Source organism: Brachionichthys hirsutus, unplaced genomic scaffold (assembly GCF_040956055.1).
Source record: "Brachionichthys hirsutus isolate HB-005 unplaced genomic scaffold, CSIRO-AGI_Bhir_v1 contig_202, whole genome shotgun sequence".
In the NCBI taxonomy this organism is placed as follows: Eukaryota; Metazoa; Chordata; class Actinopteri; order Lophiiformes; family Brachionichthyidae; genus Brachionichthys; species Brachionichthys hirsutus.
In genome coordinates, this window is record NW_027180319.1 from 358,773 (window position 1) to 502,951 (window position 144,179).

The 144,179-nt window shown below is 39.3% G+C and overlaps 1 protein-coding gene across 1 annotated transcript; it reads right to left on the bottom strand.

Moving 5' to 3' along the window:
• Positions 1–5,962: 5,962 nt before the first annotated feature.
• Positions 5,963–117,125, bottom strand: LOC137912617 (NT-3 growth factor receptor-like). Its single transcript, XM_068756755.1, has 16 exons — positions 116,884–117,125; positions 94,297–94,371; positions 92,594–92,665; positions 73,161–73,229; positions 64,831–64,985; positions 64,166–64,308; positions 62,429–62,570; positions 58,997–59,302; positions 54,613–54,668; positions 53,030–53,132; positions 31,790–31,978; positions 23,585–23,715; positions 20,676–20,848; positions 18,949–19,192; positions 8,713–8,871; positions 5,963–6,148 (listed from the first exon to the last, which is right to left on the bottom strand). The coding sequence occupies exons 1-16, from the start codon at positions 117,123–117,125 to the stop codon at positions 5,963–5,965; spliced, it is 2,445 nt and encodes an 814-aa protein (XP_068612856.1).
• Between the last annotated feature and the right edge of the window lie 27,054 nt (positions 117,126–144,179).

The following is a 144,179-nucleotide window of genomic DNA, read 5'->3' on the forward strand; positions in this document are numbered from 1 at the left end:
GTGAAACTTTGGAACTGCAGTTCTCATAATTTCGATATTTATGGGTTTTATTTATGAAAGTACCTGTAGGACCAACTTATCCAGAAACTAGGCGAAGAGGTGGAGGATCGTGAATGAAAAACAACGATGCTGTTGACTGATTGATTAAACCGCGAATACATGAATACATTATGCTTTGTTTCTTTGTTTGTTTTTTCTCTTGTATGATTTGGAGTTTTGGCGCAATTATCTTCCTTGAGATTAGCTAGTCTTGTACTGAACATTTTAAACAGGCATTACCATGGATATACTATATGTACTGTTCCAGTGTGGCTACAGTTACACTTTCTGGCAATTGTGTAATTCTAAAAGACATATAGTTTGAATATGTGAAATCACATTTTATCCTCTCTGTGTGCATTTCTCAAGATGATGCTGCAAAACTGTAGATAGACCGCAAGGATGGACACATGAGACACTACAGACCAACCCACAACTATTGACACACACACACACACACACACACACTCACAAACAATACAGATGTAGATCAATAAACACTTAAGGTATCAGCAACATGACACAGTACTTAGTGACCTCAAATGTCTTGGCGCTGCCTGTGTCTCCTTCTTCCCTTCTTAATGGGACCATTTAGAGCTAATATGTGGGTAAATGCCGATGATGCACACAGCAATGATAAACCATCACCACCTTCACCGTTTGTTTACGTGCAATGTCAGTCTGTGAAGTTACTTTTCAGTGATGCATCATCTCTGGATTAAATTGAAGATCAACACACCAGGAATATGCTAATATTTATTTGATCTTAATTATGTGCATGTTGTGTCAAGATGATGTTATTCAATATGAAATTACTCGGTTGCTGTTTTGCAAATGATAAATATACATTTGAGTAATAGAATGAAAGAGTGTTCTGGTTCAAATTCTGCTGCCACATATTCAAATCGCATTTCAGTATGAACCAAATTCTCACAGCACATGCTTATCTGGGTAAAGTGTCTTGCAGCATGCAAACAATAACACAAACAAGTATGCTTTTTATTGTTTGCCATGGGGGTAAGGAGTATAGGAATGGGTTCTTTCCATCTGCCTGTGTCTGGGTAAGTGTGTGTCTTACTTCAGAATGAATAAGTTTTACTTTAGAGATAGGCAAGTTAAATTTTATGAAGCGCTTTAATATGCACGGCAGCAGAATGAGTTTGAAAATGGCTGCCAAAGAACTGTATTCACAAATGGCAAACTGAATAGGTTTTCCCGAAAGCCATTAAAGATAGGAGCATGGCATTTATTATATGTTGCAGTAGATTGAGTTTGAAAATTACTTCAAAAAAGTAATCTTACTGGGCTTCCAGCCCTTGATTATGACTCATTTCTGATTATTATTTCACTTGATTCATAAATGTTTGTATCCAGACATGAAAACAGGAATCACCTTGAGGGGAATGTTGATCATTATAACTTGTTCTCTGATGGCTGCTCTGTCCTGGTGGGTAGTCTTAGAGCTGTGAAACATGGTCAGAACAATCAATGTCTCTTCCCTTGAGTAGAACGGTGGACAGAAAGTTTCAATCTCATTTTCATCAAAACAACCATGCACTCTTCATTCCTCTCTTCTCTGCTTCAGCATTTTTACTTTTCCAACTTCCTACTCTAATTTGGTGTTTCGACCTTTCAACCTTCTCTCCGAGGTATTCTGTTTTCGGGGTGTGTCTCCCGGCGGAATTCACACACCTAAACCGGTGCAGGCTGCTGCAGTCGGTTATGCGCCATAAATCATTCCACACATCTTGCTGTTCGTTATTCTACATCAGACCTTTAGCGAAAATATGACTTTGCAAAATATTGATTTGATTTTTTATTTGATTTTTTAAGAAAAGGTAAAGGCTCATTTGCTGCCATTATGACACATAGACCAGGAAATGCATTCAAAAAATGTGACTCGTGCATTATTTCTATTGTCCCTGCCACTAAATGTTTGTTGATGGCCTCAGATGGTTAACAGTTTGCTCCTTGTCTCAATGCACACATTGGACGGGTTACTCCATTTGGCAGCATCTGTCACTGCTTGATGGTATGATGCACAGTCATCATGTTGTTTAGAGCCTCAAACTGTGTCTGGACAATCCTGGCCATTATATGATTGATTCTTTGCCACATTCACTCCCATTTTACAAACTAACATGAATTAATATTGATAATTTAAATTGATCCTTCTGATCCGTTGTAATTACAAACTATACACTTATGTCCTTAGGGGCAAGAATTCATTAGACGCATTCCTGTAGTAAACTAAATTATCATATGGTAAAAAGACTTTTCCAAGTCTCTGTATGCTGAAAGGTCTGATTCTAGAATTGCCCCTGGATGCTGGTGCTGCAGCTTCATGGACATTTGCACTGAAAGTAGTCACTAAAGTTCAGCGTTTATTTAGAAAGAAATGTGTAATTGTTGCTGAAGATTCCTGAATTCATATTATTTTTTGGCCTCTTGAAATATATTCTGTTCTTGTGAAAGTGACTGGCTTGCAGATTGATTTATGCACTTGTTTGCGTGTTCAGGGCAGGGTACTTTCAAATTAGTAAGAGTTCTCATGTACACAGAAACTAAAAATACTGGCACTGGGGAATACCCACCTGTTTCATGCACTGAATATATGTACAAACATTGCCCCAACCCATTTGTGCAAGATATTTACCTATATCTTTAATGATCCTATTGCATTTTAAAATATATATTTTAAAGTGCCCCATTCTTTACTACCTTCTCATTAATTAGTATTAAAGTTCAGCATCTTACAGAGTGAACTAATTCATGTAAAATACTTATTAAAATAATCAACATGAGAGTACTTTTATGACCGTGTACTTCATCTCATCTGCTACTCTTTGGGGAAATATATATCCTAAATCTGTTCACATTTTGTTCAGCGTGGCTTATGAAAAGTCATTGCATGAGTTCCCGTTATGCAGACATAACAGCCCAGATAATTTAAAGGCTGAAGCTGTACAGGCCATATTCATCATGTGCTGATTTTAGTATTATGGCTATGTTTTACTTGACCAACTACAATAAACAATGAAAGAAAACACAAAGATGTGCAGACATATATTGTTGTGCCACAGACAAACAAATCAGTTTTTTTGTTATACTCAAATAGTGAGATACATTTTTGAGTATTATGAAAAGCGGTGCGACTGAAGTAGAAAGACAGTAAATCTGTAGCTTGTGATGAGACCCAATCTCTGACCTGAGAGACAAAACGTGCTTGTAATCATTTCAGGAGTAGAGAGATTTAGATGACAACAAGATTTTGTCAAATTTACACATCTTTATAAGACAGGACAAAATGGAAAAGAAGATCTGATTGATTGAAGACATTTTCTTAAGAGTCACATTAATACAAAGATCTATCATGGACTACCAGTATTGTATATACTGTAGTTGTTATACCACATTTTTATATTCTGCAACATGTGTACATGGTAATATGTCTACTTTGCTTCAAAAGTTCTTCAGTTAGTTCATCCAAGAAAATAAAAAAAATATTTTTTTAAACAATATTCAACTCACCATGAAAGGATTACAATACCCTGCAAATGCTCACGGTCTGTGTCATCATCTCTTTCAAGCGTTTATCTTCACCACATGAACGCAACGCTTTTGTTGATTTTCAATCTGCCTGTAATGTAAAATATTTGAAATAAGGGAATGCTCATTAATTATTTGCACAGTCCCAAGACGGAGATACCACTTCCATACTGCAAATATTCTCATTGAGACAGGAAAGTGGAGATCCCGAGAGTCCCAATCCAAAGACTCTGTATCCTTACACTACACAAAATTATATTGTTGCCTGAGGTTTATCATTCGGTCTGGGAGAAATGTTCAGGTTCCTCTGTCAAAATGATTTCAATTTATAAACTGATCACTTCATTCTCTGAAAGTAATATTGTTTGGCTTTATTTTTTTATTTAGTTTTTGCTGCTTTTGGGCAGGGGGGGAAAGTGTTTCCTGTCAAATTTTGGAACATAATCTCCATTGTGTTTTCCATCTGATGAAATATTCTGCAATCATCAAAAATATAGAACACACAATACCACACAATTAGCGGATCCACTGGAATGATTATTACTACTTTTGATATACTGTCCATAAATTAACACAAGTGTCCACCTGCCTCATTATCTCCTCTTAATGTGACAGAGGAGGCTTTCGTCAAAGCAAGAGACAGATGTAAAATCTCTACTTTGTTAAACATGCAAAGGCCAAGAGTGCAAGGAAGAAAACAGTGACTGCGTGTCATGTACATTTGTTAAAAAAAAGAATTATAAAATGCTTTTGATGTTATAAACGAAGTGCACGGGAAGAAACCACCATGGCAGGTTTTATTTCTCTTGGCTGAGGACACATTATTGTCATTAAAAGCCAGTCCGTAGCTTTTAGGGGCTCTACTGGAAAAAATAATTTAAGAATTACAGATTACCACAAAACTAGATTGTGCATGTGTATGACCTTGGTGGAGGCATGCACTCTTCCGAGTGTCATACGACTAATTCTCCCATGAATGTACATGCAATGAGGAAAGAGATGCACCTTGCAGATGCGAAAACAACATGCAACCTGCAGCTCCGTCCTGCATTGCTTTAATACATGCAGCATATACATGTGAAAAATATGTGTAAAATAAAATCTGGCCAAACTTGTGAAACTCACCACTTGCAGTCAAGTAAGGCTTTGTTCCATGGCGGGAATTTTGAATGTTTAAATCTCAGTATGATTTGTAATGATGTTTAAACATGTTAATTTGTGAATTCTAGAGGATCTGGACAAAAGCAGGCCAGCTATTTAAAAAAGTTTTCAATCTCAATTCCAAGCGATGCAGCAAAACACCATCACAGTAAGTGTATTCCTCAAAATGTCTGACTATTTATTTGAATTAGAAATTTTCTTAGGCTGTGTGCAATCACACGCCTGCAACTATCAAATTATTTATGCTTTTAGTTACAAAAATGTTTTCTTGAGAGTGGAAAAGCAGTTTCAAAAAGCCTGAAAATGACAGATCACTTTCTCATAGAGTGAGTATATGTTTTAAAGTGTGGTGTTAGATATTACTTAGAAATTCATTAATACTGCCATAAAAAGCAAAGAAACTGGAAAGTGAATCCAGTTTCACCACTCTGGCTTGTGTCGATGGCTCCGAGTTGTCACCCATTCTTTAGCATCTCTTTCATTCAGCGTCAGCAGACTTTGTATACCAGATTCACTGTCATTCACTTTCACAATATTAGACAACGTCCCAGCACTGGCGCAAGTCATTCCAGAAATCTCCTCAAGTTTAGGATGACAACAAATAGCAAAGCTTTATACTTTAGCCACCCATATCACAGTCAGATAAGGAACTAAAATAACACCAGAAAAAAATAAGTTAACATAACATAATTTTGACACATATAATTTTACAATATGTACATTGTTTTTTAAGTTAAAATATATTTGTCAGTTGTCTGATTGAGTAGGTCCTCTACAGAGTGCTCGCTCTTTTCGACCATCCAGTGTAAATCCACAGAAGAGTTCCCAGTGAAACCTCAGCGCCAGTCAATTACAGTGCAAGTAAGGCTACCATCATTAAGTCTCCATTTTCAAGATGTCAGTCCGCTTTACTTCCCATTTCATCTCCATTCTTGTTTTAGGTTTTTTTTTGTTTTTGCAGTTTTTCAAGGGGAAAAAAGGTATTCTTCTTCAAACCTGTACATCTCATACACAAGTAAACAAAATGTAAAAGTGCATTTTTTGAATATGTTTAATCCACTATATCCAAAAGTGTTGCAGGCACTTAAGTCCTTTCCAAATATTGTTGTAGGTGTTTTTCGACAGTTGAGCAGGTTGGTTTGGTTATTCCTGGATTCTTGTGGGTTATTCTGTCTGTCTTGATCCGTCTGCCTGGAGAGGAACGGGGTTGCTGCTAGCCCAGGATGTCCAGGTAGACCGGAGTGGCTTTTCCCATGGCGAAGAGGACCTTCTGAATGTCCTTAATGTTCAGTCGCTGCTGCGGTTCCCGCTGCCAACAGCCAAGCATGATGTCATAGACTTCTTTAGGACAAATCCGTGGCCTCTCTAGAACCCGGCCCTGGGTTATGCACTCAATAACCTGCAGAGGAAAGAGGGCAGTGGAGTGAGACAGACGATTTTCACTGACTGATTGCTTTGCTGTGTTACTAATGAGAAACTGCCAACATTGAGCAGACTGTCCCTTTGAGCTTTGAGCCAATGGAACTGAGATGAAAGAAGTAAACAATATGTATTCAGTCTTAATTTTGTCCAATATTAAAGGGAAACAAGATTTTTTATTGTTTTGTACCAAACCACAAACTTTAATAATCCCTAATATTTGTGTGTGTGCGTGCCTTTGTGCTGAATGTGTTTCTTTGTTGGACTTGTGAGCGGATTAGCCAGAAGACTCTTTACTGTTTACGTTTACGTTATGTATTTCTTCCCCTTAGCATTCCCTCGACATGCAATTATTTTAAACTTCAAACATAGGTACTGATACAGTTCAGTGTTTGTTCTCTTCTTATGCTTTTCAGTGTTAAAGGAAATTAAAAAATGCCCAGGCAGCTGAAAAGAAAAGTATGTAAGACGCCTTACAGTGTCACATAATTTCATGCTTTGCAAAATACAGCAAAACAGCACAGATGCTTTGCATCTGATTATTTAATACTATCCGAAGCCCTTTTTTTTCTCTTAAGAGAATAAATGTAAAACCTCATCTCTGTTTAAACATGATTCTACTGACATTTATTACTATAAACAACAGTAAACTACTGGATTCAAGCAAAATATTATAACAAAAACAGGGAGATCCTGTTCTATTATCCTTCCTGTTGCATATGTATACCCAATTAACACAGTTTTTTCTCTCTCTCTCTCATTATTTTCTCATGTACAACAGGATGAAAAGTCTAGCGGGCAGAGTGTCCTGAGACCGAGCTGCTGGAGCATCATCTCCTGCATAAATCATACATTGGAACCTCTTTGCATAATTTCCCAGATCAGAATGATTGCAGACAAACAATTGTGTATAGGCTGCAGTGGTCATGGCAACAGTGCCCAGCCAAACACAAGACAATTTCAGAGATGCTGACAGTAATCAGGATTTTCCAGCTATAATGCTGGCTATGGTGGTGTGCAGCAAATAAAAACTCCACAACTGATCCCAAACTTTTGAACGGTAGTGTATATATGTTTTTCCCATCAGTAATCTTGTAGCTTTACTAGATTGAAGTACATTATTTATCAAGGAAAAATGACCAAAACATTTCAAGCAGAAATTTAAAACCAGTGATTCTCCCAGTGAGATGTGGACAGTGAGGGAGGCCCAAGGAACCAGGGAGAAACATTTTTCCTGTCCAAAGAGAATTAACATCACCAACACAAGGGCGACATATTGTGAGATATCTGTACATGTGATCCTGATGAAAGAAAAAATAATTATTGGGTGAAAATTCCCTGTGATTCCTGATTTCAGAGTATATTACTTGGATTCAAACTAAGTGAAGGCGCAATAAAAATCAAAGTGGTTGCTTGTATTCAATAAAAATTAGTCAACCGAGCGCTATCGTTCCAACACTGATTAGAGGGTTTGTGACAAATGTAGCACCAGTCCTCCAACCTAACACGCAATTCATTAGCAGCGGGAGTTTCAGCTGCAGGGAGGTGTAGCAGGCAGGATGAGGATCAGCTGCTACCAAGAAAGCAGGAGGGGCAATGCTGAATAGAGACAGACAGAGTCCATCCCTCTGACAGCTATAGTCTCATCCAAAGCAATGCTAAGCCCCCATTCCATCAAGCGTCTTGAGCTTAATACGCATTTACCCCAAATGTCCCCTGATGCTCTGTTTGGCATCTTTGAGAGGGTTAGTAATTTTGATTAAACACATTTGTGTACTGCTGCTCAGTTTCCTCTGGGATCGCTTGTGCACCTGCACAATGTTTGGCAGTTTTGAATAAATACGACATAAAACATTCAAATACTTACAGATCATGCAGTGTTTTATGTGGAGTCCTTCAAAAACCTTTATCAACAAGATACATTAAAATGAGGAAATCCTAATTTGATGGCTCCTATTTAATCTGATCAGGTTATTCTTTCACTTTACAAAAGGAATTTGATCGACTCAAGACAGAGCTTCCGATAAAAAAACACACATCATGGGTATTATGTAATACAGCACCACATAAATTTATCACCTCGATGAGTCTCAGAATAAATGCCTGAGGAAGAGAACAGATATGATAATGAGGTGGTAGATTAAGAGTCAAAATGACAGTCTTGATCTGCTATTAGAATGCTCATGGTTTCACTTTAGGGTAGAGGCAGAGCTATGATTTCATATTTGCTGTTTTTTTTTTCCTTTCTTTTTTTTCATTCATTTTCTTAAAGAAAGTAATTGTCTCGTCTTCATCCACTTGTCTGGATCCGGTGACCAGCTGACTCGGGTGACCTGACCAGGGTGTACCCAGCTTCTGCTGGACAAGTTACCAGTCTATCACAGGGCCTTTTTAAAAATGTGTTCAACAAAAATATCCTCCTTACCATGTGCAAACAATGAACAATAAGATTTCAGCATTTCCGATTACATAAACCAGAGAGGTAAATTAAATTACCCACAATTTGGTGGAGGTTCTTTTAAAGTGCTTTTTTTTTTTTTTTACCTCATTGTTACCCAGTTGAAACCAAGGCTGCTTTCCATAGGTAAAGATCTCCCATAAGATGACGCCAAAGCTCCAGACATCACTTTCCGTGGAGAATTTCCTGTACATTATACTCTCTGGGGGCATCCAGCGAATAGGGAGCATGGTATGTCCTCCAACCTGAAGGAAGACATGAAAAAACAGATCTTTATTCTAAAGGAAATGGCAAAAATGCAATTGGTTTTAAAGAAAATACAAAAAAGTTGGTAAACACTGCTGAGTGGATTTGATTACAAAGTTAATATGGTTTCTAATGTAAATGTGATTTAAATGCATTTCCTCTTCGTAAGGATAGCTGGGTTTCCATGAAGTAAAGTAAGGAAGAGGCAGTGGAGGGATCAGCTGCACAATATTTGATGTTTGAAGTCTCCCTGCCTATAAATCCTGTGAGACAAGCTATTAATCAATTAAGCAATCATCCATTAATCATCCTTGCTCACAGCTTCCATTAGTAGGCATTGTATTAAAATCTATTTCACATTCATGTCAGTGGCTGTGTTTTAATCATTGTGATGATGAGCTGGACAAGACTAACACAAGAACGAGCTGCAAGTTTCATCAGGATGCCATTGAAGCATTAATTACAATGATTATTGTGAAGCTCACGACTCAAATCACACTTTGCAATGCTCAGTCTTGTGACTCTGACCTGCCCAACCATCATTAGTCCATGTTCAAAAATATGCAGGCAAAGTTGTCTGGAATTTAAAGTACAGCCCCAGTGTGCAGCCACTATATATGCACATTTGTGGGAGATGTATTTTCCATCTTTTTGTCACATTTTGGACAGAGCTTTTTGAAGTTTTTTGAAGGAAACAATTGAAATAATTGTGTTCGTGATTTGCGGTCATATCAGCCAGCCAGATTCAATCCTCAAATATATTTGGTAAAAAAGTCTAATCCACTGACCAGAACAATCATATGTTTAACAACAATCGTGTGCGTACAGAATACATCTGTCAATTTCCTGCGACCACTGGATACAGGAGCCATTACACCCGGTGAGAGGCGGGGTTCACCTGCAAATCACAGTCACTTGTTTGCATCAGTTAGATTCTAAATAAGGCTGCTCTGTTTTTATCTCTACATGATCTTACAATGTACTGGATCCTTGGCTGTCATGCATGCATTCATGACATTGAATTAACTTTGGTCTTAAGGCCGAAACAAAATTAATACACAGTAATATGTATGCAATACTGAAATCATTATGAGAACATCCTTAATTACAATTATCCTCACATGCTTCCTCTGTACAAAACAATTACCGGTAGATGAATTCAGCCACAATAAGCTCTTCACTAAACTCCATTCACCAGCTCCAACATCTGTGTGTCCTCAGTTGTGAGCTCTCTTTGGTATGATAAAAAACAAAAAACAACTCAGTCCCGCCCTATTAATTATCTCCTGATTCTGTAGCATGCTCGTCACATTTTCCCTTTGAAAGTAAAACACAATGTCACCTTGATGGTGGTGATGAATCTTCTGAATGTAAAGAAACATGAGATTAGTCTATGGCAAAATGTTCCTTTATTTATTCATAGTGTTCTTTACCATGCACTCTTCATCAAATTTAGCTGCTGAGTATGAGGCCTCATGTTTGTTTGTCTTTATTTGTCCTTCATCGATAACCTCCTGGTCCTGAATGGGTTGCAAATGGCCTACATCCAGCCTTGAAGCATCAATCCTCTCAAAGTTCTGGATAACAAATAGCTATTTTCAAAGTGGTGATTTATAGAATCAGATTGCACAATTCCTCAAATATGTAAGCTTGTGAATGCATGAGAAATGTCTTTTTTCACGGATTGTACGAGAATAATAGACTAGTTCACAAAGACTGGGACATATTGGATTGTGCTATCACAAATCATCAAATGTTCTGTGAGATGTCTCAAGCATACTCCATTACTAGGATGATACAATCCTGAACAAACTGTTTTTATTCTGGTAAAAACATGTAACATACTCTTAAAACATCAGTAGTAGTTGAGTAGTTTTAAAAAACTACTGAAAGAATAAAATGAAATGTTCAATTCATAATCAATATCATGCACCATTGCCAGAGTTCCTTCCTTATCACAGGCTGCCAGTAGCCTCCGCTTTTCAGCCATATACCCTTAATGTGGTGTCCGTAAAGCAACTCATTCAAGGACATTTTGTGAAGGAAATGTTATCCTTTAATGATGACCGGTCCACTTAAGGAGCAGGTGATGCAACAGGCTCCCGAGGACAATGATTTAATGTAAGGTGTGATCTGTCTCAAAAGAGGTGCATTAAATAACTTCTATAGTACATGTTGTTATGATGCTCAGATAACTCGAGTCTTCCTTGACGTGTGCCATAAATGATAAATCAGGATGGCATAAATCACTTCCATAAATCAAACGTACTACAAGAATGTACACCATCTCACAAGAACATTAGAGTATGTGTGTCCTCGAGATATTAGAATCACAGTGTGCCTACGTTTCGGACCTTGAACCACTTTGCTTGGAGTTTTTTCAGGAAGTAGATAACTGATATATGGTTAATGCTGCGCAATCGCTGCACACATGGCCTGAAGATCAACAAGACCATTAGGGCAGGTTGCCCTCAATAGTAACTATATGCTGACTGATTCAAAATCACACCCCATTAACCTGGAGAATGTCCAACTCCTTCCTGGTCTTAGATGCGTCTCAGCAAAACAAATGAAGGGCAGAATTTCACTTCCATTTCTTTATCATGCACATTTTGTTTGGTCTATCTAAGCAAATACATCAATGTCATTGTCAGACAAACTGTTCCTTCTTCTTGAAAATATCTGTTTCCTTTGTTATCATACAAATAAAACTTTTTTGCTTTTACGTTTTTATATTGACACATTGTTTCCAAAAGTTTGAAAACTTTTTGCATTGCACAGACTTATTTTTCAGTTCCTTTCTCATCTTACATTTATACATATTTACACCTTAGAGCTGCCCAGCGCAACCACCGTCTTCTACTAATCTCACCAGGGGGTTATGTGCTCTGCTCAACCGTGTCTGGCTTTTAAGTGAGACGCAAAAGGCTTTTTGTCATTTTTCCCAGATCCTCCAGTCACAAGTCTGCTTCTGTTTATCTTGCCCATGGGCATCCGAGGTATTAGCAGAATGTCAAAGACAGACATGTTCTTCACTCTTTAACTCACTGTCTGGCTATATCCCAGACTCCACAAAGATTATTCACTAACCCCTGGAAGACAATCAATGTATTCATAGTACCACAAAGAAAATAGCATTTAAGGTGAACATACATTTTAGAGTTGTTATAAATAAGGTGGTACTTCTCTATATATTGAGTCATTTCATTTTCATGCATTTTCATACTTAGGCTTCAACTGCAACCACATGGCCAAATGAAGGCCACCTTTCACTCTACCTGCTCTCATTAGACATGCCTCATTTCAGTTTTGTATACCGCATTTTATAATATTGATGCACCTACTAGTCACCCCATTTATTTAACCTCCGGGCTAAGAGTGAGGTGAAGGCATCTACAAGGGGTTGTATACCAATCTGTGCCCCTGTGGAGTTTTAGAAAGATTAAACAAAATTAATTAAGATCCTGTTAGTCTAAATGAGTTATCTGAGGTCCACCTAGGCCATTGCATGCAAGGCTAAACCTCATCAGATGCATGCTAATGATTAAACCGCTACTGCTGTGGCGAGGGCCATTAAAATTGGCTGACTCTGCTTCCCAAATGATTGTATTCCATCTCCTTGGGTTTTTGAGACAACACCATGGCAATTAGCTTGGAACATAGGGGAAAAGGGAAAAAAATCCAGAACACATAATAAAAATGAAATAATTGCCCCTGTAATTACCCTCATCTTTCTCACTCAATGTCACATCGAGAAGCTGGCAACATTTTGTGGGGAGTGAGGAATGAGTCTGGAGCTTTTTGTTGTTGTTGCTGTCTAAACTGGATTAGTGCTCTGCCTGTCCCACTGTGGCAGGGGAGTGATTGGATTAATGGCATAGAGAGCATAGAAGCATAGCAGGGGGATAGATTACTAGCCCAGTTGGGGTCTTCGGAGGGCACTCTATGCCATGCGGGGAGTCATGGGAGGCCCCAGACATCTTAAAGGGCCCTGATAAGCATCTATACAGTCTCTCCCTCTCTCTGCGCTGCTATCTGTGGTCTCCCACCTGATACAGCAGTGAACACAAGTTCACATTTAGAGGCTGTGATGCCCATTAGGTGTCTACCTGCTGCGCTGCTGCCAAGTGGAGATAAAGTGGTGTCCATTCTGGCTGCTGGGTGGTTAAAGCTTCTGAAGAGATTAAAGAAAAAACACACACACACAAAAACACAAACACCCACTGCACTATTTTTTATCATGCAATTTTACATTTGCATTTTCAGTGTTTATCTCTATAGACTAACTTGTGCAATGCAATATGTAGACAGGTAATTTCTTTGTGTCGCTGCTGAAGTGTCTTTCAGCACACCGTCTATGAAATGATTATTGCAGCCTTGTGATGCTGTTCACACACGTATCCTCTGTAGCAGTGTGCACTGGAGAGCTGCTACATGACTCACATTTGGGGTAAAATAAATAGCAAGACAAAAATAACACAATACATTTCTAATAGTTTTTTTCTGGTTTGATGTTTTCCTTGGTCACCGGTACAAAACACAATATACAGCTAAAGCCAGAGTTTACGTTAGATAATAATGGTGCCACTCCATCTGTCCTAGAAGATTTGTCCCAGACAAATGGACATATTCACCATATACAACCAGAGCCCCTCATTGTATGCTACCACAAGCAAGTGACACGGGTGTGTGTGTGCGTGCGTGCGTGCGTGCATATCTTTGTTCAGTTCAGTCACTGACTGAACTCACTCCGACAGTAGTTATTTCCCAAGAGTCTATTCCTTTTCTCATCTATTCTCTGTATGTTCATGGACACTTTGCCTCTGGTCAGCAGGCGATTACAGTCCATTACATCACAGCTCACTGCTGCTGACAGGTTGAGAAACAGGAGTGAAGATAAAACCACATTTTCAACCAAGAAGTATAAGAAAGCAAGTTACTGCTCTTGCTGGTAGGCAGTTCTAGATCAGAGCAGAATGTGGTTGTGTATACACGCTCCACAAAGCAACAACTTACGCTCAACTTGACTACTTTCAAATATCTTGAATACAATGTGTGTATAATTGGGGTTGCACAGTTGAGCAGAAAGAAATAACCCAGTGTGAATGCAGCTTAATAGCATTGGGTTCAATTATGATATTAAAACAATTAGCTAATGATCATTTCAGGTCTCCAGACTCTACTTTCAGGTCTTAGCAAGTGCTCGGGTGGAATCAGTCTTCTCATCTAAATTGCAACAGGAAAGCATCAGGTCTTACATAAACATGAACAAACTCTAAATAATGCAGGATACTTTATTTCTTGGGCCAGATCTCTTCTGTGGTCAACAGTGGCATCTCTTAAATTATGTGAGACATAAACAACTAAGAAAAAAACATAAATCCCAAGAAAAGAGGGGGAACAGGGTACCTCATCCATTCATGCATTTTCTTCTGCTTTTCCGCTTTGCTAGTCACGGGAGTTCCTGGAGCCTATCCCAGCCTGCTATGGGTGAGAGGCGGGGTGCACCCTGAATGAGTCGCCAGCGCATCACGGGCCACACAGAGACAGACAACCACTCGCGTACACACTCATACTCTACGGACAATTTGGAGTAACAAATTCACCTAAATATTCACGCAGTGATGATAAATATGGGCTGCCTACTCATTAGCACTAAACTGCCAAAGGCTTCGACGAGCTTGTGCTTGTTAAATAATGGAGCTGAGGATTGTGTATTTGATCCATAAAACAGCAAAGACCAAGTGACTATTTTTATTTGATCAAAAACATTTAAGAAATGCAGAGGCTTACTGGTGGAGAACCAATCAACACTAACGCCTTGAAAATGAGTCATTACACCAAAACCTCGCTACAGTGTTTGATATTCATTTGATTGAAAATAATTTGATGAGGATTCTGGCTTTATAAAGACATTACTTTTTTATTTGATCCTATATTAATCACTCAAGGGGAAACTCTCTCTCTGCATGTGACCCATCCCTTGGGGCCAGTGGGAAGCTATTACCATGCCCAGGAAGCATCCTTATGCTTTGACATGTACACACAGGGGGGACCAGGGACACTACTCGAGCTGCAGCTGGCCAATTATTCCCTAATCAATCATTTTCAATTATTAAGGGCAACATTGTATTTGTTGTTGCCTTCTATTAAGTAACATTTTAGTTTTCTGGAACACCATTCATGTTTGCGCTCAGACAATGTGGCAAAGATGTCGTTTGAAATTAACTATAAATCTCTTCACTAGCAAAATGAAAACAAAACCTTAACCTGCAAGCAATACTCTGGAGGAAAGTCCAAAGAACCTCTTATATTTGCCGTCAAAAAAGTACAAAGTATAAAAGTAAAAGCTGGAAGCCTCTGCATCTTATCTCCTGACAGGAACTGAGATGTCAGTGTTCATAATTCGACTGTAATAGGGTCTTTTGAAGCCATTTCTCTCCTTGTCCAGAAGAACCAGCATCTAAAATTGCAGTCTACCTGCAGCCTTCAGATTACAGGAAACTAGAGCACAACTTTTTCTCATGCCAACGGGAACTGAATTTCACACAAATAAACTTGAGGAGCAGATTTCTTGGACTCCTGTCAGAATCTATTAATTCTTACAAATACAATTGCATCAATAGCTGTACATTGCCATTAAGTTTAATACAATGCATATACTAGTTACTCTATCCTCCTGTATTAAAGAAGACATGCGGTGCATGAAAACTGTCAGTACCCTGCCTCTCCTGCCTACTCCTTAATCGCTCCTCTAGATGATGTTAACACATTGCATGCATAATTCAGTGCTTAATTCACTGAAACATTGCACCATGCATTTTGAAGTAGCAGTATAAAACACCTTCATGGAGTTACCAGTACTACCGTCGATCTAAGCAGGTTGTCCAAATGAAAACACAAACGTATCTTTAGTGCGGCAGGATATGACAGATGTACGTGAACTAGGACAATATTCATCTCTTTCTGAAGTTGCTCTTTTCTGCTGTAACGTGTCTCTCACGTCCCAGAGGGCAGCAAGCGTCAATATGACGAGTGAATGATGGGAGGATTGTCTGCTTGGCAGGACGCTTCCATTTATACTCACTCAACACAGGCAAAGCGTCCAATACGGTGAGGAGCACCTTATCTCCGGGTCTGTCAATATTCCTCTGTGTCGGCGGCCAGTGGTGATATCACAACGCTGCAAACAGCAGCTTCATACAAAGGATGCCACACACAAATAAATATATCCACCATCCTGAATTGACACCGGTCAATTCTTTTTAAACACACAATTCCTCATGTTTCCAGAACCAACAGAGATTTGCTCGAACCGTTCACACTCCCTATACTTGCAGTTTGTGTGTGTGTGCTCACTCACTAAATCATTCAATAAATTATTCAACTACATAAGACTTGCTTAATAAATTTGCCAAAGACCTTTGCAGAACATATACACATTTGATAAATAGCATCGCACGCGGCGGCGAAGTGAGGATGCACATAAAGTCACCAGCTGCCGCTCTTTATGTGCCCCCCCGCCCCCATAGACATCATGATCAGCCTGCATCTTCCTGATCTCAGTTTGTACCGTCTCCACAACTACTCTCTCTCTGGCTTATCATTTATGAACATTGCCTGGGAAATGTAATTAAGGATTCATGTTAAGTCAATGAGGGATTTTTTTTTATTTTTTATCCCACACCATTCCCTTTAGGCTAAACTACATCTTCTGCTCATGTATGGGAGCCTAATCCGACTACAGCAAAAAAGCCAACTCATACAGCCCCTTGTTTCCCTGTTAGGTCTTACATCTGGTACAGCTACTCTCTGTCTGTCTTGAACCGTTAACTCACAGCACCTACATAATAGGCTTATAATTGTTCAGACAAGAACAATCAGTAGAACCATTTAATCTTTAAGCTGGGCGGTATCTGCCTGCCAAATCAACTGTGACCTGTTCTTCAAAGACAATTAGACAAACTGTTATTCAGGCTACAACAAGGAAACAAACAGTTTGGTCCTTTATTCCTCCAAAGGAATGCTGCCCAGTCCACCCACAGTCATACTGGTTGTCATTAGCATCCTATTCATTGTGTTGTTTTTATTGTATTATTTTATCAGTAAGTATGTTTTGTCTGTCTTGTCCTGTAAATGCATGTTGAGCTTTTTTGCACACTTTTCCAATGTGGTTTATACTGCAAATGGCAAATAAACTGAACTGAACTATGTAGTAGTAGTCCTTGTTCAGTAATTATATACATTCGAGTATATGGATATCTAGGTGGGATTAGCAATGATACATAAATATAATATATATGTGTGGGATTGTTTCTGACTATATGTTGTTGTCTCAATTTTAACTATTTATACTGTTATGACAAATACACTTGTCTACTGATATACTGATAATATTTGTATCAATCAGTAATGAGAGATTAATGCCTAAATATTCAAAACAACCTAAATATATCTCTGTAAAATAAAATATTTCAAATTTCACCAAATTAAATAATAGTTTCTACATTCTACATAATTTAAAATTCTTATCACGTCTCTGCGACATGATGCATTTGAGAAAGTACAGCAATGCATAATAGTTAAAGGAGATTGTCTGCAATAGTATGTAAAAATTCTGCAGTACTATTGTCATATTTTCCAAACATTAGTGCTCGTTTTCCTTCTATAATAGATTTAAAATCATATCGGATCAGAAAAAGAAAACAACCTGCAATTTAAGACACTAAGGCTAAAGCAGTGGGCAAAAACCTTAAATGTCAAAAATGAAAACAAAACCAATACAAAATCCTTTGTTCATGGATTTTGTGTGTGTCTCAGCTTGATCTAAAGGGTGACTGATGATATTATGTCACAGAAGATAAGAAAGTGCTTTGATATTCTGCAATTTCCCAAGCGCAAAGAAAATTCATTTTAACATTGAAAGTAATTTTATGTGAACTGTGAAAGTGCTTCTGTTGTTATGGATTATGTTGTTTCTCTCATCTGTATTCAGCATCATTTCACTAAACTGATCAGGGATCAGAATTATGCACTACTGATTTTGTTTGTACTAAAATTTGCTCATTTTAAACTGACGGTGTTCTGGTGATTGACTGAATGCCAAAACAGTAAGATTTTTTACACCAACCCACAATCATATTCAAAGCTTGCACCAAGCAGCAGTAACCCAAATTGAATATACAGATTTGAATAATATACACACCACACAGATGGTGCAAATAGTGGAACCATGTACCAAACAGAAACAACATCTCATTCAAATGTGCTTCCTCAATTGTTTAATGTATGCAGAGCTGCTCACCTAGCAGGCAAGTATTTCATAAATGTTGGCTTCCCCCCCCGTAAAGTCCAAACTGGCCCAGCTGTCACGCTTGGAAAACAGAAGCCGGCACAACGAAAGTCATTTTACCAGACCCGGCTCTGAGAGGGATCCAGATCTGTAGCAGCCACCAAGCCATGATATCCACTTATTTATTCAGCAAAATGCCAAATTCTTCAGCAGCAGCAATTGCTGCCTGGTTTGCCCCATTCAGAGTTGCTAATCACGTTAAACAGTGCAAAGGACATGAATTGGAAGCAATATAAACAAGCCTCGAAGCATTAAGCTAGAGGCTCAGAAAGCTCATCTCCTTGCCATACTGCTAAACCTCTCCATCCTCATGTGACTATGTAGGGAGCTGCACTGGGGAGGGAGAGGTGTTGACTCCTTCCAAAAGATGCAAATCAAAACATATAAAAGAAATATATAAAAAGCCCAGGCGAGATCAGCCGTCTTCACAGATTTAAAATGCTGCTTTAGAAGCAGCCCGGGGGTATTTATCTAAGCTTGTTTTGAACCCAGTTGTAAACAAACTATTTTAAACAACTAAAGCTAAATTTTTACTTTTATTTTTTGTGTGCGGTGGAATAAACTAATATCCGCATCATAAATGTCTTTCATTAAACAGCACAGGAACTAACATAGCGATTTCCAACTGCTAATTTAAAGGAACGAGACTTAGTATTTTGCCAATTAGGCAAGGCGACAATGGGATGCACATGAGGATAGCCGGAAGGTCCAGGTGAAGCCTTACCCTGTAGTAGTCACTGCTGTAGATGTCCCTGGACATGCCGAAATCTCCGATCTTGACCAGCAGGCCATTACCCACCAGACAGTTGCGGGTTGCCAAATCTCTGTGTACAAAGTGCTGGGAGGCCAGGTAAACCATGCCAGAGGCAATTTGGGTGGCGATGTGCAGCATCTGGGATAGACCCAGCTCTCCATTAGACTGCAGCGGCTGGCCATCCACCAGGATCATAGCATCTGGACCGTGAGCTCTGGGTAATAAAAAAAAAATGGCAACAATATAATGAAATGATATAGATGGCAGCGTTCTCTAGTCATTTGTTTCATCTGACAATGTTTTCCCAATTTTCTTTTTTTTTTTTGTTTGCTAATCTTTTAGTGGGGTTAGGGCCCAAATAACAATCCAGTTTAGCAGAGGAAGGTGTCCAACAGGGAGAATGAAGTGTAGCCATATATTGCATTAAGAAATGTTGTTTATGCTGTTTGAGTGCTTCCTATTTTTGAAGTGGTCACTGTGACCAGATGCCGTACAATTTTCGAAAAATTGTCCTTAAATCCAAAGAGGTCGAGAAGAGTAATACATGATTCATAGCATAGGGTTGTATAATAAATGAAGACACAAGCCACAGCAAAATGCATCACTTATCGGCTTTCAATTTAAGAGGCTTTACCATACCAGCACACAGTCCTCAGCAGTCTAATTAATATATAATTGTTCTGGTCAGTCTTCCCTAAGGGTGCTCAACCGCCTCGATGGCTGATCTAACACGAGGGAGCTCATGAAATCTGCACTTGTGGACAGATCCAGTAAAAAAAAACACAATTGAGTGCACTCAATTATTCAAGGTCTAATTGCTTTTCTATCAAACTAACTTTTTTGTGAGAAGATATTTGTATCATTTGCACTTTTAACATATTTATAAACAACTGGATACACAAACCCTTAGTGTATTTTCTGTATGTCAGACAGTATCCTCAATGTCCACTTGATTAGTAAACTAAAGCTTATAATTAATGCTATTGTTGCAGTAGATGTGCTCTTTTCACTCAGTAAACTCTCAGAAACACAAAAAAATAACTGTAACCTACAAGTGGCTTTAATTGCAAAGACAAGCTATTAGATTAAATCTGTGGCTGTCATATTAGCTGTGAATATAAATGTGTGGAGGTTTTTGTTCTGCATTCTCGTCTTGCAGAAATAAGTCTTCCTCTAAACAGCTCAATTATAGAGCAACTCAACAAGCTCTGTTTTAAATGTGTGCATCTTCTACTTCTACTTCTACATCTACTTCTATTTTACTTCACAGCCATCTAATGGCTGGGTGGAGGCTGCCCTTGATTATCTGTAGGTTGAAGTGAACCTTCATATGAAATACAACAGATTATCATCGTCTCTCAGTTGTTAAATCTGACCAGCAGGACTGATCAGGCATGTCTTGCACCGTTTGTGAAATAATTTCATTATTCCCAACATTTCTTTTCATTTCATTTCTCTTCATACACTCACTAATTAGTAACATGTCATCCTTCCAGATATTTTCTCAGGTTGACATTATGGAAATAAAGCACAAAATCACTAATATTCTATTTCTTTGGAATTAAATTATAATTGTACACCAGCACCAAGGACTAAAGTGAGCATGAGTATAGGAATACACAAATAGGCAATGTGATGAGGTTCTTGTTTGCTTGAATAATGCATTTAATATAATTAACTGTTGGTAAAGAACCGACCTGAGGAATTTGTTGAGGTCTCCATGCTTCATGTATTCAAACACCATGATGAGGGGGTCCCCATCTACACACACCCCATAGAATTTAACAATGTGGTCGTGCTGCAGATTGGTCAGTAGCTCTGCCTCTCTCTGGAAATCCTTTCTTGCAGACAGGTTTGGATCTTTTAGTGTCTGAAACGGAAAATAAATAAGAGAAAAGTCTCTTTCTGTGGAGGCAAGAAATCTCTCAAGAACAGATTTTGCTACAAAACACGCAGTCCGAAGATGGAAGTTGAAAACAACTTGGCGCTATCCTGCCAGAGCTCATGATTCACTCCACCAGGTTTTGTCTGATTCTGCACTAACAGGTGATTCGTCTTCATGTCTGGGGCAAGACGGATCGAAGCACTACAGTCTCAGCTTCTTTTAAACCCCTGTTTGTTATAGCATCTAGTTCATGTTTTAATTTGCTTATTTGTCCATCTTTTTTCTGTGTAGAAATCAGCCATAGCAAAGCCTGGACAAGGTTGAGTGGACATAGAAGTTTGATGTTTGGTTATTGCATCCACTCAGTCGTCAATATAACAATGAGTCTGAACCAAACTCAGATCAGATTTCTTTAAATCCAACACTAATGCTTTACATGTTGTCTGTTCACCACTGTTGTCTTTTTTCATGTATGAATATGTATGCATGTTACTCCATATTGCATCCTCTTAATATTCATGTACACGGTGGCAAGTCATCACTAAGATAGTGAGGTATAGGAAGTACAAGTGTACCTTGTAGAACAGTGAAGGTTTAGTACAAAAATAAATGAATGGTAATGGTAAGTGATCAGTGGTTGATGGTTGTGAGTTTAACATTTTTGAATGTGAGCACACATGAAATACAACATTTATTTGTAATGTCTCTTGAAGCCCTTGCTACTACGGGGGGTACAGACTTTCCACTTCATACGTAAGAAAAGAATAAAGGAAAGTTGTCCATCTTGAAGTATTTAGCTTTCACTATTGCTTTCCCAGATCATCACTAGCATTCCTGCACATGGGATGGAAACATATTTGTTGTGTGCTAGATGGTGATTGAGATGTGAAGCAGGATAATTAAAATAGCTGCTAAATTGTATCCATTAAATACAGCTGCAATCTAATGGAAACAGTTCTTGTCCCTTCAAATGCTCAACTGCAATGAATTAAGGGAAAGTGTTGCAATATATTTTCACTCATTGTCCTTTAGTTGTATACGTAGTATCTCTCTGCTTCCTCATGAACAAGAATGTTTCAACAAAAATACACTGTAGAGTACACTGAATTGTGTATAAGAGGTAAAACACACTGTAGAGGACTCTTATTATTTGAACATTCTCTAACCATCTTTCTTACTCACAGGAAAAAAAGAGACAGACATAGACTCCATTGTTATCATCTTAGCTCTAACTTCTCAAGATGTCAAGGTCAGGCTGTTTTTCTTGGGTATAGGTTTGCTGAGTCTGCAGCCCCATATTGAACAGACTGCTGTTTCATATTCAGATGGTTGATGCATCGTCAGTGTAGGGGCCCTCATCTAACAAAATCAACATGCATTCATTGTTTTTAATCAAAATTGTGATCATAACAGCGTTATTTATTTGTATTTGTTTACCCATGTTTATCACACAACTGAAACCTGTGACAACTTAATTTAGAAGCCTAAAGAAAAAATAAATCCTGTGTTCCTCTCATATCCTTCAGAAGAAAACCTTAAGAAATGTAGAAAAATTGCTCAATCCAGCTACTATTTGGGAATTAGACAAAAAGATTGGTGACACTTTCATTCTGATGTACTCATGAGGCATTTGACTGTAACTAACATGTGTCAGCTGCTCTCATCATTCCAGTCGCTACTCATGACATGACACTAAGTGGTTTATGTACTCCATATTCCATAGTGAGGAACATTTTGCGCTTTTGGACACTTTCTAATTGTAATGATCATTTTGTGTTATGGGACAGAAGTAGAGTTAAATTTACTGTCCATAATTACTGTCCACTGGGAAACGATAACTGGATGCATGCATATAACTATAGATGACTTGATAGCTCCCTGTTAGGAGGATGTGAGCAGACGCTGCTTGGGCTAAAACCCTGGGCTGTGTGATTTTAGGTACCGGTAGTTTTCATCACACTGATGATTTTCTTTTTCTTGTATTTTTGGTTCAAGTCAGTAATTGTATGATGCGTGGGTAGTAGGTTGGGTGTATAGATTGGAACAGAACAACTGATCAGCCACTGCCTTCCCATGAAATTGCAAATTACCCGTAAGGTGGCAGTGGTTTAAATTATACACAATATGGATATAATGCCAATTTCTTGTATGATTGATGGGATCACCAGAAAAAGTTTAAGAGAAGAAATCACTTGAAATTTGAAGAGAAAGCTTCATCATGTGATGGCAATATGAAATGTATCTCCCAGGTTCAGGATTAAAGGCAACTGAAAGATTAGGTCAGATGATGGTATAAGTAGTCAAAAGGACCAGAACAGCCTGGTATGAACTGTAGCGGCACATAGCAGTAGTTCCCACATCAGTACAAGTAGACACATATTGTGTTTTTTACTGTTTAAAATCTTGCGTGCACAAGATTTTGAATAAATGGGTACTTTTGAACTGAAGAAACTCAATAAATACACTAGTCATAAAAATGCTGTTCTCTTTGTACAATTGGATAAATTACAAAATAAATTTAGCGGCTGGCATGATGATTTTGATGAATTCAGACAGACAGAACCAGATAGATTTTTCTATTTTCAGCCTTGTTGCACAGATATAATAATTCAATAAATCCAAATTACTCAAATAAAGGAATAGCAGTTTTACCAAATCAAGGCCAAATTATTCATTTAGTACTGTTTAAAACACATACAGGACCACACAGTAAAGGGATACCTTGACAGCCACCAGCATCTTGTCCTTTGTTGGGCTCAGATTATAACACTCTGCCAGAAAAACTTTCCCAAATGCTCCTTCACCCAGCTCTCTTTTCAGGATGATGTCCCTCCGCTTTATATGCTGGACAACTAAACAAACAAAGAAAAGGCAGAAAAGAGGCAATGAGTATTTTTCAACTCATTAACAGGACTGAAAACTGTGTACTGAATGATGTGAAAGACATTTAAAATGATCTGTTAGATGTTCGAGTGGCTTAAATCTTGTGCAAGATTTGCACAAAGTGCAAATAAACAGCCACTTGACATTGGCACTGCCGAGCTGCAAATCTTTTAAGTGGATTAATTGGTTTTACTGGCATTGAAATAAACAAGAGGGCATTTTGACACAACTACAACATTTTAAAATGGTCATTTTGTAAGGAAAATAAATCAACAGAGTGAACAGCAACTGTTCATAATATGAAAACACGACAACCCACAATACATACTTGTGATTTGCACATCAGGGCACTCCAGTGTGATCTTGTTATGCAACACCAATGTCATAACGTCATGACATTTACATGCTAAAAAAGGGTGAACAGTAACATTTGCGGGTGTTCCAGCACGAGTAAAAATCTCCAAATGCACAAGGTCAGAAGATCGAGCCTTCCTGCTTTGAAACATGTTTTTAAAGCATAAAGGAAATTACCCAGCATGTTGAAATGTTTGCAAAAAACAAATGTAATGAAAAGTAGCAATTGCAGTAAATGCATTAACAATTAAATACTTCACACTTCAGCAATGAAAGTGAAACATAATAAAGCAAAAATGTAATGGTTGCAATAATTGCCAAATATCTTCAAGCAATAAACAGTGCACAATGAGAAATACAATGATTTAAAAAGCCATTAGGTATACTTTTATGGCCCTGAATCCATTTTCTTTTAATTTGTCCAAAACCTTCAATTATTTAACAATTCACAGCAATGGTGTACAACAGGACATAATTGGTAGTGACATCACTAATTCAAAGTTCTGCCTCTGCAGTGTTTAATTATGTGCTGCCATGTACAGTGCTAGCTCCTGATTTATCATCTGTGATGCTGCTGGGACATGATGCATTATTTCTGCAGTATATCTTCAGGCTTTCCATTAATATTTATGTTAAATATCTCACCAAATCTAATGTGTCCCCACTAGACATGTAAACAGAAAATATATTTATCCATCCTTTATACATCTGTGTGATATTTACTCCTTTCAAATAACAATTGGTGATTGTGCACATAGATGTTCCTGTAACAGATATCATCTGCGAATGTAAAAAGGATGTCCTGAAACCCTGGTCAGTCTTCAACGTACATCTCAAGACATGATTTGTTTTTTGTTTTCCGTCAAATGAAGGAGGTAAGTGCATTTTTTTTGCTGACAAACCCTTAGGCTAATTAAGAGTTAGGTGTTTGTTTGCCAAATGTACATTATTGATGAAAAAAGTAACAGAATTTTTATTTGAAATTCTCTGCTCTTTTAAAAACAGCAGATTATTGATTTCAGAGTGAAGTAAAGAACAGCAATAAATAGCAACTGACAATATTGTTGTCCAAAACAAATGGACAACCAGGGAGAGGTTTACCAAACAGACACTTTAATTCATGCATAGCTTATCTAAGTTCTGATTAGCTTACCGGTATGCTTTCCTCTCTCCTCGGGTCACAGTAATTGTATTTGAGCCTTTCCCTCTGCACTGCCTGCACAGCCCTTACCACCCGAGATCAATCTATACAACTTGTAAATGATTTGCCCTCAGACATAATAAATACGACACACATACGTTATTTAATGCAAATTAGGATGTGCTGTCAGACACATTTTCAACTGATAACAGAAGAGTGATTTTCAGTTGTGAAGCGCTTTGACTTCTCCCCACTTAATCCTTTCACTGTTACATTCTCTTTGCAAAATATGAATGATCTTTGTCCTAATCTTTTACTTAAAGCCTTTTCAGTGCACTCGCACATCATTACATTCACTTGAGACTCAGTGTTGGCCTTTCTATCACCTATTAAGGCTGGAGACCTAGCTATTGAATCTCATTCTATTATTTCACCCATCATTCGGATTCCCTAAAGTCTCTTGTAGGTGAAATATCAAAAATGGGAAAATGTGAAGGAGGTCATATATCAATAGATCAGTAGATAACGGCCGACAAACTCTTTAAACCACATGATGAATGTAGTATAATATATTTGTCTAACTTTCCCCCAGAAGTTAGTGTCTGATCGTTATCGTCATTTTTAATTGACTTATCTTCTCCTTCGCAGTAATGTGGAGTGAAATTTCATAGATGGATTTCTTATCTCAAATGTGCAAATTCGCATATGTTTTAATCAGTTTTATCTAAAGATCATTACTCGTATCTTTGTCTAAAATGAGATGCAGCAATTCTTAATTTCACTTAATAATTTTTATAATGAAATGAATTTCTCTATAATTAATCTGCCATTGTCTCCCAATGTTTCCAAGACACATTTCCATTTTTAATTGTCTGTGTTTCATAATGCAAAATTGCAGATTTGTTTTGTTGCACGTAATGCAGGATAATGATAGCACGTAACCTACAAATGTACCAGTCCAGAACTGATCTACAAACCATGGTGCATTATATTGCACAAACATAGTGTCAGGTCTGAGGAGCTCTCCAAGGTGCTGATCTGCTGCATGCATACATGCCGTGGTTTGCGCGCAGCTCAGTGAGGACCTGAGTGGCTTGAAGTGGTGTTTGAGCGGGTCCTCCTATGATTGAGAGGTTGTTGTGCCATTGGGCAACATACTTTACATTGCGCATGAATAATGCGCAATGTAAAGTGTCGTTGAGTGTCGATAAAAACTCTTTATAAAACCCAAACAGTATGATTTAAAATTAGAGTTTTAAGAATCCGCAACCCTTATTGTTTCTTTAATTGAGTTGATAATTATTTAGTCAGCAATTTATTGGAAGGAATAATCCAATCCAATCCAATCAGTGTGTTGGTTTAGTCTGGCATGCCAATAACACTGTTGGACCAAAGAAGGGCAGTTAAAATAGAACAGTTGTTCCTATTCTCTTCCATGCATTCCTTATCTTGGTGTCTGCATTGCTATTATGTTCTTCAGAGCCAGATGACATGTATTGAATTTCATACAACTCCCGAGAGCTGCAAATATTTTTTCGACATGATTCCACGTAGTAGTAGAAGTAGCAGTATATGTGGCAGCAGTACTCATCAAGAGCTGCAAAGATTTGATTAAATTCCTTAGTATAAGACATCTCCACTTTAAAATAGGTGTAAAGAACTTAATTATTTTTACAAATACATCACATTCATAATACTGAAATATAAACAGTATATTATCATAATATCAGGGTAAATTGGTGAAACAATGTCAGATTTATTTTGCGATCAACTGGGACAGAAATGTAGAATATTTAAACTTTGTCTGCAAAGCTGCAGCAAATTAATGCAATAAAATGAGTTCTCCAGAGAATATCAAAGTCCCCATTAATAAAGCTGCAACATCAAAAACAGTTTAATGTTCTATTTGTACAACTTGGGCCCGTTTTCTTTTCTTTTTGTGTCTGTGTGTAAATATTCAATCCGGGGTTGTTTATAGGAGCTAAATACTTGGTGGCCACCTTCTTCCTCCCCACTGATGGGGAGTTGTTATGGAGCATCCCTACAGACAGTGGTGAGGAAAATGTACGTTAACCTTCAGCTTTCTCTGCAGGCAGACTCAGGCAGCATCCTGCAGGCCTATTTACCCCGAGTGGCACGCCGGAAAGCCCTGAGATTAAATCTCCATCCCGGCACTCAGCTTCATTCATTTGTCCTGGCTCACCTGAGGCCTCAACGGCAGCAAACATTCTCCCTGAAGGTTGATAGACAACGCTGCACCAACATTTACTGAGATAGTCAGGTCAGGCTGCCCGGGGAAGCGTAGATATTTTGAGTTTTTGGGTTTGCTCTGTATGTGTGTGTGTGTGTGCAACTGTCACCAGTTTAAGCTGTGTGTATTGCTGTTTGTGTGAGGGCGTGTTTTAGTCCAGCTACCTGCTAACTGTGCATTCATGCGTGTGTGTACCTCACAGATGTGTGTGAGAGCACGTTTCTGTTTGACAGCTGCCTTGAGTGCGTGTGTGTGGTGGGTGGATTGATGCATGGCTCCTGGTCATTGACGACATGTCTTTTGCAGCATGTATGCTTTAACATTAAGATGCAGGAGCTCAATCAAAATCAATGAGGGCATCCTTCCAAATTTTCAACTCGTGGTCCTCATGGGTCAATTTGAACACACTGTTACTCGACTGGAATTACAATTTTGGGTGGCAGATTTCTAAGAACAAAACAAGATGGTGGCTCATAGACGATAACACAATAACATCAAGACATCTAGTAAATGTTAATGTCTGGTTAGCATAGAGACATATAAATACTGAATGCATTGTTCAGCTGGTCAGTATAAAAGGACACTCGAGGAAGTTAGTGCTGAGGTGAGAGGTAGTCATGCAGGAGCTAATAGCTTGCAAACCTCTCTGTGCCATTAGAATCACTGGAGCACAGGGGCTCTGTGGCTGAGCTGCTGTGACATGAACGGCATTAGCAGCTGACTCGCATGAATCTCCTCCTAACCTGACTACGGGTTAGAGGCGGGTACACCCCGGATGAGACGCCAGCTCATTACAGGTCCACACAAAAGAGAAAGAACCACCCACGCTCACACTCACGGAAAATTTAGAGTGACCAATTCACATAAGATGCATGGTTTTGGTGGTGGGAGGAAACCGGAGAACCTGAACAGAACCCGCATGGACACAGGGAGAACATACAATCTCTGCACAGATAGGAATCAAACCTGGAAACGTCTTGCTGTGAGGTAACAGCTCCACCCACTGCACCAGCGTGCTGCCCTTCTATCAAAGCAACATGGTAATATGTGCCATCTGCTCCCCCTGAGATTTGTATCTCTACTGAAACAGAATCAAATGCAAGTGTGTACGTTTGCTTAAACAAAATATTAATATTCAATGTTTGTTTTATTTACTGCACAACTACCCTGCGGCTGTGTCCTCAGTGATGGGAATTAACTATTGATTCTCAGAGTAGTGACCACATAAATGAGAATGTGTTGTTTAACATCCGAGTTCATGGGCAGCTCTTTGTTCCAGTGTTAATTTCATGTTTGTTTTTTACACATTACATGCCTTTTACCCCATATTTGTCATGAAATGACACAATTACATGGTTACAGGTGTTAGTTTACATATTAAGAAATGTCTTAGAATTTCGCCTTCTCTCAAATTTGCAAATTATTCATAAACCAAATTAATCTCCGCAGGAAGTTAGAGCTTTTATTTATCTTCACTCTATTTTAGGGGTTTGCTTGATGGAATATTCTGCTCATTTAGATGGGTTTTCTGTCTATGGGGATGTAGTTTGATAAGACAGCACATGGCATCAACTAGCATATTTGGAGCATCCTCCTTTCGGAAATGAGCTGAAGCTTACCTATCTTACCAGGTATGGTGTTTGAATTCACAACTGGCTAGTTTGTGTGGCTTTTCTGTTTTAGACTTCATGGAATCATAGTCGTGCAACACGAAACTGACCTTCAATCAATCTGCGCTACATTTGGATTCATTTGTTGAGCTTTCAAGCAGCCAAATTAATCACTTTTTTTGTCTCTGCTGGAAACATTTTAATCTACAAAAACATCACCTTGAGCGTAATTGCGGTAGGTAAGTCTCTGTTACACCAAATGGAGATGGGCCAGAGTGGGAGTTTGTCCGAGCGGCACCCAGATGTGATATTCCTAATAACACGTACATAATGAAAGGCTACACATTATATTCCAACATCAAAAGCTATTGTGAAAATTTAGCCGCAGGGATGTGACAAATCCGTAATTAAAATAGCAAGCTGAGTGATAAAACAAAGCCACTTGCTGGGAGACAGAGGATGCGGTTAGATATAGATCTGTCATTAGGCTAAAGAATTGTCCTTTGCCTTTTCTACCCTTATCTCCCTAATGCGGCTACATTTCCCCAGGATTGGCCTTTTTTCAGCTTGGCGTGGAGAAAATAAAAGCTGATCTCAACTAAAGTTCTAATCAGTCACAGCTCGCGTGTTTACCGCAGTGAAAGTCGAGGCCACCATTTCATCTGGAAGATGAACCAATCATAATCCCTAACAGAACGCTAACTATGCCAACACTTTTCTCCTGATGCCCTCCATTTTTCTGAACACTCTACAACTGCCTGTGCTCAGGTTCAAGTAGAGGGCAATTTCAGATGTTAATATTTATGATATTTGTTCAGGGTTTTTTCCTGCAGAGATCGACAGCAGATGCTTTTTTTCTCTTCCAAACTGTTTTCCTGACGGCCAGTATAGTGTGTGTTTCCTCTGGAACATTTAAACTCATTGTACAATATGTATATAATTTCCCTGAATTGACTTGAATATCAACCATTCATGAATAATACATCTGACGAGGCGCACTGGAATCACTGGTGTAAGCTCTGCAGCAGGTGATTTCCCATCTCATATAACTGTTAACAGAAGTCAGAGAGCAGCGACAAACTATTTATCCTTTTACAACTGTCTATCCTGCTATTTTCCTATTCTAGTTGGAGCTGAGTTTGAAGTACACAGAGGGATGCTCTAAATCACCCACATGAACCCCTGACGGGCCTAACTATGACAGTGTGTGTGTGTATGTGTGTGTGAGAAAGACCTTGCACCAAGCTTTTCTCCTGAACAAGAAGCTTTCAAGTAAATTAATGTAATTAATGGATTATTGGCCAAGCATCAATAAAGCAGCCATAATGTGTCTGAGCAGAGTGAAGCACCTTGTTGGACACGTAAATCTGTAGAACAAACATGCTGACTGAGGCCTGCAGAATAACGGGAACGCAAGGGACCCCAGACTGAAGACATGTCAAACCATGGAGGTGATGGAAGAAAGTACCTCGTCTAAACGAACAAGGATACACCCACACGTGTGCATTTACACATGGCTGCACCGCTAATCCTTTCCCTGTGTTTGCATCTTTAGGGCAGAGAATACATTCATATGCAGTGAGCCAATTTGTTTTCCAGCCGATGCTAGAAAGCTGTTCCTATTAGGACCTCATGATGAATTCAGGGTTCATTCATTTCCTGCAGTTCCTTTTTATAGAAGCACATAGGATTAAATATAAAGGATGCAACTCCTAGAGAGGAAGAACCCATAAAAGCCACCATCATGCACATCCATGGCCTGACTTTCATTTCCAGGTGTGCAGTAACCGGGAGAAAGTTTCATTTGCGCCCACTGTCATTTATTCATTAGCTAGCAATCAGAGCTCCTGCGCAGGGTATGAGATGTTATAAATCAGTCACCAGCTGGTCATTAACAATTCATGTAATTCATAATACATGAGACCGCCCATTTATTTATTTATCACCTCTAAATGTAATTTCTTTCCCTCTCATTGGCGCTGACGCAGAAGTCAGCTTACGTTAGCGTGACCAGTGGCCATTTTGAGAGCAAATGGCCACTGTGCTGCTTTTCACACAGGTGGGGCTCCTTTTCTAAATCTGATTGGGTTGACTGGTAGCACTGCTAGCTAGGCTGCCAGCTCAATTGTTTTCTGCTCATTATATAATTGTGAGTAATTCGACCTTCAAATGGTCTCATCTCTCTCCCAACCTAGAATATGTGTCCCGAGGGAGAATAAGGGAGTTCACTCTTGGGGGGGGGGCTCTTGACACCAGTAGCTGTAATACAGAAGGCTGCTTCCTCTAAACAGATCCTATATGAAGCGCCTGGAACTGTGCAAACCAGATGCTTTCGCCATATGATCACACCGACTCTGTAGATTGCACTAAATACAACTATTGCCCCGAGGGTCCCGGGCTTCTCATTGTAAAGACAAAGCAGATTACAATAGAGATGCAACAGTCGGAATGATCTCGTAAAGAGGTTTGTTTGATGGTTAGGCTTTCTGACCAGATGCTGAACTCTTCATTACAGAGCAGCATCCAGAGTGTTTCCTAAAGAGTTACTCAAAGATTTGCGAAGCCTCTTGCTTGAACAACTGTTCAAAAGTTCAAAAAATAAGGTGAAAGAGTGTAACAATGGTCACCAGTAGTGATGCGGGTCACACCAGCATAACGGTGACAGATGATAGTTTAGTGTGACTCACGCGTGGCTGGCTTGTTGCAGTTGTGTCCATGCCTGAAGTACTGAGGATTTTCCACAACAGGAATACGAGTCATCCCTATGACAACGGCATCAGGCCCTGCGTCCAGGGTACAGGGGGTAATAATACCGTGGTTAACATGATGAAGAGGGCTGGCTGAGTCTTCCTCACCACTGATCACAGCCACTGGACCTGGAAAGAGTGAGAAGAATGTTCCATTATTTAATAGTAAATTAAGTTTTCTCAGACTTTTAATACTGTTGGTTAAGTGTCATTGTTAATTTGTCACCCAGTTCAAGCTGTCCGCCACTTGATATGTCTTTAAAAATGTCTGGACATTATTAATACATTTACACAAACACGCACACTTAGATAATCTTTCTCGACAGATATTCTTACACTCATATCAGAGTCTGCATTCATCAAAATCAAGTATATTTCTGTTCTTTTGAGGGGTTCTCTTCATTCAATAATTTTAGATGGACAGGCTGAGAGTGGAATGCAGCAAAAGGTGCTGGGCTTTAAATCAAAGTCTTTGTACACGAACCGCGCCATTCTGCCAAGTGGACGACTCGGACAGCTCCACTTCTATCGCTTTCATGGCAAGCACAGGCAACTTCCGTATGAAATAAAACATATTTACATACATAAAATATTTATATTTATTTGATTTCAGTATTTAGATGATAAGACTAATATATGTTATTATCACAATAACAGTCAATCTTTCCAAAGTGTGTACTGTTTGTGTTGTTACCAAACCAGCCCTTGGCATATCTATATAACCCATTACAAGCGACACAACCACTTCATTGGATTTGTTGCTATTGCCTGAGCTTGTTACAGTACAGGTCTGCCTACTTGCTCGTCTGCCTCCCTGAAAACCATGTCTTTAATAAATACCCGAAGTTGTCCTGTTTCCTCCCTGATAATCTCCAGTTGGGTCCGTCTCCCGCAACACATCCTCCGTCAGCCTCAACAGTGTTTATGTTTACCAGATTCCGTACTCAGATTCTGTACCCTCTGTCATGTTTTAATGGTTTAATAATTCTGTAAGAACTACAAAGTCCTACACTTGCCTGTCAATCACCTGCACACACTATAATCAAAACTTCCTGGGCACAGCGGCAAACATCAACATTTGAGACTGTAGATATGGCGCAAAAGTCATCTAGGTAAGAGGTAACCAAAATACTTCTTGAGGATCCTCAAAATGACATTAAATAGAGCAAAGAACATAATTTGACTCGATCCTATTTGAAGGTCCCCCATCTGATAAATGGCTATGACCGAAATAGTCACACACACATTTGTCATTACTCGACTGTTCCTCATCCTCGCACACAGGTACATCCTCACACATAAGAATGTAATTAGTCATCAAAGAACAAGCCATGACTGGACTAAACTTATTAATCAGATGTATAGAAGGATAGACAGCAGCGAGATCAGCTTTTTCTTACAGAAAGGTATTGAAGGAGGAAATTTGATTAAAAACTCATTGCTCACAACCGTCTTTGCTCCTAACCAAACATTTCTCCTGCAAACATTTGTATGGGTGATGTATTTCTCACTTTTCCATTGGAAGTGTATTTCTGACGGAGAGGTGGGAAATACCTCACTCGAGCTGAATTCCCCTGATTGTTTTTTGGAGATCCGTCACTCCACTTGGATTTATGCAATTCCCCTCGCAGGGTGTAACCTTAGTGCAGCAGATGTTTGATGTGAGGTGTAGTTTGCAGGTGCATTAGCTAATTTAGCAAAATCAATTGATCAAATGTGATATATGGATCATGTTTCTGAACTTAAAGAAGTCAATCTCATTCACTAACAGGAGCAGAGGCAGCATTTCTGTCTCCCCCTGGGTTTGTAAATGGACTGGTTCATTAAGATATTGGGCCAGCAGGTCTATCAGTGGACCAGGCTCCAGTGACGGATTATAATACTAATCAAAAAAGAGGCAAGTTGTCTTTTATCTTATGCGCTTTTCACCTTGTAGGGATAATCAAAGCGTCAGTCAGTCAGTTTCTGTTTTCCATAATACATTCTTTCACAGCAAGTCTTTCAAATCAGATTCTCAGTCATCCACACATGCCGTTGCTGAACTGGAGCTATACACTTCCTATAAATAGAAACTTTTTTTTTTTAATACTTAGAAAGAAAGCTCTTGTACTTCTAAATTTTGAAATAATTTACCACTGTTTCTTTATTTATTTATTTACTTACTTTTGTGATAATGTGTATATGTATTAATATTGTAGAATCATTTATCTTTCCTTCTGAATATCTATCAAACAACCGATGGCCCTCTGTGTTTGTGGTAAATGCATTTACCACAAACACAAGAAGGAACTTCGAAAAAAATATCAGACTGTTTATCCTTTTAAAGTAATATAAATGTGGAACATCACTAGTAATATCTTCATCCTTCACCTGAATCTGATATGTCATGTCCACCGTGAGCCAGTCTGTTTATAAGTGCTCTCAATCAATTTAACCGTGTTCCCTTATTTATGCACATTATTAGTGTCATTAGATGCAATTCATTTTGGTTTATGCTTTCTTGTGCAGGAGCTACAGTATTTATTACCACAGCGTGTAGGTGTTTCTGGTCTCTCCTGCGGAACTTATTTATTCCATTTTTCATTCCTTGTTAACAGTGTTTTGATTATCATAATTATTTGTGCAAATAAACCACAATGAGCTAAAATCCAGCAGGGGTGTGATTTTTTTTATTATTTTTTCGAAAGAAAGGGGTGAAGGTGATTCTCAGGATTAAAACAAAAAACATGAAAACAATATGATGGGTGACTGTAGGGTTTTCCCTATAGTGCAGAATAAATTGTGAAGTGTGATTGCTTCCGTTCCACCTCCTTGTGGTAATTATTGCACAGATTCCTTTCAAAGGTAGTTAATTAGGATTGGAATTAACTGCAGGACATGTAGAATGAGCAAAAGAACACAGGAAGGACAGCTTGGTGAGGCAAAGCCATGCTTCTAGCTCTAAAGGATTTACAACAAATTAAAGCCATAAGAAAAACTGAAATAATGCCAGACATCTTGGTTGTGAAGGACTGCAAGACAGAAATATTAACCAAATTTCGTAGAGCTGTAAGCTAATTTAATAAATCTTTCAAATATGGCATTTTGCTGTTTAGTGCAGTAGCTGTCAAACAGTTCATTTCACCAATGCATTTCTGTAATTTAAAACATGAACTTTATTATGCAGCACCTGAGTATGAAAGGAGAGGGTTGAAGCAAATTAGTTCAGCATTCTTCATAGGCCAACTCCCTTTGGCGGCTTTGCAGGGTAGACCCAGACCTCAATGAAGAGATTACATATCTTATCTACCCAGGGGATACCTCCAAATTACCCAGAAGGAGCTGGAAAGTGTTACAAGGGAGAGGGAGATCTGGAAAACACTGATTAGACTGCAGCTACTGCAACTTGTCCCGGACACATGGAAGAAAATGGATGGATGGACTTCTTGGTACGGGTCCGTCTTCAGAACACAACAACTCCACACAATCTATTCTCAAGAAAATGTGATGCAGAATAAAGATTAAGATGTTGGTGCTACTAGCTAGCTCTGAAGAAGCCTTGTGTTTTACAGTTAAAGCGAGATGAGAACTCCCCACTTTGTTCTGAAGAAGACTTTCACATATCTCCTCTGTCTAATGGCCTAACCTGCTCACCCAACCTCCCACACAAAATATCTTTGAGTGGGAGGTTTTGTTGGCAAAACCCAGACAAAACCCCATTTCTCACTGTATTCAAAAATCAGCCTGCAGAGTGATATGCCTCTGCAGTGTGTGCTGTTTTCTTCAAAGCTGATTGTGATCAGCTGTGACTATTGAGCACTCAGATGGTTCTTGTTTATGGTCCTCTGCATTGTAGCCTATCAACAATTTACAGTTGCCCAGCACGCCACAATGTGGCTTCTCTTTGTGATCGTATAAACAATACGAAATACTGAGGGGAAGGACGGCTGAGTCAAGACAGAATTAAAGGTGCAATTGAAATGTGCAGTCACTGGATCTGTGGCAACTTGTCATCTAAAATCAATCATTTACACCATGCTACACATCATCTGCAATGACAGTGTAAAACCAATGACAATTTATGTTGCTGTATATCTTTGGTCGTGATGCCCAGAATGATAATAAACAAACTTGAAATTGCTATTCTGACTCTGTTCCCACAGTGGCCTGTGGGCCTTTATATCTTTAACAACACACACACATTACCCTGTCAACTCCCTAAGGACAGACAACGCAATTTTATACGAGTCTGAAAAGATATGGGAAATGACATCATGGAACAGTAGAGCAGTCTGAACCCTGTTCCTTGATTTATGACTTCAACAGAGTAAGGATCTTTAACAAAACTAGGTACCTGCATTTCATTACGCGTTATGGGCACAAACACATATTGAAAACAAAACACACAGTGATTTGAGAATATCGTCGGAGCCACACAAGCCTCCAATCTATTTAGGTTTCATTTTTCTTTTACAGCAATGCAATCAGAAAAGGCAAAAGGTAAAACGTGTTGGGGGCATTGTCAGGGAGAGTAGTTTGCACCATATACTCAGAAGCAATGCCAACAGTGAACGCTTGCGCATGCAGTGCAAACATATGCAAAGCAGCATCCACACACTCAATGGCTATATTTACTCTCATGGCATTATAATATTAAACTGCACCTTTACGTGCATTTAACCACAAAAGAAACTCACTATAATCTCACTAAAAGGATCGGAGGTTGTGCATATCACAGCCGCCGTTGAAACTACATGCTCATGTGTCCCACGATTCTACTGGACCCCAACACTTGTCTAATACTGGTTAAGTGCGTAATTGATTACTGTCATGCTGGCAAGATTTGATTTCTACACAAATCTAAGTTGAGGTAAAGTGTAAAGATGTTTCTCAGACACCCAGGTAAATCAAGAAGGTCAAACACATCCCAGAGGCTGCTCTAGTTCAAACTCACTGGAGAGTCTAGATACTTAGACAATTATACCTCGACACGCGAGTGTTCCAAGACACGAGCAAACCTGCAAGCAATATTTTCCTTTGAGACACGAGCAACTTCCAGATGCTGCCGCTAAACGGCCGAGCGCGCTTCACTCGTTCAGTTTAGGTATGCACCACCTTACGTACTCGTTGTGTTTCCATTATTGACGTGATTTTGACTGTATCTGAGTATTCTTTAGAAGTGATAGGTCGATAGAAAGGGAGTGGTAAGGATGGCAGTGACAAGAAAAGACTCATGATGCCGATGGAGATAAAGCATGAAATGATCAATCAACGTGATCGTGGTGTCTGTAAGTGATTTAGCATGCCAGTACGAGCAGAGTACATCGACGATATGTACAATCCTCAAACAGAAGGACGCTATCAACAACACAAAGCCTTCCAAAGATAGAACTATTATGTCTAAGCTTATGTAAGTGTACAAGTAAAGCATCAATACAGGTCTAATCACAAGAAGACTCAAGGCATTTAAGCCTGAACTAAAGCTGCCAAGTAAAGGTGCAATTGTAAATTTTGATTTGATGACGATGTTAGAGGAAAAAAATAAAGAAGAAAACATTTTACCATGCATCTGTAATAAATGTATTGGCAGTCTATCCAATAACTGAATAAAGATTTCAATCAAAACCACAAATGAGAGCATCAGGTCTGAAGTGAGGCATTAGTCAGAGGATTATTAAGGTTAACAGGATACATATGGGTATCAGGAACACATTCATTTATTTTACCAGTAAATATTCAATTGAGATTAAGAGCCTCTTTTGCGAGGGAATCATGGCCAACACAGTTATAGAACTACACAGTGTAAACACAAATGACAGACATGCATACACATGTAACCTCTGAAGTGTTCCATGCGCAAGATGTTCAGTACAGTAGTACACACATCACACACAAAAACACAACTATCACTCTATTGGTGATGGTGACCAGGGATTACCAAAAGTCAACAGAGTTTCTATTTTGAACACCATAAATATAGGTTACAAATTAATGGCAATACATTCCATCGTAACGATCTGATAGTTCCGAAGGTGATTTAGTCAGAATGATAGCAGCAGACTAACTACTAGCCATTCAACCAGCAAAATGACTACTACCCCAAACGACAAGCAGTAAACCATTATATTGCTGATGTGCTCAAGACAATGACATGGTTAGAATACACCAGCGCATAGCTGATACATTTTTAATCAGAGCAGCTCGTTGACAAATAGGAGAGCGCTCTATGTGGGCTTAGAATGAATTGGAGTAATTAAATTCAATTGAGTATTAACAATCTTTTCTGTACTTTGGTGCAAGTCTTATGCTGAAAGCGATCTTTTGATAATACTGTTGATTTACACACAAAACTTGGCTATATAAATTTCAAGTAAGATTGTAATCCTTAGAAATACTTCAGTGCTCCTATCCGAGATCGGTGACAGAGCATCAGGAATGGAGGCTGCTGCAAAGTGATCTACGACAGCAGCTGTAGCATTCATCTTCACTTTCATAATCACATGATGTATTTATACCCTCGCTGTTATTTTTTATTTTACTCTAGTAACAACAACAAGTATAACTGACTGTTAGTTCTGAGTGTATAGACAAATATATCAGACGATTGATGGTAACTCAAGTGTCATCAAACAATCTGCTCTTGTTGCATCTCAGTTCTCATCCATCACATATCTACTGTAAATATATCAAATGTTGTTCCACATACTCAGTGAATACTCTTTACTTAGGTGCATACAGGCTTTATATAGTATTTGATATAGTTTTGCCAGACTCCCTGTATGTCGTGTAGCCAGAGATAGCCTGCTTGAACTTGAATTTTGTTATATGTTCAGAAAAATGAAGACTTGGTGGAGTGCAGGGAACATGATTTAATGTATATAATCTACATTCTAGTTGTGTGTAGTTGTAGTTTCTTAATCAATGATTCATATTATGAGGGCCAAACTATCAATGGATTGTTGCTTTCAGGTGCAAAGATGCAAGTAAAGGATATACTGAGCAGCCTTGTTCAAGGTTTATGCTCTGAATCGGTGAATCCTGTCTCATTTAATGCTGATAATTTAGATGGCATTAATTGGGTCTTTACCAAGGAATACGTATAGCACCATAAGGAATGTATAGAATCATTTAATCATTATATGTGTGCTGCTTAGAGAATGACCTTAAGTGTTGTCCTGAATGCAACTGGGTTTTATATATAATATATATGTATGATACGACTGCTTTAAATTAAATGCCATTTTTACATTTGATAGTCTGTTTTTTTTAATAGCATCCAGAGGACAAATTAGTAACATCCAAAACATTTAATAGACATGTATCACATATCTACACACAAAGATTGTCAATGTTAATTTCTTCTATGCATTTCAAGTAGTATGTTTTCAAAAATAATGAAATAGTTCTGGGAGGGGTGAACAACTTTTTTTCATTTCATGTCATTTTAATCATTTGAATGATTCGCCTTTCTCCACATTTAGGTTTTATGCAGCCTAAACATACTGCAGGATATGTCAGGCTGAAAATACAAACAAATATAGGCATTTCAAACAAAGCAAACATCAAACATTCTCAGAGGGTGACTGCTGTGAGCGACACCCTGTGAAACAGTACACATCATTACCCACAGTGGGCTGTCAATCAGTTCCATCTGCAAGGAGACAATGCTGCTAAATATAACTTTCCCTGTAGTCCGTGAGAAGACGTCCAAGCCAGTATAAACACTGTGGACTGGCACTTGTAGGTATTTCATTGCCTGATTTCTGTGCACATCAAACAAGAATCTCATTTTGGAAGCAGGTGGTAGGATGAACTGGGATAATTCACAGTAAAAAAAAAAAGACAATATGAAGAATAAAGATGGGGGTGGGTTGGGAAGGGGAGGGGGAAAGAAGCAAACTAACTAATGCAGCCAATTAAACTTCCACTAGCCCCGTACCACCCCTTACCCTCCTCCCCAGGAAATCCTTCAAAGTGCTGCCATCAGCAAATAGTAATAAAGTGAAGAAGATGGCTGTAAATGGGCTTAGATGCTGAGGCAGGGGGTGGACAGGCGGGGGGCAGGGGACTGTCAAATGAGGCTCATCACACTGAGAAAACAGCTTTTCAGTGTTGTGAAATGACTGCCCAACAACGACCACACAGAGGCAAACCAAATTCTGCAGAAATTCCCAGCATGATGGGCAATAGGGTCAATGGCAGTGTATGTGAGGGGTATGAAAGGAGGGCTACAATATTAGCAGTCCATCTCCCCAGGTCCTAGCAGATGGAGCAATCTCCCAGCAGGAGCTTTGAAATAGAATGCTTGATTGACAAAGAAATCTAAAATAATACAGAGCTGATGTGTTTTTGTGAAATGAGAAAGGCCCAGTGTAGACTAAGAACAGTTTGCTCCATGAGGGACACCCCAAATGAGACATTTTTATTTTCTATCTGCAGGTAAATCTATTTCAAAGAGCCAAATCATCTCATTACACAAAATACATTTCAAACAAAATCCCTTCTTTTACATAAAACGTTTAGGTTTCGCTCTTCAGCTGTCCTTTAAGAAGAAGAAAAATATCTTTACTTTCCCCTGTTTCCCTTTCAGAGCGCAGCTGTTTTGTGTCCTACTGGGCATTCGCAATGGGAAGATTTCCACACCGATCTGAACATCATTTAAAAAACATCAACAGAAAGATGTCAGAAGGAGCCTGTGAATAACACCAGAGGCTTATCCACTTTCACAGCTTTAAAGAAGAAAAAGGGGCCAGCCAGGCTCTTCATTTCACCCGTTCTGTATTCTGTGTGCATAGCCAGCATCGAGCCATCACTGCCTCGGCTGCATTCATGTTACATAAGCAAGAAAGCGCCGACTCCAACTGCCAGTATGGTCATCTTACTGCTCACCTGGAAGAGCTCTTAATGCATAATTATTTTTCAGTGTTCACACACACAGACACATGCCTTTCTTTTTTGTTTGATTTTCTTTGTTATTTAATAATTGGAAAATTAGGAAAGCAAGCTTCCCATGAAAAGCGTAGCGGATCAATTTTCTGTGTTTCTCATTCCCTCCTTGAGTAAGATTACAATTGCATTTGAAGACACAAAATATTCTTGAGGATTATTATTCTTGAGGATTATTACCATTTAAGCAGAAAATGTCATGGCAATCCTAATCAACCAAAAAACTAAGATAACTGCATCTCCAAGATCTCTAGCCAAGCTAAGCTATTGGCATATCTGGTCATTTTGTTTGATCACAGATATCACAATTACTATCCCAGCACCTGGTACCAAAAAGACACCAAACAGAGGTTTTCACACTGGAGGAAACACCAAGCACTGCTTCTTGCTTCTGTTTACATCGATGGAGGCCACGAAGGCACTGATGTGACTGACAGAATGGGAATACAGTTCTTGTTTTAATCAGGAGAGGAGAGGAATCAAAACAGAGCAGTTAAAATAATAAAACACATGTTAGGATCACTCAGAGTGAAAAAAGTCATGTCAATTGTTCCCAGAGACTAAAAGCCTGTGTGTTTAGTAGCTAATTGTGTGAATGCATAAGGTTCTACCGTACATCCAAAACTCATTATGTACCTGCCTCTCTAAACTTCAGGCTCTATGTCTGAGCCTGCTACCACCAAAACACATACGTTTAATTAAATCTAGACCACCCAAAAATATATTAGCCCACTGACAAAATGCAAGACCCTGACTTTAAGCCCTTCTTCTTTTCGGGGTTAATATTGCTAACTGCCAAATTAAGTGGATATCATCCAATTCAGATTTTACACGACATGGCTTGCAGCATGTTGCTCTACAAATGTGCTGACATTGACAGAACAGCACTGGGTGTGGAGTTAGGCTTTGTTTCACATCCATTGCATTGCTTGGTCTGTGTAGCCCAAACTCGCTCAAATGTTTCTCTGCTCACACTTCTCAGTAGTATTACCACAGTAATGGGTAATGACTCCGTGGGGAGGGGAGTCACTCTAGTGCTCGAAATATTAGATTCAACTCCAACACAATTTAATCAAGAGGACTCCTTATTAGAGATACATTTGTTCACTCCATGCACCATCATGCACACTCAGGCATGACAGCTAAATACTGAGACTCAAACACCCAGCAAAGCTGATTTATCTGATCCCGTCGCAGGAGAAACACAACCTGAGATAAACGCAATAGAGAAAAGGAAACGCAGCAACACTTTGTCGCTGCTCAAAAGTTACCCCTAAGCATTAGCAAATGCTTCCCAGCTGTGGTGAGGACCATTGTGGACAATATTTTTTTTTATAGTCTTCCCAACTGTTTGACATATTTGGTTCCTGCAATCTGCTCTAATTGCATGGACCATGATCCCCTAGTGTCCCTGTCCTGGAAAACACGAGGGGATTGACATAACCATAACCACCATTAATATGCGTGTCTCAACTGCACAGGAGTACAATACGGAGATTATGACAATGAAGCCAAAAAAAGAAGCCAAAAGAGAGTAATGTGCTGTCACAAAGTCAAAATACTACAACAGTAATTTATTTCAGTTTATAACCTGCTAATGGAAAGTGAAAATGTATCAAATGGTCAAACTTGGAACCTTAAAGCAAAACTGTTCCTGTTTTCCATTTCCAGACTGTACTTAAATCATTAAAAGAGGGAGCCTGGAGGCTGCAATTATAAATTAGTTGATGATTTAAATAAAATAAGAAGTTTTGCACCACAAATCATCTCACTGGGCTGAGTCGGATACTCTGTGCCATACGTTATTAATCATTTCAGCTGATAACTTTCTGTTTATATGCAAGACTTTCAACCAGTGATCATGTACAAGGCCAATAATGTGCAACGACATACTGTACATTATCATAGCAAGCTGTGACAGAGATGCCCTTTCTGGTGAATAGTCCTTTTTCATTTCAGCTGAAAATCTAGATGTTTTTCTTTCAAAAACATGTGCTTATATTGTTATTCTGCAACAAGGTTGAAAAGCCCTTTCCAAAAATGTGCATCGCCTACCATTTCCTCCCTGGAGGACAGACAATCAGAAGACATCTTCCTAGCCATATCCTACTCACAGTAATGTGGGTTGGGTTTTGCGTTTTCCCCGTTTCTGTCCACATTAGCATCTGTACTTAATTGGCACCATTTGCTCAATTGCAGCACTTGAGTTTGTAAATTACTTTTACAATTGTTACAAATGATATATGTGATGTGTTTGTAGCCTTCTGAGCAGTCCTTACATTTCTCATGTGATTGGAATCTACGCCTACATTCTCTGTACAGGCCCACATATAGTTACTACTGTATAGACCCATGTGCATTGCTTCAGACCATAAAGTAATGCTGAGTTTGACCTAAAGGGGTTAAATATTGTGGGCTGATGGCTTTTAAGATTGGACACTCACCATCCAGACATTTGGCTTAGCACATAGCTATTTGTTTGTAAGGCACAATGATTTTGTTTGATCATCTCATGCCGACTCCGTACCCAATTCGTCTCCTTACCCAGAGTGATACCGTGACAAAGTCCAGTGTCAAATCAACAGCAGTTAGAGCTGTGCTGTGAGCCCACCGCTTATCTTTCAGCACATGTACGATTGACTCAGAGCTGGGAACACTCACTTCAAGGTAGTCACATAATTGAGGATTGAACAGTTATCCGAGAGACTGCTTTGTCTGTCTTGTCAGTACGAGCTAGGCCAGCTAAAGGCCAGACAATTTGCCCACCAAATGTCATGTTGCGAGAAGGCAAAGAAGACCTGGTGAAATAATGCAAGGGATGGACAAAAGCGCTGTTTAAAGACATACCAGTTCTTATTATCCGATTACTCCACCCCAAAATCAAACTACATATTTTCTGCTTCATTCTGTCCTACCAATTCTGATAGTTCTGCAAAGGATGAAACATTGATACAAAAATGTTTTGCGTTTCTAGTTTCTAGTTTAGCATTTTTCTTTTTCCGCAGTCTAAAGGAAATTGGTTTTCTTCCTCTGGCACAGTGGTTGGATCAGATTGTGTTCTGCAGAAGCATGGATCTTATCTTACCTGCAGCAATGGTCCAAAGATATTGCTGCGCTCCTCTCAGTGGAAATAGGCTTCAACTCTGTTTTACTCTTGACAGGACAAAGGCAAACACGCACACACACACACAGGGATAACTATGCACCACAACCCATCTCTAGGGCTGTGCATATGGTGCAGTCTGTAGACATGATGTGCCATTATACACAGCATGGATATGACTGGAAGGTCACAGTTTATCTCTTGTACAGCCTGATGAAATTAAAATTATGTATCTTAAGGCATCAGGTTGATTTAATGTGTATGTTACTACAGTATGCATAAAAAAGTTGTTCAAGATGTGACCAACTAACCTTACAGGACTGGATAGAGTTATGTTAAAGACTCTCCGCTAATTCTGGAAAACCTACAGCAAAATGTTTGGCCCAACGGGCACAGAGGAAAGTCATCAGAGTAACCAATACTATACACCCATTAGCTGAAACGCAGCTGAGCCAGCTTGTTGAAACTCCCTTTACACTTCCTTCTTAATTTTCTTTTTTTTCTTCCATTGTTCCTCCTCTCCTTTCCAGTTTCACATCACCTCCTCTTTCTGTCTCCTCTATAAGTGTAAATAACATGGTGTGTTTTGCAGCCTCCGTTGCACTGCAGCATGTTAGGTTAGCTCATCATCACCACCCTCCCTTGGGCTACATGAAGTTTATCTCCCTGCCAGTTGGATACCACGATACCCAAATACAGAAATATGACACTTTGCCATGCAGCTGAAACACAACATTACAGCGTCAATACAATATTAGAGCACATATTGAATATTCAGAATGCTCGCAAAAGAAGAAAATACTTATATTACACTGTGAATTGTATTTATTTATTTAATCTACTTTTTTTGTGTGTGTAAAACAAAATGACTGCTGAAAAGACTTCACTGTTCATCTATCAGAGACATCACAGTTTCAGTTTTACTATTGTTAACTTTATTTTAATGAGAATTGCTGCATGTAGAATTAAGTTAAAAGGAGTCAAGAACCCATTTTTTTGGTTTTCTTTTTCATTTTTGAAGAAAAGAAGAAGAGTTAAAGAAGATTTTGGTGCAGCATTAAGAAAATATCGAAGCTTATTGAAATTGGGCTTCAGGTGGACATATGGTATTTTTTAATTACTGTAAACACAAACGAAGAGTCAGCCTTGCAATGCCAATGCTGCATTATGCATTACACAAGACAGAAAATATATATTTGAGTGTTTTTCACGGCCATGTGTTTTACCATCTGAAGCATTTAAATGCATTGATCAAGCTATTCACAGTAGAGCCTTAAATATGTCTCCCCCACCGAATGATCCCACAGAGCTATTTTTATGCAGGCCTGACTCGGTCAAACTATACATGAATGGCTCCCCGCAGCAAAATCAATTTTTCCCATGCCTGAGAGGGCCAGGTTAGCAGCAACATGAGCTGAAACAAGTTTTCACTGTCTTGCTTAAGAATATTCCAGTAAGGCTACAAATTACAAACGCATTTCGTCAATACCGTGAGCTTCACTGAATCACTGGCATCAGATCAAAATGGTGCTAGTGAGCCAGCTAACGTAAGACGTGCATGCAGAGTGTTTTCAATCATTAAACCACATAAAAGCGAAACATGAAAATCAGCCAGGCTGGAGTGGAGAGCGATTGTTGGAGCAATAGGAAGCCACAACCTGCTCTCGCCTGGCTTCAACTTTTAGCTGCTGTTGCTTTGCATCACACCTCTAATGCATATTTGAACTCAAGACAATTCTGGACTCATTAATAAATGTAAAGTTGTCAATGAGACGAAAAGGATAAAAAATGTTGTGACCTAAAAGACTGTGACCTGTAAAATTGACATAATCTGCTACCTTTGAGAAGCCAGTAATGACCTCTCATCGCAGTGTGACACACTCTCCGTCTTCATTTCACACCCTCTTAGAGCAGCACAGATGGCCTTGGCATTTCCCTAACAGCCCCTGAAGACTTTTGTAATTCAGGCTACAAATCTTTTTTTTCCTGTTGCTCCTTGCTCGAAACATTGGAAGATGCATGAAGATGACGGCAAGGTGAGTTGTTATTCACCACACATCCTTCTTAGCTCTTAGGTAACGGATGTATATTACAAACAAGTCCACCAGAAGGATCCGGATAACACAGAGCGTTTTTCACATACATATAATCCCATCTATTTGGCATTATTGTTTGCTAACTATGATTTTCTATGGGTTAATACACAAGTTAATGAGGTGGGACTGGGCCACTGTAAAATCTTACTCAACCAGTCATGCAGTATAATTTGTCTTGCCACAGAAGTGTCAGCTATTGCAGCTCCCTGCTTTTTAATTCATTCAAATTTATTTTGTTTTAATTGATTTATCCTCAGTGATCACTAACACCATTAGTGTGGAAAGACATGAAGAGTTTACAAGATGATGGGGAGACATAAGGAAAGCAAGATACAAGGAGAGAGAGAGAGAGAGAGAGAGAGAGAGAGAGAGAGAGAGAGATGCTAATAGAGGATAACAGCATAGAGACACACAAACAGCGGGATGCAGAATGTGCCCTGTGCGGTTGCGTTCTGTGTATGTGCATGTCTCTATGAATAATTAGTCCCCTAGTTGTGATTACACAACAATTATTCTCTGAGCTAACCATCCTTACAAAGGATGGGGGCTCGTTCTCTATCTATACTGCAGATGCTGAGGTCTGCCCGCCCCAGAAGTGTGTTAATGGTAACTGGGGAGAAGTTAATAGGAACATGAGGCGATGGGCATATGGGGACATGGAATGAGTGGCTGATGGAAAGACAGCTCCATGTGGACAAGATCCAGAGGGATGGTTACGCCCGATGTGCTCTATGTCAAAGCTCCCGGACATCAGTATTTCACAAATGGTAATTATGGAATGAATTTGTGTTACTGCTTCTGTTATAATGTTGTAATTAATGGGGGTCAAAGTTTAATGTAATAATTAGGTAATACAATGTTATTACCAATGTAATAAGCAGGTAATAGTTTGATACTCACAAATTAAATATGTGTAATATTAGACTGTAAATATTACGTTACGGTGTTACGGAATATGTAACACTGTAAAGGGTTATAACACAGCCCTTCAACAACACAGACTTTTTAACTTGACGTTATTTCAATTGTATCAAAATAGTTCCACAATAAGGCACTCGCATAACAGCTCTTAGCAAACTTAGTGGGAGTGAGTGGAGCTAAAGGGTACCTTTAGACAAAAGTCCCAAAATTTATTTTAATTTGTGCACTGATTGTATTGTATATTAAGCAAAAATAAAAACATGCTCTAGTTCTGTCCTCTCTTGTCCTGTAACTGAACGAAATTCTACTTACTATTCTGCTAATGAATAATGGACAGTCAATGTGAAGCTCTTTCAAAATGTAACTATTTTATCATCGCTGATTTAGCAAATAAATTAATTTCAATGCAGCCTGTACTTTCTGTCGGTTTAAATGAAGTACAGCTCTCTGCTGCGCAGGAGTGAGCATGCAGCACCCTGTATTTGCTTGTTACATAATGTGAGCTATTTGCTGGGCTGGTGGTTAAAAATTCACACTAAATTAACCACTGGTTATAAAGAAGGTTTTCAGGAAAAGGGAAAAAACACTAGGTCGGGATATCATCTCAGACCCTGAAAATAATCTTCCCACCTCTGACAGGATGCTCTTTCCTGTTCATGATTAGCAAATCAACACTCTCCACAAGAACAAAATCGCAAATGGAGTCATGTAAAAAGATGAGAGCTACACATATATTCATTTATTAATTTATTTATTCCAACCACCAGTCTTTAACTAATCAGAAAATAAAATTGATTTATTTTTATGGAAAATCAAGGGTTGCACTTTTAAAAGCCTCCTGTTGGTACTGTGTGGCCAACAGGGAAGAGTCATTTGTGTATAATAGGCGTGCTGTTGAAGCTGAGTTCACTGTATTCCAAGAAAGCTGTCTGTTGAGATTCGGTCCCTTAATGTTCATTAACTTGGAAGAAAATCATCAGTACAATGCTGCATGCAGTACATTTATTTCAAGGCAGAAAATATGAGAGTAATAATCATTAGCTGAGTCCTCTAGGATACAGGGAACACGGTGTATAGTTGGGCGGTTGAATGAAAGTTCAAGGCAGAAATATATGTGCTTATGCTTACTTACAGAGCTGACAGACATTCTCTGGCCTCTCACAAAAAAACTAATACTCCATGAAGGCAATCTGTGTAGATACCACTCATTTGATTTACATGGTGAAGCAGCATCTCAGTGGTATGAAAAGTGTTTCAATTTCAGTCATGGTACTTTAGGGACAACATTAATTACGCAAATGTCTCCTTTGCAAGCCAAGGGCAAATCTGAATTCATGCAACAGTGAGGTCCTCAAAAGAAATATAGGCAACAGAAAAAGGCTGACAAAAGACTTTTTTTCTGCAGGATAAACATAAAAAAATGTGCTGACAGCTAAATAAAAGTCAAACTGAGAATTATAAAAAATAAAAAAGCACCTATAAAATCATCCGGACTGGTATCGTAACAAAAGCACTGAAATGTAAGATTCACAAGTGTTAATTATTTAGTGTTTACAAGATCAAGACAATGCAATATATATATATATATGGGTAGTTTTCAAGATCTACCAAGTGAGATAATATTGAGATATTCCTGTCTCTTAAATGGATTGCACCATAAACTGCATTTGTGTGTATTATGAAACTAAATTATTATGACTTTCACTTTCTGGCTTGTAAAAAAGGCACAAGCCTTATATTTTCTGAACAACTCCCCGTGGCGATGGTGCTAAATTGCTGCGGCAGGCGAAACAGCCTGTGATAGAAAACTGAGCCTCTTGCTATACTCCTACATTTGTGCTCTGCCAGAGCCTGAAAATGTAAAGATGCTTTATTGAACTATTATTAAACTCAAAGGGGAGTGGACATCTGAACTATTGATAGGAAATACTTAAATGGGAAACGTCTACTGGACACCTATTTGAAGTGCACTCAACAAGGCCATTTTGCAAGCGTGGTTGTCTACTGGGAGTTTCTCTAAAATGTGAGGCACAGATGTGAACACCTGTGTAGGAAGACACAGGGGAGGACAGGGAGCACTTAGCCATTACCAGGCTCATTCTCATGGTGAAAGGCCAATGTCCTGAATAAAAATAAAATAAAATAAATAATAGAACTGCCATTTTCACCAGGAAAGTCATGTCCACAGGAACAAGTCCAAAGAATCCACATTCGACATCCATCCAAGTGCAGTCAAAAAAAAACTCAGGAAAGGCGCTGATGCAATTTTTAAGTAAGATAAATAAGTAAATAGACTTTTATTGTATTTTCATTTTCAATACAAGCTCTAAATAGAACCAAGTAAGGACATGCAAGTTCAGGCTGAATTTGAGAGGTTGCAGAGCACATCCAAAACCTTTTAGGGTTTAAAAACAGCACTGCATGGTTCATGGCATCAGCGTAAAATAACACAAAATAATGACATGATGGAATGATGAGAGGGTCACGTATGACTGAAGATGAACTTTACGTCCTAAAAACTGTCTCCTGTTACAGGAGCAAACTTTTATGCCATAGTTCAAAAGTGGTCTGAATGTCCTTGAAGAATCTGGACAGAATGAGCAAAGCCAAACATTTTGTTTTCTACATTTGAAAGTCTGCCCACAGCTGAAGTGTCAACAGTGTTCTGCCCTCCGTTACAATTTAAGAATAAAGAAAGCTTTATTGTTATCATTGTTAGCATCATTGGACACACACACACACACAACAAAATTACGTCTTCACCAAGTAACCTTGAACCGTTGACCCTCTGGTTCCCAATGCAATGATTTCTGTAAGATTGATGTTGTCAGATTCATTGTGTGTTTAGTATTGCAGCTGGCTGAACTGGAGCACAATATTAAAGTAAATATTAAATATTACATATCTAATGTATGAAATAAGCATACAGTTAATAAAGTATAATATGTGTCCGACATGTAGAGAAGAATTTAAATAGAATGACTGCTGAATACCACATTTACACTTGGGATTACTAAAGTATTAAGTATTTTTGATTTGACTTTTTAGTTTAGTAAATAGAAAATAGTATCTAAATAACATCTATGTAAACTAACTAACCACTACAGTTTTCGTTGTCAGTACCTAAAATAAGTTTTGAGTTCAGTCTCCATAACAACAGTTTAGGAATGGGTATTAATAAGATTTTATATCTTATATGTTTGACATTTGAAAAGACACAAGAGTGTCTGTCTGGCTATGTTTCTGTCTCACTGCTTTGCATCATAGCTCACTGATCACCGGAGGCCAAGAGAAGCAGTGATGCAGTAAATGCTACTGCTACTGTGTGTGTGAGAGAGAGTGTGTGTGTGTGTGTGTGTGTGTGTGTGGGCTGATCACCCCTGGGCCTGGTTCAGGTAATGTAGCGAAGAGGAGGGTAAGCTGCTCTGACACACACGTCTGGATCAGAGAGGCTTGCACGTCACCGCAGGGTATGGTATGTGTGTGAGTATTTGTAGGTGTGTGTGTGTGCCAGTGTACCCAAGTGTGTTTGTGGGTATCTCTGTAATCTGTGTCTAAATGCATGTTTAAAAGTGAGAAAATTGACTGTACCAAGTCAAAAATTGTAATGAGACTAGATTGGTTAGTGTCTCAGTACATGCTTTACTGATCGCTGGAAGAGGAACCGGCCTGTGAATTCTGACCCATAGCGCTAGACAGGCAGATACTGGACAGAGAGCAGCTGGACCCGCTAACCTTTCCTTCATCTGATCCTGACTTCTCAGCATTTAGGAATCAGTTATTTGCTTGGGGAAGTGTTTTCATTCACATACTGTAGTTTTACTGGTTTATCGATCAGGGGGAATAAAAAGTTAAAATCACAAACTAAGCATCTAAAAGTGGGTCTTGCAAAAACATTCTTAGATATGGCAAGTTTTTCCACTGCAGAGTTTACTTTAGCTAACCAGCCTTTCAAGGGTCGGTGGTAGTAAATACTGTAACGCTACATAATTTTGCACAGATAAAACGATGGTCAACAAAAATTAAGGAAAAACCTTTCTTCTACAATCTATAAATCATTTAACCCATTTAGCCAAAAATAGCTCCTTTATCATCTACTCCAAATATAAAAACATTCGGCTGTTGCACACATTGATCATGGATGAGCTCCAGAAATACACAGAATGCTTGAGTAAGGTCATGAGCATTCTTCCTCGTTAGGAAGTTTTATCCGTGTTGATGCCGTCGCTGTGGGAGCGCTGAGGAATAAATCATTACTTCCCTAACATGAAGCGTACAACAAAGAGTCACTTTAGATGAAATACACACAAATATAAATATATCCAAAGTCCCACTCAGATAACCCTGGACGCACACAACACTCACGAACCTATGCACACACACACACACACACACAAACAAACAATGCACACAACTGAAACTGTTTGCAGAGCTACTCAAAATCATATTTTTTGCCAAAAACACTTTAATTGCTTCATTAATTACAGTGAAACTGGGAGGAAGCAACCAAAGCAATCACATTTTGGTGATAGCTCCTGAAGAAAACTGCTATTCTGAAATATATTATCTCTCGAATTACAAAATAGAAATGGTACAATATTATTCCAAATTTCGAAAGGATTTTGATTTTCAAACTTACCACTATCGCTCTCAGGTGCAATGATATAATAGTGAAATTATTGAGCTGAGCACAAAGACAGGGGAGAATAATACTTTATATTACAGACATGCTGAGTATCTTCTTTAGAAAAAGAAACACTATTGATTCCCCACTACTAAAGATTATATGAAAACCACTTCAGAATCCACTGGAGTGAATCACAAAGTGAAAGATGAGACCACTGCATAGACTGCAAGACAGTTTATCTGGAAGCTACACTGACAAGATATCGATCAGAGCAACAGGTTATCGACATTATCATCACACTTTCATGTGCACACACACACACAAACACAGAAAAACAGTCTCTTTCATAAATGTGCAATTATATCCACATAAAGTCAGCTGGTGTGTATCACTCATAGTCTTAAAGGCAAGGCAGGGACAGGATGTAGCTGAAAATATCTTTAACACACAAAACAGAGATATGCACACAGACACACTCAAGCCACATAAAAGGAAAAAAATAATAAAAACAGAGTTCTTATTGGATGCCCAGAAATGGTCGGTGATCAAACTCCAACAGCCAAAAGAGCCACAGTGATTTAGTGCAGCAAAAATCCATTACGGCTCCATCCAAAGGTAATGACTTCTTCAGGCCCTCCAGCTGATTCTCCAGAATAAGTGAAGGCAGCAATAACACGTGCACACACACACACACACACAGTGGACAAATCAGCCCTTTGATAAGAGCAGTCCAGAAAGAGTCCACCACCACATCACCTCTCTTTAAGTCTTAGACACATTCTAATCCTCACAGCGACAGTCAGACCACAGAAGAAATGTGGGTTATACAATGGAGACTAATAACAGAGTTATGCACACCTCAAAAACTGTTTGTTTGTTTTTTCTGTGATGCATGTGCGGAACACAAGTGGATACCACTCACCAGCTAGCAAAACAAATAAGAATTGCAGCTTAGTCTGTCCTTCACCCATTCCTTTCCACTTGTTGTGCTTTCTGTTCCACAGATCAGAACTACGACTGATTTTGCTTCTCACACATGGCAGAGAAACAAGCAAAACCTGGAGCTGACACAACATGAAAGCTCAGCATGCACAAAAGCCAAATTAATCCTATTGAATTCCTCAGAGTGATCGACAGCGCCAAGCCCACTAATTAATTTAGAATCCCTTCTGAGATTGCTCAACATAGCAGACACAGTATATGCTCAAAATGTATGTAAGACCTTGTAAGACATGTATCATGCAGCAGACAGCAAGCCATTACCTGTCCATGACAAAATGTGTCTTATTGGTGATACCCAGTAAAGTAGTGAGGCTGTAAGCATGAACACATGGTTCATGGTTCTATTGCAGCTGCATATGTATATTTTCTATTTAACAAATGTTTAGAAAATAATGTTCACTGGATAAATATTTTAGATATATATTTTTTTTATTTTTATTTTTTTTATGGAAAATCAAGGTAACTCTCCTAACTTTCTGTTTGTATGACTATTTGTGTAGACTTACCTTTCATACCGAATTTAGAGCGGCGGCCGTATTTGTTGATGAGAACAAAAAGGACGAGAAGGAGGACGCAAGCGAAGCCCGCCAAGCCCACAGCAATAGAAACCTGAGAGGAAAGTGTCAGAGTCAGGCTGTGATCAGAAAGCCGTGTTCACTTTGATGTCCTTTCCAGATTTATAACTGTGAAAATAAGAGTTTATACATTTAGATTGTGACTCCCGTTTTCACAAAGATAACAGCAAATAAATGTTAACAACAGTTTTGTCTGTTTGAAAGCATGTCATTAAAATATGTCAGTTTTTCTTTTTTATTGATTTCAACCTACAGTGCATTTTGGGAAAAATGTTTAAAGGTATTTTAGAGTCACAAGCCTGGTTTGTTGCCATAACAGCCACTCATTTGACTGAATTTGTTACCTTCTGAAAGTTCAATGACCCTGACTAAGACATCAAATTCTGATATTTGAACAACGGGCTGTTTTTGGGAGGATTGGCCAAGCCATTCCTCCCAAAAAATTTACATTTTCCAATCTTAGTTTAGGCCCTGTTTACACCAACCTTTTCAAAAGGATCTGCTACACACTGTTGTGCAAAAATCTATACTATGCATTCCTGGGCAGCAGCTGCTGGTGTTTCCTTTCAATCACCATCACAGAATAAGGCCAAACAAAAGAGGACAGTGCAGCATTGTTTGCTGTTCTACTGTTGATATAATCTCTGGAGTGTCTATGTTTTGTCTTTGTCCATATTCAAATTCAATAAAAGGGTTGGAACAGTAAATCACATGAGCAAAGATTTAGAAAATCCATGGCCCCAAAAAAGCTGTTGATGTGTGAATGAATGGCACACAGCACAACTTCCGTCAATGATGAATTAGAAGCATTTTGGGGTTTTTTAACTGCATATTTTGACATGCAAAATAACTGCATTCCTTTTTGTTGAGCTGGTTTCATGGTCCTGGTACTGTACATACTCGCTAACTCAAAGGGCTAAGTGGGGATGCTTGAGAGAACTAAGCAATATTTGGCAACATTTGTGTCACCTGTATGTTTCCTGTAATGGAATGTTAAGAAAAACACAAATTACATCAACAATGACTCAGGAAGCCCTGCCAAAGATGGTACGTAATAAGAAAAGTTCAAACTTTCAAACTTCATTAACTTAAAGCACAACCACGGTTATGATCTCAATAAATACATGCATACTTAAGGTTTTGTGTCAAAATAGGTGTCTTTAAAAAATAAATATGGCAGCACTGTCATCCCTGTCTACAGTAAATATACCACCATCATTCCCCAATTTCTATATTACCGGTATGTATTTCAAAACAGCTGTGCACACAGCATGATAGGGTTACTATGTTCAATATCAATAGGACTTCAAAACTCAATTTACAACTTTGAAAATTGACAGCAACTTGGGTTTGATATATATATATTACATGTCTACACATAATAAAAACCCCTGCGAGGGTCCTTTGACAAATATAAAGCAATTTCTGTTGAAACTCACAGAAACTCTGAGTAGAGTCTAACGGCAACATGTTTGAGTTGGCGTTTCATTGACATCATTAAGGAGAAAACGTACCCCAAATGTGTCCTCATCTGGTCGGCCTGCCTCACTGTCCGACGGTGTTGTAGGAACTGCAAGATAAAAACCCAAAACAGGCATGAATAGTTATGATGTTGATGAACAATGCATTTTATTTTAAAAAGTCGATAAAACACTTTCACTTAGAAATCTTCAATGCTTTGAACACACAAATGCTGTCACCTGTCACAAGGACAAGGTTGATTATAAAGTGTTACATTTCTGACATTTTCAACAGACTCAACAGAGAAGACTTTGTGAAATTTTAATAATCGCAAAGATGCATGCTTTCTCTCGTGCATTCAAAAGAGAGACACAGACTGAAATAACAAACAAGCTGCTTTAGCATTATACACAATTAAACAAGCACAAAGGAGAAACAGCTCATCCAGCCTAAAGTGTCAATGTTAAATGAGGTAAACGTGAACTTCACCATAACAACTGAAATTGAACATCTCAATATTTAAACATGCAGGACAAATTCTCGAAACTCCTTGCTGAAGTCATGTAAATTCTGTAGCAGTGATACTAATGTGTTAACATTTCCTGTAATCCAATAAAATGAAATGTACATGCCAGCAAAAACATGAATTTTGGCAAACATCACAAATCTGGGGAATATAAGGAAAGAAGGACGGAGACGCCATGAAACGAAATGAGCTGGTGTCAGGGAAACGCCAGTCAGAGGCCTCCAGGCAGGACATCAGAGAGTAATTGTGGTCAAATTAATGGCCACATGGTAGACATGCTGCCACTGGCTCAGACACACAGTACTGTGTGTGACTGTGTCAGAACTACCATGTCTCCATCTCTCCATCCCAGCCCTCATCCCCTCTCCTCTCCTACCTCTGCCCTTCTCTCTCCGGCTGTGGCTCAGCTGGTAGAGAGGGTCGCCCAGTGATCAGAGAGTCGGTGGTTCAAATCCCAGCTCTGACTGGGATGTCGAAGTGTCCTTGGGCTAGACACTGAACCCCACTGAATCCCAGTGGGGTTGGCAGCATGTTGCGTGGCAGCAGTCGCCCACTGGAGTGTGAATGTGTGTGTGAATGGGCGAATGTGAGGCCTCATGTAAAGCGCTTTGAGCACCGCGAAACGGTGGAAAAGCGCCGTATAAGTGCAGTCCATTTACCATTTAACAATTAAATGATCAGTCAGTCTTCCATTTAAACCTGAAATCCCCCCCCCCCCCTCCACACACAGCTGCTGTAATATGTCACACCCTCATCGCCCAAGCATCTCTTCCGCCTCACTTCCAGAAACTGTGTGAGTGTATGTGTGGCAACCCAAAACTCTGGCTCGCCACAACCTCGTCAACAATCCGTCTCTATCCCAGGCCGTGCTGCAGCTTTTTAATCCATGGCTGATTAGAATAAATGACCTCATATGGAAGATGATGGAGATAGAAGACTCCGGTGAAGGTCAGAGATCATCCTACTTTGTCATCACCTGTGAGTCTGTCATAGCGGCCTGGGATCAAAACACATCACAGAAGACAGACTTACAGAGGAGCGGGTGAGCAAACCAAAGCATTGTTCCAGTGCTTTGGGTACATGATGTATGTGATCCACTCTGCTTCACAAACGTGCATAAATCACCAGCTGAAAGCATTGGTAGCTGGATTCTGGTTAAATAATAGTAGGGTTGTGCACTCAGAGTTAATATTAACATGTATATTACAAATAAACTATTTTCATTGAATAGAGGAACTGAAACCTGAAATGACCTGACAGAAAGCAGCATAAACAAAAAGCTGACTCGGTAATGAAATGCGGCATGACACACTGAGCTGAGAGAATCATCCCTGTCTCATATCGTTGGTAAACTGCACTATCCCCCCAACTATCCCCTCACAGCCCAATCCCATCCCCACCACTTTAAACACCCAAAAAGCAATTTAATTATATTATATTTAGGAGGTGCAAATGTTCCTCATCTCCACTGAGGTGGTTCTATGCTCTAACGGAAATCAACCTCTGGAAAAATATCTCATACCAAAGTTTAGTTGAGTCAAGTAGTGGAAACATGGCTTTAGGTATCTTTCTGCCCTCCGTATAATCCAGCATTACTTCCAAGCCCACGGAGCATACCAGTTGTAGATGCGGGGAAGTTTTTCCTCACATTTCAGACGAGAAATGAAGAGTTCTGTGCTATAAAGAGAAAGCTGCTGCCTTGCGCCTTTCTCTGCAACATCACATACATTGTTTCAAGCATAATCTGCTGCCATTATCAACAGGTGTTGCAACAGTAACTAAGGAGAGCAGCACTTAGCAAACACTCGACCAAGCCATGAAAGCCCATCTGCTCAAGTGGCAGCTTACAAACTAACAGAAGCACACTTTGTGCAGGGCACCTCATATACTATGGAAATGGGTGACAGTAAAAGAGGATATTGCTCATCATCTGAAATATCACTGCGGAGGAGAAGACATTTTTCAGCACAGCCTTTGCAAACTGTCACTGTTTATGGCCGCTTTCACACCAGAGCTGTTTGGTCCGCTTTAAACGGACCAGAGTTCGATTTCTCGGATAGTCCGCTTCGCTTGGGCAGTTGTGAAAGGTAATCCGAACTCTGGTACGGATCAAACAAGCTAAATCTTGTCTGCCTGAGAACGTGGGTCTCATCTGGACAAAAAAAGAAGACTTGGTCACAATGATCTGAGAACAAACATGGTGGTGGGAACCTAAAGCTTTGCGGTTGCATCAACAACATCGTGAAAAAAGAGCAATATATCAAGATTATCAACACAACATCAGGCAGTCAGCAGAGAAACTTGGCCTCAGGCACCAGAGTAGGTTTCAGCACGACAACGACCCAAAACACATTGCAGAAATGATGGAGAAATGGTGAGCAGACAAAAACATTAGTGTACTGCAATATCCCAGCCAGTCCTGACTTGAATCGAGGATCTGAGAAGGGAGCTGAAGATCAGGTTGATGGTAAGAAGACCCTTCAACCTAAAAGAGTTGGAGCTCATCGCCAAAGACGAATGGACAAAAAAACCAGAGACATGCAAAAAGATGGTCAGGAATTATTGGAAGCGTTTGATTTCTGTAATAGTCGACCGAGGATTTTCTATTGATTATTGAAAAGGCTATGAATAATTTTGGACATACAACCTTTTGTTCAAATGTAAATACAGGGGGTCGTCGGCTTAGGACCACAATTGGTTCAGAGGTCTTTGTCGCATGCCGACTTGTTCGGAAGTTTCGCCATGTTAAATTACCGTAAATATATTATGCTGCATCACAATACTGTAAATGAGGAGTATAAAGAGGCAATTTCCTCTTGGTAGACATCGTGGTTGAGACCACTGCTGTACACTTGATTTGCTCGCTCTGCTTCCCGGTACATCTTAAAAACACCTCGTAAATAGACAAAAAGATCAGTTGAGTGCGGGCGTAAATTTGAAGAGGTCGAAGAGGTCGTAAGTCGACGACCCCCCCGTAAAAGCTGATAAATATTTTTCCTGTGATTATGATCGCAACATCCTTAAAAAAAATGCCTCCCCAACTCTCACCCACCAGAGATGTCCCTGAGCAAAATCTTACCATCATTTGCCATTTTTGGCAACTTTCCAATTTTTCACTGGCCAGATAACCGAGCAGCAATTCTGACAGCTCCTAATGAACTACAAAAGATTGAGCAAATTTCTCCATGGTTAACACCTTAATGCTAATAATGATAGTACCCTATCAATAAATATGTGTGTGAACATAACGATACCAAACAAGTAAAAACAAAACTAAAAAAAAAATAGCAGGGTTAAGCATAAATAGAAACACTCACCAATTTCCACCATGTCTGCAAAAGAGAAGACGGAGAAAGTCACGCTATTTCAATAAATTGACCTTGGAATATTGACCATGGGGAGAAATTTGCCATTCTTTGTGGGTACATTTCCCATCCCTGTGAATTTAGGATGAGCTTCCCGCAAACAATCTACCTGGCTGAACTGTGGATGAACCCTGGCTGCAATCCAGCCAGCAAGTATCAGATTGACAGACTCTACACTGTGAAGGGGGATTTACATACATTTAAGAGCTCCCAGTAGTACATCCGGCTGCAGCAGATCAGAACCTGTGTTTAATACAACAGGTATTTTACTATAGAAGTTATCACTTATTCAAGCACTCATGATGCTCATTGCAAAAACGTGGGCCATGCTACCACTTGAAGAATTCAGGGAGTATTTCTACTAGTCTCCTGTGATTTCATTCTTTATTTGTATACGGAAAAATAAGTTTTATATTCAGCCAGTAAAAATGAGTTAATAACATTTCCAGAATTCCATTTTACCCATGATTGTGATGCAAGCTGCTCTATTGCTCATCAATCACAAGTACAGAGAGAAGAGCGATTAGACAGAAACGACCCACTCACCATCATCATCAATGTCCGGAGCCATGAGGAAGTGACCATACACTGTCTTTACGACTGTCCCCAGAGGATTGCTGGCCTCCAGTGTGTAGTTGCCATTGTTGATGTGCGTTGGGTTCTGGAAGGTGAGACAGCCCTCCAAGTAATCCTGATAGAAGTCCATCTCAGTTCTAATGTACTCATTCTGGAGAATTTCTTTCTGCTTGTGGAACCATCGTAGCTTTGGGTGAGGGTATCCGCGAACCGTGAACTCAATACAAGTGTCATGGCGTTGCTCAGGCTCAACCAGTCTCAGGATAACAGGAGGAACTGTAAGGAATTACGAAATAAACATGTCGTTTACCAAACAGAAAACCTTTCAGGCACACAAATGCTCAAGAGAGAGCATAATAAATGTTTTTTAGGTCACTCAAGTTGAGTTGTTCTCTCTTGAAACCTCTGTCAGTTTGTCTGAGTTGTGTTTGGATATACAGTATTATCAAGACCTTTAAATGTTGAGAAAGTTCCACAAAGATTTGGCAGGTGAAAATCTGAGATAAACGTTTGAATCGCCTAAAAAAATTCAACGGCAGACACAAAGCTATTCTGATTTATTCTGAGGAACACAACATTTTGGCAGGTTTTTGTCTTATGGCGGCAGCCCGTTTCCTACAGTGTGCTACATATTACAACACAGGGGACATGAGGAAAACAGATCTCTGCTTTTTATCACAAAACACTATATGTCATCATATGAGGATTGTACTCTACTTTTACCTTGGCTGTGTTAAATTGTTGCACATTGTACAAGCTCAAAAAAGAAAACAGAGGTACTCCAATTGCTGGAATCTCCTCTGCATAAACTGGCACATATCTTATTTTTCACGGACATGCAACAACACACCTCTGGATCCACCAAGAAGAGGCAGTTTCATCACCTTTATACCAACACAGGAATTTCATTAAAAATGCATCCATAGATTTGTGTTTGCAATGAGTCACTCATTGTAATATAAAAAAACATACTTGGAAATACAGTAGATGTATATATGAGGTTTTGGTTGGTCAGACGATTTGTGGAAAAAAACCTGTAGAACATATTTCTATTGAATTCAGTGTGAGTTTGGATCCTGAAAATGTAGTGCTGAATTCAGAATTGTCCCTTTTTTCATGCTAATTTTTCACATTTGAGCCATATTTTTGGGGTCAGTATAGTATCTATGAAACATGGATCTGCAATTTGGCACAGAAGCAACTAACAATTTGAATTCACCAGATTTAAATAACGGATTTTCACAAATTCAGTGACCTTAGATTTTGATTTAATTGTGGATCACAATTGGATTAATTAAAGAAAAGTGTTAGGTCTTGATGGAGGTGTGCGTTCTACTGGTTTTCTACTGCCATTCTCTTTATAACATGCAGTGATGAACCATGGTTGATTCATTTCAAACCATTGTTAAGACTTATTCGTGTTTGAAAGCTGTCATTTCATAAATGACTATGGTGATTTTGTTCCTGCTAGACAATAGTGACAATAGAGTCATTCAACTGCTCTAAAGGCTGAGGCATGTGCATGTGTTGGTACGGGGGAGTGTGCAAAGCTGTGATTTACAGTACATAAAAGAGAATAGAAAGAAAGCGGGAGGGAGGAAGAAGCATGAAGTGAGGGTGGTAGTTGTGAAGCCCAATGACAGAGAGTGAGAGAGAGAGAGAGAGAGAAACTTGGTTCTCTTGTTGGTGTACAGTTAGGAGATATTACATTTTCTTTCAATGTGGCTGTTAACCCAGTTTGGTCAATACAATAAAAATCATCATGTAGTTCGATACAGCATATTGTCCTTGTGGCACTCATGTCGATGCCAAGCATGATAAATGCATACCTTTGAACGCCGAGACACTGAACACAAGGATAGTTGTGCAAAGTTATCTCCTGTTACTTTTCAAATGTCATGTTCCTGCAAGACTACAGATTGCACATTGTAGCTGGCAATAGTCATACGGGGTGGATATTGACACGCAATCCCATTTGGGTTGGACCATATTGTGATTAGGATTTTAACCTGTCGCAAGCAGGAAAGAGATATAAAATGGTGTCTGGAGGGATACAATGACCTAATTCCCTCATTAATTGCTTGTGATATGAGTCTATGTATTGCTCCACATGTAGAGCTACATTGTAGCTACAGGACCATTAAAAAAATATATGTATGTAACTGACAATGCTGATAGCAGTAGGGCGATAGCACTGCAGAACTTGCATTGTGGGAAATCACACTTCAGCTATAATAGGAAGCTAATTTTTGGATGCAGAGAATGTCACTTGATGGCTGGTAATTTCACTGTCAGTCAGATTACTCCCTAATCAGAGCAGCAGTTGAAGCAATTTCATGACATTTCCAGAGACAATAGGCTGCAGAGGGGAGGAAATGTAATTACCTTCAGAGCATGTGGTGAAAAATTAATAAGTTAATTTGCAGCACCAACAGAGAGTGTCAACAGAAAGAAAAATGCATAGAAATGCACAGTCCATGTGGTGGCAGCTCTAAAGACGAGATGTTACAGAGTCAATCCGTCATTCTACTAAGGTCCTGAGAAACTCTGTTCCAGTAGGTAGTGTTTGAATTGGTGACAAATCTCCCCTGTCCTGTAGTGTGATGTATTGCAAACAGCCACAATAGATTGTAGAAAGCTTGCTGTTGTATTGCACAAAGAGAAAATGTCACCTTTGATAAATATTGGCTTTGAATATATAGTCTGTCCTATTTCTAGGCAGGGCCAATCCACAGGGTAAACTTATTTAAGAGCTGAGGTACTGGGTGCTGTTTTTCATGTTCTGGGTATTACAGGAATATATCATTTGTGAGGGGTAAATTAGATGATGGATAGATGGATAGAAACACTCACTCCAAGGACAAGGCTGTCAGCTGTAAGAGGACAGCATTGTGATGAACAAGACCACAGTTTGATTTGAATGTATTTGATTTTGTTCATTCCCAACTGAGACAAGCTTGAAATGGATGTGATCAAATCGTTTCTCAGAGTTTGTGATCTGTGTGTTGTGAGAGAAGATAATTCAGTGAGAAATGATCACAGGATGCTGTAAATACTGCTATTGTATTTTAGTTCAGAGTGCTCACTGCAGTATAATAAATATAGCTGCATGTTTCATTTGAGGGTGGTTACTGTTGGCTCAGAGCAAGAAGGTTCCAGGTTTGATTCCCTTCGGCCCGTGTCTGTCTGGCTTCCTCCCACCTCCAAAAACATGCACCTAAGGTGACTTGGTCACACCAAATTGCCCGTAGGTGTGAGTATGACATGGTTGTTTGTCTTTAGTGTGACCCTGTGATGAGCTGGTGTCTCATCAAGGGTGTTACCCCGCCTCTCGTTCGTAGCAAGCTGGGATCAATAAAGGCCTAAAAAAATAATAAAAGGAAAAAAAAGGATTCAACTCACATTGTACGTTGAGCTGGATAGATGAGTTGGTCATCCCCACCACATTTTCTGCAATGCAGGTAAGCTGGAAGTTGTTGTCATCTCGGCTGATGTTGACAAGAGTCAGGTTGATGGAGTGTATATTGGGCCAGTAAACATTTGACTAGGGAAAGAGAGTGAAGCACACAGATAGTGGGAAGAGGGTTATTAATTCATGTGAAATTTTATTATGTATATAGTCATATTATTTTTGCATAAATATTCAATTAGTTAATTAAATTTGAGGTGCATTATTGACTAATTAAATAAATAAAAAAAAGAGAGGAGTACAACAGACTGCCCACAAGAATTAATGTTTTCTACTGTTTGGGGAAGAACTGCAGCTAAAATGTAAAGTTATTGGTCCAAGTCGTTCACATCATTTTACGCTTCCCAGTTGTCTTCTTTTAGCCAGTTGTGGTTACTAAACTTTTTCTTCATCCTGATGAGTTACAATATCGGTCTCCTCTGATAAAATCAAGCCTGGGGCTCATGTCCATTTAATCTTTAAAATCGCTGTGCGCATTAAGGACATGCAGTTGATGGCAAACATATCCACATAGTAATTTTAGAAACTGCTGTTCTCTTCCAACGGGTGGCACGGTGGTGCAATTGTAAGCCTCAGAGCAAGAAGGTCGAAGGTTCGAATCCGACTTGCGGCCTTTCTGTGAGGAATTTGCATGTTTTGCCCGTGTTTGTGTAGGTTCTCTGGCTTCCTTACACGAAATTATCCATAGGTGTGAGTGAGTGTGTGCATGATTGTCTGTCTCTGTGTGGCCCTGCAATGAACTGGCATATTGTCCAGGGTGTACCTCGCCTCTCGCTTGTTGACTGCTGGGATACGCTCCAGTATGACCGGACAAAGCTGTTCGGAAAATGAACGAATGAATGAACATTCTCTGCCTCTTGCTGTTTATCTCCACCGTTCCTGCTGCTCTGCCATCCCTTGGGTTTGTCTCAGGGGGCCAGATTAGTTGGTTAGCTGGCTCACAGTGGGTTCAGCCCAGGCCTCTCAGTCTCACAAAAGTAGCTTAATTTGAGCAGAGGTAAATCACCATTGTAACCTATCCTGCACAGAGCTACTAATCCCAGGCCAAGGACTTGTATTCCATATGGGAAAGATGAGCAGCACATTCTAAATCCCAAATATGCATCTATCCATTCCAATTTACAGTCTTTATGGTGATTCCGAGTTATTAATTTGAAGTTGATATCATGATTGGTTTACGTGATCATTTTAGAACGTTTGTTACTTCAATACTGACAAACCACACAATAAAATGTTTAAATCCCAAGTGTTGTCTCAGGTCACATACTTTAAAATGCATGTAATGTACTTGCATTCATAAGTAAATGGTGTTTATGCAGTTTGGGTTGAAACAATTTTTTTTTACTAAAAAGTGAGAAACATGGGAAAATGCACAACACAGCGCAGTAATGACTAGAACAATGAATGAGCACGCATAAAATCTAGTCTCCACATGCATGACGTGAGCTTTTCCATCAGGCATACTCATTTGAGAACAGACATGATCACAACCGAGAAATTGATCTTTAATCCTCTAATCATGTTGCCTTTATATCAACGAAGACGGCACGCCGTCATACACAACTAATAAATATTTATTGTATTTAATATCACCAAATGTATACAAAGAAAGACACATATTTCATGAATAATTCGGAGACTTTGGTAACTTCAGCGTGCTTTTTTCTAACCAAGTGTGTGTTTATGGAGTGGAGGCCGCTGACAGTCCAGTCCACTTCAGGTAGTGGTAATCCGGATCCATTGCAGCTCACTGTCACATTGTCTCCCTCCATCACCAACACACTGCTGTGGCTCACACTGATCTCTGGCAAGTCTGAAAACACACACATTCAAATATACACACATACACGCACACAATGCACAGTTGTGTTAATACGAACAGGCACCTGTGACAACCTGCGTTTACATATTTTCACACCGAATCAGTCAATTACTTTTCATTAATGTAACAAAGTACAAAAATAAAATAGTACACACACACACACACGGATTAGTTTTCCAATGGATGAGTCACACCAGGAGATAATACTGCAGTTCTACAGCGTCTGTCAGAATCACCTCGCAGCCTCTCACATCAGATTCACCCTCTGATCTCTGTTACACCTCCTCCCATCTTCCTTCTCCTCTTTCCATTTCACCTTTAACCCTTCTCTTTCTTCTCCTGCTTTTCCTGTCTTCTTCTGTCAGCAAATCTCCACTCCTCACTCCACCGCCCCCCCCCCCCCCTCCCCAATTTGCATCCTTTTGGTCCTTTCCCTCCCTCTCGTCTTTCTGCTTTTTTATGTCCTCCTTTTTAAAATGCAGTGTACCCCCCCCCCCCCCCTTCTTCTCTTACCACAGTTGTTGATGTGCATGTTGTGCAACCGTAACTTGGAGGCTCCGTTGTTGCAGTATAGCTGCTGTGTGTGGAGCTCAGCCTCTCCTCTCTGCTGCCACAGCTGGATCCAGCGGATATCACAGCCACAGTCAAACACCACGCCGTCAAGATGCCTGGAGATACAATTAACAAACAACATGGTCAGCAAATCTGCACTGTCCATGAAAAACATGTCAAAACATTGGCCAAGCCAGGTTACTGGCAGTGCTGCATAATTAAACATGATGCCTTGCAGAGTGGGTGATGGTGCGAATGCAAAGAGAGCTGGTCTGGGGTGTATGTGAAGAAGAAATAAAATACATGTTTTGACAAAGTTCTCTTGGCAACTTTACATTTTTGAGATTGCTAGAATCAGGGTCTGTGTCCTGAGCTTGTCGTTATCATGAATGTACATTCTGATCTTTATCAGACAAACAATCCTCACAGGCAGAAAAGCACATTTGTAGCAGCAGTGAGTGAATGTTGCTGGTTTGTGTTGTGCTTTTACTGCTGTAAGACTGTTGTTTTGTGTGCTCTACCTTCTCTTAAGGATGGCTTAACTAATGTCAATCAAGAAAAAAATATAATAACAATTCATGTTGATTATCAAATTTCAAACACCTCCATTGATTTGGCTTCTACATTTTAGCAAACGCATGGAAAGTTGTGCTGCTATGGCTTCTGGCAGTTCTTGTTTGCATTGTACAGGCTATTAAGAACGAAGCTCTGGAATTTGTGGTAAGTGCTCTGATGTTTGAGATAAAGTGTGTAATTTGGGAAAAGAGTAACTTATTACTTCTATTCAAAGTGCAAAATTTGTTTCAAAATAATGTCTGGATGTTATAGTGTCGCACTGGTTAACGCTGTTGCCTCACAGCAAGAAGGTCCCAGGTTCAATTCCACCTGGGGCTCTTTAGTGCAGACTTTGCATGTTCTCCCTGTGTCTGCGTCGGATCTCTCCTGGTCCTCCGTCTTTCTCTCATCACCAAAAACATGCAAGTTAGGTGAATTTATCACTACAAATGGTCCCTCTGTATGAATGTGTCCCTGCGATGAACTGGTGTCTCATCTGGGGTGTGCCACGCCTCTCGCCCCATAGCCAGCTGGGATAAGCTCCAGCAACACCTGCAACCCCTACTTCGGATAAGTGGCTGCAGTGAGCGTCTCGTCTACAAGGAGATAAATGAAAATAGTTTCTCCCTCTTTGTGGAATCAGTTTCTTTTAACAAAACACACAAATAGCAGAAGTGGCGTCACTCCTGTCGTTGGAGGGAACTCACAGAGGATGGCAGCCACATAAATCCCCTGATGGAAAACGGTTCAATTATGTGCTATATGCTAACAACCAGAGGGGTTTTTTTGTTAATCAGTTGTAATCAACTGTTTTGCTTTAAAGAGTTCAGTCTTTGAAATCAATTCAAATTCACCAGCAGAGTTGAACGTTTCTGGAAGGTTACAATTATAAAGTCGCAGAAAAGCTCCAATTTTTATTGAAGCTTTTGCCTGTATGCCACTTCCACCAAGCTCTGCACCCCCCCCCCCCCCCCTCCCCCCCTATGAGCAGTGGGAGGAAGCAATAACAATCTTTAGAAGCACAAAAACCACCATTATTGACACGACTTCTAATTAGCAAGATTCTTCTCACCGTCAATAACAACAATGATTGACAGTATTTAATAATAAAAATCAGCAATGTTGTTAAATGACTGCTCACACTAAATATTGTACATGACAGTCTCCACATATGTGTGACTGTGTTGTCAGAATGTAATTTATTCACACAGAGACGAGGAAAGCAATGAAGGTCTGAACCATTGACATGTGAGGATGTCGGAGGTCAAAGTAGACTTCAGGGTATCAGTCTCAGCAGATTTGAATCCAAGCTTCTATTAAACACATATGGTTAGCTGTTAAACTGTTTCTTCTCTGCATGTTATACTTTATAAAAAAATCTTTAGTTGCTTAAAAAAAAAAAAAAACAGTTGTTTATGCACCGATCCATCACTTCTCATTAATACTGGTAATAGTTGGATATCAAATATTACTAACATAACATTTAGAATTCTTAAATAAATGCATTTTCAGCAACATGTCAGAGAAAAAAACTATTAACTTCATGTGGACTACATGGAGGAGTTCACTCATAGACAGTCATCTCCGCAAATGTCGGTGCAGAAGAGAATTTCGCTGTTTTATTTAATGTAGAACAAGTCAAATCACAAGGGAACAAAGCTCGCCGGCGTGGGATGGACCAAACATTCCCCCTTTATTCCTTAATTATGTTAATTGTTAATAAGAACTATCACCTCGGGACATTAGCCTCTATTCCACAAGGCAGAATGGTCCAGGGTCAAAAGGCAACTGCAGGAAAGACAGGGAAAATTTTGCAGAAGACGGCAATTCCCCCCCCCCCCCCCCCCCACCAGCTGGGGAGAATTGCCATCTTCTGCAGTAGAATTCACAGGCTACTTGTATGGTGGCAGCCATCGTTTTAGTTGACAATATTAATAATCGTTGGCAAAGAAATTAGTGAAATTAGAAAGCTATTTTAAAAAATAAAGTCACTGTGCATTTACGTGAAAAACTACAATCAATGTTAAGTGTTACGTGCATTGGACTGACGCAACAGCAACAATGCTTAGTTAACAGGTCATTACTTCCATTGGACACATTGATGCATGGCTTTTCTTGTATTTAAGGAGACTCTGACTCCATCTTTGATGATTATCACTCTTCACCAAAGTCTCTTCCCATAGATCACTTGTCAATCACACAGTGTGGCCAGTACTGCCATTGCTGTTGTTGTGTGGAAACAGATAATCTAGCTGTCACATACCAGCAGATTGACTTGTCTTGAAGCAGATGATTGGACTTTGTCCAATGAGGTAATTGATTTACAGATTGACAGCAATTTATTCAAAGGCTGTAGTTGAACAGATGAAGCCATGAATTGGAACCATTTTTTTTTAGCATGTTTGCTACATCATGAGTTCATTCATTGTTGCTCTTCCATTAAAAATCTTAAAAAATTTAAAGTTTGTATTGCTCAAGAGGGTGGATGTGGAAAGATTTGAGATGGATCACTCAGGGGAACAAATGTGGAAAATAAACGGATTTACAATAAATTTAATGCACTTCTTGTCAGGAAGGGCTGTTACGATATCAGCATTTCAGCCTTATCCTGAAGAAAATTGCTTTTACTGCAACACACTGTGCATCATTGCTTTACCACACTCCTGGTTGTTGTTGTATCGGCTGCATGGTTCTAACACTATCTTTAGCTTATGTCATGGATAAACTAGTGTGTTGCACATAATAATAAATCACTGCTTTGTCCCCTCCTTACTTTCTTGTAAGGTTGCAGTCGCTTGGCCAGTCAGCATACCTGCCGGCTTTCTAACTACCCGAGTGTTTTTTCTTCAAACCACTTGCAAAAAGCAACGACTTTTTCTTTTCTTTCAGAGGAGCCAGACCCCTGGTTTATCGCTTATCGACAGCGCCACCTGCACTGCAATCATGTAGAGGAAAGGAGATACCCGAGTCAGGTCAGGAAACGCTGCAGGTATGGGAAAGGGACAAAGTGAGCAGGAGCATAAGGTAGTTTCCCCGAGTACCATATTTCAGCAGGGTCCCTTCAGATTCTCTTAGAGGATGGTGGTTTTTAAATTGTGCATTATGTGCCTACCAAATATGCAAGATGAATGCTATAGTGATGATATCTATTGACAAATATAACATGAGAGAAAAGTCATGGTTTTATAGTGGGCTGTGAATTTTTATTGTGTTTAAGAGATGGCTGTTACTTCAATATCATTTCAACTTCTCAGCAACATTTTTAAATGTTCACTGCAGAAGCCACCGTTTATTGCGAGTTGGACAGATACACCTGCTATACAGACACTCACATTTATCAGTCACTGAGAGCAACTAAAATGTATTTAAAAGGAGAATGAATCATAAACTTACATTTATCAGGTAGACACAAATGCTTGACTGTAAAGCTATGCTCATGCACAGAATATAGGATGAATATATATACCAGTTTGATAACACATATTCATTTTGGTTTTAGCTTGCCATGCTTTCAAAATCAATGAAATCTACAGTATCTACTATTAGATCATTATCTATTGTCGATCTATTGTCGATAAAAAAACAAAAATCAAAACTGATTTGGCAATATATTTGGATACCTTTAAGATACCCAAATCACAGAGTTGTTTTGCTCGAGGAAACCCTGTAAAAGAGAATATTAAAGGGGAGAAGGTAGAGTTAGGTTAAAATAATGGGTGAATCCTGGTCATAAATTAATTTACTACTGTTCATATAATTAAATCCCTGCTGCTAATATATTATAAGGGATATGAGAGTCTTTACTCTTCTGTGTTGTGCATGCCTAAAGTTCTGCACAATAACAACATTTTTGCTGGTTAATGAAATAATTTATGGCTACTGAAATGAAATGATCATTATTTATTCTGTATTTATTCTGTTATTTATAAGCTGTAACGTTATGCAATTATATAAATGCTGCTTCTGACAATAAGTAGTAAATGTAATAAGTGTGCCCATGGAAAGATTATCATACTGATCAACATGATTATTTCATCAAAAAAATATTTGTGAATTATGTATTAAAAATGTACATAAAAATGTATTAGACAAAAAGGCAGAAACTTTGCAAATCATTCACAGTTTGGTCTACAATTATTATATAATTACCATATATACAGTCACAGTGACCAAAACCTGAATAACACTGACTGATAACATCATTTGGATGCCTCTAATTAAGACACTAAACGTGTTCCATCTTTAAGACATGGGATCAATTCATGTGCAGAAAACACTTCTAGTTTCATGAAGGCAGTTCCACATGTTTCTTTTTTTGGTTGTTATTTTCCAGTCATAACTGTGTTGCAAGCTGGTGACCTGTTTCATGTCTAGGTCATACCCAATGCCTCCAAATTACATTGGGTATTTTAGTACTCGCTTTTCCTCTGATGATTTATGGGTGTCAGTGGAAATGTCACTTATTTCACTAAGACTTTGTCATGACTCCATTTGGGCCCTAATGATATGAAGGTTATAACCGAGTAATGCACCTGTCATGCAGCCTGTGAAAATGTAATGTTTAATTAATTCTAATCCAGTGGCAGAAGCTTACAGGTTTGATCTTTTCATATTTCATCCATAGTGAAAGAAAAATGCATTTTAGAGTAAGAGGCATGAATGTTTGACTTTGCGTCGGCCAGCCCCTGCTTCTAGGAAAGCCCGGATTAAAGAACCACTAACAGGATAAAGGGATTCGGGAAGCACGTTGCCTCAGGCAGATCCCTTCGGTTGCAATAGACGAAGAATACCTTCCTCTTTTTATGGACGACAGAATGAGCTTCCTCACACACAGTGGTATCGGTGACTGCCAATAACACCCCTATAAATAATCTCCAATAATATCATCCTGGAAGCTACAGCTGCAGATTTAGCATTTAACCATCCCTTTTACCCTGTTGCTGTTTTCAGGCTAGTGATTGGCTTAGCTGCGCTTTGCACTGCGGTAGCTTCTGTCCGTTGGCTAAAGGGCAGACAAAGAGACAGAGCCAATTATCTGTGTCTCATCCTGATGCAGCACAGAGCAGACATCTATTGTAAAGCTTCAATGTGATGGGGCCTTTTCATAGGGGCCACAATAGACTTGAGATTATTCAGATTGTACTGATAGCATTGTAATTGTCACCAATATTAAGATATTGCAAGGAGTGTGAATTATCTGTGCAACCAACCTGCACAACAAAGCAATTGTTTTGCAGTTACACTTCACTCGTCTCGATAAGGAGTGTCTGATAAGGAAAAACAGACTTAAAGTGCATTGACTGACAGGAAGTATTTTTCCTCTTTGCTTTAAACCTCCCTTCAGGTTGGCTTTTTTTGTTTTTTTCTGATTTTAATCATGGAGTCAATGAGAAATGATCCAGTGATCAAGCTGTGTCGTGCACCCACTGGAGTGGCCTGTGTTTAAGTTAAAGTGGCTGAATAAATTAACAATCTATGAGAAAAATGTAATTATGAGCGAAGTAGCGATTAATGCAGGAAATGTAATTCAAAACTTGGCCAATCAAACCATTTTAATGTTACTGTGTTGTTTAAAGGTGAATTTAGAATGACGCCATTATCTTTTGTCAGTTTTTGTTTTATTAAATTTCTGGTTACATTTTGATGTGTGTGAATCAACTCTTTTTTTCCATCGTAAATAACCATTTTATATATGTTTATATATTTTAATGCTCGACTCCCCTGCTTGCCAAAGTATAGTTCTGTATTTCCTATCCATGCAGGTCACTTGGTACTTGTCATTTTCTGAAACCTGAAATGATCAGCGTAACAGAGACTGCCTAGAGACAGAGATAACACTGTGCAACAACATGGCAAAGGGCCATGCTCTCCTTTCATCACATAACACGGAAATTATTTCAGCTGATTTGATCTCTCGCTATTAACATAACGTAAGTGTGGTTCAGCAGGACAGGTTACTACTTGTCATTGGTACTGCATTGTGTTTTATCCTAATAATGAATGGACACGCCACCTGGTGAATGTGTTGTGATTGCCCGATTGGCTTTAACGCAGTTTGGGTGAGGATGTGGACACAGTGAAGAAGGTAATAATTTCAGGTCCACATTTCAGACTGTGCACATGATGGAGTGACTCATTTCCCATTAGCAAGGCCTGATTCCACTTGGCTTCCTTCTTGCATAACGGCTCAGCCTACGTCTGTGCCGCCACGCCACTCCAACTGACACCTCTTAACCAAACACGCCAAATGGAAGCGACAGAATCCCTCTCTCCTCATCAGTATTCACTGGAAGCAGGGGCATCACCCTGGCCCTGCTTTTCATGTAGAACAACAAAGACACCATTTGTACTGATCTAATATGGTTGCTTGAGAAGAAATCGGATTGCACATCAGAGCAAATCGTGCTCCGTGAGCTGTAATGGTGATTCGAGCGAGGAAGATGTGTTGTTTTAATTTGTGGCATGTTATTCAGTCTGTCTAGGAATGTAAGGCAATGTGATTGCTCGGCACTGCTTTGTGTGTACGTAGTTAAAAAGATTCACCATCTTGGATGTTTGGAGCCAGAAGTGCCCAGTTTTGGATAAGACAGCGGCGCTCTGGAGGATACACATTTGTAAGTCTCTGTTCTGATTGAATCTGAGGACATGCCATTAGAACCTCTACTCAACCACAAGGTTGTACCATTATCATACCATACCCATTATCCACCAATTAATCTTCAGTGTATTGTACCACGGAAGAATGAGATGAAAATCTGAGCATCAGAAATTAGAGACAATATATATCTTACTTAGATTCAAAAAAGGGGGAAATAGACAGCTGGTGAGACAAAAAACATTTAGAACTTCTACAGTCCAGTTAGTGATGAAATTCACAACCAAATAGCATGCACAATGGGGGACTGAGAGACCCATCTGCCTCTCTGAGGACCCACAGTGAAATAACACTTTTTTACCACTGGTCTGGGGCCTGGTGATAATTGCTTCCTACACAGGATGGATAAGAGTGTGCACACAGTAATAATGGTGATCCAGGATGCACGAAGTGGGCATTGCCCTCAGGATGATCATATAAGCTATGCCTAGAATGTAAATCTATATCTTCAGTCGAATGCAGTGCTCTCCCTTCGTTCTGTTGTGTACTGAAGCAGGACTCCACCGGATCAGTATTGTGCTGTGCTCTCTGAGGGCCTGCCCTGCTTTATACCTCTGAAAATAGAAGAATAAGGAGGCCTGCTTGAAATAGACTTGTATCATATCCTGCTATATGTCAGATTTAGGAAGTGCAGGAGGCGCTTGATGTTTGGAGCCCAGTCAAGGTTCAAATGATGGACAGCGCTGACAGGCGTAATTATGTGTAAATTACAAGTGGGTCGGCATTGCAATATTCTCCCTGGTGGCGAAAGAGTGAGCTCATTTCATAAACACAATGATCACTAAAATATTCATGACAAACAAGAAAATGGGGTTGGAGTCCCTCCTCCCTCAGGACCATTACATTTCTTTTTAATAGGTTAATTAAGTTAACAAATGGCTTATACACTCATACTGCTACCGTACGGCTTATTGGTTCAATCCTCTACATGTGCTCAGACAAATACAAGGACAGGAGTTACAATGGCAGTGACAACAATTTGTATTGAGCCAGATAGTGCATAGGGAGCAATGATAAATTGTCTCTAGTAAAACACAAATAAAAGCCAACGAGAGAGATCAGATAAGGTGAGAAGACTTACAGCTCTGAGAGTTGGAGGTGCTGAAAGAGTTGCCATGACAGCGTGGTGAGAGGATTCTTTGACAGGTTTCTGTGGAGGAAAGACAAACAAAGGGAAAATTCAAGCACCAGTTCACCTCTTTTCCTTGATGTCATTCTGTGCTTTTTTTCGTACCATTTCCTCACTTTGAAGATGCTTTTCTGTATTCAGAATAACAATCAACATGTGTTTCTGTGGGTCTTTCTGGCATTCTGCTGTATTTCTTTTGAAATGTTTTCTTTTTCTTTTTAAAAATCCACATCATCCTCTTACATCTACAGTATTAGGATCTGGATCCCGAGGGTCTGAAAGAGTACAATCAGTAAAATGAAATAAAATGGGTTAAAATAAATAAAGTAATACAAAGTATGCAAGTGAGGAACCAGACATGCAGGCCTGCAGTGATGCAAGGCTGAAAATAAGGCACAGTATTATTGACAATGAAAGGGAAACAGGTCCGGCTGTGTGGAGCTTCAGGGAAAACCCAACTCAATAAAAGAAAGTCAACCGCTTTAAAGTCAAATAATTCAATTGACTTAAGAAACTCCTCCAGCTCAGGATGCCACGAAATTCAATAAGAAGTAGCCAGAAAAGAAGAAGTGATTTGACCTGAACTTTGAATATGTTTGGCCATCAGGCATCTGTCTTTAGAGTGAATGGGATATAAAACAAATCTGAAAGGGAATTAATAGAGCAATTTGTCATTAAGTGCACAATGAAATCGTGTTATCCATCAGTATGTGTAATGAAAAATGTAAGCATGTTTTCATCTGTTAGTTTTATTTGATGGTTTGAAGGTTTCATTAACAATCTTTGTACTGGTGTATTATTCTGACTTTAAATGGAAATAAATAATTAAAATAAATAATTAAAAAGACCCTAGTGTCTATAAGGGCAGCAAAATGAATAACGCAAAGTGAACTGACACAAGCATAAAGTTATAAAGTATACTAATATATATATTATAAGAAAAACATCTTAACAAAGATAATAAACATCCAACAGCAGCAAGCCATATAGCTCGGATTTAGGTTTTAAACTTTATCATCATATTTTTCAAATTTTCCCATAAACATAAAGCACCTGAAGGAATTTAGTGAAATCTGGTAAATCGGTTAAACATACTGTATAGAAACAAGTTACCCATAGCAGATTGTAGTGCATCGGGAAAAAATAAATTTTCTGAATATTTTTGTTAACTGCACATAAACTATACATGTTACCGTGAAACTGCCTGGAAGAAGTTGCAATAATATAATAATGAGGAAACTGAGCGGCCTCAGTGGATGATGGTGACTGAATGGGCTCATTTGAGTACTATGAGGTATTGAGTTTCCATCTCAAATGGAAACTACTGCTAGATATTATTTGCTGCAAGCTTAAAGCAACAGGAGTGTAAAACTACAAATATTTCGATGCATAGATCAAACAAACATGATATAGCATGTTAATTAGAAAGCTTTTAGAAAACTTGGTAAACAGGTATTGCATCATATTAATTAAAGTCAGGCTAGCTATTTGCCATTGTGCTTTCTTTAAACTGTAGCTATAATTTCTAATCTAATACAAAATCTAATTTCAGTGTGCCGCTCAATATGAAATTTAGCCTATGTGTAAAAAATATATAAAATATTGATTTCATTTCACAACTTTATCTGTGAAAACAAATGATAGTTACTACTTTTTACACAAATCATTTACTTCAGAGAGGAGAGGAGAGGAGAGGAGGAAGTGTTCTGCTTTCAAAGGTCATCCTTCGTATCACAGCAAGAAATGTCAGATAAAATTGGATTGAGGGGCGTAAATGAATTAATAAATATATAAATAAATCAGCAAATAGCCCATCAAAGTGGACTGAATGACAAAAGACAGGAGGTGAGGAAGGCCAATTGCTTTAAAGAGGGCAAGCAATGATTATTAAATTACAAAATTAGCAGTGTGCAAAATTAATCCTTGTACTGTAGAAGTCAAAACTGTGTTTTCGATGTCCATGAAGAACACCTTCCACCATACATACATACATCTCCACTCACACTCCTCATTTGAATAAAGAATTATAATTATGTAATTCACATTAACCTTTATTATGTTGGGGTAAAAGATTTGTGTTAGATTAGCTGTAAATATTTGTCATTGTTGGTTACCATGCCAGAGGGTGGCAGAAGGAATTCTCAGATGGACCTGGATGTTTTCTCCTCTGCAGAGGAGGTGAACTCCTCCGTCTCTTCCTCTTTAATAATTCTGTTTGGCTCAGATGCCATTGGGAGGGCTTGGTTACTTGAGAGGGTTGACTAATTAGTGCAGCATCGCTGGTAGCTACTGTCTGAGCGTGGAGGAGCTCTGCAGATTGACATTCAGAGCAGCACAGAGGAGACAGACAGCCACTGAGGGAGGTGTGACATCAGAACATCAGTTTGGACATTGTGTAATCTCGTCATCATCTGTCATGCTGATGAGAAGCTGCTAATATTTGCTGCAGGACTTCAAAATAATTGTCTCCTCTTTAATTTTAAATTCTTAAGTACCGTCTTTTTTCACTTCTGAAGAGGTTTTCTTTTTCGTCAAATGCCTCCCAACCCTTTGTGAAGAGCGCCGATGACTCTAAACTGCAAAAACATAGCTTTTAAATGTTTTATTTTGGCTGTCAATCATTCAAGAAAGTTGTTTTCCTCAGTTCTGAAAAGCTGACATTTACGAGAAGAAACGTTTGCCTGGTACAACAGTCATGTTTTATTTTTATTTTTCTGATGCAATTTACGGTGATTCAGGCTGCAGATATTCCACATTTAACTAGAAAAGCAATCTGATTGGATTTACACCATCCACATGGTGATCCGGATTATCACCAAATGGTTCTAAATTGTTCTTAGTATCTTTATACACTAACCATGAAAAGTAAAAGTGAATTGAAGATTATGTATTTTCATCTGATTTTTTGACAATGGAATTTTCAATGTTAACATTTAGTAATTGTTCCTGACCTCATTCTGGAACAGATCCAGAAGACATTTTACACGATACCAAAGATCACAGACAAGGGTCTGATGTGCACTAAGTGAATTGAATGCATATTTTAAAACATTATTTTTAAAACCTCCATTATAAGTAAATGGGAAAACTTTTTAGATCCAGACAGGTATCCGGATCTAATCTAAATTAGAACAAGACCACTCTTCAGATGTTCTTGTTTTTCCATCAAGACCCATCCAGCAGTTTTTCGGTAATCCGACAATGTTGGGTCTCTGATTATGATTATATTTACTTTATTTGAGTATCTCAGATGGGGGAGGGATGTGTCATCATTTTGAAAACTTGCAAGGTTGGGGTGTTGGCTAAATATATATAATATTAATACTTCACCTCAGGTGTGGATTCGACATACGACAATTCAAGTTTGACCCAAAGTTGGGTAGAAAAAGTCACATCCACAGTGAACGGTGCAGGTATAAATAATGACTCCAGTTTTTGCCTCTGTGCCCACCTGCATGCATCTGCCTGATAAAGCTCAGAGCTTATTTAATGCTTCTCATCCCAACCAATGTTACAGTGCATCGCATGGTCCACTGGTCCAATGCTCCATCCTCTGAAACCTAATGCATGTATCCTGACAGAATGCAGATAGTCATAGAGTATTCAATGTATATTGGCATGCATATTAAACCATGCCTGAAATATGCTGTCACAGGCTGAAAGTGTTCATTTGAAATGTCTGAGCCCACTTAGTACACATTGACTCTTTTTTTTTTGCACACAATGCATGCATATAGTGCACATGACCTACAGCCTCTTTTTTTTTTATACTAGTCACCTGTCTTTAATGTAACTTTTTATATATATAAATTTTCTTTTGCACCAGTACTGCACAACTGCACTATTTTGCACCTTTTTGCCACTGCAACAATTGAATTTACCAATTCTGGGATTAATTAAGCTTAAATCTCATCTCGTCATGCCTTTCTTGTATCTTTTTTACAAATCCTGCTATAGCATTAACAGCCCCAATGAATTAGTCTCTGTGAGGTGGCATTTTTTGCTGATTTTTAATCTCTTAACAACATAATTGTGTTATTTCTGCATTAGTTGATAGCAAAGTATTGTTAGATAAATGAAAAAGGAGCTGGAGTGAAAAAATATTTATACACCAGCATGAAAGGAATGACACCTCACATCCGTGATTGCTTTGATTTAACCCCAAGTATCACCCCAAAATCATTGGTCATCAGGGTGCGGTTAGAACAAGCATCTGCACTGAGCACGATGACAAAATCCAGTTCCCAGAAAAGAATGATGAAAATCAGGATCAGATTTTACTCGCTAGGATGATTATATTTAAGGTGCTTGTAAGTGATATATACCCTTAAAATATGACTCCAGGTTTCAGTTGTTGGTGTTTTTAATTTAAGACAATAATGTGAACAGTCATCCTTCACCACTGCTGATTAGAGAGAGAGAGAGAGAGAGATGTGAGCCAACATTCTAAGACACAGGAGAACCAAGCCTGTAAGCCACAATTCTGATTATTTACCAGATTGGGATGGAGATGTAATACAGACTTAGGGATATAATAAAAATCGTATCCAGTCTAATGAGACAAGCGGAGACAATTTGCCACTGGGCAGACAGCCTTGCCATAGGTAGATTCAAACCAAACCATTCTGACTGTGCTTGTTAAAGAGATGAAATATGCAGACCATCAGACCGAATAGCACAAGCATGTATTTGTTAGGGGGGGGGGGGCAAACAGTGAGAAGACAAGTGATCGTGGGCGTTTTAGTGGAGCTTTCTGGTCGTTACCCTGAGCTCAGGGCCCCCATGGAGAGAAATGTGTTGCTTGTTCAGCTGAAGGTACACAATGCCAGGCTTTTCTGGCCCTGCTGCTTTATGAAATGCCTCGCTGAAATCGATAAAATGTTAGAGTTGATTAAAACGCCAGTAAACACACTGGGGAGTATTTTTCGTCAAACAACATTTTCAACCGTTCTTCTGGGCTTTATCCTTTTTTTCCAGGACGCAAGACGGTCAACAGAGCAGGATTACGGATAGCTGCATTCCATATTTATTTGTTTTCAATATCATGAAACATCAATGTCTCTAATTAAAGGTCAGAGTCATGAGGTAGAATTCAGCTCAGGATTTTTTTTTTTTTTTTTCTGTTTCAAATAGTATTTGCTTCCAGTAACGTCAATCAAGAACAAAAACAACAATTTGAAATTACTTGTCTTCGCAGTCCTCGTACGATGAAATAAAAGATACTTGAAAGTTCATGATGGAGGTCAAGGGGAAGAACTGCAAGCAGGCTGTGAATTTTAGCCGCATTTTCCCAAATCATGACTCCATAAATCTCTTGCTGTGAGCCCAACCAGCTGAATGCATTTTAGTTATAATCTTAAGATTTCAGAAAAGTATTTGAGGCCTTCTTTCCAGGCAGACTTGTATCCAAATCCACTAGTAACTGAAGGAGACAGCCAGACCAGAGTGCAACACTGGGCTTTGGCTGTGCCCATTTATAATTTCTCTGTCTCAAGGAGTGGATTAAATATCGCTTCAGTTAATTAAAAATGTCTACTGGGCCATAGGCATAGCCCTTTTTTCTGTTTTTGCCACGATAATTGTTTTTCCAACAATATAAAAAACAGCCTTGGGAGCTGCAAGAAAACAAACACAAATCCTGAGAGCATTGATGGCTTGTGTAATCAAAGTTCTTATTATCTCGATGCGAATCACACTTTTAACCACACACTTGGTGAACTCCTAAAAAAGAACTTCAAACCTCAAAAGAAATAGTTTGAAGTAGTAATTTAACCCCTGATATTCCAACCTTTCACACCAGGGGTTATTGGATGTGGTATTAATCTCTAAAACTAGACTAGGGCTGTACAACATTAGAACAAAATACATGTATTATCTTGAAATTGCATTTGATGTGCTACACAATTCACTGTCTGTTTTTGATTTTAGATATGCCGAGTTTGCTTCCTTAACTTGAAGCAACTAACCTATACTGTAAAGTTATTATGGTAAGTCACATGTAACATGAAGTTCACAGCCATACGATCAACCTCGTGAGGCTGTTTACACAACAGTGCTTCCATTAAAAAAAAGGATAAAAAGCATATAAAGTGTCCCAGTGAGCTGCTATTTGGTATGAGCCGTCGTCTCATCCAGGGTGAATGATTCCAGTGCCATAAAATTAAACACAGTTTTCCTCTGAAATGCAGTGAACCCGATTACCAGTGAAGAAAATGTAAATATCATTGTCAAATATTTCAAAAATGACATCCCATTTGTTGTGTACCTTCCAGGAGCACTGCTTATGTTTTACTTCCATATAATCCACCATGTTCCACATAAGCAGGTTAAAGATGATCTTCTTTTGCGGAGTATGTCAGGCTGAAATACAAGCCTTGCTTCACCACTTTATAAATGCAATCATCCATATATCAATAAATCTACGTGATTGCTGTCATGATAATGTCACACTCGTGTAACACATTCCCAACAGACCATAATACCAACATTTTCAAGCAATGGATAAGGTTTCACTGATTTCAGAGGAAGCCTGCACTTGTTGACTAAAGTGCATCTTCGCCTCTCCGTGTGCTTCTCGGAACACTGTGTGCATATTGGTTACCGTGGAAACCAAGGCTCTTGGTTCTTAGGAGACAAAACATCAATTACTGCATGAGAGAGACAGGCATTATATAACTAAGATGCTGCACATCACATGAAGGGATGGATCATGAAATACACTTCCTATTCTTATCACTCATGGATTTCAATGGATTTTTTCAACCAAGTACACAAAAGCCTACATTTGTCTAATAAAGCACTTACAGTACACCATCCACCCTTCCCGTGTTAGGAAGCCTAAACAGCTTGTTAACTAAATACCACGTGCAAGAAGGAGAGCGACGGCAAAGTAATTTGTAAAATGTTAACATTCAGGTGACTTAATCTGATCCATGTGGAAATGAGGACGTTCCACTGCATCCTGTTTCATTAAAAGAAAGAAATGGAAAAAATGATTGAAAGTTTATCCTTGGAAGCTCAAACATGCCGTCCTTAAGGATGTTCAACTTTCCAATTCTTCCCTCACTGACAAAAAAATAAACAATGCTAATTTCTGGAAATGAGGGTAAGCGTGTGGAGAATGAAAATTGTACGCAGCATCTTTCCATAATGTGTTGTTCTGTCACTCACACCTGGACAGCAATTGCTTAGACATAACATGGAGATGTATGGAAGCTCAACATAAGGTCACTCATGCATGACAGACATGACGATGACAAAATGACTGACTGTTCTGGTGTAGAAAGGCAAAAGTGACCCGATTGCTTTTTGTTGTATCTCTAATTTATAGATGACAAAAAGCATGTGTTGTAAATGGTAAATTAACCGCATTTATATTGTGCTTTCTACACCTCCATGGTGCCCAAAGACTTTACAATGCTTCACCTTGTGATACGGCATTAAATTATAATTAATCAATTGTTATTGTCATACTCTTCAGACAGTAAAGTCGGTTTATTGCCATTGTCAATGAAAGCACACATTTACGTTTATTTCTACATTTAGGTGAAATAAACTGAACTTATGTTATATTATAAGACTGCATAAAGCATCAGCCAGCTGTTATGGCTTTACTGGTGTTTGTGTCTCTGTGCTACCAATAAATAGTGTACTTAAACATATTAAAAGGGGCATCCAATATACTGCACTGTATATCAATACCAAGGTTCAGTATGGTATTTTAAATAAATTAAACCCCAAACCAAATTAGTATTATCAGTATGATCTAACATGAAATTAGATTAGATTAACATTCTATCTAATAAATATATTCATCATCACAGTTATTTATTTTGTTTGTTTTTTTACTCCTTCATGGATATTAGTTTGGATCCCCTCTATGGGAAGTATTTTTCCTTTGCAAATGCATTACATAACCAGCCAGTTTATTATACTACATGAATACCTTTATGAGTAATTGACAAAAAAAAGGATAAAAGGTCGTTATTATCCAAATATGATCAACTAACTTGGATTTTCTGTGAATCATGTGGTCCATTCATATTTTAAAACGCAATTTGTGGTTAGAATGAACAGCAAGCTCAAAGTCCACATTTTCATTGTCAAAATTTTTCTTTCGCATTCTAATAAAATCATCCAACGGTCGTATTCTTAGAGCAAACTATGAGGCCGCTTGTTAGCAAAAAAGACCATTTAAAAAAAACAGAACCTGTTGAAAATACTCTACTATAAATTATGTCAAGCATGGCAGCACTTCAGGTCTCTTATTTAAAGGAAAGAATCATGTCTTATTAACATTGTTTTCTAAAATCCATTGCAGAATTGCCTTGAAATGAATAATATTCCAGGGGCAGTCAACTGGAAGTAATTGCTTGACCAACTACAACAATAAAGCTGAGAATTGCTACTAAACACATTTAAGAGCAGATATAAATAGTACCAATAAATGTGTATTCAGTCACAGCCTGCCTGATGCCAGAAAAGGTGTTAGAAATGCAGAGTGGAAAGAATAATCGCATTACTGAACGGATGGCAGCTATATCATCATCATCTGTTGAATGGTATCTGCCAAGGAGTGAATATATTCTCAAAGAACGGGCCTCATTCTTGCTGGTCAGTAAATGTAAGCGGCGGTTTGGCGTCTCTCAGCTCATTCCCGGTTGTCATGTTTTACGTCTTCACCGCCAGTCGGCTTTCTTTGAGGTAACGCAGAGACTGAGCTGAATGACAATGACCGATTCAGGTGGATTGTTATTGTGTAAGAGACATAACCTTAGCTGGTGGTCCAAATCAACCCCACTCTTGCCATCAGAAACGAGCATGGTGACATTCAGAACATGAAAAACGGCTTTGGCACCCAGCTGAAGAGATTCCTTGCAGCTCTGGGCTGCAGCTGGCTCCACTCATTGGGCTGCAGCTTGGGCCACCTCCCTCCTTTAGCCCACAGGATCCTTTTATCCTTTCATCACGCTGCACTCATGCGACAAACACCATCCACCTTGCTATGCATCAGACATCAGAGCCACTTTGGCTAAGTGACGGTTCCTCAGTGCTCCCAGTATTCAGTAATGGTTTAAAGATTTGGAAAGCAGAGCTAATCATATCAATTCAGATACACGGGGTTTAAGCTCCTCCTGAGAATTAGGGGAGCAAAACAGGTTAAAGATGGAGGAACCTCAGATGAAAAGAGACAACAGCAATGACTTCACCTGTGAGGAAATTCAGAATTCTAGGCTTTTTATCTCACACTTCAAACCATTGACTTCTCACACCTTTTGTGCAGACGAGAGCTGCAGAAAGTCAAATTATCACACCAAAAAAAGATTATAAGCTTTAGTAAAAAAAAAGGTGTTAAAGACATTGACACTCTTATTCTTGCAGAAATCTTATGCTTTACCATCTTTGGAAAAATCCTTTGAATTCTGGAGCTTTTTTTTTGTCATGTGTTCCAAATATATTGCAGCACTTCACCATGAAGGTCAATGTACGCGATACAGAAGAGAAAATGTCACAGATAAAACTGATTATTGAAATAGTGTTCAAGTTTCAGGCATCTCAACTTTCTCCTAAATTAAAGCGTTCTCATTTTTCACATAATGCAAAGGTTTGAAACAACAGTGGTGATGACATTCATCAATAATATGCAACAATCAACAGAGATTGTTTGTGGGTTTAGCTTTCCTTTTTCTTTGATTAGCCCGACACTGAATTTCATTTGCTTCACCAGCATTCTCAAGATAACATGTCAGTAAAAATCAGTAAGAAGACAGTGCTGCTTCAGATTTTAGCAAAAACACATACTGAATAAAACACTGAAGGAATATGAAACTAATCGAACCTTCCAGACTCCACCGAATCCACATTATCAAAAGAACAACCCCTCTCCAGGAATGAACGTGTTTCTCTTCTTCCAACAGTTGAATGATTGAGCTTCAAAGTGTAAAAATATGTATGAGGGGATTTTTCTTTTCTTTTTACCATTAGCGCTGAAAATGTAAATGTTTTTGGACAAGTCTCAATTCTTAAGTGGCTCGTGGTTTTAATAAGTAGTGCATTATCTAATGTGGAGCTTTCTACTTAGAACAATGTGTCGCGATTTCCAAGGACACCAAATCATGTACTGTATTACCTACAACCCTTTAGCCATTTCGATCAAAAGAGAGAAGTGAGTGAAGTCAGGATAACTATTTATGACAACATGTGATGTGAGATAATTAGTCTGTCAGAAAGTATTTGGTTCTTAGGCTTTTCAGGGGCATCATGATGGAACCGGCAAAATAAACACCCCACCATGTGATTACTGTGAGGGATTACACTGGCGATGGCGGTGGTGGCGGCTGATGAATCTGCTGAAGCTGATGAAACACTGAAGTTGATGGAGCTGTGAAGACTGACTGGTGATGGTTGGCTCCTGATTCATCATTCTTTGATGGCGGAGGGAGGGGGGCTGCAGGAGTGCTTACTCATGGAGTTATAGTTGCAGTGTCTTTTGCAGCCAATGGTGGCCGGCTTCACATTGAATTTCAAGTCAAGGCCCATTGTGTGTGTGTAACCGAGTCGAAGCCACAGTCCCCATCTGTTCTTCTCGTCAGCGGTAGCTCCTTTAGACTGAACTCCCAATTGTCTGTTGGGTTCATTGCATTGCTTTTTTGGGCATCATTTGATTGATCGACACAGCAGAAGACATGACAGGAAACGTGGGAGAGAAAGTGGAAAGAAGACAAGCAGAAAACGGCTTCACCGTGGAGCCACTAGATGACTGTACATGGGGCCACATGGTCTACAGACAGAGCTAAACACACCGATGAGCTGCTGGGTTTTTTTTGCAAATAACTACATTTCCACATCTCACTTGATTTTGAACAATTGTTATTATATTCAAGCATTTAGAATCCAGGCAACTGCGTGCGACTGTGCCTTCCTCAGCTCAGCCACCATTCCTCATTGCACCAGCTGTCTGATCACGGGAGGCAACATGGCCCTGCGGCATTCTAACATTTCAGCCCTCTCTTCCCTTATTTTTTTCTGATTGCTCGCAATAATCCACACAATCCAAACGCATACAATAGATTAAACGGCACACTGTCAGACCATTCTCAGTGCATTTCAGACAATTGCATTAGTATATTTAAAGACCACACACCAACCTTGCCAGCACCACTTTAACTCAATATATGGAGAAACCAATCAAGCTTCTGTATGAGCTTACATACAGCGGCTTTGAAAGAAGCATATAGAAGAATGGTGCTTTCTACAGCCACTGCACAATGTAAAAGAAAGCGTTTAAGAAAAACACAACGATATTTTTATTGGTGGTTCACATATAAATAGATTATCCAAGGAATCACATTTTGATGGATACAAACACGGACGGACCATAGATGTTCTTCCAGAAATAAATACTTAAAAAATTACAAAGAGAAACAGAGTAATAGAAAAGCAGCAGCCCTTTGAACTGATCAAAGATAAGTTAAAATGCCCAAATAAGGTTCTGGTGGAGGGGGCAGAAGATTTCTACAATGCCGCCTGGAAGCTGTGAGGATATTTAGGTGGTTATATTGTGGGCCTGGCTCAAGGATCACTACCATTGCAATATTTCTGCATCTCGCTGCTTCCCTCTGCTGTAGCTGTCAAATACAGACACCTGGGGCTGCCATCTTGCCTTGTTTTGATGAGGCTGGCTGAGTAGAAGGAGGAGCAGGGGCATATGGTACTGTTAAACTGGCAGTGGTAACGTGGCTGGCATTGAGCCGGGCAACCCTACAAGTCGCAGACAGCGGGAAAGCACCTTGACCCAGCTCGGTCTGCCAGAACTTAATTCCCATTAACAGATTTGAGATAGAGGGCTGTGCGTGGGGCCATGTAGATTCAGAAACGTTGAAGGCAGGTCATAAACTGGACTCCCAGAAGGCCATAAGGTCAATGGCAAGGACTCAGCCAAACAACCAATTAAAAAGTAAAAAATGCTAGGTGACTTGAAAGTCTTTATTAATCTGCTTGGTCAGGATTCTGAGTTATCTCCAGGAAGTTGGATGTTTTTCTGAAACACAGCTGCTGGGTTAATCTAAGCCGAACCTAAGTGAACCATGATTTTCACTTCTAGTGTATTTGCATGGATATGTGTGACCCACATGTCTCTTCCTAGCTAAATACAATCTCCAATCACTTACCTACCTCAATATGCCACAAAAACACCTGTGTTGAAGGGACTAATGTGTACAATAACACTCTCTAAATACTTCCCATTGAATAATGCAGTCCTAAAAGGCACAGCTACACAAGAAATATACTTTATTCATTCATTTTCTCGAAGGCAAGACAATCAGTAATCAGCTTGTCGTCAACCTCTTATCTGGATCAGGGAAGGCCAGGTACACCCTGGATCAATCGGCTGTTTATCGGAGGGCCACATTGAGATATTCTCATTCACGCTCGGTCATGCCTACGCTCAATTTAGAGTGACCAAGTCAGCTATGTTGCGTGTTTTTGGTGGTGAGAGGAAGCTGGAGAACACACACAGAAATGTGTCAAACATGTAAACTCTGCATCGAAAGGACCCAATTTGAACCAAAGATCTTCATGGTGTGAGGCAACAGTGCTACCCACTGTGCCACCGTGCGCTGCAGAAATACATGTGTAAGTCCTAAATCCTCACCGCTGTAGTAGAATATTATGTGCACTGACAGAAGCTGTGAAGTATTTCAATTGGGATGGGTGAACCAATCAAAACAGTTGCAGAAAATTGCATGGCCCCATTTCCTTTCACAGAAGCATTGCAGTGAGGACATGTGTGGCAGGCAACAACGGTAGCCACTCTGCCACCATGCTGCCCCTCAACATGCGCCACCGCAGTTTAAAGGAATACATTAAATATGACACGTTTGCAGTATTCCATGCTTTGGGAGAAACTGCTGTATCGCTGACTATGTAGATTACTGCTTGTATGGCAACAGTCAGAATTTTCAGACATTTCTGTTTTAGTCGTACATTAAAACTGAGAGGAAAATCTGAAGTTTGTTTAATGACACTGATTGTATAATTTAGCTTGCCAGAAATTCATCCCAGTCTTTTTTTCTTTTTTTAATCCAACCACTGATTAAATAAATTGAATTCTCTGACTCGGACAGATGCATGCCACTTAAAAAAGGATAATGAAAGAGAAATTAAGAAAATGAAATAAAAAAGTTTGATGTAGACCATGATAATGACAGCAGAATGTGAGTGTGCGCAGCAGAATACACATGTGTGATATTTAGTGATTACCAAAGGGTACACTGAGTCTTAAGATATGATTGTTAACATCACTTCAGTTGTTTAGACATCTGGAGAGAGGAAGGGAATCCGTGCTTCTGAAAATCATAATTCAATCAAGCTGTTTAATCTCTATGGCTAGGATCTGAGGCTGCAAAATGTCTGACTAACTGTGAAGATCAATAGCCATCAGGAATAAAGCCATTTCAGGTGGAGGTGCAATAATCCATAACATGCAGACTATTAATTACCAATTGTGGTTAAACAAACAACAAACTAACACTTTGAAACCATATGTGACAGTTTTATTCCATATTAGAAACATAACACAAACTGGAGTTGAATGATGAGGAGAAAATGTAATCACATCTCTGCTTTTCTGACCAATATTACAGTTGTTATTGAACCTGTGATTACCAGCAACACATTCAGAGACAGTATTAATGTGTCTACTTTGTACCATATTGATGACATTCTCCTCTAACCAGTCCACAGCAATAATGAAAAACTCCTATGGTTCCCTGCATTGTAACTGCTTAAGCCTGATGTTCCCTTAAGCCTTAAGGGAACATCACCCCTCGGCTTTCATTTTTTGGAAACTCACACAACGCAAAAAAAAATCCTGGTCATGTTGGTTGATTTTAACCCAACACCTTCTTGTTGCAAAGTCGCAGCATATGAATATTGTTGCTCCTTCTATTTTTAATTATTTTATTTTTCACCTTGAAGAAAGAAACTCAAGGATGGAAACTCACAACTTTTTTCTGACCAAACATCTTATCATACACAAATGGGGGGAAATTTCCTTTTTCACATTATCGAACCCAATCACCTGTATCTGCCTCTATCGATGGGACATCAGTCCACTGCTGCACTGCCATGGCACCAAACAGCATATATGTACAGTGTGAGGCCAGGCCAGGCTGTGGAGTCACAGTGCTGATACCCTCCCTTGTGGAACAGTAAATACCAATCTGGGCAGCAGAAATCCTCATCCTTTTGTCCAAACACATTTGAGGGTGCCTTGTCAGTGTCATCTGATTGGCAGTGCCTGTGGTGAAGGGCTTTGCACTGTGTACACTGAATGCCAGGCTTCTCCCAGCCAACTGTCTGTCAGTGCACAGGTTGCAGAGTCAGTGTTGTGTGAGGTTGGAAGAAGGCAGAATGAAGAGGAGGGGAGGTTGGCCACAACAAAAGAATTGGCCTGCAGGATTTAGTTGCATCAGACAAGAGCTGCTGCTGCTGCTGCTTCAGCTTTTACTGTCAGGCTCACAAGCACACAGTTAACAGTGTGAGAGTGGAGCATGATGACATTGGATGTTCGACCCCTGCACCGCAACTTGAAAGCACTCATCCTATCCAAGAGCAGACAAGCTTCTGCAAACTGCTTAAGACCAATCATTCACTCAGATGAAAGTAACTTATTTTTAGCTGCTCTGTCGGCTGAGGAGAATTTTCTCTTGCCTGTATCATTTCCCCCCCCCCCCCCCTGTTTGTTGTTCAACACTCAAGAGACTAAATGCGACATCAAGAACGCAAAGGCAGCAAGGTGAGGATGCATGAACTGTCAGTGGGAGGTTTGAACTTGAGGCGGTAGGAGAAAACTCTGTTGCAGATGGTACTGATCCAGTGGTGCTGGTTGGCATGCCTTGAGACTAAATGTCCTGTACTTCAGATTAACTGAAGCCATTATTTGCCTCGCTGTGACCCACTACCACCCAGCATCATCTGAGGACCAGCACAGTCCTGTCAAAAAGTATTAAGCTGCCCTAGAGTCCTGTGATTATGATTGTAAAGATCACCCACAATGCCTGGTTTCTCTTTGCCTGCCTTGGTGTTTTCTTTCCTAATTGCTTTCTCCCTCCTGCATCATTTCCTACCTGCAGCCTTTGATAAACAGTTTCTATATTTGGATCTGTATCTCTGCATGCCAGGGTTATTTGAAAGCGACAAGAAAGGTGAACAGTAAAGTTATTATCAAACCTCATTCAGCTTCAGCATCAGCCATCACACAGTTCGAGTCACTGTGTTTAGGGAGGAATGCTGCTGCAGAAACCAACTCTACCATTTTATACCTTTGTATGAGAGGTTTTAAGCATTTTATTTCACATCCCGTTCTTGTTTTCGGAAGTGTAAAGTGAGAGCTTTGTCTGCTAACTGCGAATAGATTCAATCACATTTCCTTTTGCGGATTCGTTTATCATTTTGCCCCGGCATTTTCAGAATTCCTGCTTTACAGATTTCCCTGTAACTAATTCTGTACTGCTCAAAAATCAGATTTTCCTGTACAAAAATATGGAAAAACCGCATTAGTTGACAGGTATGGCATATGCACTGAACCCTTTCCCCAACCATAAGGCACAGGGGAGCAACCCGTTCACATATACCGGGGTAAACTAATTCATAAGCAGAGAGCTTGAGCTTGGGAGTTACGAGTAAGCCCATCCCACCTTCCACATCTCGCCCAGTGCAACTCCAGCAAAATAGAGGGTCCAGCCCCCCATCAAGACAGCTCAGGCTACACTAAATCTATTCAGAACTTCTTAACCTCCCACACAAGCTTGGGCTCCTTGGCTCCTTACCCACCAGAGAGGTAACATGCCATGTCCCTGTTGTAAGCTGCTACAACTGCGGATTGGACCGCCATGGTGCCTGCCTTTCACTGCTGTGGGTGGTGGACTCATGGGAGGATAGACCCATGCCATGAACCCGTTTTGGGCTGAGCCCAACCGGACCTCATGGGTGAAGGCCCAGTCACCAGGCGCTCGCTAGCAGGCCCCGTCCCTGGTATCCTTTCGAGTACCAAGAGTACTTGTCATCATGGATCTCAACATTTTAATGTTTATTTAAAAAAATTAAACATTTTGCAATGCAATTAACAAGTGCCTCTTAAATAACAGTCGTGATCTCGTGTAAATGCATTTTTTTAAAGAAGCTGCACTATCCCAGCTTGCACAGAGGCCTCGTTCTCTAAACAATTAAAACCACTATAGACCTAAAGCATGGACTGACTCACTAAGGGTTTGGCATAAATAAGTGTTTCACTTCCGCCAATACCTTTTCAGTCATTGTTATGTTGTTGATTTTTTCTTTTTTTTTAAATTCCTTGTTCTCATTTAAGATACTGACTGAAATAAAATTACTACTACTACTACTACTACTACTCCATTCACAATTAGTAATTGATCAAGTGGTCGGCTCAAAGTAGATAGTTGATCGTTGAGCAGCAGGCTGTTTCTCCCTGAAGACCTTCCAGCCATGGGAGATTTCATTCCCCATGGCATACTATTATCAGTCTTTGTTTCCAGTGACTATCTGCATGCACACCCAAGCAAGCATTCAAGCATGATGACCGAAGGTAAACCTGCGTTCAGTTTACATATATAAATGTACTGATTCAATGTGAATTGCTTATTTGCTCTCAAACCTCCATGTCTGAGAAATTATCCTTCATAAAGACACTGAAATTAAATTAATTAAATTGTGCCCATGATATGTTCCTTTTTGTTCTTTCATATTTTAATGAAAAATTATCTTCATACTATACTGTAAACATATTTTTTTCCCCAGCAAAAAACAAACAAAAACAACAACTATCCAGTTTGTATTATTAAACAACAGCATTATTTCTCTACTGAATAAACGCAACTAGCACAACTACTACAGTTTCCCTCACTGAGGAGTGAATTCAAGTACTGCATTGTGGGTGGTGAGTTTTATAAAAAATGAGGGGGTGGCATGCCACAAAATCTCATTAGAGGGAGATCCTAAAGCACCCTTTGCCTCCCCATAACATGGCTTTTGCCTCATCAGAGCAGTAGATCAGCCTGTGAGAGGAAATCAGATCCACACAATCCTTATTCCAAGCAATACCAACCTCCGATTTGCACACACTTACAAAGCAGGACCAACAAGACTATACAGAGCTCAGCGGGCAAGAACCAAATGATTTCAAGGAAGGCGCTGTCAGTTCAAGGGTGAGTGTGTTTATGCAGAGTAACAAAAAATATTGGTATTCTCCGCCTTGAAATAAAAAGGCATTTATTCAACTTAATAAATTACATGAAGGAGAAATAGCCGATCACGGAAATGAATACTGCTGGTTTTCAAAGTATATAGCCTGAGTGTAGGAGGAAGCTTTCCGCAATAAACAACCATTCTGTTCCTTTTAATAAATGGTTGCAATTTTTATTTCATATATACTTACAATTTCTCCGGAATGCTTTGATACAGGTAAATTAGCTTGTACTTTCTGTAAGGCTATAGGTAAAAAAAAAAAAAGACAACTTTTCGTGGAAACATAAGAGTTCGTCTTTCTGCTCATATCAGAGAAGCACCATGTTAATCGTTATTATATTAAATGGAAGTTCAGCCGTTTCCTCTACCAATGACTGAACAAGATGTCCCAGTTCAACACTGGGCCCTTTTTGCTTTCTCTGAGTTTGAATGTGTGCTACAACATAGTGTAAAGATCAAATATGTCACTGAACTCTATATCAAGTTTAAGCATTCATCTCCACTTAGGAGATCACGGCTCCATTTTTGTTTGGCTATTGATGCACCATATGGACCACAAAGACTGCAGGTGTCATCTGGATAATCCAAGAAACCGTACACAACAATACTTCTTGCAAAAATCTGAAACCAGATTTGTGGTATCGCTGTTCATTTACCTGACAAAGATTCAGAGTGTTGAAACATTTAAAAACCAATCCCCCGATTTATCTGACACTATTGTCAGATAAACTGTAAAAAAAAAAAAAAAAAAATCAGAACATTTTATGGGCATCCCCACTTTGAACATGGCTACTATATTTTGATTCTAGGGGCAATACATATAACATGTGGGAGTCTGTCGTGTTGATTTTTGAAAAAAATGTATTCACCAACACCCAGCTTATCACGCATGCTGCAATGCTTCAGTTGTTATCACACAAATGTCACACAACCGGATGGAAACAAGCGAAGTAACTAAAAAAAGAATGTGTGGATTTAAAATTTAAACAATATTGCTGAGGTAAACAAAATAATCAGACTTTAAAACAAAGATGGCAAGCAAGCCAGGTGACCCATTTTTGAAAGTGACATTTCGCAATCAAAAAAATCTTTTTTTTACCATCTAGGTGGGAAGGTTCGAGATGCTGACCTTTAATTTGACACAAGCAGGGACAAGCACATCACACGTAACACACTGGACTGAGAGGTGGTGAAAATAAGTATTGGTGCCTTTGTGGACTTCATTTCTACCTGACACTTTGTGTGCAAGATAAAGGTAGGTGAGCTGAAGGTCATACATACAGATCCGTACCACACAGGCCTTTTTTTCTCATTAGGGAATCGAGGAAGAGGAAAGAAGGCCACAATAAATCTTTCAGCCTTGAGTTAGCAATTCCATCTGAAGATGGAAATCCAAAGCGAAAAATGAAGTGAAGAGATTTAAATAACTTTAATTAAAAGTTGATTAGCTTGATTACCATCACAAATTCATCACTTGAAGAATTCACCACACGTGCATCTAAGTGTGTGCCCTGTGATTACCAAAACTCAGCTCATAACTCAACACAAATTTGATAATTAGACTGACTTTTCTGCTTCACTACCAGGGCAAGATTAAGTTCTCAAATACTGTGTACTCTAACATTATATCTAATAAATATATTCATTCATTCATTCATACTTTGTTTTTTCTGAAAGACAAACACACACACACACATGCATGCATACAGAGTGTAGCACAGACATTCATGTCTAACAACAGTAACACATAGAAGTAAAAGAGAAGCCAATCTGCTTCCCGGAAATTGCAAATATGGCAATGTATTCAGGTAAAAAAGACAGTGACTAAGTTCTTCAACCGTGTTTACGCCTGGAAAATTGTCCTTTTGGCAATTGCAGACTAACTGCTTCTTTTGGAATGTTGCTCTGCCGAAGCACAAATAGCCAGGGCAGATAGGAATCCAATTACCCATGGCAAATAATGGATGTCTCAGTCAAGATACGCAGCCACAAATTTCCCAAAGCCAGTCGCCATCAACTGCATCACCATGTTGGAAGTCACTAATTCATCTTTAATCACATACGACAAGCATTGCATATAAATATATACACATTTTTAGGATTTAATATTTACTCACATGTAGCGTAGGTGTGGGTTCTGAGCGAATGCACGAGGCTGGATCGCCTTCAGGTTGCAATTCATGATAGTTCTGAAATGATAAAATACAAATATAACTGAATAGCCCTCCAAACAAATATCTTTCTTTTTCTCCTAACCTGGGCATGTTAACATGCTCCTCGCCTCTTTGCAGATAAACCAGTTTTAACGGCTCGCAATGCTGGTCGGATAATCAGGAAACCAATCAAGCATTGGTACTGAATTCTAATTTGTTAATCACAGGTGACAAAGAAGTCAATGACACATTCTTACTTTACAAGTTACCTTCTAAAAATCTGATCATGCATGTTTTTTTTTTTTCAGAATAAAGTGGCTTAGCCTGGAGGTGGGGATCCACGGCCTTTAGATGTGTCTGTCTTTGTATAATCTTTGTGTGAGCAGCATGGTAGCGCAGTGGGTACCACTGTCGCATCAAAACAAACACAGTCTTGGGTTCGATTCCGCCTAGTACTCTTATGTGAGGAGTGCGTCCGTTCTCCCTGTGTCAGCGCGTATTCTCTCCAGGGTCTCCGGCTTTTTTCGCCGACCAACAAAAGCATGCGACGTAGGTGAATTGATCGCTCCAAAATTGTCTGTAGGTGTGAGTGTGAATGGTCTTTTTATAATTTAATAAAGTTTTTAGTAACTAAGTATTTACTAAAGTGCAGTATTTACTCCTATTTGAGGAACGTTGAACAAAATCATCCAGCTACTTTCTTCAGTAGGAACCGGTGGACTTGGATACGAATGTTCAAGACAGGATGGGGAGGACAGACAATTCTGATTGGGCTAGATTTTTCCTTTTAGTTGTATTTTAATTAAAATCAGAGTTGTAGAGTGAAACAATAAACTTAGTGAATTAAGTAAGTTGGGTAATAAATTTACCGCACAGCACAGATGAGTTTCTTACCCTGTGTGATGCTGCCACTAGGCAGCAAGCACAACACAAGGTAAGAACATTCCCTGGGAAAGCCCACGGAGGAACCGGCATCCCCAGCCAAGCAAGACGGACAGCAGGAGACAGACGGCAGTAATGAGAAAAATGCTAATTTAGTGCTGGAGATATTGCACTTGGCCTTCTTGATGAAGGATCAAGAGGATCACAGGAGGGACCAGTTCTGACTTCGGAGGGCAAAGGAGAATACTATTTTCTGATGAGAAAGAGAGAAATGAAAAGGAAGAAAAGGCAGCAACTGAGGGAGGATTGTCAGGCTGAGAGACTGTAAAGGACGGGGCTTTATGGAGGAGGGTAGCAAAGAAGGGAGAAAAAGTCTAGCATTGGTTTAAAGAAAAACAAAAAAACAGTAGAACAACAGGGACTCCTAATTCAATTTTCCCTGCTGATTTTTAGCATTATTTGATCAGTGACTAAGGACGCAAAGGGGTTGTTAACACCAGCATGAGAATTGAAAGCTTGTTTAAACCTCATCTTCTGTTAGAATAAGAGGCCCAACCTGTATTCCTTCTGCTCTGCACAGACCTGAATAGATTATTATTTCTGAATCAGAATTGGGTAATATGTCAAAATAAGACAAGTATTATACATCTGCATCCAGCAGAGCAGAGATTATACTGACAATCTGATGCAAAATAAGGATTAACAGTCTACAACACAGTAGGACACTGAAGTGTCAGACACTTGTCTCCCACAGGTCCCCTCCAGATTATGGCATCAACACTTACAATCTCTGCAGTCCAGTGTAGAGCTCCATATCAACGTCTCTCAGCATCTGCAGTCCTGTCCAGTTCTCTATGTGTCTGTAAACAGAGAGAAACACAAAGCTAAATGAGAAGTGCCTCTTCATCTGAGGAAAAAGGCAAAACGTTCCAGGAGAAATGACAGATGAAAGCATTTTTTTTAGTCCCCAGCTGCAAAATAACTGTCTCTTGTCAAAGTTTTTAAATATAAATGCATTTATTTTGCAATTATTGGAACAGTTCTGACAGCGTGCTCTCTGCTGGTCTCTGATAGATGCCATAAAGCAGCATCTGAAGCTTAGTCTTGTTTGCGAGAGGGATCAACTAAATAGGTAGTCCGGATTACTTTATTTCTACTAAATAATGTCACTAGACTTTATTTTTACTTTACTTTTTTATATGGTGGTTAAAGTTAATAGTGCTCCAGGATTTACATTAACATTTTAAAATATTATTTATAAATGCTTTGCTTTCATGGGTTGGAAAAGTAATGGGTAAAACACAAAACGCCACACTCGTGTCAATTAAGCCAGGGAAATTAGATGTTGCAGACAAGACCGGCACTGCAGTTTTGTTCAGGAAAGACAGCACAATGATTAAACACTAAAAGAACCTTCACCCTGAATATCAGGTTTCAAATCAACGCTAGCACAACAAACTATGAGACACAGACGGCTAATTGAATGTTTGCCAATTTGAACCATATTTCACTGAGTTTTATGCTGAGCTTTTAGCCTGTGTTCATTACAACAGCAAGAAATAAGTGTCTAATCAAATGGTTGTGCTCCTGTAGCATTTGTTCACGTTTTTGTGCATCTGGTGTGCAATAATGATGCAGCATCTAAAAAATTATGTTCATGTGAGCAATGCACTCTGGGAAGCATCATCTGTTTCGGTAGAGATGAGACTAGCGTACAGGTCTGCAAAATGAGACCATCACTGATCAAACCCATCTGCATTAAGAATTACAATGGTAAATGATAAATTAAACGGTCCTGAAAGCACAACACAGCACTGCCCACATTTACACATTCACACACTTTTGGGAGAGGCAGCCTTAATTGTTGGCTATTGGTTTTCCAATAATACTAAGACTGGCGGCTGGGACCAGTTAAAATTGATATTATTTGGTGTTTGTCCAAGAAATAATTTAGGTCATTTGTTTTCCTTGCAGAATAGTCATAATTTGGATTCAACTGTGAGCTCTGGAAATTGAGTTAGGATTTGCCAACTAGGTTGGGATATTAAAACTCAGCCCAAACTAAAACTAATTTCTATTGTGTGACACATTGATTGATGATATAGGCTGGTTTGATTTACTTCCAACCAGATTGTACCAGTCACCTCCACCTGGTGACCTCCCCCATAATTATCTTCTCCAAATGCAGTATTTGAGCATTGTTTGCTGGAAGCATCAGTTTAATCTGCTAGGCTTGAAGAAAAAGGAAACGGAGGAAAAAAAATTGTCTGGAAGCAAGGCCGTCGTCGTAAATCATATAATTCTCTGTAAATAACGTAAACCCGGAAGCCTAAATATAAACTGTGGTAGGTACTCAACGTTGGTCTGAGAGCTGCTGTATAAACCATAGCATCCTAACTTCTGCTACGTTAACACCTGCTGAAGAAGCTAAAGCACAATCGCGCGTAAAAACATGCAAGAGTTTGTTTTCCATGAAAACCATATTTCAATGGTTAGACAAATGGAAACAAATAGCAAGCTTTTTTTTAATGTGTTTTCGAGGTACGCATCAGTTTTGCAGCCATGCCAACACTGAATGAGTCGTTGTATCATTAGCTTTCTGTCATCGTTGACAAAGGACTAACAGGTCTGGACAACAGGTATATCATTTAAGCATTATTGTACACCATAATATGAAAATGATCCAATATTGCATAATACAAAAAAAAAAAAATCATAATATATCCAGGCAAAACATTTATTTATTCATTATTTATGATATAATTGAGCACAATCCCAAACAGTAGAGAGGAACGAGAAAGGACCTTTGTATGGAACCTCGGCTTGTCCACAGAACATTGAATGTGCATGTGGATTAGACTGCTGTGAGAAGAACGATTGTTATGAATAACAAAGATGCTATGATAATACAGGGACAATTAAATCTATATCCCGTTATTCCTGGCTCTTTCCAGCACGCACAAATGGAAATGCTACAGAAAATATAAATCTACATAATTTGAAAAGTAATGAGATGCTAACATTTTATATTTCAGGAAGACTGATGAGTCAGACACTACAACAATCTTTAAAATGGCGCTTTGTCAAAATTAATACCACAGGAAAGAAAGGACATTCAAACAAAGGAAGACGGGGGACATGAGGTCCGTTTTCTTGACAACATGATTAGAATGAAAGTCGGGCTCTCTTCTTTCCCTCCTCTCGTCTGTCTTTAAATTATTTGTTCTCTGTTCAGCATTTCATGACAAGCACTTTCTAAATAAATTTACCCTGACATGACTTTGATTAATAACTGGGAAGCACAGAGGAAACGAGCATGATGCTATCAGAACAAATTGTTCAGTAAGATCTATTAGCCTTTTCTCTAACATGCAAGACTATGAAATTAGAACCACGTTCCATCTGCTTAAGATAATGGTCTCCAACAAAGTACAATCTGAACTGGGTGGCAGGGTGGTCTGGCGCTTGAGGAGAACACCCTGGAACCAAACAGTAACAGATTCGATCCCAGCAACAGCCATCTGTTGTGTTGCGAGGCCCTGGGCTCCACACTCAAACCCGACGTGTTATCATGTTCTGGGCCTCAGTGAACATCCTGCTTCTCATTTCATAATAGGTGAAAACAAAAAATGACAATGTTGGCAGGATTTAAAGCATGAGTAGGATTTTAAAAAATTCCAGATCTCCGGAAATATTTTATTTTTTACCAATGACAAAATTACTGAGTTAGCATGGAACAAATCTTAGCAGAAATCAAAGTGCTAATTGAGAAGTTAAAATATAGAGGCAACATAATTTAAGTTTAACAACATTGTAGATTACAACATAATGCAAATCATGCACAATTTTTCTTTTTTACCACAAAGTATCAAAAATGTGTTCAAGATGAGGGACAGTATTTATGACTTGAGAAGAGAACTGATCTGTGAAGATCAATTACTTTACGGATAAATGATGGCGTCTGATTGTCCTGTGAATTGCTGGTTACTCTTATCAGATTGTTGTATTTTTGATTAATATAATGAACTTGAGGACTGAGAACAAGATAAATTGAAATTTAAGAATGTTCAAATTAAGTTAATACTTCAATTAACAGTAATGGGGAACCATAGTAATAGCCATAGTAGCATGAACACAGTCAGGTTCACAAGTAGAGCAACAACATTAAGCAGGATGACAATCTAGAAAATGAGCAAAATAAGATATGTCCACCATATCTGCCTTTGTTGCTCCATGTCATTTGCTTTTCCCCAGAGGTCATTTCATCATTATACAAACTTCTACCTAATGCAGCTAAATCTTCCTCCCTAAAGCCAAAACATGTGGCAAAAGGACATGAGAAGTAAGATGCAGCTGGGAAAGCACTGGGAGAGTGCAGACCTCCGCCGAGCCCCTCAGTCTCATATTGTGATTTACAACAAACATAATGACCCTACATTTATTTTATCTGTATTTTTGGATTCCCTAACCACAAAAACAAACCGTTTAGCAATTGGATTCACATTAATATCATTATTCATTTAGAAGTTATTCACAAAAAGCACACCTTCAGGATTGGTAGATTCTTCTGCATCTAGATCCAGAGCTTTTGAAGATACAACAAATCCATCTGTCCACTACTAATTCCACAGCGTCTTGGTAAAAGCCAGCAAAAACAGAACCTCCTTTGTGGAGTTTAATAAGAGAGATATTATTGAAAGTGTCCAAAAACATAATTGTTCTGTTGTGAAAGTTTCAACTGGATCTGTTTCCTCAGGTATTAAAGATAGAACTAGGGAATACGAGACAACACATAGAACAGGAGATCCTGAAACACTGACAACACAGAGAGAATATTCTGGCAGAGAACTGTCCAGAGAGTCAGGCGCTGATTCGGTGAGATGAGTGTAACAGGTGCGTCTCGTTCAGTTCAACAATGCCACCTCAGCTGTGCAGGGGCAGAAATCAACCTGCAGCAAACCATAGCATCACCATAGCAACCCTCACAAATGGGGTTTTAATGTTAAAATTTCATATTTATTTCCTGGATCAGATCTAGAAGATATTTTGCATGATAGTGCATATCGGACCCCTTTATGACTGTGATTTTTATCCACAATTCAATTGTGAGTGAATTTCAAGCATATTTTACTATATTTCTTTATAAAGCATCTATTATAAGTAAATGGGAAAATCTGGATAGCGACAGTATCCACATTCCGGATCCAATCGGGATGAAGGAAATAAAGAAAGAGTGGTTGCCTCCATCAAGGAGGCTATGTGATTTTTTTTTTATCTGCTAGCAGAACAACACAAAGATTTATGAAAGGGTTTGCACAAACCTTTCCCCAGATTAAGTCAGCCATACAATATCCCAGTGGTGATTACAATTTGGTGATAATCAGGATCTGGTTCCTGGAATTTTATAGAGCATCTTTAACATTGTGATGTTGGACAGTTTTCATCATATTTTATGACTTACAACGTTAGGACTATGCGACCACAATTGAGATTAACCTCTTCCACAAACCCTTCCAAATGCTACAGACTTGGCAAAGGTTTCCACTCTCTGAGTGGTTTTGCTTTGTCATCTAAGAACATATTTTAAGTTATATTTAGCGAGACACTTCGCAACTTTACTCCACATTGCTTGTGGTTGCAAATTCTGTTTGTAAATAAAAAGGTTTCCATGCAGGATAACAGGTTATTTACTTGATTTGTGGCTGCAACATGAAGATGTGTGCTGGGATGAACACAATAAGATTTTGTTGCTATGGTATCACTGAACCAAACCATCGTGTCAAATGCATGATAATACAAGAAGATGAGACACGAGGTCCCTAGTAGCACAACCACCAGATATCTGGTACTTCTCAGTAATCTCCTCTGATTCCACCAATTGTTTCCAATACTGCTGTCTGTCTGTGATTTACAACTTTGTTGGAAGGAACTACAAAGCCTGCACCGCAGCCTTAATGGGAAAATGTTTAATAAAATAGAATGTCCCTGGTGTGTTCCAGGGATATTGATCTACAATGTGCCTCCCTCCCCTGTTTTCACAGAGACAGAGAAGCACTCCTCTATAGCGCAAACACTTCAGAGGGGGTAACACAGTGGTGAAGTGGCACTTCTCTAGATTAAAACAAATACCCAACATCAATCAGATAAACTGTTTGTCTTTGCATTTTTTGTGTGCAAATGCATGCGAGCAGCATTAAAGACGGGGGTCGGGAGACAAATTAAAGGGACACGGAGGAAGTCAAGATGATGAAGATCAGAACGTCTGTTCTCTGAACGTCTACTGTAACTTGTCGGCTGGAGTAAGACAGCCTCTGAACCAATCATGAGGGACATTTAGCATTCAAAGCGTATAAGTGGGAATCGAGTATTGTTGAGTATGATTGCTCCATTTTTGCTCAGTGAGGTATCCCACAAAACCCTTTCCTTCATGCAAATGTAATCACACACTGACAGATGTCGGCTTCTCGTTGTTAATGTATAAGCCTATGAAAATATCTGCCTTCCTTCTTTTGGTCAGGATCTGACATATTTTATACTCTACATTAGGTGTGAGAATTGATAAGATTCATACGATTCCATTTCAGATTCCGTGGAACGGTCCAGTTAGTTGCAAAAATGGCAAACGATTCCAAGGAAATGAAAGACTGGGAACGGCTACTCAACAAGAAGCTGTTTTCGATTCCCATCCCTACTCTACGTCATGTCACTGTCAATTTTTACCAAAGGAAGTGACAATGAAGTGTTTTCCAAGTGAACACTACAGCAGGCGCTGTACAGGGCATTTAAAGTGACAGGAATTTATTACTCACTTTCCTCTCTAATTTCATTCCCATGTCGGTCACAAGATACAAAATGAGCATGCATGCTCAGTGAGTCTGCTAAAGTCTAAAATTAAAAAAACATGATTCTGATTTCACATTGGCAGACAGAACATCATAAAACAAATGGACCCACTTCACTCCTCCGCTGCACTCTCACTGGGAAAATATGAAAACCGAGCAAATTGTGCCAATTTGTCTCAATTACATTTACAGCAGAGACAGTGATCTGGAGAATATGATATCGACATAAAAGTGACAGACCAAATTGACCAAATTATAGCTTTATTAAAAACGATTCCCCTGCATGGAAACAATGGATTCAGCACTGAGGACACAGCCCAATTTTTCGAGCAACTGCAACTGAAAAATCCATGGGGATAGACAAATAGTGGGACAGAGAGAAAATAGTGAAACACTTAAGGACACAGAAGATGAAAAGAAAATAACACGAATGAGATTTATATTGATTGTTTTAGCTGCCAGAGTTTTCCTGATCCTCTTGGGGAGGGATGGCCCTGATTATGGGCTGATCAGCCAAACAGTTATTTCTACTAAACGTTTGTCTCAGTGGACCTGGCCATTACTCAAGGTACAACATATAATCTTTACAAAACAACAACACACACACACACACACTGTGTGGCTTGTTACTGCATTTTGATCATAGTATGGAATAAATTATGCTGAACAATACATTTTTCTATTTCATTAGTAATGATTATCTGATCCCAATGAATTATGGCATTGTTATATTTTCCACCACTCCAGAGTACAATCTTATATTGAAGCCTATTCTGTGATTATACTGACTAAGTTGTTTTCTTAAGGTTACACAGCTGTTGAGTCCCAATCCCTTGGGTTCTCTTTGCATTACTGTACTGTGTGTAGAAATTATTTAACTTTCACTATTAAACACAGCCATGAGTTGTACTGTTGATTTTAGATTATTTGTTTTAACTAACCATTTAGTTTATCCTATGAAGGCTCTTACCTATTTCCTTAGTTAAATCCAGACTTCCATATCCATTAAGAAAGGTGTTTGGCTCGCTGTTAATGTGTGCACTCTTCCACACTACACAGTGTGTGTCTTGTGCATATGGGGAATTTGCAAGAATGAAGTAAATGCAACACACTATGATGCATTTACATGACTGATTAGAGAAGTACTTAACTGAAGGTGATCTTCACCAACTTCTCGAGCTGCTAACCAGCTTGGCATGAAGTAAATCTAATCTAGTGTAGTGTCGTGTGTACAGAGTGTTTTTATTCTTTCTTGCTGCAAACAGATTCCCTGCCACACCAAACATTGTATAGGGTGTTACAGCAACTGAATATCATAAAGTTGTCAGACATTAAAATAAAACATTCTGGTACAGATGCTAAAATGCTCTGTCGAGCTGAGAGGAATCAACACAATTTGGGTAGCAATTATTGTTTTGTCACAGACGACTCCTTGCATGCATTCTTTGAGGCAATGCTGCGGTTAAATATTTGGATGAAGCTTTGTATTTCTCACATTGGAGTGCGTTCCTCAGCTGTGGAGCTCTTTAGTCAAATAAAAATAGTCTGAGCTATTCAAGGATTGTCTGTTTCCGCTGTGAACAAGGAGAATCATAAACGAGGCGATCAACTGCGCATCACTTTTTATGTTAACATCTGGTAGACAGAGAATGAAATTGAAAAAAGACAACATTAATAGCTAAAGAAAATAGTGTAAAAAACACAAAACGAAAAATAATGATTCCTGAGCATGGATACGATGGCTTCACTCGGCTCAAGTTTCTTGCTGATAAGAAACCATATAGCAAGATGATTTTTCCATTCACAGCCACAACCAACCATAATATCCATAAGGCGTTCTGCTGCTGTCAGCAGTTATACCTCTAGTGCTCTTGAGTGTCCATTGTCCTGCTAACCATTAGATGTTCAAGTGACCATATAGCACTGGATTTCTGCCAGAATGTTCATATTATATGCAAACATGGGTGGCCTTAAGCCAGAGACATAAAGTGTACTTTATCTGGAGAAACATATAATTACATGCTTTCTTGTTCCTGCTTCCCATCTTCACCACATGCTGTACTAGAGTCCATGAAGTGAGGAAAACGAGAACGGGTGAGGAGCGAAAAGGACAGGACAAAGTGGGATAGATTACAGTAAAAGGTGAGATAGGATATAACAGAATATCATAAGATTAATAGGATATTACTTCTTGTTTTACTACTTTGTATTGTAGAATTACAGGATATAGGATGGAGTAGGATAGGATAGGTTTGGACAGGATAAGAGCAGGCTTAATTTTTAGTCCCAGACCGCTTTTAGTTAGGAGCACCGTCCATTATCTAGGAAATATTCATTTCAGATCATTATAAATTTTAAATTATTAAACCTAATCTCTGAAAGACATAAACTGACCTCGCTTTTCTCTGCAGACAAAGCCCAGACCAAGCGCTTGGTATAAATATGGTTCGTGTTTCATTTAATCATAGACTCAAACCAGATGAATGTGATTTTAGGACACATTTACGTGCATGTATCTGACTTAAATTAACCGGTAATGATACAGCAAGAGACAAAATCACCATCAAAGAATTTAGTCTTGAACAGAAATGAGCTATACATGGAGTGCAATCATACACAATACAATTACATTAAATTATTTATTCCACAATGATGTGACATTTACTCTGCACTTGACCCATCCTGGCAATGCGACGTTGTCACCACGAGAGAGAGAGTTAACAGGTGAAGATAATGAAAGATTTTGAGAAGAGACATATTGTGCAGTGAGCTGCATTTAAGTAGGTTTGATTACAGATTATGATGCCATCTGTTTTGAACGATGTTCTTACTGTACATGAGAGGCAGCATATTTGAAATATGATGTGTGCACCTCCTGCTGGTACAGGAAAAGACTCATGCCTGGGGGCCGGTTGTCTACAGTGGGGCAAGTCAAAGCCTGGCAGAAACCACAGTGCTCATTTTACAGCATAAGGAGAGGATTAAAGATTCTGCGCATGTCCATCACAGAACTAGCCACGTCCAATTTTGGGATATGATAAATCTGCAGCTGGGGGTATCTCTTCTGGAGAATTCAATTAGGTAAAAAGAGTGGAGGTTCACAGTGATATAAGAGAGCTGATCATATAGCTCCTCAGCCCTTCTCAGCCCTTCCAGTAATGAACCCCCCCCCCCCCCCCACTGTGACTAGATTGATTTGACGAGCTGAGCTCAGAGTTCACCCTCTTTTTAGAATCGCTCTCAAAAGGTCTGGCATCATAGTGATGGGGAGATGCTTGAAATACAAATGACGGTTTGGACCAAGGATCAAGCACGTATCGAGCCTTTATGGTGCAGATTCCCTTAAGGAACTTTGATCTTTTCAGAACCGGCAAATCTTTCCTTCAACTCAGCCGTGATCATTAATTCTGCTCTATAATTACTTCACAACTCGATTATCGTTTGGTGAGACCCGTATCTGATTTTTTGTCTGTGTGAATGGAATTTATTCATGAACACTAGACCATGTGAATTGCGTCTACGTATAGTTTTGGCTTAAGTTGCTCTATTAGAAAGTATACGTCTTGCAACTGGCTAGTACAGTATTGTATGCATATTATAGTGAATTTATTGTATATCAATTCTGCCATTGAGATTAGATCACAGTTTTAGAAGTGACTCTCAAGGATGTACCTAATTGTGCGGGTAAAAGTAGTGTAATTAGCATTATTAGGATCTGATAAGAATCTCTTTATGAGATTATGTGTCAAAGGCACAGCTATTATCACAATGATGAATTCAAAGAATCGCCTGGGTCAAATGTTCTTCAAAATATCTCCAACATTGATTTAGCTCTTCAGAGCAGAAATTAATGAACAGATATACCAAGATTTGAAATTTTTACTACTTATTTATCGCAACTGGTGATACTCAGGTCAATATACTCAACATGGTTAGACCCAGTCAATAATTTTTAGACCTAGATATGAGAGAAATCCACATCAATATACCGGTACTCAAGTCTGAAATGCAACCATTTTAGTATTTAAACCACAATCATTATCAACGATAAAAAGTAATATTCCTTATCCATGTGACTTCATCTAATGGAAAATGACTTGGTTTGGGTTGTGATACTGTAGCGAGCTCAAGCGATCACGGGGCCGGTCACTGTGTGTGTGTGAGGCGCAATGCATCATGGGAGTGACTGGGTTGTGCTTTACACACACACAGTGACCGGCCCCCGTGATCGCTACAATACACTTCACTGCACTCCATTGCAGCAGGTCCATCTCTATTGGCCATCTTTATTTACAAACTATAAAATTAAAGCATTACTCCTAGAAACTTTATTGTTGAGCACTAAAATTACATGTCCCAGTGAATCTGTAATGGCCCTTTTTGGGGGTCTTTCTGTTCAGTGCCCTCTTTTGCAGCTCTTCAAAAATTATTCATTCATATTTTTTCATTTATCAATTTAATTATCTCCTCCTCACTTTATCATAGAAAACGCATCACCAAACAGAATTGGACTACGTCACACATATCCGACTGGGAGGAGACATTAGCACCGTTGTAGCAAATGCTTTGAGATGAAATGGTCAAGCAGCAAACAGCAAAGTGATCACTAAATGTAAATGAATTGTTGTGATGACATTCTCAGCCAGGATCTTATGAGTTTATTAGAAGACAATTGTACCTCCTAGAACACATTTATATACAACAGGAATTACTTTATTGCTGGTTTATATATAAGTGCTTGAGGGGCTGAGTCCTCCCTGAAACCGATTACCGATCTCGGCTGCGTTCGCAGCACTGAGCACTGAATGGACGATATCCCAACCTGTAGGCCGACCGTAAGAGATGACACTAATGAGGGCGGTGTCATCTACAAACTTCAGGAGGCTGACAGACTGCAGGTGCAGCAGAGAGAAGAGCAGAGCGGAAAGTCATTAAATCCTGTAGTCCTCGGTTTTATGGGAACCGAGATAATGGAGGTCTTGAAGCCCAATTGGATGTCATGTCAGGTTTGTCTGTTCCACAGAGTGTCTGGTTGGAGAACAAAAACTGTGCCAAGTGTAAGAAAGTCTGCAGTGAAATGAAACTCCACCTGAGTGATAAACTGATAGAGCAGTTACATTTATGAACTGATTAAGAAAAAGATCCAAAATCCTAACATCTAATCTGAACTATGTATTCAATATTATCATATACATATTGATTTACCGTAATATAAATATTTTATTATTAAATATATTGGTTATTGTACATTCTGGAATATTATGACACACCTCGTGCATTCCTCTCCACACAAGAATAAAAGGTAATACAAATATAAATGTAAAGGTAGAAATGCTGACCTTTAAGTTGTCACACGAGAGGAAACCTGAAGATTGAAAGATTCTGGAAAAGTATAAAATTATAGTAATGTTATGTCTTTGCATGACAAAACCTTTTGCAGGTTTGTGACATGAGGTAAACCCATAGACAAATAATAGTCCTCAAATGAATCCAGTTCCACCTTCCTACACATGATTTAATCTATGCTGGCTAAAAACTTCAGGGGTGTCTTCCCATTTTATATTTTAACATACCACACATCACTTTCACCTCTGTATTCAGAACTGTAATTATTTTTTATTTATTACAGTCAAGCTCTGTCGCTTGTTAATGTTGTATTGTCATTGGAGTTTTTTTGTCATCATTTTAAGAGAAAATTTGGATGAGTACCAATAAAGAGTGGAAGAAAGAAGCATGAAGAGTTGATGTGAGCAGATTTGTGTGATTATTTTATTTAAATGAAGGTTTTGTAAGATCAGTTCAGAAGTAGGAGTACAGAACCATCACAGCAAAGCAACAACAGAGTACACACCTACACTACACAATAATTAGGATCCCAGTATACAAATGTAGAAGTACAACATAATTTGAAGAATACGAATAAGAATATGTGGAAAGCAGCAGAGCTCAATTTGAAAATACAAAATGCAGTCATGTGACAATAGCGAGAGGGAAGCTCTTGTTTTCCTGTTAATAACAGAAACCAGGCTTAAGGGAAATCAAAGCAAATGGTTATATTGAATCACATGTGTGACACTTCAGCACCTGAGTCCTCATGCTAATTGGAGCGCCAGATAAATTAGGATTTCCATGTTGACGAAGTGACAAAGGGAATTTACACCAGCAGTAAAGGAACAAGGCTCACAGTTGGAATTAGACTCAGCCGCGGTGATATTTAGCCAGGTGTCAAAATAACAGGATTCTATTTTTGCAAGAACACAGGAGCTGGATAACATGGTTGGCAATGAGAAAACGTCCTGTTTCGGGGACTAAAGCGCACTGAGGTGTACGAGAGGGCACAATTGTGTCTTCTGAACAGATGATAAAATACACTTTTTGTGTGCGTCAAGGTTTATTTGACATCTAATCTGAGAGATAGTCAATTAAAGCTGCATCAATTTGTTGGTTGAACACAGGTAAATGTATTTGTACGGAGATTATTTTTAATGTATTTATTCCAAATTGATCTTACCACTGTGCAGAATTTTCAGTGGCTTTTATTTATTTTAAGAATTTCATGATTATGAACTTACAGAAGTCAAGAGCTCAAGTTGCTGTAACTCAGGACTGACTCTCCAATCTTATATCATAACTTCATTGTGCAATTCATTTTATAATGACAACAATAAATAAATCAAATACCACGCATGCCGCAGTTCTCTCAGGTCTTCAGAGTCGACCAATTACCTACAGTAGGAAAGAAGGGACTTTGGGGGGAGATTGAGCTCAAGGTTGATGAAAATGTGATTTGTTTGTCATATTTCCCTTGCTTTCATTTAAATAACTGCTTCTCCTTGATGCACGCCCTATCTTCATCTTACACACACACGACACACGGACACTATTCTATCAAAATGATGGCCAGTGAGTGAGTCCTAATATACACAGTCAGACAGGATTACCTTTAGACTAGAGCACGTCTACCACAGAACATGAAGCTGTGCTCTTTGGTCATCACATCTTCATATTTGCCTGTGTTCAGAAGGATTAGGGGACTCCCAGTACAGAACCTTTCATTTGTTACAAAGTCACTCAAGTGGCTGCAAAGCAATGTAAAGCTAACACAGAAATATGCAAATCCATAAATGAATGCATATTGACTTAAAAAGGACATAAAATGCATCGTAGAGCCACAAAATGACACTAATAAGATTGTGTTTCTTTCAGTGTGGATATTTTGTTGGCAAGATTAGGAGCCTCACACAGTGACTCGTAATCTGCCCATAATAGACATCGAGTGAGTAGAATGTACTGTAAATTTGATTTAGTATTAAGGAAAGGTTGTTCCTAAAAGAACACATTTCTTGTTTTTACCAACTTGTTTTTTTACTCTCTAAAATAACCAGATAGGAACAAGTTGGTCTTTGGAGTAACAATAAACACATTAGTGATGCTTGACAGGTGATGGCTTCCTCTGGAAATAAGAAGCCCCTGCAGTTCTCCGTGTCAAATGCAGACAGCTGCCACTGCAAGTAGCTTCTCCTGAATGGCATGCCAGCCAGCTTCTCCATCAAAGCCTTGTCAAAGAACAAATACCAGTTTTTCCACATGGAGTATAATTATTGAAAGAACCAAAACATTGCCGGAGGTGCCACACCCTGATAGCTATTGACTCCAAAAAACACAAAAAAGATGCATCGGTAAACTAGCATGGTGTGGAGAATATATAAACAGAGGAAGGGGAGGATACCAGCACTGGTTTGATAGACATGACATATAGACAAATAATTTGAAAATAAAAAAGAAACACAAAACCTGTAACACACCTAAACTTACAAAGTAAACTGGACACACAACAAAAATTAAAGCAATGAAATCAAACAATTGCAAAAGTAAGTGGTAATGGAGGTTGAATGTAAATGGAGAGGCGATGACAGTAAAATAGAGGAGCCATAATTGTAAAAATAATACTAAATTCTTAAAATAAAATAAAGGCTCCACTGTGACACAATCGTAGAAAACGCGAGGGTGGAAAAGCCTCTTTTTTTTAATTCAGGGAGAGCAGATTAGAAGAGGGAGCTCTGAGAGAGGAGGATATAATTCAGCAAGAAGAGACCGATGTCAGGTGCTTCTTAAAAAGATGAGCTTTTTTAGTCTGTGAAAGAAGATAGAAAGCAACTGTGATATTTCGAGTGAAGCAGCAAGGTCAGTGAAACAACAGGAAAGCAGTAGGAAGGAGAGCCGAGTCCCTGCGGGCCATTTAGTTTTAATGTGTTCTCATTTGCCTCCACACAAAGCTCTGTCAGGGTCTTAAAAAGCACTCCTGGTGCTCTTGGCTTGTACGGCCACCGAGTCCTCGGCTCCCTGAGAGTGATCAGCGAGCATAGCTGAATGGCCTGCCAGCTCCATAATGTTTTGATGTAGTACAATATACACCAATAGTCCACAGAACAGAGCAAATACAGATATCAGAGCATATGTAGCTATAAATAAATAGAGACTGTTGTGGTGCTCAGGGCCAATATATGTATATATATCTTATATATATATATATATATATATATCTGCTTCCTGGAAAACTGAAAGGTACATGTGTGCTGCCATGCTGTATTCTGTCCTTGCGGCTGATGATGTTTAAATCAAAGCTAAACGGACAGAATTATTGAGCCATTCATTTATTTTGTTTACCACTCAAACAGCAGCACTCTTATTTGTACAGATGGAGGACTGATGGACGGGCAGGGGCGGACAGCTCACCACGGGTAATGGCTGCTTTGTTTTGTCAGAACAGAGCAAGGCAAAAACACAGTCTGTCTTTAGTTAAGAACTTAGGAAAGGGATGTGGCCCTAAAAGTGATAAAATTAGAAAGAAAAAATAATAATAATCTACTCAAAGGCAAAGATAAACTCAAACCTCCATGTGGTCCTGAGCAATGACATTTGGAGTCATGCAAACTATATTCAGCCCATATCTGGTGCTGAAGTGAGAAAGAATTACAGAGAATGTGCACAGTTCTTTTCTGAAGCAGAATTTTATTTAAAAGCCAGTATGTCAAAAAAAGATGAGGACCTTCATAAAAAAAAACTAAATGAGCAGCGTTGTTCATAGAGTTTTAAGTGTCAGTCACATCTGACACAGAGGGAAGTGTCTCAATAATACATAATGATTTGTGGTTTTTTTGCAACAGAAAAATCTCCCACAAGATAATGAGTAAGAGCTTTATTAGCAATGGGCTGGTTTCGGGTTGTGATGCCTTATGATTGACACTATATGGGGGTTGAACACGTTTCCTCACCTGGGTAAAATGAATGACAATAGGAGAGTTGGGGATGGACTGACGGAGAGAAACACAAAGCAGAAACGAACGTATAATAGTGTGAAAAGAAAACTTGATCGAAGCACCGAGAATGGAGACTTAAAGGAAGGAAGGATTTGTAAATATGCTGTCAGTGTGACTTTACAAAGCCAATACATTTTGGCATGACTAAGTATTCAAGAAAGTACATGGTACTTTATTAAAACACAATGGTCTTACTCATGGTCACTGGCAGCAGGCACTTCATGTGGCTTACCACTGAGCAATCACAAAGCTCATTATAATAACAAAAGTACAGCAAAAAATGCATTTAAAATAGATACAAATTGAGGGACGGTGCTCAAGGGAGGCATTACAGTCAGGGTGATTTTGTGTTTTTTCATGCCGCCATTGAACAAATTGTGGCTTAACCAAGTAGTTGGCTGCATCCATCAATCTTCTGAGGTGTTAAACCACTGCATTCAATGATGACACTGACTCATAATCTGTTGTGTGAAAGCAGCAGCACAACTAAATGTCATCACTAAGACCGTGGAACATGATGCGAGAGATGAGGTGGCGGGGGCGTGGGAGATACTGGTTCGATCTAATGGCCAGAACTTCTCGCAACATCCCTGCATGCAGAGGATCTTAAGCAAACCGCCGCTCTCTCCTCCTAATTCTCAGATGGCAGCCATGACCTACTTTCCACAAAAGCAGGCTCATGCAAACTTGACAAGATGCTTATAACAGAGGAGCCCATCTTGCGCTGCCTGAGGTGAGTTTTGCAATGCGGTAGCAGCAGGGGGGTCTGTATGGTAAAGGCAAAAGGGCAAGACGTGTGTTAGCAACTCTGTCCTGATGGGCTAGATGGCATTTGGGGATGTGACGCTGAAACAGCCTGGCAAAAAGGACACATCGAGGGTTTTACAGGTTGTCAAAAGCCCCTGTAGACCCTTAACCACATGATTCATCCATCCGTCCATTGTCTTGTAGACGAGTTGACTTCAATCGTCTCGTCTACAGCCGTGCGGGTCACGGGTGCTGGCTTATCCCAGCTGACCACAGGTGAGAGGCGGGTAACCCCGGACCGCCAGCGCATCATGAGGCCACACATAGAGACAAGTACTCTCATGCACACACTCATTACGGACAAGTTGGAGTAATCAATTTACCTAATCTGCATGTTTATGGCGGTGGGAGGAAACCAGGAGACTCCGGACAAACGCCCACGCAGACACGGGGAGAACATGAAAAACTCCCCACAGAGAGGAATCGAACCTGTGAACCTGTGAAGCAACAGCACTACCCCGACACCACCTTGCTGCCATCATTCATTTGATATCAAACAATTGGCTGATAGTTAATTTAATTAATATCTCTCTAATGAAACTTAATTAGCAGACACGAAGAGTATACAGACACCACAGCTGTGAACGTAAGCTTCAATATGGATCCTGCATCAAGAAAGCTACATATTCTAAGTCTGAAGCATCTACAAACCACAACCGCTCCCAACCTGAACACAGGAGATCTGTGTGATCTCCAAGTTTCAAGTTGGGCACCGTGATTAGTGTCGCCAGTCTGTGTTCAAGTAAATATGAAATATGGTCTCCATTTTCCCTTCTGTTTCTGAGCCCTGGCAATGAAGAATGGACAAAAACATGGCTTTTGAAGACTGTGATTTCACAGGTTTTTGACCTTTCAGTCGTAAAATGCCATCATTCTATGCTGCTATATGTTTGTATGAAATTCTGTCAGAACAAGATAAATTATTGACTTATGGTTGGAAATGTGTTTTAAGAAGTCGCAGTGACCTTTGGCCACAACATTTCCAGGTTGTCTGTATGCAAGTAAGCGGTTGAATCAAAATTGAAGAAAATCTCCCCAAGCTTATTATAATGGGACAAAAGGACAGACGGATGGTGTAACCAACTTGAAAGATTAATCACTGATGGTGTTCACCTGTATTAAAATATTTTGAGAATGGAAATTGCTCAGAACAGAAAGTTGTGTCCTGTCAAAATCCAAATTTAATTTTGCGTTTTTATTCTTTGACAACATTTTGTGATTCAAATGACAAATTTAGCAAATTTCAGAAGATATTTTATTTAAGTAAATACTATGTACAACTCTAGGACATTCTTTTTAAAGAAACATGAAAAAAGAAAAACAATTTAATATTGTATAAATAAAATAATATATTTCAGATAGATTATTAGTCATTCAATTAACAATTTCAAAATAATTCCTCAGAAGGTAATCACAGCTCACCTAAAATATATTTTCGATAGTTTTTTTCGTCATACCTTCAGATATAAATTCAACATCCAAGGCTGGCTTGAGACAAGCTCTGAGATTTCATTTGTGAGCAGCTAACAGAGGGTGAGTTAAGTTTGAATATCGTTTATTTGTCCTCAAATGAAAACCGAAGATCACACAAAGAAACCTGGATAGTTATATAAAAACATTTCAGCCCACCTGAAAGAAATACCAGGGTGATGAAATAGACACGTGTAAATCAAGATTATCAGCAGATATAAGTGAACTGGGTATCAAAAACCGAGACATCGAGCAGAACACACATAATAAATAAATACAGGTGATGAAGGGAGGTGTTGGTAAAATGAATGCAAGGGGGCTGAGGTGGCATCGCTGGAGTGTTTCAGGAAGAATGAAAGTTGGTTGGTGCATACTGATGGAGGGGGGCTCATTGCTCATCTGACATCCCAGTCTGGAGGAAGCGGAACAAAACCTTATGACTGGGTTCCAGCTCACTGAACCTGCGAAACCCAAGGCCTTGTAATAATATTCATATCTGAATTCATATCTAACATTTGAAATTAATTCCGTCTAGTCAACAAGTGGGTTATTAACAAGTAAAGCAGATTATATTATAATCTGTCCACAAAATGTGTCATTGATTTTTAGTTGTGTCTCATGATGTCTCAAGCATCTCTTTCATTCTCCAGGTCCCCACTGATGCTTCCGGAGTCCAGCACCTTTATTCTTCAAATCGAATTTAAGCATGGCAGTAATGAATGCTTATTAAACCTGCCCCAAGGCTGAGAAATAAATATATGTAGCAGCACATTTTCCCACAACTGTATGATCTTTTCCGTTAATTAATCCTAAAACCAGTTTTCCTGCATTCAGACATTAAAGGGGCCGTTTGTTGGCCACAAATAAGCACCTTTGTTTCTCAGTTAGAAGGTTTTTCTGAATCCACATCTGGGTCTATATATGTGGTGTTTGCATCCCGTTCCTGTCTCAGAGTCCAAAGACATGCAGTTTAAAGGTGAATTGGTGACTCCAAATTGCTTATGAGCACGACCTACTTTGTAACTTGATGTGACAAGCTGTGTGCTGTACCTCGCCTCTCAAAGCAATGTCAACTGGATAGGTCTCAACCACTTTGTGACCCTGCAAAGGTTATGTTTTAGAGGAGCTATAATTAATCTTGTAATTTTGCTGCTTAATCTTCTTTTAAATTTGATTCCTGCAATTCCCCCCCCCCCCCCCCCCCCCCCAACTCAAACTGGGCAATCAGGAAGCCTCTGTAAGAGGGGTCAACAAGTGCTCCAGTGATTTAGGAGTTTCACTTATCAATGATCATTGAGAAAACATATGCACAAATTGCACAGCAGATATCTGGACTTGAAGTTGTGTTGGCCACAGTCACATGCTGTGGGCTGCACAGGAGTTGTAAAAGGTAGAGAATTTATGTAACGCATTAATGCTTGGTGCCTGAAACCGGGGAATAGCTTCCCACACAAGTTGCCGATAAGCAGACCTTGGAAAGATTCCCATTTGAAAAAGGTTTCTTTGGCAACATCAGCAAGCTGGCAAGTTTCATATAAAATGTGCAGTTGAAGGTGTCTAACAATCGATAGTTTCAAGCCGAGCTGGGCTCTTTTGAAATTTTAAAAAGAAAAGCGAACAAAATCTTTCCAAGCAACTTTTTATGGAAGTTACTGGCAATGGATGTAATGGCCGTTGAAATATATAGTCAGTAGAGCAGTGGATGGATGGATGTGGCAGCTTTATTTTCATTTGGCTCTTTTTTGGACCATATAGTCTACTATTATCCTAGTATATATCAAGTGAAAATGTGTTTTCTACATGGAGGTCAGAGATCGGGTCGAGCCACCAGAGGCAATGCTGCTATGCTGTAAAGATTACATGTAGTTTAATGTTATGGAAATTAAACCAAAGCATTCCCAATGTGACTTCTTTCATTCGAACTGAACATCTTCCATAAGTAAAGTAACAAGAAATAAATCATGAAACTACAATAATAGTATGCATTTTAAAGGATACCTTGAATATTTGGAAGTGAGAAATCACATACCTATGTACATGGGATGATCAGGAGTTTAAAAATATTAAACACCAACCTGCCAGCTGTACTTGGCAAAGCAGATAAACTGTAAAAGACTTAAGTGTGAAAGTCTGTGTCTGCTGATAAACAAATGGCACATTTGAGTGAGGAAAGCCTCGACATTAAAGAAGTCTAAAATGTGATGCTGCTGGAAGAGCTTTTTCTTCCAAAGGCAAAAAGAAGCCTCCTCATTTTGACATCTATTTTAAGGAGCGCCGTATTTCATAGTGAATTTAATTGCTAATCAAATGCCATACAGCATAGGACACGTGAATTAAATCATAGGGAAGGAGGATTTATTGGACTTTATTGGCTGGCTGTTAAATGTGCACTTGTTGAGTTTCTGATAAAGCATTGTTGCTCAACATGAAATGTGTTGAGGTTTTGCTTTTTTGTTTTGGGGTCACTTTAACTCATATTTTGAAAATTCTAATCTGTGCGGAATGATGCATAGGCTGATGTTTTTCGATGCGCACCTTAAATATGAGTTGATATTCAGGATTATTTGACATCACAATGAGATACACAACATATGGGTCATGCAGTTCTGTGTCATTGTTCCTCCAATGTACACTGACATACAGTGTGTATACATTTGAATAGGACATTATTCTGCATTATACTAAAGTCGACACAGTCGCTGTGAAAATACTGACTCACTCAACTCAGGTACAAAAGAAGAAGAACAAAATGGGGCAAAAGTTCATCATGAGCAGTAGCAAGGATCCTCCGAGATGTGTTCTCACCAACCTGTCAAATGCATCAGCTGCTATCAGAACATCATTTTCTCTTCAAGTATCACAGCTTGACCTGATCTGGACCGCTTGAACCACTGAAGCCTTTTAAAATGGATTTCTAATGTGAGAGAACTGGAAAACCATTACGGGAATCTTTTTTTAGATGGTTAACTACAACAATTTTCCGTATAGGAGTGTTGGCTTAATATTTCCATTTCAATAAAGGGCACCTACACCTCTGATTCCTTCATGATGACCGTCAACTTCTCCAGCCATACATCTAACATGTTCCAATGAGACAGAAGACAAAGGACGTTTTGTACTGTAGGCAGACTCCTCGCTGACTGCTGTGCATGAATACTGGTTGCTATTTTTAAAGAGCATGTTTTCTGGCCGTCTATTAGCACGGGCAATTGCCTTATCATTTATATGTTTCAGTCAACGCATTTATAGATATGTTGTGAGTGACCGTGTAATATATGTTTAGAATTAAAGCTGCACTAGACTTGTGCGTTTTAATTCTAGAATTACTATGTTGAGTTGAAAAGAAACAAAATTGTCAGATGTTACGCAAAACCAACAAATGATGAATCCTTTGTGTCCATGTCGATTAATTGTTAGATGATGAGACATTGGGAGGCGTGTTGATAGGCTGTCATTGACTTGCTGGTGGTGTTTTGGTGGAGGTCGCTGTCCACGCTGAGCAGCAAGAGAACAACAGGCCCACTGGCGCGGCGCCATCCACTGCACAATTAGTGCTGGGTCAATTGTATTATGGCTTCTCAAAGGCAAAAAGCCTATCAATAAAATAAATTACGGCATTTTAAAGCGAATACCCAAGAGGTGGTAGATTCTGCTGTTGTGGATGGAAGAAGAGATGGATGACCATGAGGAGGAAATATTTATCAGGTCACACAAATCATCTAATATATTACTATTTTACATCGTTTGCCCTTGAGATTTATGATGTTTGATTTGACTAAAAAAAATAAAAATAAGAAAACAGCCACGTAAATTACTCCAGTCTTTTGATTTTCAGGGTGTCAGGCTACCCTCTAGTGGCGCAGGAAAGCGACGAGCCGTGACACAAAATAAGTTGCTCTCTGCCTCACGGATAAAGCGTTTACCGGATCCCAAAAACCGATGGGAGGAAAAGTCCTTTGTGGCGTAAGGCGATTTGGAAGAAGGGGAGTCCCAGCGCGTTACGGAGAGATGTTTACTTTATATGCAAATTCGCCTTACTGACACCAGAGGTCTTTTTTACGGCATCTTTTTCCCCGACTTTTCAAGAAAGAAGCGTTTGATCTTGGCAGGAAGGATCGATGCCAGGGGAAGAGAAGAAAGAGAATGAGAGAGCGAGGGGGGGGGGGGGGGCAGGGAGAGAGGATGCAGGATGAAAATGTACTGAGGGTGTGTGCGTGTGTGTGGAGGGGGTGGAGGGGGTGGCGAGTCTGCCGTCACCACATCTCCTCTTTTTAGGCTGCATGAATCCTTTAAAATACGCGCATCCTGCCACGCCGTGCGTCTCTTTGTGGGGAGAAATGGAAGCAGCCACAAGTGACGTTTTCGGCCGCATCATCTGGACATGATAAAGTTTGTCGGGTCGCATCGGCCTCAGAGGATGCGGGCTCAAATGCAGCCGGTTGACCTTACTGCACCATTTATTTCTGTTTCATCTGGCACGATGTGTCGGAGCCGTTGCTGCACACGAGTCATCGGGATGGATGATGCGAGGTTCCCCGCAGCACATCTCTGTTATTTGAGATAGAGACGTTGCGGGGGGGAACAACTTTATAAAGGGATGCACACGCACATCCCCAAAAAAAAAAAAAATCCACCGCCTCTACACGGAGGTTCAGCATCAAGTAGTTTGCTGTCACGTCTCAGGCTGCACAGAATGCGCAGAGGAGACACAATCAGGGCATTAATTCTGCGCGCATAGCCGCTGACCAAACGTGATTATCAGCAAAAGCCAATTAACGCACTGGAAAGTGTCAAAATAAGAAATAGTCAACAAATGAGATGAAACGAAGAAAGCCCGAAAGCCCGAAAGCCCAGACGTCTTACGCCGATGACAGCAATTAATGATGAACGCTAACATGATGGAGAACGCGCGGAATAATCTGCATTTACTTACATAGAGCTGATGTTTTTGAATAACTCTGCTATGTCGACGCTGGTGCCATTGGTCCCGGTGTCTTGCAGTGCGAGTAAAGGGAAAAACCTGCCGTTATCGGACTTATTGCAATAGATTTCTGTTTGCGAGCAGCTGCAGGTCGGCGGGCAGTCCAGCATGGAGCTCAGATAGTCCTGGAAAATGGTCATCAGAAACAAAAGCTTCCACCAACAAATCCGGATCGAGTGAAACCATAGATCCATGTCTCCGGGTAAAGAGGGAGAAGAGGTCCCGGTGTCCTTTGGGTTAAAGCACGACAGGAGAGAGGAGGAAGAGGAGGTAGGGAGGAAGGAAGGAGGAGGATGGTGGCGCGTCTGCACAGAGGATGCACTATTTGCGCGTCCCTGCCGCGGCTGTATGATGTGGTGTCCTTGCGCGTCAGAAGGAGAGAGAGGGGGGGGGGGGGGGGGGGACAGAAAGAAAAAACGAAAAAAAAAAAAGAAAATCAAAAATAAGGTGAAATAAAGCGAGGCTCGGATCGTCCTTTGAGCTTCATATGCATGGTGTTCCCCCGGAATGCCGCGCTACTGATGTCGTCTGTCTCCCCAAGCAGGACCAGGACGACTGGCTGGAGAAGAGAGAGAGACAAAATGAAAAGTTGGAGCATCAAGTCCCTCCTCCGACTACAGTCATACTGACACCTGCAGAGGCTGCATGAAATCAGCAGCGCTCAAACCAGGCTTTCCATCTCTCTGTGCTGAACTCAACAGCAACATGTGTGCTTTATAAGATGAAAACACAACAGTAAGATGGTCATCTATGGAAGCCTAAATAAAAACAGTCTTCAATGTAATTAATGATCAAATATGATCATAAAAGACAATAATGTGGATTATTGTTTTCATACATTGAATCAAAGTAGATTAAACGTGGAATGTGTGACTTTTTGAACTCATTCCACAAAGAGGGAGAATCAAAGAGTGTCACCCATAGGACACATTTAAAAAATTGAAATATTGAAATTTTAAAGGAACATAATTAAACTGAGATCATCTGTGCGTAGTTAGAAATTCGGTGGTGAGATAGGTCTCCACCCTACATGACTGTGTCAAATTCCCTAAACATCGGTCAATAATCAACCGAGATATTGAGGAACAAATTACAGACAGACAGACAGATGGCCATTACATAACCTCGGGTGAGATTTTTACAGCAGTAAGGTATTCATATGTTTGTAGAACTATGCAATTGCATATGTAATGTTTGTAACTTAATTAAGTATGTAGTAGTAATAAATACAGTTATTTAGCAGCATGTTAAGGAGTAGTTACATTTTATTTACATTACATTTAGTTACATTTACACTGCGTTACCGTTACAACTGGCCCTTTGAGGGCAACCATAATGTTGATGTGGCCCTCGGAGAAAATGAGTTCGACACCCTTGTCCTAGATGTTGTGACACAAGTCACAACATCTAGGACAAAAAAAAAAAAGTGACACAAGTCAAAGTCTTGGTGAAAGTGTGAAATTAAAAGCAGCTCAGAAATACCAGCAATCATTTTCAATATTTGATCATGTTGACACTTAAACTGGTTAAAGAGTGATCTGGGTTTAGAAGAGTTACCACATCATGGCTTTTTCAGGTACTCTCTGGGTTTAAGGTTCAGACAAAGTTTCAGTTGTCAGTCTCCAAGAAAACAATTTAATGTTCAAATGTAATTAGTGAGGCACTTTTAAGATTAGATGGCATCAAATTAAATTGATGCTGTGCATGCATGCATGTATCTGAGAGAGCCCAGCAAAGCAGCATGATGATACAATTGCACTGATGCTCTCAATATCTCCCCCAACGAGATAATGTATTTAGCAGCATTGGTTTGTTAATTAAAAAGTTATGAGTGGCTCTTGATCATTTGTTTTGAATGGTATGACTTGGCCCAATAAGCAACCATTTAGATCATGGTGGTGCCCAGTTCATCGTCTAGTGCTCGGTTGGTTTATAGGATTCTTTAACAATATTTAGTTTTGCCCATAATTTTACGAGAATGCCTACAATGTCTGAACTAAATTCACACAATGATCATATCCAGCACACATCAAGTCTGATCTGGATCCATATAGTATTCCAGATCTGGTTATCTTGAATGTTTAAATTTACAGGGTTCACAGTAAATTCATAACAATGAGACATAATCGGGAAACTGATGTCTGTGCTCTGAGTGCTGTTTAGTATTCTGAATAAAATTTATTTTTATATAACAGCACCCTCCGCCATTAAAATAATGGAGAGGGTGCTTTTCATCAATTTGTCGATAATAAATATCACTTTATTTGACTAACTGGACAACCTGCTGAAGGCTTGTCAGCTGAAACCTTAAGAATAGACATTTGTTCCGACTTTAGATTGCAGGTTTCATCCCCTGCATTAGAGGAGCGTCAGGAAAGGGCGCCGTAATGAACAAGACAAATGATTAGAGCAAGAGGCTTCCGTTTAGGTTTTCATTCAAAAACCTGATTGAGAGACATTTAAACATTGTGAATTAGTTGTATTAGAAAAAACAGTTGTAGTTCTCCAATCCCGTCTCAACCTTTGTACTAGATTTCTGCGTTAGCTTCGTAAATCATGATAACTTAAATTGACTAAATTAGCAATAAAGCTTATACAATCTGAGAGCCAATGAACTCTGAAAGATTTCCAATAGCAGATGGCGGCCGCTGGAGTGGATTTGAGTCATTGCCATGTATTTAGAAGGCCTCTTCAGTTTGGAGTTTTATAATATTTAAATTGCATTTTAAGATCCAGTTCGAAGCTATACATCCATTGTTGAGCCCTACAAATGTCAGGGAGCTTATTGTGTATGTCGGAGATGAAACCAATGCATTATTATTATTGCCTAATTTCTAATCCTATCCAACCTGCTTACTCCCAAGGAGAACCTCAGCATCTTCATCTCCACCACTTCTAGCTCCACCTCCTGTCTTTTCCTCAGAGCCGCTGTCTCTAAGCCGTACATCATGGCTGTCCTCACCACTGTCTTGTAGACCTTTCCTTTCATCCTCGCTGACGCTCTCCTATCACAGAGCACACCTGATACTTTCCTCCACCCGTTCCAGCCTGCCTGCTCAATACATTCATATATTCATGACTTTATTACCGTAGTAGTGCTGTATTATGCAAATATTGAATGTCTCCTTTTTAATTATTTTCTACGAAATGTCATTCTTTTTTTCATGTTGGCTATTTCTTGCAGCTGACTTATTTATTTGTTTCAATTGTTTAAGTGATTTAAAATTCTTACCTTTACTTTTCTCTTGAGTCCGTCAGACAGATTTGTAAAAAAAAAAAAAATGTTTTTCTGTTCTGAAAATATTTCAGACCTGGCTGATAGTGACATCGACCTGCCATCTTCCTCATAACCTCATGAAGCTTCATTTTTGAGAACCTATACAGACTTAAAAGCCTCTGCGAAAGGTCTTTTCAAGTGCCGTGTGTGGATCTCTATCCAATGTGAATGTTCCTCAGATGCTATTCAGCCCCTTTATCCCATGTCAAACGTCTGTTTGTCCTTGTCTTTGATATTTCCATTAATGGGGTTTGAAGAACTCACTAAAGACCTCATCAAGCGCATGACGCCTTTCCATTACGAATCAAATGAGAACCAGCGAGGCTGTCACTCTTCTGTTGAAGTTCTCTGAGGCATCACCAGATTTAAAAAAATCTCAGGTTATCTTCAGTTCCCCTTTAGACAGACTGTCATCACGCTAATCGTGACCCGTCAGTAAGCCTCTCTCCTGGTCACCCTGAAGCTCACCCATCTGAATCTTACATCTTACTTCCTCTCGCTCAAACACTTTTCATCCTTTGCTGCTCATCAACCACGCACCAAGGCTTAACATCCTTAAAATGTCTTTTTGCTATGAGATCCACCGCCCATCAGTTTTTTTTTTTACCAGCTCAACTAGTCAGCTAGAAATCAATCAGGAACGCTCGGTATAACTGCACCGCCTTAAAAGCTTCCAGCGGAAGATGAAGGTCTGCATGAGCAGAGCATGGAGTTGTTAAGGACTAATTAAAAAAAAGAATAAGCGCACTGCCATCTTTTCAAACTGAGCAACTTAAAAGGCAAGCCATTCATAGATCTCTTCTCCACCAGTGAAATACAAATTAGACAAGTCAGCATTACAGAAGCATGGAAACAAATCAGATTCCGTTTTTTGGCAAGGAGTTATGCTTTATTGGCTTCTGTAGCACAGTACAGTCAATACAGAGAGCTCATGCTCACACACCTAAAACGCAGCATTGCATTCATTACACTTTATTGATCACTCAGTAGGGATATACAAACAAAATCACACTTTTCATATCAATAGTGAAATCTGTGGAAAATAGTAATTTGACTTGCACAAGTATTTCTGTAATCTCTGAATACCTTTCAGCACCAAACCCTAGTGCTATGCTCCTTCACAGCTCTTTAATTTCTGCTCTATTACCTACTCCCCTATTCAGATCTTGATTTACATTATAACATGTACGCTCATCCGTAAAGCAGGTGATGTTATCGGGATGAAACTGGACTCCTTGGAGACAGTGATGGAGAGAAGGATGCTTCAGAAACTACAAAGCATCCTGGATAACACCGCCCACCCCCTCCATCAGCTCCTGGTACAACAAAGGAGCACTCGGACAAGGAGACCGAGACCCACCCCCTCAAAAACAACACCATAGAAAGTCCTTCCTTCCTGTGGCAATTAAAATAAACAATCTATCATTGTAACTCTCTGTTGATATTTTAATATTTTTTATATTCTACTTTTATTTTTCTATTCATGCAGTATGTGCATACTGTCAATTTCTTATTCCTGAGTATTGTTGAGTGGAGCAATGTTGCTGATTGAATTTCCCTCTGGGATTAATACATTATTCTGATTCTGATTCTGAAATGTGTCTAAAATAAAGATTCTTGACCACCAGTCAAACAACAGTTTAAAACCACACTGTTGTAAATGTGTTTTTTAAATGAGTGGTGTGTCCATGACAACTTGTGTGGGCTTTTCTGTGGGATCTCTAAAAATCAAGCCTTGAAACTGAGTGGATGAATATGTTGTTAGCAGAATACAGACTCGAGAATGAGTTTGTTCTTGCGCCACTTTGGCTTGGCATCTGCCTTTGATCCCAGACCACCAGACTAATGCCAGAATAAAGTATTCTGATTCTGATGACTCAAATGTGCCTCAGGCCAAATTAAATTCTGTTAATAAATTCTGTCACCATACATTAACAAATAATTAAAGCATTTTCCACTCTAATTATATTATCTAATCTCTCATATTCAGATCCAGTAACACGTCAAGGGGGGACAAATGACTTGTCTGTGCAGAGTTTTTTTTTTTTTTACTTTGGCCCTTTTTCATTTGTAGGATGCATTTCAGAAAACTCCTAATCTCAAAATGCTGAAACACTGAAAACGTAATCCAGAATAGGCATTCATAAAGTAATCCGCTTCAACATTTTAATCAAGTCTTCCTTGGCTCCATCCTCACATGATTTGTGATCCAAATTTGTGGACAACTTTGTTTTTGTTTAGATGTCTTGCAGAGTTGATTACATGATTGCCTGCAACTCTTTTGGCAGAGTTAACACTTCCCACCAGAGAGGCTTTTGCTTCTGGAGCTGCTACTGAGTGTAGATCTCTGCGGTCTCGAACAAAAGACAACTGCTGATACAAACTGCTGCCACTGGCTGACGGCTCAAGACTGACAGTACATAGCAGCTTGATGAGGCTGAACACACTTTAAACTTCTGGGATAGTCAAATCAATCAAACACCAAAGTGACAAATAAGCCATAGCACCAGTTACATGAACAACATGTGTACATTTGCTCGTCGGAAATTATGTCATAGTTCCATCTGGTACGAAGGACTTTCAACGGAAACAAGCCCGCAAGGGCTTTTTTGAAATGCTCCTCTTAGACAGGATGTTTGACGTTATTTGTACTGTAATACATGCTACTGTGTGACTGTACTTGTACTCTAACATTCTATCTAATAAATATATTCATCATCATCATCCGCTTTCCATTATAGATGCTGTCAATTAAGGCAGTGTAATAAGCAAGATCAAAACTTGATCTGAGAGATTAAATAATCCATTTCCTTTTGGGGTTCTCAAGACTAATGGAGAAACTAGTCATGATCATTCAATAAAAATACACGTATGAAAGAGAGTAAAGGTTAGTATCTGTTTTAATGTACACAATGTTTCTTGGAATCTACGCAAATATATGAATGTATTCTGTATAATCTGTTTGTTGAATAAATGACAACTGTGTTTATATTATAATATTTAAAAAAGAAAAAAAAACATTACATAATTGTTTTAATGAAGATTGAAAGCAGACGAAGCAGGAGAGAGGCAATAATAGAAAGAAATGCAACAGATGCGACACGAAACAGAGAAGCATGGGAGGGGAAAACGAGATGAAAATGACAGAGTACAAGGAGGATCTGGAAATAAAGGCTTCACAGGCAGGATGGGAGGAATGTTTCATCCGTCATCCAGCAATGTGATTCTCGAGCCACCCCAGCTCTGTCGAGGCTGCAGCCAAACACGCCCAGCAGTCAAGATGTTACAGCAAATACACCCCATCTTCCGTCAAAGCAGACTCATATCTCTTTGGTTTTCCCATCCATTCAGCTCCTGTCATTCAAAATCCTACAGTCAATTAGTCAAGGTGCATTACACATTGTCATCCTGACCTGAGATTTATACCCCTCAGTGCCTCTGCTGCACAGCAGAAGAATGTAATCCTCTTAGAACTGATGACAGTTCATGTTTCTTGGTGGGTTTTGTGAATTCTATGATTTTTCTTTTGGGGGATTTATATTGTTAACTACAGTGAACTCGCATGGAGCAGCTGTTATCTTAAAATAAGATGCATTTATAGAGCAACCAAATCTGATGTCTCTGCCCTCTTCTTAATAAGCGGTAAGTCACTGAGAAAAAAAAAAGACATTTTGTGTTCAAAAGTATAACCAGGATAGATGCCTGACCTGCGATCAGCATTACCGTCTATGCTTTCAGGCAGAGTGAATGCAGCTTAGCCCTCGCAGCACTGCTTAGAACTGTGCAAATGCTGTTCAACTAACTCGTTTGCTAACCCCAGTGGTAAATGAGCATTGACTACAAACAACGTGTTGCCAGTGTGAACTCAGACATCTGAGTAGTCTGAAGACACAGTTGTGTGAGAAATGGTCACAATGTCTTTATCAATTTAGTCACACATTTCTCATCTGCAATAAATTCCCAGGCGAGTTAAGTGACCTCGTAGGTGAATGCTCACCTTTCCTCAAAAGTGCATCTCAGACAGCTGTAGCAGTGTGATATGCCACTGTTACGTAATGTAGGAAGGGGTACTGCTCTACACACTACCTGGCTCATTATCCTATCAGTATGTGAGTCGAAGGGATAAAAGGAGGCTTTCTCCCTTTCCCCGATCTCTCAGTCGTTGCATCAAAGGCCTGCTCTCAGCCTGGCCGGCCGTTTCCTGCTCCACTCCTTGTGCACGGTGTCTGCAGCTTTGTGTTTAGCACTCATTGGCCTCCATAACAAGGTGTGTGTTTTAGTGAACCACCGTGGTCCTGTTTTTTGTTTTGTTTTGTTTTTTATCACTGGCACTCTATTGGGGTTTCCTTTGCCACAGGAACAGTGCAGAGCCGGATGGTTTATTCCTCATCAGTCGGATGCTAGTCAATCGGGGCCCTTGGATGAAATCTCTGGATATATAGCACAGGAATGCTACTGCTTCGTTAATCCTGTGCAGCGTGTGTGTGCAGCGGCTGCTCTGACGCCCTGCCATAGGGTGTTGCCGAATGTGTTCACTGCTTCCTCCCAGCTTCTCTTGCCTCTACTGCTGCTTTTTAACCGCTTGGTTCTCTGTCTTTCAGTGACCAGCCTTGACTTACCCAGTGAAGAAATTGATTTGCATGTCATTTGTGTGCCTCTTCATTGCTTACCTAAGGGGCTCATTTTTGTTGTTGTGACATTTGGTTTTTGGTACTGATTAAATGAAGATAATAAGATTAGTTATTTTCACATTAAACTAGCCAAACAAGCAAATTGGGTACTTTTTAAAAAAGTGACATTTGTAGTTTTCTCATGCATGAAGGAAATGTATCTACCTTTGAATAAAAATGTTAAAAAAAACTTCCTAATACGTCCTAGAAACTTTACAGACTAGCAGTTTTACTGTTACAGCATGAATTTGCATGTAACCAATAGCTTATGGTTGCAAATGATGTGTGCAAATGTGTAAAGGAGTCCGATAGTAACTCACCAAAGTCTTTTGCTTTATGAATAGAGCAACTATTGCCATATTCAGTTCACACTATCACTTGCCACTTAGTTTGCAACATGAGAGGCCAAAGATTCTTATATTCAAATGTGTTTCTTTTCCCAGCATGGCCACTGGGAGGGGGAAGACACTGAGGGAACGAGCCTCTGCCTGTCATCTATAATTAGAAGCAATTCTCCTTAGATTGACTGTTATCTTGCTAACCTACAACAAGAAGAGACCTGAATGCTTTACAGTGCTTCTTCTTAAGATCACATCACTTTTTCCAAATGCTAGTAAAATATAGGTGATCACATTGGCTTTGAAATGATCAGATCATTTAGAAGTTGACCAGGACTCATCTGACAAAGGCGCCATCGTCTCGGCCATCAATCTCAGCTAAATGAAACAGCAAGGCACCAGTCGGCCACCAGCTGATTAAAAATGGATTCATCAAGTTTGGTTCGGGGCAGAACAGTATAGAGATTCAATTTATCACCCTGTGCCTATTTAAAATGTAATTACATCACAAGCGCTGATAGATCTGAACAAGGCACAAAGGTTTTCAGATGTTTTAAATTAGCATAACCCTGACACTGCAGCGTCATTCACTCTGGGCGCTGCATCAAAGTCCTTGCAAGGCCTGCCGTTTGACAGCCTTGGAGGGGCATACACACACACAGATATATATATATAATTTTAACATGTAAAATAACTCATTGAAATTATTCTGTTTGGGTCAAATGCAGACAAATGAAAGCTACTGATGCTCACTAACATTAACAGAAAAGGATGTAGCTAGAATTTATACATTGATTAAAGTTTATAAAGGTAAAACGGCACACATTAAAGACAAAAATGTAAACCGTCTTCTAACCACAATGGGTTCTCCATAGGACATGCGAAGAAAGAGTTCTCTGTTTCAGCTGTGCTTATGAATAACTGGGAATTTTAATGGTGGTGCAACGGGCTCACCAATTATAATGTTACAAAATGTAACCACAAATATAGAAAAATGGAAACAAGTTTGAACATTTGATTGGAGAAAAATGAGATACAATTTACAAATGTTTAAGAGATTATTCCGAGCACTACGCTGTTCATTTTGTCCTGACATTAGGAGCTTGGTTAAATCTTAGAAACATAATCGGCACAATGTTAAAAAAAAACCCAGCTCATTTTAAAGGCTTTGTGAATTTTCAAAATAACTAATCTCTGTGGAAAACAGTGTGGAAAAGAAAGAAAGTAGTAACATGGGAAATCTTTAAAAAATTCACTTGATTCTTGATATTTGTTGAGTCTTTGTAGTGATGCTTTCAGTATTACTGGTGCTGGAGTCAAAATTATCCACGTTCACTCTGTTTCTCTGCACTTTTCATGGCGGTTGAAAAGAAAGTTAATAAATTTCATTATAAGAAAGATATTTCCAGATGGGTCATAATTAGCTTGTGAGGTTTGTGGAGAGAGCTTCTGGAAATGCTTTAAAGATGAGTCTGTACGGAAAAGGTTGTTAAATCTGTGACCTGATGGGATAATTTGGGTTGACAAATATAAACTAAATATAAGGTCATCGCCACATATTTGTTGCAGGTATTCAGCAGTGTGTTTAACAACTAGATGACTCAGCTGTGGGTAGAATTGTTTTGCCAAAATAAGGGTTAGAAAAGAGAATAGTGGGTAACGCAACCTTCAATATGATGCACAAAAAACATTGTACATGAGCTTTTACTGGTGCTACCGTAATGTGTGCTATATATGTATAAAATATTGTGTACAGTAATTATGTTGTGAAGCATTGGATGTAGTGTAAATTCTCTCTCTCTCTCACCGGTCAAGACTGATATAACTTTATATTATGATATTTTACTATAGAAATAAAAATGAATTTAACTGAATTGAAATTAAATTGCTTTGAGCATCTGAATACAGCCATAAAGAAGCACTCTTCATGCTGCATTTGCTATACTACAGAAAAAGCAAATATGTTTCTTCAAATCAACCTTAAAGCATGTTAAATGAATAATAGTAGCAATCTACAGTTTACATATATTTAATCACTGTGCCTGTCTTTTGTAGCAACATATCTGGTTATTATAATAGGACAGCATTGCATTGCTGTTGGAAATGTGCATGTCATTTTTAGGAGACAGGCTTGTATCTACACATTCCTCTTCTGACATGTTGATAAGGAGGCAAAGATATGTAATTCCTCCTTTCCAACTAATTTCAAATACTGACTCATTTCTGCAGCACACCCAGTTTCTGTCATTATGACACAATAAAGTGTGAATCAAGATTCTGGTTTGATAAAAATCACGTTTTGCCGTCAGCATTCCCAGTATCTTGCATCTCACACTCTCGCCTGGTTTGAAGAGAACAGAGGACTTACAGTATCCGTGTTTCATCACCCCGCAGGGTGTGTAGGCGAAAGCTTGTAAAGAAGCAATTCTGCATAAATCATATGCATGTGTTCATGTGTATAGGAAAAACATATAGTCACTCTCCGTAACTCTCCTTACCTCCCTCTCTATCTCTCTTAACGTCTGGCTCATTAACAAAATGCACAACTTAATGACTAATGGTTCAATGTGTTAAGATTGACATCCTGTATTCATTTGCCAGAATGATCCAGTTGCTGAGATACAGCGGAGTGATAACTAGAAGCCAAACGCTGAGCTTGCTGGCAGCTACACTGCAGATCATATTCTTACACTGTACACTTTCCCACTGCGGGGTGAGTAGATTAATGTGAGTGGATGTGTGTCGTTATTGTTGCATTAATTATTCATTGGTTGTTTTTATTGTGTGAAAATCCATTTTATCCCTCAGGATTTCATTGTTTTTTTCTTCTTGGGTTGCCATGTGCTGTATGTCCACAGGATAACGGGTGATGCCGAACGCACGATGAGTCATCAACAGCAGCAAAGCCTCACAAGTCAATGCCTGCCGACTTCTATCAACCAATGACTCACCGGGTCAGTACCATGTGAGCAGGCCGACTGAGTTGTCAGCAGCGCCACTGAACAGGCTGCTCTGTGGTCCGGGGCTGGGATTGAATGTGGATGAGGAATCGGGAAGGGTTGAGGGGCCGGTTCATTGTGTCTGGGTGACAGGCTGCTGGCCAGTATACAGCTGCTGGGGAGTGAATATCAGCGTTCCAGCAGTATCATCAGGCCATTTCCAGGACCTTGAGAACATAAGGGAGTCCGACTCCATTTGTTTTCCATCTCTGTTCCCTAGGGAATCAAAGGGAAAGACATTTCCTGCTGTCCCGCCTGACTGGGTTCAACTTAAGAGGTCCGTTTTCACCTCGGTCCTTCCGAGCTTTGTTCACGCATCCAGGAGACATGGCATGTGGGACAGTTGTGGCTTAGCTTGGTCAGAATGACAGAAGGAGCAGGGGAGTGGGAGAAGCAGTGCTGGCTGGCAGCGAGTCAGCCGAGAGGACAAACAGCTCTGTGGAGAAATGAGGGGGAGCATTATGAAGGCCAAAAACTAAGAAAAGGGCTCTTTCTATTTAGGAAGCGAGAAATTGGCTGCATGAGTGTTTGCGATTTGTTTGAATGTATGCATTTATTGAAAATATAGAGCTGTTCCTTTATGAGCTGACAAATGTCAGATCATTTCTGTTGAATGACTGTCTGCTGGGCGGCATGGTGGCGCAGTGGGTAGCGCTGTTGTCTCACAGCAAGAATATTCCAGGTTCAATTCCTTTCCGTGAGGAGTTTGTATGTTCTCCCCGTGTCGACATGGGTTTTCTCCGCCATAACCAACACCAAGTTGTCCATAGGTGTGAATGTGAGCGTGTGTGTTTGTGGCTCGCCGATGAGCTGGCGTCTCATCCGGGGAGTATCCGGATGAGACAGTTGGGTTATAGGCTTCAGCAACACCCGTGACCCGCAAAGCGGGTAAGAAGCTGTAAAACAAAAAGACTACAATCATCTCATCTACAAGGAGATGGATGGATGACTGTATGTGTACGGTCTATAAAACATGTATTATAGGTGTGGTTAATAAACCAAAGTTGGCGAAAAGTGAAAAAAATCTAGTAACAGAAAGTAGAAACTCAAAAAGTGTGATTAAGGGCAGCCACCTGAAAACTGAGGGCAGAAAGCAGGAATGTGAGACAGCAACTTTCGAGTCTTTAATAAGGACGGTGTAAAGGTTAGGATATGTTTTCTGTTACCTTCATGACACTTCAACACACAAAGAGGAAGAGGACAAAACAGACAAGTGCAGGAAGCTTAGAAACAGAAATGCTCCAAGATGAAATGTCCATCACTTTTACAAATATGACACCTTATTTTGAAGTATGACAGCTGTCATGTCAGTCAGGGCCCCAGATTTTTTTTAAACCCATTTATATTACATGTTTTCTTAGCTGTCAAACAAATGCTCATCAGTTCTCAAAATGCTCATCAGTTCTTCAAATGCCCATCATTGCACTTACTAACGTAAGTGCTTCAATAAGTTGTCAGAAATGTGACAACTTATTTTAGCCTTGTTAGCCTTTGAGGGCAGAATTAGATTCTATTGGTTTTAAGTTTTAATGTGTACTTTATCCAAATGCTACGAAACTATCATTTACTCCAATAAAATTAAAAAAATGAAAGAATAGTCATTACAGACTGTCTTGTGATTGACTGATGGAAAATGCGTTACGGCAGTAGTTTGGGTTAAGGTGAGGCAAGTTTAAATATTTACACTATATAGCATTATTAAGAAAGAGGTGATTCTTGTTTTATAGAAGGCAAAAAAAATCATAAACACATGTAACAAAAGAAAAGACAAAAATCAGATAGTAATTTTATCTCATACTAAACAACTGCATTGTCTGTGGTTTGACTTTATCTGTATCTCTCTGGTGCAGCAAATGTGCCCTTTTAGAGTCTTCATTGAAGAAAAAAAAACATTAAGTGGTGGGAGAATGAAAGAGTATGCAGATTTTCTCTACACTGATGCCCCACTGCATAAAACTGTCACTTTATTTTTTTATTGTTGCCTCTGCCCCTAACTTTTGTTACCTCCTGTTGGTTCTCATTCCCTTCATTCTCCCCAATTCTGGTGTTCTATATTATATATTTTCTATCCATGTCTCGACTGTCATAAACACCCAAAATATCTACATTGAAAACAATATTTGAATAAAGATCCGAATTTGAAAGTACAGTAACGATAAACTAAATATAACAAGTCCATCATGATAAAATCATGTCTTTTAGCCCATCTAACATTATATTGCGTTTTCCAAATCGTGTCTTAAGATATTCAATAAAGTCTCTATAAATGAAAGGCTTAAATGAAATTGTACAACAAACGAGTTCATTCACCAGTGTCAAAGCAGTGCTGGTATGATTATATGTCTATATTTCTAACTTCCTTCATTTGTTTTTCATCTTCAATTCTTATTAGTTGATAGCGGCCTGCTATAATTAATTCTAAAATTCAATCCATCTGAATAAACTGCTTTTGCACTTTCAGTTAATTGAGCGACGGTTCGGTTTTATCAAGTCAAGACCGAAGACCAAGTGTTTAATTCAGACCTAATTTCAGTCTTTTCAGGAAGTGCTTCAAATGGACATTGTGGTGACCTTTAAGTGACGGCTCCTGAGCCCACCTGGAATACATTTAAACTGCGTATTAAGTCTATCTTTCCACAATATGCATTAGAACCCCAATCCTGTTGCGGTTTTTCTTTTGTGCTGATTGCCAGATTAAATATTCTTCTTTCATTTTGCGCTCTTCACTTAGGTCAAGTAATCATTGTCCAAAATTAAATCTTAAATGTTTTCCCACGACTCCAGATCAAACAAATACATTTGTACACCTAATCATTGAAGGCTGTCTCTGATGATAATTTAACCAGTGACCTGGTTCTTTCTCAGCCTGCATCTCCAGTAGTCTGGCATCTGACACTTCTGTATATTTGCTTCACAGCAGGAGTTGAACAGCATCCCACCCTACTTCTCTGCAATTAGCCCCCTGTGTGTCGAGGTGCATGTTAGCCACAGACAGCTTCTGTCAAGTAGATGTTTCATCAGGTAATGGCCTGTCAATCTAAAAGTGTAAACTATTATCTGACTGCGTGATTCTGTTTTATTTATTTTTTTCTTCGTGATCTTTTGCCTGCTTTATCTCTACCAACCAGACAATGTTAGTAGATTCCAATCAGAAAAGTACCAGGATGAAAAAAAGTAAATAACAAACATTACCCGTCCCAGGATCACACACAGATCAATTATTCAGTGCAGGCAGACATGCTGTGTGTGTGGGGATACTTGTGAAATAAGCTTGATCTGAACCAAAAGAATGAAGAGAATATTATTTCTGAAGTCACATGATTTCTTATGAAGATAAATAAAATTAGAATCTAATAGAGACTTGACACAATGTGTTCAGAATCTACTTACCAACCAGGAAGAAGATACATCAGCATGCAGAAAGAGTGACAACAAACCCAAAAACTGAAATGATTGGCCTTTTGTTCTCTGACTGATATAATAAGTTTCCTCTTCTGTAGTATACATTATATTTGAAATACATTTTAATGGGATTTGCATTGAAAATGTGCGATTGTGTCCTCATATATATATATATATATGTATTTATATAAATTGTTGCCAACCATCAAAATAATGCTTGTCTTATCATTGACAATTAGCAACTGTAGTGTCCTGTGGAGAATCTATGGAAGTACTTGGGCAAAAGGAGGTCATTCTTTATTTATTAATTGATATAGTATTGTCCCAGGTGGAATTGAAGCTGGGCTCGGAATTCTACTCGGCTCTACTAATTTTTGTATATTATATTTAGTAAATATTGTAAACTTCAACCATATGTCTTAAACAAATCCTTAGCTAACATGATTACAGTTAATATGAATTATCTTACTTACTGTAAACAAAAATGTTGAAAATGTTGAATAGTAAAAATACCCTGTTGAAGGTCACAGGTTTAAATACAATGGTCACCTTATAAAGTTATTCTGGATACTGCAAATGTTGCTGGAGTTTTCAAACCTTTTAAGAAATACCGAATAGGCAGGTTAGAGCAAGTCTCCTCTAAGAGACAAGCCCATCCACTTTCCTTATCTGGTATGAGAGAAAACTAAGCACTACAGTTGGATAGCTTGAAAGAACAGGTTTAATGTAATATGTCCAATATTTTGGGAGTGCAATTATAGTTTTTGAGAGATAAAAAAAGGAACTAAATCCCAATCACCATGACCATAAATGCTGTTTTGTGTAAAAAGATGCTGCCTCCTCATTTGCACCACAGTGCCCATCCGAGGGAGATGCTTGTTCAGCAAAAAGACAAGGCGGCAATCGGAGTGTGACATGCAGACAAGGTGTAATCCATAGATAAAGACTGACAAGGAACCGGGAAGCAGGATGCCTGCAGGAGCAGAAGATGTTTCTGCCTACAACACACATCACTGGCCAGTCAAATCAATCCAGGCAGCTACTACACGACCATTTACATGTGTTTCATATTCACTGTTTGATTGACGCTGAGCCCACACTGTGAGGAGCAAGAGCACGTTCCATAGCAACAAGCACGATGCTAGATAGATAGATGGTAGAGAGGGAGAGAGAGACAGTGAGCGAGAGAAAGAGAGAGAGAATTCAGCTAAGCTGAACTTTCTGTACAAGAAAAACAAAATATATATTTTCTGTATTTAAATAACTTTCCCCCAGCCCTCCTGCCCTCCAATACAGCAGTCATTTTCATTCTGCAAAAGCTCTGTGACTGACTGGATAAGCTAATCAGCTCTTGCCTCAGGGATTACATTCCTTATCATATCTCCGCCACCAGTCAGGTTAAGTATGCAGCCACATTGTAACTCTTTTTAATAAAGCTCCATTTTAAATCAAGATTTGGGTAAAGCCACCCACTCAGTTAATTGGTTTCTATTATATTAGGACAGATTGCATGGGAGCCAACTCAGTAGGGCTACTTGGGCTGAAGTGTGTACAGCACTGCTGACTCACATATGGAGACCTCATAACTCTAATTTGCACCATCATGGAAAAGTACTTGCAAACCACTTTAATGCATGTCTGATAACTGCAAAATGAATGCAGAGTTTGATTTTTTTTATATATATATTATTACTGTGGTTGTAATGACTGTCGGTGGATGCTATCAGCTCAGCTGTTGATCCGACCCAGTTGATTTCAGCGCTATCAGTTCCATCATGTCTAAAGGCGACAATAGTTTTCAGTCCCCAACAGGTTGTTCTCCGAGGGCAAGCTTAATGGAAAGCAGCTGTCAATGAGAGAATAACCTCACAGACGCAAGCTTGAAATAAAACATATCTCAGTTCAGCACAATGTGATTGTAAGCGTAAAACAGTGATTGTTCTTTAACATGTAGTGGCTCGTGCACACACACACACACTGACAGATAAACATATTTCAGTGAAAACAGTCCATCAGATAGCGAAATGATCAGATCATCTTTAATGCAAAGGGAACTGAATGCGCAGGCACCATGTAAAAAGCTGTGCAACTTTTATTTCACAAATGAATATTGTTATTGTTCATTCAGCTGTTGTTCAATTAACATCAGATGTCCTTTCATTTGTGCAAAGTGCTAAGTTATTATAAGGGCACAGCTGGCTACTTCATCCAAGGCATAGATAAAACATTCTGATTGCTATGGGAATACATGACTCCCTGAATATATTTTTTTTTATAACAAAGTGTTTATTTTTTTATTTTTTTATTTTTTTTGAACTGAAAGTGTTTATTGATTTTATACATACAGTTGTGTGCCAGCATGACAAGTCACAGATCAGAATGGGTACATATACACTGTACACACAAAAACAATCCCTGAATATTTTACTGCAAAACTCATACTTCCTTGTACAACAAATCTCTGCTGTTTCTGCAATGCCTGACCAAAGATTTAGTCGTTTTCCTTGTTGGATGATTTGAACCTGAATAGGCTGCCTATAAAACCATGCAGTGTTTTCAGCATTTTCAAACACTAAATGACAAAAGACTTTAAAAGTTACAGATTAATAATGTGATTTGTGTTTCAAAAACACCATTCAGTATTCTATATAAGATAAGTATTGGTTGAGATGGAGTTCAATTTGAATGACATCTGTGGAGTCAAAGGAACTTTACAGTGTGAAGTTGATCTACTTCATGCTACTGATTTGTGACATTTAATTGTAAAGTGTTAAAATTGCACAAATACAGGGTATATGTTTGCTCATACTTTGTAAAGCAGCTTGCTTCATCATGCTCTCATTTGACTTGGAAGGTGGGAGGAATAATCCAAGCACAAAGAATTCCTACACAAATGAAGGAGCCCTGATTCTAAAAGCTCACAGAATACACTGAAGAATTGCAATGAAAATAAAAATTATTTTTATCACATAAAACAAAAAACATATACGAGATTTCTGCACAGTGCTACTTTCTCTCAAGCAATAGCCACTGAAAGTCCCATAAGGTGGGGGTGGGGGGGATTGAAGGCACCTGGCTCTCGTGAAATTACAGCTCTGGCCCAAATCTGCCCATTACTTATCAACTTTAACTCCTTCTCATCCTCAGGGTCATTCGAGGGGATTAATTGTTTGTCAACAGTAAATGGCAAATGGACTGCACTTATAGCACTGTCTACACCGCCGTGGTGCCCAAAGGGGGTTTACAAAGCCTCACATTCACCCATTCACTCACACATTCACACCAGTTGGTGACTCCTGCCATGTGAGGCACTGCCAGGCCCAACAGGGGGCGATTTAGTGTTCACCGTCTTGCCCAAGGGCACCCTGGACATGTGGACAGTCATAGCTGAAATTCGAACCACTTAACTATCGGTCACTGGAAATTGATTTGAGCATCTTTATTAGGTTGTTACACTTGCCATTGTTTTCGGAGATTTTTCACACCTTCTTAAAAATGTCATCATTTATTACTGTCACAAGGTCTTGGTCTGCCCTGTATTTCCTCCTGTGGTGCTGGCAGGGTTTGCAAACTGTGTGGACAACATGTAGCAGGTTGTAGAAATGCGTTGGGTTTTTTTATATAGCGCTTTTCTGGACACTCAAAGACGCATTATTCATTCACACCATACTTGGTGGTGGTAAGCTACTAGCCACAGCTGCCCTGGGACAGACTGAGAGGAGTGAGGCTGCCAATTTGCGCCATCGGCCCTCCTGACCACCACCAACATTCACTCGCTCACTACATTCACATAGGCAATGAGGGTGAAGTGTCTTGGCCAAGGACACAACAACAGTGTACACATCTGCCGGGAATCGAACCGCCAACCTCTCGATCATAGGACCACCTGTGCCACCGTCGTCTCCGTCGATCATTAATCTTTACATAGTAATGCAACACACGTTTGAATGTGTCATTCATGATGATGGTAGCAAAAGACAGGTCTCACTCATACCGTAGACCTGCTCGCTGAGCAGCCGAGGCATAGAGGGTGTCAGGAAAACAAGCTGTGAGTGCTATTATCACAGTGTCCATCAAAAAAGAAAAAAGAAAAGAAATTCCGAGAGGGCATCATGGTCATCCCGCGGGTGGTGGAGAGTCATCTCCTGCCAAGGCTGAGAGGGCCGGCCCTGCTACCTCCACTCTGGCACACAAGGTCATTGCTATCATTGCGTTCCAAGTAGAGTTCCAAATACTTCTCTGTGAAAAAGAGCATTCTGATTTGACCACAACTAACAAGTTAAGTGCTTGAGTAAAACTTGTGATTAATAATGGGAATTATAAGATTTTGTTTCAGCAACAAATTACAGACTCAAAGTTAGCCGAGAATAAATATCAGACTTCCGTTAAATTCCTTTTGAACACAAACAACCAAATGAATAGCGACATTGTTCTGTGCCTGAATGTTGCGATGTTCGCTAACACATTTGTGGGAACTTCGTGTTTTTTTGTTTTGTTTTGCCAAGAATATGATAGGGAAAAAAAGATATTGGACAATTTAACTGAAACAAAGCTGAAACTTAAATATGAACATTACATGGTGGGACCCCCATTCAAAACCTTAACCAAGTTTTTTGACACTTATTCATCTTTTTGTCAAGTTTTATTTGTGCAACCATTTAAAATGTTGGTATTTAAGATTTGATTTATTGTTTTTCCTCATCACATTTAACCCTCGGTAAACAAACCACTGAACTATAGCTTTAAAAATTGGCTTAGATAATTCTATGCATCAAGCCGACTTGGCAACAAAGCTGAAATCATCTGAAACATGAAACTCTGCTGTCTTATTGAATATAAGGTGGATCTGACAGTCTGCAAATGGATGTGTTTACAACAGGAAATACAGTAGCAGCTTCCTACTAACAGATTGTATTTTTATTTTTTTGAACAGCATGTGGTGAGTTATATTTCCATTTTTTTATCCAATATGACAGGATCATTCATTTCTCTCATCCTCCGTATCATTTATTAAACAAACAGACAGGCTGACTGAGACAGTGCACTCGCCACGCACCCACATCACTGCATTTTAGGCAAACATGCACAAAAAGAATAACAATGAATCTTGAGCACTTTTCTGTTGTAGATTTTTCTGAGCCACTAGACTATCTGGTTGTAAACCTGATGAAAGGTCACTCGGGGAAAAAAGTCATGTGCCCCTCTTGTGCATTACTCAGACGGTATAATATGGCTATTTCTGAGATCCAACGGCATGACAGCTTCCTCTAGAATGTGTGAGTTTCTCACCACCTCCTCACTTTAAATCCTGAGCTGCTCTGATGACAACTCTGACAGCCATCAAATCTGCGGCAAAGTTACAAGCCAGCATACTATTAAATATGTATTATTGGGGCAAAAGACATCATTGCAGTGGATGGCTTTTGATTTAGTGAATATATGTCAGCATGGGGAGGCTCACAATGAGCAAATCCATTTTTGAGTCAGTGTTTCTTTCTGATTGATTAATCAGGTTGTCTTGAACTGAATGACAACCGCGTCTGAAGCTTTTTAGTCTCCTTTCTTTTGTGTGCGCTTTTACATCCCGCAAATCCAATTAAAATGTTGTAGTCTTGACTTTGAGACACATTTCCTCTTTAACATGCGTCATTTGCCCTCTGTGATCCATCACGTCATCCGTGGGAATGTTGTCAATAAATTCAAAGAGCCAATCCTCGAGCAGGAATAATTCAGCAGTAGGCCTAGTCTTCATCACAGCAACAGTCAAGGATCCTCTTGGTTCTTTGATGTGGGTGGCTCGGAATAAGTAGGTGGGTGGACTGGAAATATGTTCATTAAACAGCACAGAAATGACTTCGGCAGCCACTTTGATCTGCAAAGAGAGAGAAGCATAGTGTAGAAAGGTGTCAATGGTTAAAAGTGTGATTTGTTTTAGAAATATTTTCACTACTTGTACGTGTTTTCCCTATTAAATTGAATTATTTTAAATTATTTCAGTGTTTAACATGCTCATATTACAGTTTGTATGATATAAGCCATGAAAGTGTTTAAAACTGTCAGATAAAACTATTATTAGACTCGCATTGACAATCTCAGTTAAAACTCAATCATATTTTTTATGTTGCTTCATATTTCAGTCAAGGAAATGGAAATTCTACATACCACTAAATTTAAAGTACAGAGAAAAACTAGCACTATTCAAAAATCCTAAACACAAGAACAGAAATGTGACTTTGACATGGAAATGTCAAAGTCACATTTCTACATGGAGACCCAGAGACTGAAGACAAACAGACAGACAGGGGTGCTTGGCTATGCCTGTATATCCTGAGCTCCAATTAAAGTAATGCAGAGCTGTGTGTGTGTGTATGTCTGTCTGTGGGGGAGATCAGGTGGAAACAAGGTCACTCTCTCCTCCCTGATATTTACAACCTGCTATGAATGCCATGACCAAAGAATTGTTGGATGCATCAGCCCAGGGAAAGAAAGAAAAACAATGTCCTGATTTTAGGCTCGCTGACTTGACAAAATAAGAACCTTCTTTGTCTGTCCCCTCCCGATGTCAGAGAGGAGCAGAGCTTAGATTCATCATCACCTGAGTGGGGGAGATAATAAAAAAAAATCATTTCACCTTTCCCCATATTCCAGATCATTAGCATAACAGTGTATTAATCAGCACCACCTCCTACCATCAGCTGCAAGGATCTAAAAATGACCCAAAACTGTGCCTCCTCCTACTCATAGAGTAGGAGATGTGAAGGCTTGGAGATGGAGTAGGTGCTGAAATTTCCCATGATTGTGATCCCACTCCTGGTATGAAAAGGAAAGACTTTGAGACGGCATTGGAGTTGAGTCCTAATGAGGCTCGTTACGCAGCGATCTGTCCCTGCCAGACTAGAGGTGGCATCACAGAGTGGCAGCCAGCCTGCTAAAACACTCCTGCTGTTCTCGGTTTGTTCAGCCAGGCTCGATCACAGCCAGCCCAATGTTACATTTTGTGTCTGTACATCTACACTTTCAATTATTCATCGTCCTACAGCACCATGCAAACAGAGATGAGGATGTGCATCATCTGCGGTTAGCACTCAACATTACTCATTTTTAGACCCATCTTTTGTCAAACACTGTAGTTAATGTGTTTGTGTGCAAATAAAAATGATTACAAATCTTTGAATTCACCAGGACTTACAGCTGCTATACTCTGTCACAGTTTACACTACCATATATGGTATTTTAAATGGCTTCACTCTCTATTTACGGCCACTGCTGAGTTTTGAAAATATTTAGTTAAAAAATACTGCAATGACAGAAAACACAAAAAGTGTTAAAAAGTGTAAAATGGAATGCCAACTAAAGAGCACACTCCCAGCAAGGAATAATTAATTATTCCTTATTTTTCACAGTCATGAGCTAAGTAGGGTCATATAAAATGGATGATCAATAACATAAGATTGCATATTTGAGTTATGTGTAGTTCACTATTGCATTTACTTGTCAGCCATTAAAAACATTCTTTCAGATAATCATACTGTCTATAAATATCTAGCGATGAAACGCACTCATCAGTGTCATTCATTCACTACGATATACGACACTTTTTATATGGATATGTCCAGAACCTAAATGCAGGGCAACATCTGCCACATACGATCACCTTTGAATTCTTCAGGCCTTTTCAGGAATGGAATTCTGTGATGTAAATTTTCCCTGCTGCTTTAAATGACAGGAGCAATAATTCCAAATGGAGCCGCAATGCTCTCATAAAACTTGGCATCTGGTGCGAGAGGCAGCAGCGGCATTGCTGCTGGACAACATCCATGAGCTGGAGACTAACGAGTGAGGGAGAAAAGTGTGTTTACTTCTCCCACAGGATGAATCAGATATGATTTCTAATTGAAGCAGTAATTAGTGGCACTGCTTATTAGGTTTTATGAGCAATTTCATTATTTAAGTCTGCTGCCTTTTTACAATGTCCGACAGTTTACAAGTAATGTTCTACTTTTGTTCAGCACCTCAAGTGAAACAATTTTGGCCTCTCCTGATCTTATTAGAATATCCTCAGTTTCTAACACTGTGGAGGAATGTCTTAAAGGGTGGCTCAGGTTTGGTTTGGTTTTTGCACTGTAAACATGCACGTGCATGTGTGAGGCACAACAGTACAAAAGACGCATTATACAGTTTTTCTCAGTGGCTTTGGTGCTTTTCTCACGTCACTAACATTTGCACGGCAGTTGGTGCATTTCTCAAAACATTTAGTGCAAATTGCATAACCTAGTGGATAACCTGAAAAAGCAAGTCACTGGCTCAAAATTGATAGTCCATTCCTCAAAAGCAAGTCTTTGTGTCAATGAAGCTGCCAGTGTCATCAAAATGAGAAGTCTTAACACCATCGTTTATGAACAAGAGAGTCAAATGGCTTTGTCATGTTTTCATTATCACCCAACTGTCGCATTCCGTCCTGTCAACCAGGTGATGTTTCCATTCCGTCAGTCTGTTCATGACTCTTTTCCTGATTTAGTCTTATGACTCACATGCCAGCTCGTCAGGTGTCTGCTGGCCTGACTGTCCTGATTGTCCTCACCTGTATCAGGTTAATTGCTACCTCCAACTGAATTTTCTGTGTTTATCTTCGCCTCTGTGCAAACTCATGTTGCACCTTTTTGTCTTCATCTTTGCATGTATTATTCTGTATTGCAAACTTATTCAATGTATTGGCAATTTTTACCAAGTCACTTCCTGGGGTTGTGCTTTTGGGTCCAGATTTTTGTGTGTCCATTTTTAACGCCAGGCTATACTTGCAATAACCTTATAACACAGTACAAATTAGTATTGCAATAGTAGTATAGTTTAACAGCAGTACTTAGTCTGGAACAGGGAAACCATACCTACCATATAAACCTGGAGAAGGAGCTTCTTTTCTTCTTCCATCTCTACAAAATCCTGCCTGACATTTCATTAACACTGTCAAACACATACATATGACACTAAGGTGGAAGCTGTGATGATAAAGGAAGGAAGTGTGAGGTTACAGAAGACACAAGGAGGTTGATAATTACCCCTACTATCACCCCGCTAACACATGTGCACGCGGGCACACACACACACACACAATTTGAGCTTAATTTCCACAGCTGTTAAAGAACTACGCCTCTTAATTTCTATTCTAAATGTCAAATCTTTTTGCAATTGTTTGGGTGCCTACGCTGCAGCACATGAATCTCCCTTTTCAGTTGACCACTTTAAAAAAGAAATCCTCTGGATGCCGTGGTATCAAATTAACAGAAACAGGAAGAGCTGGAATCTTGAGCAGATAATCTAACGAGAGAGACAGATGATGATATCTTACTCGTAAACAATCTGATCCCCTCACTTCTGAAATCACAACGAAGCCTCTGATGTCTTTTATGAGAGGCTTTTTACCCAGCATTCCACTGTGACCATTCAGGACAGCTATAAACACAAATGGTTCATATTGAGAATACTGACACAGTTACAGAACAGGAAAAAGCCGACCCACAAACAGAGCCGTGCAAAGAATGACAGCGTAACAATATACACATATTATTTGTTAGTTTATTGTGAAGTTTGGTATTATAGGATTTGTCATTTAAGGAGTTCAGTCCCTCAACAACCTTTAAGCTTTTAACCCAATCTGAATATAAAGCTGTTCTACGCTCATACATAATGCAGGATGTGTAAAGCAGATGCATTACATAGAGCTCTATTGTTCAGACACTCTGTTTAATGAATAGTCCTCACTAAGAGAGCCATTATCTGAATGCAAAGCCTTCCCAAATGTCTCCTCATCCCCTGTGCATTAGTTGACCATCGTTGCTGTGCTAGCATCATGCGCCCTGGCCTGCTTCTGACAGTCTAATGGTCATGCTCTATAAATTGTGTGGGAATTGCTCTCCTGGGGGACATGAACATGACAATGGTCTGTGGGTTATAAGTACCTGTTCACAGACAAAGCTGTGAGTCTGCTTGCCCTTTTCCTTTGAAAAAGGAAGAGAGGATAATTATTCATCCTCCAATGCAGAAGAAGAAGAAGGTGTTTTTATACACAATAGGCTCTAAGAAACGGTAAAACTAAAATGTAGGTGCAATGATAAATGGAAACAAGAGAAACAAACACATGAGCATCTTTATTTTAAATGAAAATGTCCTTGTATTACTGACTAAATCAAACCCAGCCCTGGAAATTAAAGCTGCTGTGTGTAAGAAGCCATGTTATTGTTTTCCCCTTTCCTTCAGTGACAATGATCATCATCAAATTAATTCTCCTGACAACTGTTGGCTGTTTTGCACATGAATTATTTCACCAGAATGTGGAGATGCCATCGGCAGTCTCTCCTAAATCTCCCTGAATCTGTACACTTTTAAAACACATTGTCCCAAATGAACAGCAATAACAGAGAGACTGAAATCACATGCAGAAACGTCATTATCATCACAATTTAATTTAAAATCCAATTTACTGATCAAGCACCAATTAAAATGTCTGTCGTGGGATTGCAATAAAAGTGTTGGTATGGAGGAAACAAGATTTTTTTTTCTGCATTGAGATTTGATATCATTTCAATTGATAACTGTTACTTTATCTCACCTGCAGTCAGAAACAACATTTTATTTTCATTTCTTTTAATTAGCAGGGATTGCTGAATTCATTTGCTATATTATTTTCACTCCAGAAGAGAATCGAAATAAGACAAGTTGGAAATATTGCTGTATGACCAATTATCTGTAATTGCTAAGGCTGTTCTCTTCCGACTCCTGAAAGCATGGAACGTTTTAGCAAAAACATTTTTTTTTTTTAAATGCAGTGGCTTTTTTTCACCAGATGGCCCCTTAATTAGTCTTTCGTAATTAGCTGCTTGGTGCTGGAAACAAGTTGTAGTGCAAAGCACTAAGAAGCGGTAACGTTGTAGGCCGCAATGCCACAACAATCAGCTGAAAAATGCTACATCAGTACAGGTGAGGAGATTTGCAGTGTTGGGTGATGATTCTCTGTTAGGTCCTCATTACAACTCTTCAGTATTCCTTAAAGCCGCTGCAAAAATTGTAGCCAAAAAGTGCAGCTATCACGACCTAATTACTGATTAAAAATTAATAAACGAGAGGATGAATTACTCTGAAAGTGGGTCAACACAAATTTGGAAAAGTACTGTACAATCTTGACTTGTTTCATCTTCGCCCCTCATGACTACTCCTCATCTCAAGTAGCACAGATGCTACTTGAGAAGTTTTTTGTTGCCAACAGCTACATCCTGGAACACCATGAATGTCAGGAATCAGTTGTAGGAAAGGAAGGCCAGCTGGATACGTGGGTGACAGGAAATCGGATGTAGCATCACGAGTACCAAAGGAGTTGAAGATGGATAGACAACACAAGGCGGGAGGAGGTGGAGTATTTGTGTTTGTGTGAATTATTGGTAGTGAAGTTTCAGATATATTACCCAATGAGGTGCAGAAGAGAACTATAAATACAAGCCTGCTGCCAGCTCGGTGGGTAACCTCCAGCCAGCTTGGAGTCGTTTCCATAGCAGTAAATGCCAATTATCTAATGTATTGGCCTACTACGACCCCGCCTTTTATGTGCTCTTGCTGTAGTCTCACTGGATGGTCGCTGATGTACAGCTGATCGGCGAGATGAGTATATTTCTGCAAGCAGACCCTCACTCATTTTCTCTATCTTGGTGTTCCTTGTTCCTCCCTGTTCTGTATCTGTTTTCCTCTGCCTCTGCCTTTTTATCTCCTTCCATGCTTCCTTCTGTCTCTTCGCTTTTCTGTCTCCTCACTCTCTGAGGACTGGCCACAGGCGTGTTGTCAGGCCACTGGTGCAAAAATCAATGTGAACATTCTAATTCAAACTGATATCAAAAAAGCACAGAGCCATTTTTCTTTAGAGTCATCATAAGCTCATGTTTTTCTGCACCATTTATTTTCTGATGTTTTCTCCATTTAATTGTCTCATTTAGAGGCTTCCTCTGGCCTTCAGTTGTCCAGAATGTCTGAACAGAGTCGAGATATTACATTTGACGCTGACAAATTAGGCAGAGTAGCGCTGTATCCATGAGTTCCCCTTTATGGGATGTGTTTCTGTGATAAGTATCCAAGATATTGGCATACACAGCACTACCGCAATAACAGAGAGAGAAGCACAAATCTTTCTTAGACTCAGCCAAGAGTAAAACAAGCAATTAAGAAGGCTCAGAAGCCTAATTTCTTAAGTATAATGCTGGGGGTGGGCAGCGTAATGTAGGGGTAAATTAAGCACTCATCTTTATTCCATTTTAAGTCAGACAGTATCACTTTCTTTATGTAATTACTGCAAATCACCAATCTCCCTGACCACACGCCCCACCCTCCTATTGGCTGAACCAAACCACTAAAGCTCTTCCACACTCCTCCAAAAATGCATATCAGCATGTTTTGCCAATTACAGAGTCATTTGCGAAGCTGAAATGCTGCCCATTCATATGAGGAGATGTTTGGAGGCCTTGAGGCTCTGTTGCAGCTCAATATTAATTACATAATTCGACCATGTTAGCACCAAAGCAGA

Excerpts from the sequence above, each read along its gene's own strand:
- LOC137912617 (XM_068756755.1), bottom strand. The coding sequence starts at position 117,125 with ATGGATCTATGGTTTCACTCGATCCGGATTTGTTGGTGGAAGCTTTTG. Across the intron at positions 53,133-54,612 it reads CAGATGAGGACACATTTGGG|GTTTCTATTGCTGTGGGCTT; the intron begins GTACGTTTTCTC and ends CTTTCCTCTCAG. Across the intron at positions 20,849-23,584 it reads AGATGCTGGTGGCTGTCAAG|ACACTAAAAGATCCAAACCT; the intron begins GTATCCCTTTAC and ends TTTCCGTTTCAG.